This window comes from Callospermophilus lateralis, chromosome 7, assembly GCF_048772815.1.
Source record: "Callospermophilus lateralis isolate mCalLat2 chromosome 7, mCalLat2.hap1, whole genome shotgun sequence".
NCBI classification, from domain to species: Eukaryota; Metazoa; Chordata; class Mammalia; order Rodentia; family Sciuridae; genus Callospermophilus; species Callospermophilus lateralis.
In genome coordinates this window covers 140,180,914-140,319,238 of record NC_135311.1, presented here as the reverse complement: position 1 = coordinate 140,319,238, position 138,325 = coordinate 140,180,914, and the positions used below count along the sequence as shown (strand labels likewise).

At 55.9% G+C, this 138,325-nt stretch overlaps 6 protein-coding genes across 17 annotated transcripts in view; 2 read left to right on the top strand and 4 right to left on the bottom strand.

The window, feature by feature from the left end:
- The window catches only part of Rpl22 (ribosomal protein L22), a 7,061-nt gene extending 5,867 nt beyond the window's left edge, over positions 1-1,194 (bottom strand). The window contains exon 1 of the mRNA XM_076861427.1: positions 1,088-1,194. Coding sequence (XP_076717542.1) covers positions 1,088-1,192 — 105 coding nt within the window. The 5' untranslated portion in view covers positions 1,193-1,194. The remainder of the gene's footprint in view (positions 1-1,087) is intronic.
- Positions 1,195-7,318: 6,124 nt separating this feature from the next.
- Positions 7,319-19,749, top strand: Rnf207 (ring finger protein 207). 8 transcript variants are annotated; one of them, XM_076861418.2, is made up of 18 exons: positions 7,319-7,603; positions 8,064-8,254; positions 8,861-8,993; positions 10,128-10,272; positions 10,364-10,445; positions 10,521-10,596; positions 10,677-10,802; positions 11,183-11,229; positions 11,475-11,547; positions 11,635-11,703; positions 12,235-12,303; positions 12,390-12,478; positions 13,401-13,587; positions 13,679-13,864; positions 14,117-14,168; positions 14,475-14,592; positions 18,574-18,654; positions 19,450-19,749. In XM_076861418.2, exons 1-18 carry the CDS (start codon positions 7,496-7,498, stop codon positions 19,619-19,621), a joined length of 2,004 nt encoding a protein of 667 aa, XP_076717533.2. In that variant the 5' UTR covers positions 7,319-7,495; the 3' UTR covers positions 19,622-19,749. The 8 variants fall into 8 exon arrangements, with proteins under 8 accessions (XP_076717533.2, XP_076717529.2, XP_076966099.1 ...); XM_076861417.2 differs by lacking the exon at positions 7,319-7,603 and adding an exon at positions 7,604-7,667; XM_076861416.2 differs by lacking the exon at positions 7,319-7,603 and adding an exon at positions 7,690-7,972.
- Positions 19,750-20,596: 847 nt separating this feature from the next.
- Icmt (isoprenylcysteine carboxyl methyltransferase) lies at positions 20,597-29,692 on the bottom strand. Its single transcript, XM_076861421.2, has 5 exons — positions 29,425-29,692; positions 28,602-28,690; positions 27,464-27,633; positions 25,992-26,209; positions 20,597-23,859 (listed from the first exon to the last, which is right to left on the bottom strand). The coding sequence occupies exons 1-5, from the start codon at positions 29,617-29,619 to the stop codon at positions 23,677-23,679; spliced, it is 855 nt and encodes a 284-aa protein (XP_076717536.1). The 5' UTR covers positions 29,620-29,692; the 3' UTR covers positions 20,597-23,676.
- An 8,241-nt stretch (positions 29,693-37,933) lies between these two features.
- Positions 37,934-38,923, top strand: Hes3 (hes family bHLH transcription factor 3). Its single transcript, XM_076863414.2, has 3 exons — positions 37,934-38,014; positions 38,093-38,174; positions 38,550-38,923. The coding sequence occupies exons 1-3, from the start codon at positions 37,934-37,936 to the stop codon at positions 38,921-38,923; spliced, it is 537 nt and encodes a 178-aa protein (XP_076719529.2).
- Positions 38,924-42,313: 3,390 nt separating this feature from the next.
- On the bottom strand, positions 42,314-51,365 carry Gpr153 (G protein-coupled receptor 153). The gene is made up of 6 exons (XM_076863413.2): positions 51,291-51,365; positions 46,864-47,330; positions 46,055-46,484; positions 44,252-44,444; positions 43,555-43,739; positions 42,314-43,117 (listed from the first exon to the last, which is right to left on the bottom strand). Exons 2-6 carry the CDS (start codon positions 47,217-47,219, stop codon positions 42,443-42,445), a joined length of 1,839 nt encoding a protein of 612 aa, XP_076719528.2. The 5' UTR covers positions 47,220-47,330; positions 51,291-51,365; the 3' UTR covers positions 42,314-42,442.
- A 3,095-nt stretch (positions 51,366-54,460) lies between these two features.
- Positions 54,461-134,445, bottom strand: Acot7 (acyl-CoA thioesterase 7). Of its 5 annotated transcripts, none has more exons than XM_076861422.2 (9): positions 134,186-134,444; positions 112,181-112,298; positions 102,158-102,314; positions 97,936-98,027; positions 92,128-92,242; positions 90,295-90,381; positions 77,484-77,600; positions 66,765-66,949; positions 54,461-54,869 (listed from the first exon to the last, which is right to left on the bottom strand). In XM_076861422.2, exons 1-9 carry the CDS (start codon positions 134,368-134,370, stop codon positions 54,771-54,773), a joined length of 1,155 nt encoding a protein of 384 aa, XP_076717537.1. In that variant the 5' UTR covers positions 134,371-134,444; the 3' UTR covers positions 54,461-54,770. The 5 variants fall into 5 exon arrangements, with proteins under 5 accessions (XP_076717537.1, XP_076717538.2, XP_076717539.1 ...); XM_076861423.2 differs by lacking the exon at positions 134,186-134,444 and adding an exon at positions 128,747-129,016; XM_076861424.2 differs by lacking the exon at positions 134,186-134,444 and adding an exon at positions 116,982-117,140.
- Positions 134,446-138,325: the final 3,880 nt, after the last annotated feature.

The following is a 138,325-nucleotide window of genomic DNA, read 5'->3' as shown; positions in this document are numbered from 1 at the left end:
CCACTTGTGCACTCCAGATTGAACAACCGGTTAAAGCTAAAACTTAGGATCTTAGTATAACAATATTGTCAACAAGTGCAGGTCTTTGATTAACGGCTTAAATTATCAACTAGTATTTCCAAGTCATGAGGCAAAGGAAAGTTTCTTTACTTTAAAAAACAAGCTTCATCTTCTCCCTCTACAATCTCCTGATGCCACTAAGTTACCTGTATTTCTACTTTAAAAAGCTTTGCAGAATCTAAACTGACGGTTTCAAGAACACATCTAACATCCCTCCCTTTATATTTAAAAGGTATAAAGCTTGATTAATTGGGCAATTTTTCAAACAGTTACTGCAAAACTTACTTAAAAGCAAGGGGGACGGGAGGCTTTAAAACCTAACCCCGGAAACACCGATCAGCAGGCACACCTACCCTCAATGGGCCTCAGCGCCCACCCAGGTTTTAAACCAAACGCACATAAATGCACAGAAACGTTTAAAAGCCCACCAGGCAGATAGACCTAGGGATCCGGAAGTGAGAAGCAGGGAAAAACAGCTTTCCACACGTAACCCCGGAGGAGGGCGAGCGACCAGCTGCGCCGAGACGCCGCACAGCGGAGCCCGGCCTGGCTACGGGACCCGACCTGCGGCCTTCGCCCGACACCACCGGGGCCCGCACAGCTGCGCCCGGCAAGCTCGTTTTCCCCTAGGCCAGGCGGGCGCTGCGCGGACCATGTCCGCGGGTCTCCAAGCCGGGCTGCCCAACGCCCCGCTCCCGGTCCCCGCCCCCCGCCCAGGCAGCCAGGATCAGGGCCAGGACCGAGGCCCGCCAGCCCGCGACCTCCAGGCCCCAGCCGCCGCCGGCCCCACACGGAATCCCCGGCCGAGCCGCGGCCCCGAAGCTCCCGGCTCTCCCGCACGGCCTCGGGCAGCGGCCTCCTCCGCCCACAACGTGCCGGCGACTGCCCCGGCCCACTCCGACCGGCTGCCGGGCCGCTCGGGCCAGACGCTGCAGAGCGCCGTCCCCCGCGAGCCTGGGCGGGAGCCAACCCGGCGGGGCCCACGTGCCGCGCCCGGAGCCGAGGCCTCACGCGGAGCCATACTAACCACGGGCGCCATGGCGGCAGCGGAGGCAGAAAGGGAGGTGGGCGCACTACGCAGACGCAAAGAGCCCGCGGCGCGCAGGGCACGCAGGGCACAGGCAGCACGCATCAACTCCGCCCCGCCCCCCGATCGCCGCGGCTTGGCCCGGCTGAGCACGATCGGGAAGCGATTGGTTTTCCCTGAATGCAAAGTTTTATGCTCACCCCGGGTTGCGGGCAGAGGAAGGGGGCCGGGCGGTCTGTTCCACTGCGAAGGATCGAAGGGGGGAGCCTGGCTGGACGAGCCCAAAGAGAAACAAGGGGGCTGGCTCTGCTTTTGAAAACCTTGGAAAGAAAAAAAAAAAAAAAATTAATAAGGAAATTCACTAAACCGAAAATAGCCAGATAGTGGGATGGGAATCGAACCCACCAACTTGGGAATGTAAGGAATCTCTTTTGGCCACGGGGAAAACGGGATCAGAAGTCCTAATGCCCGGGACACTATTTCTTCGTCCTGTCTAAAAAGCCCAGCTTGGAAGCTCGTGCCAGGGGACCGGCCCTCCCGCGCTGGCCCACCTTGTGTGGCCAGTGTTCGTCTCCAGTGTGATCCCTCCATGGTCTCAAATTCGAGCCTGCATCCTGCAGTCACCCACCACTCCTAGCCGTCTAGTTTCCCAGTTCCGAAGTCTTCTGACAAACGACCTCCCAGGGCTGAAGTTCCAATTCAGTGGGTTTCTGGGGTCTGAGATCTGCATATCTGGAACTTCAAGAGGATGCTGGTGCTGCCGGTCCACTGATCACACGTGGAAAAGCAGGGCCTTCATCCACTTTTCACCCTTTGTGTCCTTGTAGAGTTACATTCCAGGATCCTGGATTGTGATCATTCGGTTGCATACCCTGTCCACTCCTGTCACCTGGCTTGTGTACTCACCCATCAAAACCCCAATCCTGGCTGATTGGAAGAAACCCACTCCATACTGACCAGTAGACAGGGCTCCAAAGCCACCTGCTATTCTTGACTTTGCAGTGCTGAGACTGGGTTCTGCAAACACTTCTGCTTTGACAGCTCTCCCCAGCCAGGCTCTATAATAGGGGATTTGCTTCCTGCTTGTTCTATTGGTGTCTCCCACTCTTGTCTCTCGGCAGTGGTGGTTGGAACATTCCAGAAGCATCAGTGGAATACAATTTGCAGTTATTTCAACACGTGGAGAACCAGTTTCATTTTTGTCTCAGAGTCCCAGCAGTGTAGCACCTGCTCCTCAGATGTCTGAGGTTCAGCTCCCCAGAGCTGCAACATCATACCAGGAAGAAGTGATAGCACCTTTCTTCAGTTGCTACTTTTCTTATTTTACCCCTTCAATCATCTAGGCAGTAAGTCTTCAGACCTAGTTAACATCCTTGGGTTGAGGTGTAGCTTAGTGGTAGAGTGCTTACCTAGCATTCTTAAGGTCCTGGGTTCCATCCCCAGCATTACCAAAAAGAAAAACAATTCTTTGATTATGTTAAAAACTACAGACAAACCAAGTTAAGATGGTTCTACTTATGATTTTTTTGTCTTTATAGATGGTGGGTGTGGGAGGCCAAGCTTATGGGTGACTGAGTTACATTCCCCAGCTGGGTGCTGAGGCGCTCAGTCACAGAAATGGGTGTGTCTTGCTATAGCCCCATGGGTTTCTTTGTAATATAACTCCTTGCCCTGTTTAGGATAGAATCTTCTTTGTAATATAACCCCTTGCCCTGTTTAGGATAGAACCTTCCATGGAAGTGCCTTGTGTGTGTCCCCTCCTCTTACTGTGCCCTTGGGTGTGGCCTACCCAGGTGTCAGTCAACCTGCTGACATGGACATCCTGAAGATAGACTCAGCTGCCTGAAACCTGACCCCTTGCCTCATTTGAATAGTTTCTCCTCAATAAAAAGGGTCAGGGAGCAGTGTCTCTCTCTCTCTCTCTTTCTGTGGACCCTTAAGGTCAGAGGAGCCTTCACAGCAACCCCAAAGAAAAAGGTATTTGTGTCTCTTGTGTGGTTATTTCGTGCAGCCCAGTTAGCCCAGTTTAACTACAGTGACCCCTGAGCCTTTTAGTCGCTAGAACAGAACCCCAGCAGGTGGGAAGGCAATATGCATTCAGTAGAAACTGTACTTTTGACTTTCCATAGTTCTCTGGGCTAGTGAGAGACTAACAATGCTGGGTGGCGTCAGTTGGAAGGGTGGGTAACCAATACTCTATGTGCTGTGTTGCAAGCTGGGGTCCTCAGTAGGTTAGATGTATTACATGCATCTTAGACTTATGATATTTTCAGTTTATAGATTTATTGGGACCTGACCCCACTGCAAGTGTCGTGTCAGGAGCATTGGTAGCACAGTGTCTCCCGATTAAACCTTGACTGGTATGCTCCTGAGCCTAAAATGCTCTCCTAAGTGACTATTTAACACCTCTGGTCAGGGTGCCAGCCCCTCCTCCCCAAGCCTCCCTCAAAACTATTGATTCCATTGCTCTTTCTCTGAGAGCAGACACTCCTGTGTCACATCTGACCATCCAGCAACAGCTACATCCCCATACTGTCTCTCCTGCTGCTTTTGAAAAAATGCCCTTACTTGGGCTGGGGGTGCGGCTCAGTGGTGGACTGCTTGTCTAGCATGTGTGAGGCACTGCGTTCGATTCTCAGCACCACATATAAATAAATAAAATATAGGTCCATCAGAAGCTAAAAAATTTATTTTTTAATGTTCTACCCATCTGGTGCCAACCCCTACCCTTGGGCATCATCTCTTGCACTACTACCTGTAAGAGGATATCACTCCAACACCTCTCACCCCTCAAAAGAATCATTCCCTTAGCCTTCCTCTTGGATCATTCCTGTCACCATCTAACCAGTCTTCAATATCTCTCACCTTAAAAAAGCAAAAGCAATCCCTAGACCTCAACCTTCCCCTTCTGTTATCACCCCTTTTGTCTCCCTCTACACAGAGCTTCTCAGGAGAGGTCAACAACATGAGCAGCAGGAACATTGGGTTGAGGGGATAGTTCTGTAACTGGGTCTGCTGCACTGACCCCCACATGATTTCTTTTTAAAAAGTACTTTGCTGCTGATGCAGTGGCACACACCTGTAATCCCAATGACTCAGGCAGTTGAGGCAGAAAGGTCTCAAGTTCGAGGCCAGTCTCAGAAATTTAGCAAGGCCCTAAACAACTTACTGAGACCCTGTCTCAAAATAAAAAGGGCCACAATATAGCTCAGTGGTTAAGCAGTTCTGCTTCAATTCCCAGTATCAAAAAAAAAAAAAAAAGCAATTTGCCTGCAGCCCTGCCTGGCTGAAGTTTATAGGACATGTTACATTCCTCAGCAACCTGTTATCTGCAGAGGGAACTCAGGTCTCAAATACTGATATAGAAGCTAGGGCTGGGGATGTGGCTCAAGCGGTAGCGTGCTTGCCTGGTATGTGTGCGGCCCAGGTTCAATCCTCAGCACCACATACAAACAAAGATGTTGTGTCCGCTGAAAACTATAAAAAATAAATATTAAAAAATCCTCTCTCTCTCACTCTCTCTTAAAAAAAAAAAAAAAAAAAAAAAAAGAAGAATAGAAGCTACCCTGGGAGCTGGGGAGACTTTTAAGACCCTCACACAATCCAGTGCCCAGAACTCGGGGAGATAAGGATAATTCCCCCTGGTCATAAAATCTGTAAGAACATGGGCTGGGGATGTGGCTCAAGCGGTAGCGCACCCGCCTGGCGTGCTTGCGGCCCGGGTTCCATCCTCAGCACCACATATAGACAAAGATGTTGTGTCTGCCAAATACTAAAAAATAAATATTAAAATTCTCTCTCCTCTTTAAAAAAAAAAAATCTGTAAGAACAGGTTCCAATTAGAATCTGTCAGCATGGGCCAAAGTGACCCCGAGCTGCTCTAGACCTTTACCATATGGACTTGAAAGTCTGATGCAGCCAGGCATAGTGGCACACACCTGTAATCCCAGTGACTCAGGAAGCTGAGGCAGGAGAATCACAAGTTCAAGCCCAGCCTGGGCAACTTAGTGAGACCCTGTCTCAAAGTAAATTAAAAAAAAAAGACCTAGGGGCCATGTGCAGTGGCTCAGGCGGCTGAGACAGAAGGATCACAGGTTCAAAGCCAGCTTCAGCAATGGCAAGGCACTAAGCAACTCAGTGAGACTCTGTCTCTAAATAAAATACAAAAATAGGGCTGGGGATGTGGCTTAGTGGTTGAGTGTCCCTGAGTTCAATCCATGGTAACCCCCACCAAAAAAAAAAAAAAAAGAAAGAAAGAAAGAAAGGCCTGGGGATGTAGCTCAGTAAGGGGTCTCATGTTCAGTGCCCATCACTGCCTATGGTTCCCTAGTGTGGCCCTCAGCTCTACCCCCTGCCACCTACCCTCTGTCACACATCCTTATTATTTTCTTCAGGGTATTTAACACAGTCTGTCAGTATTGGAGAGAGAGAGAGAGAGAGAGAGAGAGAGAGTGTGTGTGTGTGTGTGTGTGTGTGTACTTGTATTTGTGTTTGGCTAACCATGGCTGGTATGTTCCCTTCTATGTCCTGCTGCCTGCTACAAATCTGGTCCATGATAGATATTCAATAAATACTAGGCGAATAGATGAAAACATAAATGGATGGACTAAATAAAGAAACCTGAGTTTCAAGAACACCATTTCCAACAGGTGCTGTGACATACACCTGTGATCCCAGCAACTCAAGAGGCTGAGGCAGGAGGATTGCATGTTCAAGGCCCACCTCTACAATTCCGTGAGTCTCTGTATCAAAATAAAAAATAAGCCAGGAGTGGTAGTGCACACCTGTGATCCCAGCAACTCAGGAGGCTAAGGCAGGAGGATCACAAGTGCAAAGCCAGCCTCAGCAACTTAGCAAGCCCCTGTCTCAAAATAAAAAATAAAGGGCTGGGGTTGTAGCTCAGTGGCAGAGTATTTGCCTAGCAGGTGTGAGAACTGGGTTAGATCCTTAGCACCACATAAAAATAAAAAGTAAAGGCATGCTGTCCATCTACAACTACACAAAAATTAAATAAATAAAAATTAAAAAATAAAATAAGAAGAGCAGGGGGCTGGGGATGTGGCCTGGCGTGCGTGCGGCCCAGGTTTGATCCTCAGCACCACATACAAACAAAGATGTTGTGACGGCCAAAAACTAAAAATAAATAAATAAATATTAAAAGAAGAGCAGGGATGTAGCTCAGTGGTTAAGCACCCCTGGGTTCAATCTCCAGTAAACCCACCCCGTTACCCCACCCCGCCTCCCCGACCCTGCCAAAGAAAAACAACACCACTTCCTACTGGGAAACTGGTGTGTCATTTATTTACAAAGCACATACCTTGTTTGTATATCAGCTCCACCACCTACTAGAGTTAACATTTTCTACTCTTTAAAGTTATCAGGATTAAATCAGTTAATACAACTGAAAATAACTTGGCCAGCAAACATTACCATTGTTACTATTGTTATGACTGCAAGCATAAATCCAGCCAGGGTTAGGGAAGGACCTTAAAAGAACAGGTGGTTTCAACCTAGCATTTACTTTCACCTGCTGGCAGACGCATCCTTCAAAACCCAGCTGGAATATTATCTCATATTTTTTCCCTCTAACTATTTATTAAACTTTTATTGAACACCTTCTGTGGTCAGGCTGGTTGCAAGAGGTGCAGAAACAGGGGCGGCTTTCAGGGATAACACAAGATAACTGAGAATGAGGAAAGGAGGTAATGGGGTGAACAAGCATTGGCCATGCCATTGGAGCAGAGGGCGCTCTACTGAAAAGATAGGAAGTTCCCTTCCCAACCTCCTACCCAAATAAACCTAGCCTTCTTCTGGGAACTTGGCTGACAATGGGGATAGGGCCTTAATCATTCGGAAGCTCGGTGGGGGCCAGCCTTTTTTTGGGGGGGGGGGTGCTAGGGATTAAATCCAAGGGAGCTTTACCACTGAGCTACAAACCCAACCCTTTTTGTTTTGAGACTAGTTCTTCCTAAATTACTGAGGGTCTAAATTGCAGAGGCTGGCCTGGAATTTAGCATCCTCCTGCCTCAGCCTCCCCAGTCTCTGGGATTACAGACCGCGCCTCACCACGCAGAGCTAACGGGACCAGCCCCCCTCTTTTGTGCAGTTTTAAAAGTCGCTAACTTGACCAAGGTGAGGCTGGGATTCCAAAGCCTCTTGCGCCGCCTCCCAAGCACTGGAATGCTTGTGAATGCTGCTCTCTGGCGCCCCCACCTGGCGATCAAGGAAATGGACCTGCAAAAACCCACTCTACTGGCACCTAGGCAGGGGGCCCCTGCACCCCTGAAGACCCCGCCAAGGTGTCCTCTCGCTGGCTCTGCGCCGCACTCCTGCCGCACTGAGTTATGTCTTTTCAGGCCGGGTCTAGGAGAACCTCGGACCCTGGCCGGTCACGGTCCTTTCCAGCCTATGCGTCCTCCCCTCTCCTCCAGGCGGAGTGGCCCCGGGGCAGAGCTGCAGACCCGCCCGCGAGGTTTAGGCTCCTGCTGCGCCGGAGGCAGCACCACCCTGGTGGAGGTGGGCCGGAGCACTGCGCCGGAGCGACGCTCAGTGCGCTGCGCCGAAGGGGCGTCGCCAGCAGGTCACCAGAAGGACAACGAGTGTGGAATTCCAGGGGTGGGAGTGAGGGAAGAGGGAGTAGTGAAGAGAGGCGACAGGGGAGAGTGCGTAGGAAGCAAAACCCAGTCTGGCTGCCTGTCCTTCCAGGGTCAGCGACTCCTAGGGAGGGCCACAGCTCTGAGCAGCGCTCAAAGCGCTGGGCAGCAGGGGGTGCCGGCACGTAGCTGGACTCCTTGCCAGCCCTCCCTGTTGGTTCTCCCCGCGCTGGGCACTCAAGACCCTCCCCGGGCCCTAGCAGCTCCCCGTTCCAAAACCACTGGACGTCTGGTAGGGTCCGCGGTAGGAGGATGGAGAGACCTCCAGGGACCGGCCCCGCAATCGTGAGGGCCGCAGCTGCGGACTTCCGCTGTCCTTGCAGATGTCCGGAGCTATCTTCACGCCCCTAGAGGGCCTAGGCGCCCTGGACACCGCGAGCGGCCACCCTCTCGTGTGCCCTCTGTGCCACGCGCAGTACGAGCGCCCGTGCCTGCTGGAATGCTTCCACGACTTCTGTGCTGGCTGCCTTCGTGGTCGGGCTGTGGACGGCCGCCTGGCCTGCCCGCTGTGTCAGTGAGTGCCCCAAATCATCCGCGAAGGGAAAGGTTGGCTCTTCCTGGAGGGGAATCCCAGGTGAAGGAGGGCAAGGGTAGAAGTGGCTGGGAAAGGTTGCACCCTGCCCTGGCCGCCTTTGGGCCAGAACTTGCAGACTCCCCCTCCCCACATTTTAGAAATCAGAATAATTGAGGCAGGGAAAGAATCATTTCTGAGCCCAGAGTTTCCACAGAAAGTCAGGAAGCAAGGTCAGGACTGGAGGAGGGGTCAGGACACTTTCAGTAACTATCTTTATGGTCCCACAAGTCTTAGGTCAACATAATCCTTAAGTTGGCTCAAGTTACTGGGCTGTGCTCTAAATTTGCCCAGTGCCTTCAGGGGTCCTCGTGGCCTGAAGTGACTTCTTATGGTGGTGGGGACCCCATGGTATTTGCAGGATGGCCCAAGGGTGGGGGCTGGGTTAGGGTAAGAGCTACCTGCTGTATTTACAGCAGACCTCAGGCAGAAGTACACCCCACCCCACCTCCTGCTGCTGCTGTTTTTAGCTCCAGCCTGGAACGTGAGGGGGGAGGGGGGAGAGCATCCTGGAAGGGGTGCTGGGTCTTGGCTGCAGCCTCTCCACAGACACCAGACCGTGGTGAAGGGTCCCAGTTGGCTCCCACCGGTGGACCGCCTGCTGCAGTTCCTCGTGGATAGCTCCAGGGATGGCGTGGAGGCTGTGCATTGTGCCAACTGTGACCTGGACTGCAGCAAGCAGGCAGGGGCCACAGAGGTGGGGGGTGGAGGAGCAGTGGGTGTTGGGGGTTTGGTCCTTGAAACATACACACAGCACATTCTCAGAGGACAGACCACCAGTAGGTGCTCCAACCCCCCCCCCCCCAATTGGACCTGGAATAGGGTCCATTTTACAATAGGGAGACTGAGTTCACAACAAGGGAGCTGATGAATAGCCCATAGTGGCAAAGGTTGAGGTCATTCAGTTTGAGGAGAACTTACAGGTCCCCAACTCAGTGGAGTTGTGAACTGGCACAGAAGGGTGGTCCAGTTCACAGGCCTGTGGTACCCTGAGGACAGTAAGTAGTTTGGAAGGGATAGTTGGCAAGGGACGTTTCTGCCCTACCCCAACCCCCAGAGCTGGAGGCCAGGCTTCTAGCCAGACTGAAAAGGGTCCTGAGAGTCTGGCCTGTGGAGGCTGGACAGCCCTGAAGGGAAGCAAGCTCAGCCTTCCAGGAGTGAAATCTCAGGGCGTGCTGGGCAAGTGTTGCGATCTGTGTGACCCAGAAGTGCAGGTGATGGGAGGGAGGTGAGGGAATGGGGACAGGCAGAGCCTGGGAGGATATGGCCTTGAATGCCAAGGTAGGAGTGGGGATTTGTTCTGTCATAGCCGTTCGTCCCTGAGTCCACTGCCAGGACTGCAACCCAAACCCTGGACACAGCCCTGGGGTTGGGGTGGGGTCCCTGCCCTTCCCTCCCCCACTAACTGTAACTCCAGAAGGCCAAGGTGTGTTCTACCACTTCGCCCCGATTGAGGGAGTCAAGGGGGGCTTGTTAGGTCAAAGCCACCGCCATCTTCCTTGTAAAATATTTTGCAATGCAGTTTCTGCCCTCCCCCACCCACCCTGCCACGGAACTACCTCTGGAAGCCTCTTCTACCTGCTCCTTCTGGCGCCTACCTGCTTACTTGGCCTCTGAGCCTCAGTGTCCTCATCTGGGACCTGGGTGTATTAGGTAGACTGCTGTGTGGGAATCACAGGAAAGGGCTGCATTTAGCCACGCACCTGCCCCAGGCTGGGACCGATGCTAGCGATGTCTCTCTGCGGCTGTGGTTCCCTCGCTGGCCACAGTCCGCAGTCCGCTAGAGCGCTCGGTCTGAACCAGCGCTGGCCCCCAGGACGCCGAGACCACGTACTTCTGCAACACTTGCGAGCAACCCCTGTGTGCGCGCTGCCGCGACGAGACGCACCGGGCACGCATGTTCGCGCGCCACGATATTGTGGCCCTAGGCCAGCGCAGCCGCGACGTGATCCAGAAGTGCAGTAAGCGAGGCACGGCCTGGGGACCCCGGGCAGGGGTGGGGTGGGAGGCGGGCACCGCCCAGAGCGCTCAGTCTCTGCCCCGCCCCCGCAGCGCTGCACGGGGAGCCCTACATCATGTTCTCCACCGACAAGAAGTCGTTGTTGTGCATCCGCTGTTTCCGGGATATGCAGGGGTGGGTAGCGGGGCGGGAGGGCTTCCCTCCTGGGCCGGGGAGGCCAGAGCAGGTGTGATTCGCTGCCTCCCGCAGGGAGAGTCGAGCCCACTGCGTGGACCTGGAGTCGGCTTACGTGCAGGGCTGCGAGCGGCTGGAGCAGGCCGTGCTGGTGAGCGGGGCTCAGTGGCCCACGCGAGGGGGGATCGTGCGAACGGGGGGTGTTAAGAGGCTGAGGCCCCCTCTCCCCAGGCCGTGAAGGCCCTGCAGACAGCCACCCGGGAGGCCATTGCGCTGCTGCAGGTCATGGTGGAGGAGGTGCGGCGCAGCGCAGCTGAGGAAGATGCCGCCATCCACACCCTCTTTGGCAGCATGCAGGTGAGGGACGGAGGAGGACTGGGCAGCCACCGCCTTATAGCCCCATCAGCCCCAAGCAGTTGCCCACAACACGGAGACGCCCTGGATTCGCTTGTAGAGTTGTCATCGAAGCAGGGCAGCAGGGCTTGAACTTCTAATCTAGGAGCTAATCACAGTTGCCTGGAAAGTTCCAGAGGGACACCAGGGTTTGCCCTAGGCTGGTGGTAGTGGTGGGGGGTGGTCTAGGAAGATTGCACCCAGGAGGTGACATTTAAGGTGAGGGTACTCCGGCTTTCAGCCAGTGGTTGGAGAGATAACCAGTCTTCACTATCCAGGCCACAGGGCAGGGAGGGGGTGGATCAGCCAGGTATGCCCGGTGAGTGGTGGGCTGTCTCCCCCAGGACAAACTGGCAGAGAGGAAAGCACTGCTGCTACAGGCTGTGCAGAGGTGAGTGGTGGCAGTCCCCTGACACCCTGGCCTCCATATACTCAGCTCCAAGCCTGGGCTTTTGCAGGCTTTACCCTAACTGGGGAGCAAAACATCCAGGTGTCCACCAGCAAAGGAGAGTGGGTGCTCAGGACACAGGGAAGGACCTACAGAGCTGGAGGGGTGATGACACTGCAGGTTCTGGGACCCTTGAGGTGGGGTGGTCAGCTGTCCTGTCGGAGACTAGGCAGTGTGCCCTTCCCCAGCCAATACGATGAGAAAGACAAGGCCTTCAAGGAGCAGCTCTCCCACTTGGCTGCTCTGCTGCCCACTTTACAGGTAAGGGAAGGGCTGCGGGGTCAGGTGCTGGGGCATAGAGGGCCCCTCCTCCCTTGGCCAGCCACCAGGCATCTTCCCCTTTGGCAGGTTCACCTGGTCATCTGCTCTTCCTTCCTCAGCTTGGCCAACAAGGCTGAGTTCCTGGACCTGGGCTATGTGAGTCTCCCCAGTTCCCCAGTCTCCCCTTCCCCACCAGAGCCAGTCCTGCCACCTGCAGGCTGGGCTTGCCTCTCCCTCCTCCACTCTGTCATCCACCAACCCTTTAGGGGCCAGGCGAGTCTCTTTTAACAGGACAGTGATGCTGGACATGTGGTGCACACCTGTAATCCCAACAACTCAGGAGGCTGAGGCAGGAGGACTGTAAATTCCAGGCCATCCTATGCAGTTCAATGAAACCCTCTAAGAAGAAGAAGACTAGACTGGAGGTGTAGCTCCCTGGTGGAGTACCCCGAGTTCAATCTCCAGCATCCCCAATAAATAAATAAATATCTGCTGGAGCCCTGCTACCTTCTTTCCTATGGATTTGGTGGAAGAGTTGTCTGGGCCAGTCCCAGAATAGGGTTGGGGTCTCATAGGACATCAGGGAATATGCTAAAGATAGTCCCTACCTCCACCTCCCCTCTTCCTGCCGGCTGAGGGCCCTGCCACACCGGCTCAGCCTGAGCCCCCTCCCGGCTCCCGCCATAGGAGCTGATGGAGAGGCTGCAGAGCATAGTCACAGGGCCGCATCGCCTAAGACCAGCGCAGAGCAGCAAGGTGGGCACGTGACCCTACTGGGCCTGGGCGGAAGTGGGTATCTCTCAGGGAAGGGGAGGTCACCTCGTGACGGTTCCGCCACGCAGATCGCCAGCGACCACCATGCAGAATTCGCACGCTGCCTGGAGCCACTGCTGCTACTGGGGCCACGCCGGGCTGCGTCTGCCGCCAATACGTGAGCATGACCTAGGGAGCTGGTGCCTGGTCTCCAGCACCAGCGCCCAGGGACTAGATTGTCAGTGAAAGGCTTTGCACACTCCTTGCCTCCTCAGTCCTCTCAGTTAGGTCGACTCTCCGCTGGGTGTCTGGGTGCCATGGACCCTCCATGCAGGAGGGCTATTAGAATAGACGGGAACGAGGTGGGACTTCCCCTACGCCTCCTGTTGGCAGCCTCCCCCCCAGGCTGGAGCCTCTGGGGCTGGGCTGGATATTGCATGGGGACAGGGGTGGGGGCTTGGAGCCAAGGAAGAGTCAGAGATCACAGAGGAGATAAGATAAATGTCGGAACTGGTGTGTGTGGCCTAAAAGCCCCAGAGAGCAGGAGAACCTGGTGTGGGCTCAGACTTTCTCTGCCCAGCACGGCAGTGAGCACACTGGTACCCCATGCCCCTGGGAATGCAGTGGGACTTGCCCTCCTCCCACACTAAAGCCGCATGGGGGAGGACCTTTAAAACCTACTGGCAGGGGCTGGGGGTGTGGCTCAGGGGTGGCCTGCTCGCCTAGCATGGGAGAGGCCCTGGGTTCAATTTTCAACACCACATATAAAATAAGTAAACAAAAATAAAGGTGTTGGGTCCAACTACAACTAAAATATGAATATAAAATATAAATTTAGCAAGGTACTGTCTCAAAATAAAACATAAAAAGGGCTGGGGATGTGGCTCAGTGATAAGCACCCCTGGTCCCATTCCCTGGTACCAGGGGGAAAAAATCATAGACATCAGTGTCACTGGGTATGGCTTTGCAGAGTGTCTTTCCAGAGCTGAGTGGTTCTGCCCTGCGTGGGGTTGACAGGGTAGTGGAGCACTGGCACCCTGGAGGCGGGAAGGGAAGACCGGCACTGCCTGTCTTGCATCCACACTGGCTCTTCCCCCCAGGCTGGCAGGGGGTGCAGGACCCAAGGTGCTGATGGGGCCCAGATGCCCCTCCCCAGTGAGAAAGACGCCAGGGTCACCAGTCCAGAAGCCCACGCTGCACCGGTCCATCGGCACCAAGGTGCTCCTGGCTGAGGGCAAGGACACTCCCTTCACAGAGCACTGCCGCCACTATGAGGACGCCTACCGGGTGAGGGGCTGGGCCTGCAGGGCCCTGCTCGTGGTCACCCCTCCAGAGGGGCTCCTGCAGTGACCCCAGCCCTCCTGGCCTCTGCATGCAGGGGCTGCAGGCGGAGGTGCAGAACCTGAAGGACCAGGTGCAGGAATTGCACCGAGACCTCACGAGGCACCACTCCCTCATCAAGGCCGAGATCATGGGGGACATCCTGAGCAGGTCCCTGCGGCTGGACGCACGAATCTCCTCCGAGTACAGCTCCGCGGAGGGCATGAGAGCCATCTTCCAAGAGGTAGCTCTCCCTAGGAACAGGGCTCCAGTCCTGCCTTTCAAAAGAACATGGGCTACCCAAGATGGGGCGGGGCGGGCGGGGTGAAAGAGAGCCTGGCTTGCTCTCCTCCAGAATCCCACGCAGCAGGTTCTGGAACCTGGAGTCTTTGCCACAGGAATGACGTGGGCCCTGCTGGGGAAACTGTACGACTCTGAAGAGCTGAAGTAGAAATGCCACCAGTGCCACATCTAGCATCTCACTTCTCTCTTTCAGATTTGGGAGGAATCCTACCAGCGAGTAGCCAATGAGCAGGAGGTTTATGAAGGTCCGGGAGGCTGGCCACTAGTGAAGCCCTGTGCTGCAGCTGACCCACATGCTAGCGGGGAGCTAGTCAGACACTAACCAGACTTACACACATGCTTCTCCCCTTGGGGCTTGGCTTGGCCTCACACCTGCTAATAGGCCCACGTGTACATGTAAGGTCAGGAGGCGGTGAGTAGGATGTCCCACCAATGCCCCACCCATTCATTATAGATGACCATTCAAACAGTTGGGGTCTTTAGATGGTGCTGGGCTTGAGTTTTAGAGTCTAATGCCAGCAAGACCAACACTCTGGCCTTGGGCTCCACAGCCCAGCTCCATGACCTTCTCCAGCTGAAGCAGGAGAATGCCTACCTGACCACCATCACCAAGCAGATCACACCCTACGTCCGCTCCATTGCCAAGGTGAAGGAACGGCTGGAGCCCAGGTAAGGCCAGAGGGTGTTACCAGGGCACTTAAACATGTATGTGGATAAGGTGACATACGTTCAGAAGGGCCCCTTTCAAGAAAGTCAGCAGGCAGGTAATCAGGGTTCTAGACAAACAACCAGGTGTTAGATAGTTGCAAAAATGTGGTCATAGTAAGTGGTCTGCTCAGCAGGCACAGGATGGCTCCCCGCAGCCCTCAGAAGTAGGGCTGGGGTGGTGGCTCAGTGGTAGAGCGTTCACCTAGCGTGCATGAGGCACTGGTTTCAATCCCCAGCACCACATAAAAATAAAATAAAGATATTGTGTCCACCTAAAATTAAAAAAAAAAAAAAGTAGTAGTAGGTGGAAGCAGAAGGAACAGCCAGGTGCAATGGCACATACCTATGATCCCAGTAACTTGGGAGACTGAGGCAGGAGGATTGCATGTTTGAGGCTATACCCAGCAAAATTAGGCCCTCAGCAACCTAGTGAGACCCTACTTAAAAAATATAGGCAGACAGAACATCTTGAGAGTGTCATATCCAAGCAGCAGACATGAAGGAGGGAACAGGAACTTCATCAGCACATGTCAAGACAAGCCAGGTCTGGAGCAGGCCCCTCTCAGCACTGAAGGCAGGCATCAAAATGTGTGCCAGGGGGCTGGGGTGGTGGCTCAGTGGTAGAGTGCTTGCCTAGCATGTGTGAGGCACTGGGTTAATTCTCAGCACTGCATATAAATAAATAAAAATTAAGTTCCATTGACGACTAAAAAAAAAAAAAAAAAAAAAAAATCCTGTGCCAGGATTGATAACACATGCCCGTAATCCCAGTGATTTGGGAGGCAGAGGCAGTAGGATAGCAAGTTTGAACCAGCCTGGGCAATTTAGTAAGACCCTGTCTTAAAGTAAAAACTTAAAGGGCTGGGGATGCAGCTCAGTGATAGAGTTCCCTGGATTTAATCCCCAGGACTGGGATTGAGGAGTGGCACAGAGATCTTCCATGTGCCCGTCTCTCCTTCACGCAGCCCCAGGTGCACAGGTGCACAGCTGGGGCCTGGACTCTCTGCACCACCCTCCTAGATTCCATCTGCCCTGCCCTTGTCTCATGTGCCCATTTCCTTGGTCATGTTTGGTGGAGCCCTTCCCCCAGCAGCTTCTGGAGAATGGAGGTTCAGGAAGTACATTTTGGACAGCACACGTCTTAAAATGTCTCTTTTCCACCTCACACTTGACTGATGGTTTCACTGAGTCTTGAATTCTAGATTGGAAATTCTAGACTGGGAAGGACTCTCCTTTGACAGCATTGCTTGATTATCTTTTAGTTTCAAAGGATGTTTTTGAAAAGTCTAAAGGCAGTGATTCCTAATCCTTGTAGGGTGACCTACTTATTCTCTGTGGAAGCTTTTAGAATCTTCTCTTGTTCTTGTGGCCTAAATTTCACATTGCCAAGAGTCTATTTCCATCCATTGGGTTAGATGTTGGTATATTTGGTGTATGTACTTGGTGTCCTTGGGTACTTATTCTGGAAATTCATGTCCTGTTTTGATTTTTTTCTTTCTTCCTTCCTTCCTTGTGGTACTGGGGATTGAATCCAGGGGCACTCTATCACTGAGCTACATCCCCAGCCTTTTCATTTTTTGAGACAGGGTATCACTAAATTGCTGAGGCTGGCCTCAAACTTGAGATCCTCCCACCTCAGCCTCCCGAGTCATTGACATTACAGGTGTGCACCACTGCACCCTGCCATATTTCATTTTTAATTAGCTGATTTCTCCCCTTTTTCTCTTTTTGGAATTCCTGTTGTTGGATGTCAGCCCTTCTTTTTACATTCTCTGTCTTATACTTTCAGTGGGATTTCCCTCTGTCAAACTGATTGTTTCTAGCTTGGTTTTAATTCTAAGAGGATTTTTCCTACTCTAATTCTTTCTCCATTGTATTCTTTTTTTTTTTTTTTTTTTTTCCGGAGACACTCTCTTACTCCTCTGAAACTGATAGGTAGTTGTGGTTTTTTTTCTTTTGGAAGTTTTATCCCTAATGTCTTCTCCACGTTACTTTTTGTTTGTTTAGTTCCTATCTCCCATGGTCAAGGCTCTCCTCTGATGTCCGATGTCAGGTGATCCTTGATTGTCTGCTCGGTTCAGGAGTGAGTGGGGCTGGAGGCACAGCGACAGATGGAAGCTCTGGGCACACTAGCTGGTGCTTCACTGGAAGGGGTCTGCAGAGTGGCTCAGGGGACGTGGGGTGTGTTCTTGTGTTTTTGGAACGCCAGATGTCAGGTTCTTTTCCAGTTGCCTTCCTGGAGGGCCTCTCTTGGAGTTTTGTATACATTCCCTTTAGTCCTGGCTTTGTTTACTTCTCAGCTGTGGCTTGTGCCCTCTAAGAATTAACTTTCAGACTTCTGCACAGTGAGAAAGAGCTCAACTGTCACCAGCACATCCTATTTGGGTCCCACCCTTGCTGTCGAGAGGTCCTGAGACTACCAGTTCCCTGCCTCCTGAGGGTTCTAGTGATGGGCCGTCAGTGCACAGCTGGTCCTGGGTCTGATCGCCGGCTTTTGCCATGTTGGTGTCCCCTCCTGATTGAACCCAGGCTCTCGAGTAAGCTAAGCACATGCTGTAGTGCTGAGCTACACCGCCTGTCCAGCATCCCTGGCTGTAAAGCCCATCGCCATGCAGATGACATCCCACCCCCACAATCCCTCCCCAGCACAGTGCTCTCCTGCTCCACACTCACCTCCAACTGTCTCCTCCCTGGAGTCTCGGCCTGGATGTCTAAGAGGCACCTCAGCTCAAAAGAGTGGCCAACAGAACTCTTGGTGTCCTCCCCACACACACCATGCCTGTCTCCTTATCTCCGTCAGTAGTATCGCACACACTCAAGGGATGGCAGGAACTCAAACAAGGCAGCTAGGAGATTTCCTGACTCCTTCTCACTCACTCCATTTCCAACCAGTCTCCAAGTTTTATGGACTAAACTTTCCAGTGCAATCTTCCCACTTTCGTCTCTTCTGACCAAATACAAACCCCCACGGCCAGGCATCCCTTCAGCATGCCATTCAGCCAGTGATCTTTTGGGTTTTTGTTTTGTTTTTTGGTGGTGGGGGGGGTACTCAGAATTAAATCCAGGAACACTTTACCACTGAGCCACATCCCCAGCCCTATTTTGTATTTTATTTATAGAGACAGGGTCTGAGTTGCTTAGCACCTTGCTGTTGCCGAGTTGAGCTTTGAACTCGAGATTCTCCCCACTTGCCTCAGCCTCCTAAACCACTGGGATTACAGGAATGCGCCACTGCACTAAGCTCTTTTTAAAATTTTTTTTTTTTAAATTTTATGATAGGGTCTTGTTAAATTGTTGAGGCTGGTCTCAAACTTGCAATCCTCCTGTCTCAGTCTCCCAAGTAGCTGGGATTATGGGTGTACACCACCGTGCCCAGTCAATGATCTTTTGAGTCTATTATTCTTACCACCACAAGGCCTGATAGCTCTCCCAGGGGCCCTTTCCTGTCCACCTCTGACCGTGATGGCCCCTCACAACACTATGGTCACAGTGGCCTTTCAGTTCCCCCAAAGCTAGACTAGCTCTCACTTCTTGGCCCCTGCTGAAAGGTTCTTACTTAGGTTGTCCTGAGGTTCTCCTCACTCAGGTCTCAGATGGGATGTCAGCAGAGGCCTCCAAACCACCCTGATTAGAGCAGGAAGCGCTCATTGTCACTACACTGCCTGGCCACACTCTGCTTCTGTCCCACCCTGAGGTACCTCCCTAAACAGCAAGTAGCTTCACAAGAGCCAGGCCTGACTTCCCCTGTCTTCTACTGTTACCTGTGACTTACTGGGCCCTGGAAAACCACTGGCCTTGGTAACTATTCCAGGGCTACAAGAGGGAAGCTCAGGTGAGCCCTGGAGCGTTGGCCTAAGCTTGGTTTGGGTGCCAAAGGCCTGGAGCCACGCAGTGGGCCGCCTCTGTCACCTCCCAGTCTTGGTGCCCGTGTCTCTCACCCAGGTTTCAGCTGCCTGTGGATGAACAGTCAGAGACTCTGCAAAGCACATATGACGGCAGCAGGAGTAGTGAGACCCTGGCCAGGTAATGCAAGTCTTCCCAGCCCAACAGTGGCAAGTAATTTGATGTCAGAGGCAAATGCAAGGAAAGTGAATGGGCCTCATCACCCCATGGGCCCAGCTTGCCACCATCAGCTCTGTGGCCTCAGCCAAATTACGGTTTGTAAAATAAGTCAGGGAGGCTTTTAACTTGGATGGGTGCTTAAACAAGTGACTTCCTAGATGACACGTGGGACTTTGATAGGACATAACACAATGATAAATGGCCTAGGGGGCTGCCTGCATTCCCTTACACCACCAAGGGCTGCAAGCTTTACAAGCAACTCAAATTCCCTCAACTGAGGAATGGCTGAGGAGGATTGGGTGGTGTCAACTATCCTCGGAGCCAGTGTTTGCCTAAATGCTTGCGAGGCAGAGACAGAGTGCAGTAAGACAGGTCACAGGCTGGTTTTAGTCACAGGACAGGGGAAGTCTAGCAATTAGCTGAAGTGTCTAGAATTCTAGTGTGCTTAGGACAATGCAGAGAGGAGCCCCACCCTCCCCTGCAAGGCTTCAGGGGACCTTGGATCCAGAGTTCACTGCCTGAAGCTGCTGAAACCACCTGAATATGCTCATGTTTGGGCAGCTAACCACCTTGTCCTGGGGAATGGCTTTCACTCTGAGAATCCTTGATAAATCGCAGGCACTTCTGGGTGTGAAGACGCAGTCACCTACTGGGGACTTCCAAAAAAGTTTTCCATTGTGAAATCTTTGGACAGACTGGACACCAGTGAAGTAAGGGGAGCAGAGTAGATGAGCTTATGTTAAATTGTTCCTTTAGGAATGATCCAGGAAGTGCCGTGGAGAAGGGAGAGAAGACCTCAGAGTCCAAAGGAAACAGCAGGGCTCTGAGTGGCGTCTCAGAGGATCCTCCACTGAAGAACCGAGAGCATCTCAGATCCAAGCAGAAAAACGGGGATGACCTCCCCACATGCAGAGAGCAGCCAACTTAGCAGACAGGCCCCATACAACCAGTTGGGCTCTCACAAGGAACACATCGAGACTGGGATACTTAAGAAAAGGTTGTTCTCATTATGGTCACTTCTTTCAAAGGTGACACTTGATTAAAAAGTAAAGCCAGGCTGCTGCATTCCTCCATGTTTCCAGGGCAGAAGCTCACATGGGGATGATTTCCCACTCCTGGGGGGACACGTCCAACCAGCAAACACGCTGACTGCAGCGCGCCTTGCTCAGCACTGCTCATGGTGCTGGGGCTGAGCCCTGTACTCGATGCCATCAGGTCCTGCTGCCCCGTGTTTTAGATAACAAGACTCCACCATGGCACAGCACCCACTCTGCTGCCAAGGAATCCAGTTTCTCCTGCTACACAGCCCACTGTAGACTTGGTGCAACCAGAAAGTTCCACCCAGTAATCTGAGCAGTGACTCACAAGGCAAGGGCAGAGGTCGTGAAGTCGGGATGGCCTCTGGCCAGCCCTGTGGAGATCTCCACTTTACACCTGGGGCTTTCCCCAGCCACCTTCACTGTCCTTTATGCCCCTCATGGCAAGGAAAGCCCAGTGCAGCAGGCTGTCTCCCAGCAGTCTCTCCCAGCCAGCTTCCATTAAGCACCCTTCTTAACGAGTGCTTAACAAAACCATCTGTGAGACCTAACATTTAAGTTTGATGCCCAGATAGTCACATTTTAGGCAAACATCCAAGTCGATTCCGTAGTTTCAACTGGAGGCCTTCACATCCATACAGAAATACTGAAGTCCACATCCCAAAGTAGCACAAACCTGCATGACAGCCCAAGGCAAGAGGAACCCATCCTTAGGAACTGGGCAGAGGCGGGAACTCAAGCAGGCCAAGGAGGCACAGCCTGCCTGACCTGATGCCGGCAGCTCCGGACCTCCCTTAACCAGGTCATCAGAGGTGTGTGATCACCTCCTGCTTCCACATCCCACACAATCACACTGTCATCTGTAGTGAAATCAAATACAGTTTTATTTATTTAAGAATTGGAAAGAATAATCAGTATCTGTGAAAGAAAATCCAATTGAAAATATTTAAATAAACATTTCTGCATGTAAAAAGAGTAGAATAATTACTCTGTAATCCCTCTCCTTGTGACGGGATGGGCTGCCTCCCTCAGGCTGGCGGGATCTTCCAGGCCCAGGACAAGCAGCCATAGAGCAAGCGCTTCCCACCACTCAGAGAGGCTGAGGTCTCTAGCCCTGCTGAGCCACTAGGAAAGCAAACTAGGGTGGGTGCAACTACCTAAGGCAGTGAGAAAGTGCAGAGGGAACAGGGGCTCACTGTGCCTGTCGCAGGATGTGACCAAGGAGCTCTGGCTGAGACCTCACCAAGTGTGACACGGACACAGCTCAGTGGTCTAAGAACGTTCTCCTGTCATACCAATCCCCAGTTGGTAAGTGAGCCATCAATGAAGCATACTTTCTAGGCTTAAGAAGCAGCTCGTGCCAAGGAGGGACACCAGGGACACGCCTCGGGCTCACCTTCTACCTCTTCACCAACTTCGACTCTCCTCTGCTCAGCAGCAGCCTGCAGATCTCATTTTATGCTGTTTCAAAGAAGCTTTCTTTCTGTGCAGTACCCATTCTTCACTTAAGAATATCCACTTTCAAACTTACAAAGAAATCTGACAGTTTCTCAATGTGAGGAAACTGGTAACATGGCCTTTACAGCAAGTACCTGAAAAGCCTTTGCTCATTGACCTGATTCTCTGCCACAGGCCTGTCACTGCTACATTTGTAAATTAAAAATAATCTCCAGATCACAGCAGCAGGCAAGGTCAACCCACAGTTCACCTTTCATCCCTAAGCAATGGCCGTCTCCTGCCTGGGATTACAGTGAGGGTAGGAGTGCTCTCACTACCCACACCACAGGAATTACTCTTTAAAATAGGACATAAAGTCAGCCTCCAGTGGTGTGAGGCAGCATCACTGTGGAACCTCAAGACCTAGGATCCTTTGCTCCCGGGCCTGGCAAGGAGGCAGGCTTCCTGCCCTCCAGCAGATGGATGCTGACATCAAATGCCAACACCCAGCCTTACCACCTGTATACCAGGGGCCATCATTAGCTGCTCTCCATCCATCAGAAACAACCTCGTGGTCCCTAAGGGGAATGGAGGCTGGGTCCAGTCTTGCTTAAATGCAGTGAGAAAGAACTTTCCCTTGAAATGTTGGGGATGGCTGCCAAAAACCCAACCACACCCTTGTCAGTCTGTAGTCCTGGTAAGTGTGGTCTGCAAAAGCTGACGGCCTGACTCAGGGTCCCAGAATTGAGTGCATGCATACCGTGCCCTGACAGACATGGTTCTCACCACAGAAACTCAGTGCTGCTGCAGCCATGGACTTGCCAGACACCCTGCCTCACACCCTGCCGTGAGGGCCGCGGTTCTCAGACCAGCAAGCATCATGCTGGTAATCGACAAACCCATAAGCCTCTTTGGTATACCTAACAACAAAAAAATTAAGCCATGAGATCTAGAAATAAGTAACATTTCTGAGCTGGAAAAATGCTCTTTTAAACATACATTTTAGGTTATGTGCACAGCTAACCAAGTCCATCTCCACGTAGCTCATACTGTATAATTTCATTATGTCATCCCTCTAAGTATTAAAAATGTTCAACATTGTTCTTCTAAGTCCTCACAACACCCCTGTGAGGTAGGTGGTATTGACCCCATTCTGCAGATGGGGAAGTCCGAGCATGGGTTCAGTGGCTCCTCAAAAGCCATGCGGCATAGTGGTGACCGAGCAGTGCTCTGGGCACACACCAATGCCACCTTCACATTCGTGCTTCATTAGCGCCACTACAAACTGCCAGGAAGGATTTCACAAGGAGACCAAGTTACTGTCCAGTCCAGGACTAGACAAAGGTCTCACCTCTTAAGGCTTTGAGGCTTGACTCAGAGAGCCAACTGCTATCCCCAGACTTGCAAAACAAAAACGCTGACTGAACCTCAGTTGTGAGGATCTGCTTTACAGAGGATTTTTGAGTTGCTTTGCCTGAATTTGCAGTTGTAGGTGCTGCTAAAACCTTTTAGAAAAGATTGCCTGACGCAGCACAGGGAAGAATGTAATTTTGAGAGGAAAAAAAAAAAAGCTTCACAGATTTACATTGAAACACAAAAATAAAAGTTATTAAAATGAGAATAAAACCACAAATAAAACAGCAATATTTCTCAGTGTTTCACGATGCCTTGCACAGAGCAGGCATTCAGTAAGCACTTCTTGGAGAAGGGAAAAATAAACACATCTTTGACTTGCCTGTCACGATGGCAGGAGAGCAGGAACCAAAACTCCAGGAAAGCCCAAGGGCCCACAGTCCCTTGGCCTGGTGTGCCCAAGGTCACACAATGCTACACAGCCAAATCAGAGAGGGCTGTGCCTACTTGCTGCCAGATCAAAGCTGGAACTAGAAATACCAAGTAAGCTCCTTTGAATTTATGCTGCTATTTATAAAAAATAGCTGTGTAAATACGATTAAATGTATGAAGAGCCAAAGTGTCATATAAGGAAGTATCATTAGAATTATATAGATGTTCATGCATAAGGACAGAATAAAGAGGTTAAAGCTGTGCTGTTGTTTGTGTTAAATTAAAGGTTTTCAACACATTTTTTAATGCTGATAAGCAGCGACACCCACCACTGTTTCCGCTGCAGAAGCTCTGCAGCAGCAGCAGCCGCCTCTCCTGGGGAGACCTGGGACAATGCAAATACACTCTGGCCTCAGGGCACTGGACTGTGGCCTGGATTCTCACCAGGGCACTTGAGAAGGGGCACGGATGAATATTGCTGTAGTTTGTTTCTTGTTCATTGTTAATCTATGTCCTGCCTTGATTCAGCAAAAGAACGGATTGCTCCAGGGGGTCCTTTGGTCCTAAGGCCTTCTGACCATTTGGTCTTGGGGTGACATCCAGAAAAGTAATTAGTGACATACAAAATGATTAAGAAAATTCATTCCTCAGGGGCCAACTGAAAGCAGTTTTGTCCTGGGCTACATGGGGCCAGTGGCCCGTGGTCCCTCGAGGCCCCCGCCCATCATAGCTCCACCTTGACTCCCTTTATGAAAGGCAGACCTGTGGGCACCCTCTTTTTATACTCCAGGTACTCCTCTCCAAAGAAGTGAATCAGTGATATTTCTTCTTCCTCTGTCCGGTCACGGAAGAATCGCCACACTGTCAGGGCATAAACGACACCGCAGATGGGGTTACACAGCATCACCTGGCAGAGGAAACACCGATGTGACCAGGGTTAGAGAGGTTCTACACCCCAGACAATACCCTAAGAATTTCTGAGGACTGAACCCAGGGCCTGGCAAGTGCTAGGCAAGTGTTGTACCACTTAGCTCTATCCCAAGCCTTATTATTTTGGGGGGTGTGGGTACCGGGGATTGAACTCAGGGGCACTCAACCACTGAGCCACATTCCCAGCCCAGCCCTATTTTGTATTTTATTTAGAGACAGGGTGTCACTGAGTTGCTTAGCACCTTGCTTTTGCTGAGGCTGGCTTTGAACTCGTGATCCTCCTGCCTTGGCCTCCCAAATCTCAGTTGAGATTACAGGCATGCACCACTGCACCTGGCCACCATTATTATTTTTTGAGAAAGGGTCTAAACTTCCCAGGTTGGCTTCAAGTTTGTGATCCTCCTGTGTGAGCCTCCTGAGTAGCTGGAATTACAGGAGCCACCTCCTGGCTAGGCTTGTTAAGTAACTCCCTGCTAACAAAACTGTTGTTACAGAACAAAGGTAAAGAAATGAACCCTTTTGCAGTAGTGACATTACCTATAACCTATTGAATTGATTTTTATTTAGTTATTACTTATAATAAGCCAGGGAGCACATATTAAAGGTTCCAGCTTCCAAACTTTCCACTCTCATCCCAGAGACTCTTTAAATACTGTTAGGGTCTCAGAGAGCCAGGGTATCTTTTTTTTTTTTTTTAAATATTTATTTTTTAGTTATAGGCGGACACAACATCTTTGTATGTGGTGCTGAGGATCAAACCCGGGCCACATGCATGCCAGGCGAGCACGCTACTACTTGAGCCACATCTCCAGCCCCCCCAGGGTATCATTAACAGAAATTAAACTACTTTCACATTAGAACTGACACTCATCAGGTGAACATGGTGACACAGGTCTGTCATCCCAACTACTCAGGAGGCCGAGGAAGGAGGATTGCAAGTTTGAGTCCAGCCTGGACAACTTAGCAAGGACTATTTCAAAATAAAATAAAAAGGGCTGAGAATGTAGCTCAGTTGTAGAGTGCCCCAAGTTCAATCCCCACACCACACACACACACACACACACACACACACACACACACACACAAAATAAACCTGACACTCTTCACTGCAGCATTCTGCATACACTTTTCTGTAACTCCTCTTAGGTGAGAAATCTAAAAGTTACAAAGAAAGATCAACCTCTTGGATTTTGATACTCAGGCCAGGGTGATGGACATCATCCCACACCTGGCCAGAAATACAAATTTTTAAAAGAAATGCTACAAGGCTACCTGCCCCTACTATACCACTGGGAATCACCTGTATGGTCCCCTCTGACCATACATTGCCAAGGAGATTCCTGGAGGCCCTGATTGCACTTCCCCAGACAGAGTGATATTCCAAGCACTATTGTCTTCATCTTCATTTCTAGAACCAAAAGTGCAGAATCAAGAGAAAGCCTGAGATGGAATAATCCTCCCTGGATCTCTTTAGCCTAACACAGGACCTTGGCCTCACTAAGACCCACTTCTGGTGAAACCCTCTGAGCTGCCACGAATGGCCAAGTGCACTCACTCCCTCCACAAAACCCACTTCTCCTCACCTCTGGCACACTCCAGATCTAGGTTAGAGAGAGAGGCTATGGTGGTGGTGATGGTGGATCAAGAGTCAGGAAAGGTTTATAATGCTCAAATTTTAGTACATGATTAAGACCCCTAAGGACTATAGTTCTCTTGATTTTTATTTAGTTATTACTTATAATAAGCCAGGGAGCCCACAAATACACTAAAGAGAGTGAATTATACGCTTTTGAATGATGAACTTTATAGTATATAAATCATATTTTAATATTTAAAATGTAAAAAAGTAATTAAAGGCGGAGCATGATGGCCCACACCTGTAATTCCAGCAACTTGGGAGGCCAAGGCAGGAGGACTACAAAGCCAGCCTCAGCAACTTAGCAAGGCCCAAGAAACTTAGTGAGATCCTGTCTCAAAAACACACAAACAAAAATGGGATAGAGATGTAGTTCAGCCATAAAATACTCTTGGTTCAATTCCCAGTACCAAAATGGAAAAAAAAAAAAGTAAATTAAAGGAAGTCAGTCTCATATCTGATATCATACCTACCTGAGTCCCAATACTCCAGTAAAACCACCCCACGTAGGAAGGGTGCCGGAACCATGCGTACACCCCGCTTGTCACCAGAGTGTGGGTGTCTGACTTTTCATTCTGCACCACATGGTTGAAGTTGGAGCCAGCTGTGAACATGGCAGCCTTCCTCAGGCACTCTCCAAATACCACCATCAGCAGCCCCATGGTGCTGAGCCAGGTGATCTGCTTCAGTTCTACAGAGAGGCATGGGGTATAGACAGGGAGTGAGGACAGTGGGTCACTGAGCTGTCTCTTCACCAATTTCCCCAAGGACAGACCTCTGGAAAACACACCATGGGCAACTAGCACTTGTCATCACATTAACAGTAAGTGAGGGGCTGAGGTTGTGGCTTGGGGGTGGAGCACTTGTCTAGCACGTGTGAGGCAATGGGTTCACCACATAAAAAAACAAATAAATAAAATAAAGATATTGTGTCCATCTACAACTACAAAAATGTAAAAAAAAAAAAAAAAAAAGTGAATGAGGGGCTAGGGAAACCGCTCAGTGGCAAAGCACTTGCCTAGCATTTCTGAGGCCCTGGGTTTAATCCCTAGTGCATGAAAAGCAAACAAAATAAAAGGAGAATTTTGGGGGCGGGGGGAAAAGTGAATGAGGCCAGGCATGGTGGCATACATCTATAGTCCAGCTACTTGAGAGGCTGAGGCAGTAGGATCACAAGTTCAAGGCCAGCCTCAGCAATTCAGCAAAACCATATCTCAATATATATATATAAAAAAAAAAAAAAATTTAAAGGGGCTGTAAATGTAGCTCAATAGCACACCCCTGGGTTCAATCCACAGTACTACAAAAAATGAATGAATGAAAAAGTGAGTGATAAGAAAACCCGCTCCCTTAAACTACTTACTATTCATCTGTTTCAAGGGCCAACAAACCAACTGTGAGGCAGTTCTCCCCTCCTAGTTAATAAGTTATGGGGGCTCTCACCCCCTGGCCACTTGCTCTTGTCCTCTCTTGGGGACAAGTACAGCTGGGAGAAGCAGAGAAGGGTCCAGTCTGCAGCCTGACTTCGAGAGCCATATACACTTTCCTCCATCAGCTATGGGAATTCAGTTTCCGAGGAGGCTTCGGATGTGGAGGTTTTGCTAACAAATCTCCATGTGAAATTTCCCGAGCCACAGAAAATGAACAGATCCAGATCTCACCTGACTGCAAAGTTAGGATTAAATCATCAAGGTGGGGATGTCATTTTAGATGTGGAACTACATCGTGCAGGGTTTAAAGCAGAAGGTCAACACAGCCCCAATTTGAAATCCAGAAGCACATTTCTCAAGCACAGCTTGTCCTTATAAATAGCTTAGTGAGGACAGAGGGCTGGGGAGAATCGCTCAGGGGAGATTAGATCTAAAAGGTGAACCAATGTCACTGTCCTTGGCCCACAGGGAAGCCATCCTTCTCCCTTCCAGCAGGAAAAGTAGGGCACACTAACCTGGCCAAAAGATATTTTCAAGTGTGAATTCTATCCAAGAAGAAAGAGCAGCCACTGTGTACTCCAGACTGTGATTCAGGAGAAAGGAATCCAATGACAGGCTTTTGGGATTATTGACAGCTGTCACTAAGTATTCAGAATAGTGGAATAATGATAGCGAGCACACATACCTATTAAAAAAAAAAAAAAGAGTAAATTGGGGTGAGAGAAACAAGTTAGCATTCAGTAAAAGTACAGATCTGGTTCTGCTACACTGTCCCTAATTCTACCACTGAGCTACATCTGTGTCCCTCCTCTCTTTTTTAGTTTCTTTTTTTTGGGACAGGGTCTGGCTAAATTGCCTAGGGCCTCACTAAGTAGCTGAGGCTAGCCTTGAACTTGTGATCCTTCTGCCTCAGCCTCCCAAGTTACTGGGATTACAGTTTGGCCACTATACCTGGCTGCTCTTTTTGACTATCAAACAAGAAATCCATAGGTGAAGGAGGCATTATGGGCCCTTCTGTTCTTTTAAAATGACAATACCCATTTTAAAATGAAAAAGGGAAATATCAACAAAAAGTAGTGATTTATGTTGGAAATTAAATTCAACAAAACTAAATTAGTTCCAGCAAAGAAGGATTAGATGGATCAGTATACTGTTAAAAGGAGATAAAGCTTTTTACCTTGAAGCTAGGGTTCATATCCAGGTCAGACACTAGAAGGCTCAAGGGACTGAGAGTGTAGGAGAGATACAACACTGGCCATAGGATGCATTAGATGTGACCTAACAGACACTGGAGCTGGAAAAGACTTAGGAAGTCCAGCTGGAGCCCTGCCCCTTCCCTTCACCAAGGACCTACCCCTCATCCTGGAAGGGCCTGTTGCCTTACTCAATGTTGTCCCAGTAGTAGCAAGTGTGGGTGAAGGCAGCTCTGGGGAGGGTGCCGGGTACCTGTTTCTGCAACAGAATCAACCAATGGGTGAAGTTTACAAGGTCTGAAACCTGGGGATCTAGATGGAAGCCAGAAGGCTTCATTTCCACAGAACCCTAAACAGCCTTCTGCCAGTCTGAGACCAGACATGACTGAGGAAAGGCCACTACTGACCCTGTACTCTGTCTACCGTTGCCTCAACACCATCATTCCCAAGTACTTCTTACCAGCCAAAGTGATTCCAGGAAGACTGGCTAAAACTTAGCAGCACACCGCAGCCAAACACAAAGCCAAGGAAACAAGCACGGATGGCTATCTGAAATGGACCCAAAAGAAGCTCAGTCACTGGCAGTCTCAGAGCCCAGACCTAGGCTGCCAATCTTCCTGAGATAAGCAGGCCAACAGTGAGACAGACAGCCCACTCACTCAGAGGTTAAGGGGGTGAAGCAGGGCCACCCGGATTCAAATCCTGCACCTGCCCCCTCTGGCTGTGGCCTTGAGCAACCAATGTGGTCTCTGGACCTCAGTTTTCTCCTTTACACCAAAGGGACGACACTAGGACCGGCCACGTAGGACTACAGTGAGATTACCCACCTAAGAGTAACTGGCACACACATTTTTGGCTCTAATCACTATTACTATCACCGCTACTATTACTCCGGACTCCTGGGAAAGAGCTTAAACCCAGCTGAGAGACCCGCGTGGGTGGCCGCGCGCGGAGGTAGGTCTTGGACGCCCCACTCCGGAAACTCTCTGGGCCCAGCCCCTTCAGGGGCCAGTGCCCCCGACCCGGCAGCAGGAAGACGCCCCACCTCGCATTACATAAAAGGGCCCGTGGGCTCGCTCCCTGCGCACCCGCGTGTATCTGCGGCAGGTGTGAATGGCAGGACACCCACGGCCGGCGAGGAGGGGCCCTCGGGCGACCTGAACGCGCCGCCGAGGAAATCGTCCGTGGGAGGCAGGTCTGGCCCGGGAGGGGGCCCCGGGCCGCGCTCAGACCACCGCCCCGCCGGCCCGGCCCGGCCCGCCCCGTCCCCCGCCCGGCCGCACCTGGTAGCGCGGCGGCCGGTAGAGCAGCAGCAGCAGCGCGTTGAGCCCGGCCACGTAGAGCGCCAGCCCGGTGCGGCCCTGCAGGCCGGCGCGCGTGAGCAGCGGCAGCGCGAGCACCGAGGCGCCCAGCAGGAAGGTGGCGAGGCTGAGGCGCGCCTCGGAGCCCGGTGGAGCCCGCGCCGCGCAGCCCGCCATGGCGCAGGGCGGCGGACGAGCCGGCGGCGGTCGAGCGGGCGGCGGCGCCGACAGTAGCCGGGGAAACCCGCCGGCGGCGCCTGCGCACTGCGCCGCCGACGCCGGCCCGGGAAGGGCACTGCCCGGAGCTGCGCGCCGCTCGCGAGTTCTCGCGAGAACACCTCCCAGAGCCGCCGGTGGCCCGAATTTGGCGGGAGCGCCCCGCCCCGCTGGCCCCGCCGGCCCCGCCCCGCCGGCCCCTCAAGGACTTCCTGGCCCCGTCCGAGCGGCTGCGAGCGGGTCGGGAAATGCCGCGGCGTCTGTCAGAAGGTGGCCCGCCCCCCAAATTCTTGAAATTAGAAGGCCGGCCCCGCGTGGTCCCTAGACCTACCTCCGCGCGGCCCCCGCGGGGCCCGCCCCCTCCGCCCTCCGGTGGCGGGAGTGCACTGGGTGGGCTGCAGCGTCTGGAAAGCACCATGCAAAACTTGACCGTGTGATCCTGACTCACGGGGGGAGCCGCGCGTGCGGAGCCTGGGAAATGATGGAATGAAGGCTAACGTTATGTAACTGCAAACACCTTGAGGTGCCCCCGCTCTGGGCCGTTTCTCTTGCCCTTATAGGTTTTTGTAGTTTCCACCCCGTCAACGATGACCATATGTTACTGTTGAAATAAGAAATTACCCTTCTCGTTTTATTGTTTTTGATTGACACATCATACTTGACCATATGTGAGGTTCGATGCAGTTTTTGTTCCTATCTACCTTGGGTAGGGATCAACTCAAGGTGATTAGCATATCCTTCCCTAAACTTTTATCAATTCCATTCCTCTCTTCTATTTTAAGGTTTGTGGTGTGTTATTCTTCAGTACCTTCACCCTGCTATGCCCCAGAACACAAGAATTACTCCCATCCTACAGTAACAATACCCACTGGTCGACCTCTCTTGTCCCTGGCCTTCTTGTATGTGTGTGTGTGTGTGTGTGTGTGTGTGAGTGTGTGTGGGGTGGGGATGAAGCCAGGGTCTCAGGTGTGCTAAGCAAGTACTCTACCACTGAGTCCCTTTTATTGTCACAAGGTCTCCCTGAGTTGCCCGGCTAACCTTAAATTTTTCATCCTCCTGCATCAGCCTCCAAGGTAGCTGGGATTACAGAAAGGCACCATTTTGGCCTGGCTTGCACTTCATTTTAAAAAGACTAAATGCTTTTGTCCCTGGGGAGCTCAGAGAGTGGCAATGAAGGGAAAAGGCAAGCAAGTAAATGGTTAGGATAAACAGTGCAGAGGTGGACATGAGATAGAATCAAAGTAAGGATGGGGTGAGAGACCTCCCTGGGGAGGCCTGTGAGTGAGAGAGCTGCAGGATGGGGAAGCTTTGAGGAAAAGATGCTGGGGTTAAGCCGTGGGGCCCTCAGGAACTGGATGTGCCTGCCTGCTGCTGAAAATGAGAACAGCCAGCCAGGCAGAGAGGAAGGGGGGAATGGCACTGGATTTGAAAGGCAAAAGCAAGAGATAGTCTGAGGCAGGATGGGGACAGGCTCTGGGGGAGGCTGGAGCCCAGGGTGGAGGTAAGAAAGCAACAAGGTCAGTGATCAGTGAACCCTGCATCTGAGCCACCCACCTCTCCTCTGTCCCTGCAGATCCTGGCAAGAGCACTGATGTCTGAGCATGTGGATGGAGAGCCTGGGCCAGCATTCCAGGCCCCAGTACTCTGACCTTGTGCAAGACAATCCTATGAATTCAATTTCCTGTAAAATGGAGATCCTGATTCCACTGTCATGGAATTGATACTAATTCTATTAAAGCTCAGTAGTATCAAGTTGAAATAATGCTCAGGAGCCATTTGCTGGTTGATGGAAACTGGAAAGAGATACAGTGTTTTAAAACTAAAGTCATGGAGTTGCTGTGTCATATGGGAAGTAGGCCTGCATGCTACAGTTACTGGGGGCTGAGTGGGAACTGCCACCATGTCTCCTGGCCTCCAGACCAGGACCTCCCCTCTGTGCCAGGACACCTAGGAGCCACTAGAGGGTGCTCAATGTACCTTCCCTTTAGGGAGGGAACTTGGTCTCCTGGGGAAAAAAATCACTCAGGCTGGGGACCCACCTCCTCTGGCTCTAGGCATTTGCTCTCCACTCAGTTCTTAGGGGGCTGATTTATCCCCAAGGACTCACTGTTGTCACTCTGGGTGCTTAGAACAACTTGCAACTCAAAAACCTCAGCCACATTGCCCATCACCTCCCCTGACACTGATCTTGGAGATGAGAGGAAGGGAAGCAGTCCCCTTCCAGGTAGGACGAGGGAAGGGGAATTTTTTCCCTGGTATTGGAGCTTGAACCCAGGGATGCTGTACTACTCAGCTTTTTCTTTTTTCTTCCTTCCTTTTTTTGGGGTACAGTCTCACTAAATTGCTGAGACTTGCTGAGACTGGCCTCAAACTTGAGAACTTCTTGCCTCAGCCTCCTGAGTAGCTAGGATTAAAGGCATGTACCACCATGCCCGGCCTGAAGGAAATTTTTAGAAGTTGCTGAATCTATCAGGTCTCTGAGCTCATGGGGCAGGGATGAGGGAGGGCACAAGTAAACAAATCTACACAAGTATGCAAACACACACTACTTCAGAGAAAAGCAATCTGATAAAACCCACTGTGCACCCTGCCCTCCAGACAAACCTACAAAAATATAAGATTATAAATACTAACTAGCACACAAAAATAAAGAAAGGGAAGGCTACTCCCCTCCAGGATACATTGCTGGCATTTTTTTCTTGTAGATAAGCATTTGAATGTGTTTTGTTCTACCCCTAGGCAAGCACAAAGGGAGTTCCTTCTTATTCAATAGGAGGGTTTCTTTGCAGCCCCCCACCTTTCCCCAACCCTGCCATCCCACCACAGGTTAAAGTGGCTTTATTTCCTGGGTCCAATTTGGGATTCCTCTTGATTTAGACAACCCTAAGAATGACCTTGACATTTCCAAGTTAAACCACAGACTGAGATAAAATCAGGCTTCTGTTTTTCTTTCTTTCTTCCTTTCTGTCTTTCTTTTTTCAGTAAGAGAGAGGAAGAGGGGAGAGAAAGAGAGAAGAAAGAAGAGAGAGGGGAGAGAGAGAGAAAGGAAGGGAGGAGAAAGGAGAGGGAGAGTGGCTTCTGTTTGTTAAGACAGGGTTGCTTTAATGAGCAAGAGAGAATATAGGAAGGGAAGATGGTCCAGAGCAAGCAGGAGACAGAACATGGGTGGAGCAAAGCATTTTGACCTCTGAGAGGTGGACAACATGCACCTCATACAAACTTCCCAGGATGAAAGGTCACTCTGCCCTAAGGGTAATGGAGCTGGGAGGGGGAGGTCCAGGAAGCTCTCTCCTTCCTCCTTGCAGATGGGTGCCAGGGAGTCATTTTTAGAGAGCAGGCCTCCTGTAGCCTAGGAAGTCATTCATAGGCCTCTGGTCTGTCCAGTGTCCATGTGGAGGCCAGAAGGGCATCTGGGAGGGACCCGTCCAGTGTTGCTGTAGCTCTCTCCAGGAGACAGCCCTGGTCTTCCAAAAGTTTTCTCTCCCCTCTGGCCATTCCCAGCAGGAGGAATGAAAATCCCTTCTCTCTAGTCTGGAAATGGGTAAATGATGCGTAATTTACGAGCACATCAGCCACATCAGCCCAAAGTGCATAAGTCATAGGTGCACAAAGGGATCGGGTAAATATTTAAAGATTAGAGCCAGCTGGGAGAAAACATAAAAGACTGGGACAATGGAGGTCTCTCTGAATTCACTCTTCCTGAGCTGGGCCAGCCCGGTCAGCGCTGATGTACTCACTGGAGTCCCAGCCTTTGTCTCCTGAAGGGCCTTTGACTGCTGAGCTATTCCGAGTTCCAATACAGCTAAAGAGAGTTAAACAATCACAGCCTCTCCAACCCCATCTGGAGACAATTGGCTGCATCATTTCAGGGTTTTGCTATGTCCCAATAGTTAATTATATGGAGCAATCACTTTATTCTATTTTGAAATGCATCTGCAGAGGAGAAGAACACATTTTTCCCTCCAGTTTCCTGCATCCATGGTGCCTGCACAGGGCTCACCAGTTAGTTAATATTGGTTTGAATACCTGGAAGTGCAAAAAGGAAGGGGTTCCCACCCAGGTTCAGAGGCTACATGGGGCTGTTGCTGGGTTGGGCAGTGGGATGTCTGCTAGGGCTCTTGTCCTGTAGTCTGTAAACCCCCTTCCCACTGGGTTTCCAGACTTGCCAAACTCAAGAAAACCAGGCTAGTCATGGTGGTGCATGCCTGTAATCCCAGTGGCTGGGAAGGCTTGAGGCAGGAGGATGGTGAGTTCAAAGCCAGCCTCAGCAAAATCAAGGCCCTAAGCAACTTGGTAAGACCCTGTCTCTTTAGAGACAAACAGGGTGGGAACTGAGTTAAATCCCTGGTACCAAAACAAACAAACAAACAAAACCCAAGTGTGGGAAAGCACAGGCTACTTTTTGCCTAAAACTTCCCAGCTTGAGAAAAGAGGGACCCCCTAGAATCCACTGAGGCCCTGAGAACCATCAGTTGTTATAGAAGGAGCTTTTCTCCTTGGCTGAGCAGGGGGACCTGGGTTTACCCCAAGCTCCTCTTGGATCTGTGCTCTTTTCCAGGCACCTTGGGGACACTGGGTGCTAAAGATGGAAAGGCAGTTAGTGGCCTACATCCTGGTTTGCGTAAGTCTGGTTTCTAAGTTGGTCCGTGACCTTCCATGCAGCCCGAGAGAGCGATTTGTCCTGCTTGCTCTGAGAAGACAGGGTGAACCACTGCCTCATTCCCCATCTCTGAAAATGCCTTTTCTGTCTCCACATGCCTTGGGAGCAGGGCCTGCCTGAGGATGTAGGTAGGATGCCCAGAAGCAGGACTTGCAAACAGAGTGGGGAGGTGGAAAGGCGTCCTCAACCTGGGTCTCCAGGAAGGGGCTTGTGATCTTGCCTCATGCAGAGATCTGGCTTTAACTTACTGGGAGCAGCAGCTGCCTGGAAGGAGGATTGGAACTGGGGTTAAAGTGGAGCTGGTGGCAAAGAAGCTGTCTCAGAGCTCCAGGAAAAACAAGGATAAAATTTACATGGAGGGGCCTTTCTGGCCTCGCTCCTGCACAACCTGAAGCCCTCTCCGAGTGGAGGAGTGGGCCAACCGGGTTGCTTAAGGCGTGAGGGAGAGGTTCCCGTGGTAGAGGACATTGGCCCAGGTGGGGAGACTCTTGCCCAAAGGACATACTACAGGGGAGAGGGCTCAGCGGGAGGTGCGGGGTGGAGGTGGGGCTGCAGAGGTGAAGGCCCATTAAGTGGACTCAGGCGGAGCGTGACCGCTGAAAATCCCGCCCAGCCCTCACTGCGTGCCTGGCCTCCCGCAGCCAAAGCAGAACATTGCGAATTAGCGCATTTTGCGGTCAATTTTCCACTGCCTAAGAGACACTAAGCCGCCCACGTGAACGACTCCACCCAGCGCTGCTGGGATCCCTGAGCACCCGCTTGGGAGGGGTGGTGGCCCCCAGAGCCGCGGGGGCCGGGGTTTGGGAGAGGAGGGCCTGGCAGCTTTATGGCGGCCCTAACTTTGGAGAGGGGGCGGGCCTGGCGCCCCGCTGCGGGCCGCGAGAGCTGCGCACAGGACCATTGGTTTGCTAATGCGACGGATTGAAAGGTTGGGCCGGAGAAGGACTGTAATTAGAAGACAAATTGCCCCCGCTACCCCGGCGGCTGGAGGACTGGGCGTGTCGAGGGGGCTGGAGATCCGCTGGGGTGAGGCGCGCGCCGAGTCTCTGTGCAGATGTGCAGCAGCTGGAAGCCCGAGCTCGGCGGGGCGCCCGGAGTTTGGCCCCGAGGGGGCGGGCGCGGACGCCTCTTTGTGGGGCCTGCACAATGCCTTTAACACTCGGCTGCCCCCTTTGTGCCCCGCTGCGCAGCCCGACCGCCCGGCAGCGCCTTTGTACCAGCCGCCACCTCCCCAAGCCCGGAGTGAGTTGCACGAAGGCGTCCGGGCCAGGCTGGCCCAGGCGCTTCAAAGCTGCCCGGCGCGTGCCAGCGTCCGCGGCAGGGCCTCGGCCCCGCCGCCCTCCCGGGGCCCAGATGGGCCCCGGATCTGGCCTGGGATGCTATGGCCCGGGCAGAAGAGTGCTCCAAAACTGCGGTCGCCGCTGCCTCAGTCTGAAAGGGGGAGGGCGGGTCGCGATTCTCCACGCTGCTTGGCGCCTGGGAACGATGCTGCCCGGGCAAAGCCCATCAATACCCAGGGCGCAGACCAGTTGGAGCGGAAGATGCCCCAGCTTGATGGAGCTGGCCGGGGCGGGGAGCGGGGGCACTCCCCACCCAGCAATTTTCCCTCCTCAACACTGAGGCCCCACAGAGACAAGTTTGTCCATTTCCCAACCACAGGGCTTAACCCCTTAACCCCGGTGACTTGGTTCTCAGCCTCACAAGCAGCCATGATGGATGCCTTGTCCGGAACTTCACTGAACAAACCTCAAAACTTAAGGCCAGAGGAGCCCAATAAAAGGCAATGTCTAGGTTTGGACCCAGGAACTTCTCCCGAGATCAGCCTTACTGTGGATCACACAGTTACAAGAATTCAGCTTCCATGGACCAACCAGGCCACCTGCATCAGAGTCCTTCTGTAGGGCTTAGCTTCCCAGGTCCCTCCACTGGGCTCCCAGGACCCCAACAACCTGAATAATGGAAAGGAGTGCAGGGATATGGACCTGCTAAAGTGCAGGCTCAAACTCTCATTGAATATCAGTGATCTTCCTTACCCGCTCTGCCCATTCTTGGAACTTTGAGAAGGCCCACCTGGGTAGACTCCCAGGCCTTCCCAGTTGGGGGAATGGTCCTTCCAGTTGCCGGGCCTGGAAGCCCAGGGCTGGGGGAGGGTGGCAGTGTGGCTCACCCTGTCTGTCTCCCAGCAGGAAACATGGAGGTTGGGTCCTAATGGTGTTGGACCCCATCAAGGAGGAGACCTGCTATGGCCCTGCGGGCGGGCTGCACGCTTTAATGGGACACATGTTGCTGCATGGCCCCAGCGGGCCCTGCCGTCCAGTGGCTTTGAGCAGCCACAGGCAGAAAATTGCTGCATTGTCCCAACATTAGGGTGACTAATGTGGCATCGCCGTGTGGCCAGAGCGTGAAGTGAGCAGAAAGGCCTCAGTGGCCTGTGTTCCATGGCTCAGTGTGTTCACCAGGTCCAAGGAAGCCTAGGGCTCTCTTACCCAGGAACTTCTCCCGAGATCAGCCTTACTGTGGATCACACAGTTACAAGAATTAGGGTGGCCTGCAGACCACAGACCTCCCTTTCCTATAAGCAATACCCGGAATGCTTGGGAATACAAGGCAGCGAGAACTTGGCAGACTGACCCAGTGGTGAAATCTAGAACCTATGAGACCAACCTATGGGACCAACATGGCATGGACAGAATGGGCCTGGGAGGGTTGCCCAGAGTTGGGAAGTGGTAAGGATAGGAGAGATTAAGAAAAGACAAGCCAGGTACAGTGCTTGCATGCCTGTAATCCCAGCTACTCTGAAGGCTGAGGCAGAAGGATTCCAAATTTCCAAATCCAAGACCAGCCTGGACAACTTGGCCAGACCCTGTTTCAAAATTAAAAAAAAAGGGGGGGGGGGGCTGGGGATGTGGCTCAAGTTGTAGCGCGCTTGCCTGTGTGCATGCAGCCCAGGTTCTATCCTCAGCACCACATACAAACAAAGATGTTGTGTCCGCCAATAACTAAAAATAAACAAATAAATAAATAAATAAATATTAAAATTCTCTCTCTCTCTTTTTCTCTAAAAAAAAAAAAGAAAGAAAGAAAGAAAAAAAGAGGGCTGGGATGTTTCACTCAGTGGTAGAGCGCTTGCCTAACTAGCATGCCTGAGGTCCTGGGTTTAATCAGCAGAGAGAGAGAGAGAGAGAGAGACAGAGAGAAAGGAAGGGAGGAAGGAAGGAAGGAAGGAGATCCTCAGGGAGGGAGGAGGTGTCCTGAAGGAGAGAGGCAGCCTGGGCCATTGGAGGGGGCTCCAGGAAGTGAGGTGGGGGCCTACCCTTCTGCAGCCCCTTCTGTCCCCTCCCCCTTGGGGTTTCTTGACTTCGGAGGATTTCATTGACATGTAAACGAGGGTCCCCTATAAAAGCCAAGCCTTGCTTTGCTGGCGCAGATACCACAACATGGGCACAGAACCCGCAAACCGGGGCAACTCTGGAGTCTCTGCTAACAGCTTCCGAAAGGTCTGGGGTTCTGAGGGGTTCGGGGTGGGGGCCCTTCTCCCAGCCAGTGGGAGCAGAGGGCGGGAAGGCCAAGCCCTGCTCTCTAAAGATTGCTGGTCCGCAGATATCCAAACCACTGATGGAGAAAAAGCGCCGTGCGCGCATCAACGTGTCCTTGGAGCAGCTCAAGTCGCTGCTGGAGAAACACTACTCACACCAGGTGAGATTCGGGGAGGAGGAGGAGAAGGGCCGCCCCCCCTTCCCCGCCTGACTTAGAGCACTTCCTACTGATCTGCAGATCCGGAAACGCAAGCTGGAAAAGGCCGACATTCTGGAGTTGAGCGTCAAGTACATGAAAAGCCTTCAGAACTCCTTGCAAGGTAGAAGGGAGGCTTTGAAGGGGCTGGAGTGGGAAGATGGGACAGGGACGTGTGGAATCCGAGCCGTGGATACGACAAAGCCAGAAACAGAAGGGATGGTTGGAGAGCAGAGTTCAGGGAAAGGTGGGCAGTAGGTGGGCTGCTTAGGGGACGATGTTCCCCCAGTTCGGTTTGGGTGCTGGTGAGGGACGGGCAATAAAGATGTGGCTGGTTGTGGGGTTCTAATCTGTGTGCAGAGGTCTGCGCCCAGGGTAGACGTTCGGGTCGTCTCACTTTCCTACCTCCTCCTTTCTCCTTCACACTTCTCCCCTCCCTTTCTCTCCCACTCCACGCCTCTCCTCTCCATCTCTCCCTCTTTTACTCCCATCTGTTTAGGGCTCTGGTCGGTGGGCAGCGGAGCCGAGTACCCGACGAGCTTCCGTGGCTGTCTACCCGGCGTGAGCCAACTCCTACGACGCGGAGAGGAAGGCGGAGGCGGCCTGCGCTGCCCCCTGGTGCGGGACCTCGCAGGTAGCAGCACCATGGACAGCGCCAGCACTGGCCCGGAGGCGCCCGCTCTAGGCCACCCCAGTGGTCCTGGTGTCTGGGGTCCTGCTCCAACTGCCGGCGGCTCGCGGTCCCCACCACCCAGGCTCCTCTTCCCCGGAGGTCTCCCTGGCTCCTCCACCAGCGTCCCGGAGCCTCCGCCAGCGTCATGCCGCCGAGCCGGGAGCCCAGGGCCTGGGATGCGCGTGTGGCGGCCCTGGTGAGGCCTTGGACTCAAGGGGGCCCCCATCTGGTCTGGGGACGCAGAGACGATATTTTGGATGCACCCATGGTGACTTAAGGGACACCTCAGACGCCCGTTCTGCTCCTGGGGTGGGGGTGACCTAGTGAGCGCCGTGCACCCGTGGACGCGGGAAAATACAAAGTCACGTGCGGACCGGGTCTGCGCATCTAGGCATAATCCAACCCCACTCCAGCTCCACCCACTTAGGCGGGATCCGCTCTCTCCTCCCACCCTCTAGAGGGGCTGCGCCCCTTTCCCAGGGACCTCGAACAGGAAGGCCACCCCCGCCCCCCTCCACGGCCGCGCCGTGGTGGGAAGGTCGCAGTCCGCAGCGGCGCAGAGCGGACCCCTCGCAGCGAGGAGAATCGCTGCCCCGCCCCGGCCCATTCAGCCTGCTGCAGGCGCCAGGTTCCCACCGGCACAAAGCGCGCTGAGCCCCGCCCCGCCAGCGAAGGGCTCCCTACCTACCCCCCGCTTCAACGCTATCACCGATCCCCACCCCCTCTGCACACGGCACTGCCCACCGGGCTGGCGCGCTTTCCAAGGCCCGCGCATCTCCGAATCCCCCCTACTGCCCCGCCCACAACAGACCTTGAACTCCGGCACGCCCGCCCGGACGCCCCGCCCTGCTCAAGTTTGGCGAGGGATCCACACTGCTTGATCTGGCCCGCTCCCCAAGAGCTTCTCGTGGGAGCGGTGCACTGGACAAAGACCCCTGGGCAGTATTCTGGACCCAGATCCTGCAAAACCCGGGCCTCCCAACCTCCCTGGCCGTCACACAACCCTCGACGGCCCTCGGAGCATTCTGCGCCTGTTGCTGGTCCATAATGAGGTTATTGCTGCGCTGGGACGTGGGTGGTGAGAGACTCCAAGCCAGTTTTTCTTCCCCAGGGCTTCTAGCAAGGGACCTCCTGGGGGTGGGGTCAGATCTCTGACCCCACCTTCTCCTACCAGGTTGTAATTCATAATAAAGACAGGGCGAACTCGTGTAATGGGTATAAAGAGGCCAAGATTCCAACGTCTTCCACGATGCCTACTTAGGTGCGCTTTCTGAACGGCAAATATTAGCTTTCTATAGGATCATTTCTTCCGGGTGCTACTCCTGTCCTGTCCGTGCTCCAGCCCCGTCTTGGTCCGATCTCAGGGTGAACGGCTCACGGTGCCAGGGCGGACGGGCTCTCCCTACGCATCCAGCGAGCTCCCTGGACGAGGGCGGAGGTAGGATCCTCCTCTTCAGCCTCAGCTTCCTGCTGGTGGGTGGGAGAGGTCGGGACAAATTCCTTTGTTGGCCACCAGGCGGCGGCCTCTCACCACCGACCTAAAGGGGTGACCCCAAATTTCAGCAGGGGGGTTCTACCGCAGCAAAACCTGGCAGAACAGGTCTGAAAAGGCCTAAGTTAAGCTTCAACGGCCCAGTTCTGCTCGCTCTCTTGAATCACGCTCACAGTGACTGGCGGGCTTTGGTGCCCACCCAGTGTTTCATGCTGTTGGCTCCAAGTCCCTCTCTCATGATGGGCAGGACCAGAGAGCTCTTAAAGGGACAAGTCCAACCCCAAGAAATGGCGCATTGGTGAAGAAATTCAAGTTTCAGAGGGAAAGACATTTGGGTGCTGCTGGCCAGCCCTGCCATTAGATTCTGAAAGAGTGTTAACGAGACTTGGACGGCCAGGTGCAAATCAGAAGGAAGTTTGTATTGGGTCCTGTACAGGAGAGAAATGCTCAGTTGTCCAAAACAAAAGAAACAAAACAAAAAACCAACAAATACAAACAGACCCCTGGCTCTGGGATGGATGGTGGTATGTAGACAGAGCTCCCTCCCCAGCTAAGTCCAGGGTCAATGTCTTTATAAACACAGCAAACAAGCCTGGAAGCTAGACAAAGTGTGGGAGAGAGCCCCAGGGTCCTCCACGTGGGGTCCTCCCCTGAAATTTCCTATCAACCAGGACCAGACTGGAGCGATTCAGGAGGACTATGTCCCCACTGCAAGTATTGCCATTGGATATGAAATTATTCAGTGAAAACCCAAGGTGACAAATAGTCTGTTTTTTTTGGGGGGGGGGGGAAGGGAGGAACAGTGGCTAGCTGGTGGCCTCTGTCCCCCCATGTGATACATCTGTTCTTGAAGGCACAGCAGCATTGGCCAGGATGACCCTTCTTGTGGCTGGGGCTGGACTGCAGTCCCCCGTGCCCCTTGCTCACTTGTGGCTGGCCCATCCCCATTATACAGCTAGGGACCAGAAAGGCCTCTGAAGGCAAGTTGGGCAGTCATCTGCCTCTGCCCTCAGTGGCCCCTCTGGGGCTAGAACCCTGTCTGGAAGGTGAGGAAATGAGGCAGAGGGAACAAGACACAGCTGGCTCTGTGCTGGCCTTGAAACAGGTATCCACTTTGAGGGACCACTGCATGGTGGCAGTGCTATCCCTTCAAAAGGTCACAGCTATTCCTGAGCCTCTCCTTCACCCGGAAGATGTGGGCCCTGGCAGAGCCCGGGCCTGCAAGAAGGAGAGCGAAGAGAATCCCTGTCCCAGGGTGGGGGAGGGCCCTTGCCAGGGGCCCAGCCTTCAGGGTAGGTAGGGGTGAGGCCAGGGATGGGCAAGCCCACATCCCGACTTTGCTTTAGTCCTTTGAACCATGAGTCCACATCTTTCATGGTGGGAGTCACAGAGGTGGCCGACGTGGTGGGGGACAGGCAACTATGGTGGAGTAATGAGCATGGGGGCATGAATGGTGGTCACGGTGGGTGTGGTGCCAGTGGTGAGGGTGCAGAAGTGTTGTGCTTAGCTAGGGTAGAGTGTGAGTCCCCAAGGAGGCAAGGGGCACTGAGAGGGAGGCCTCAGGCCTAGGGGCCACATGCTGAAGCCTGACCCTCACAAAGGACCCCTAGAGGGCCCTGACTATCTCTTACACCTGGTCCACTCAGTGGCCAGGGCACACGGACCAGACTTCAAAGAGCCCTGAGAACATGGCCACCTGTTCATCACAGATAGAAAAACGGAGGCAGAACAGGTCCCAGGCTGAGAGACCTGCTCAGAGAGCTTGTTTGGGCCATGAAGACCCCTGTGCTTAAAGAGACCCTCTGCAGTCCACGCCCCTGAGGTGTGGCGGCTGCAGTGCAGATTGGAGGGTGGTTTCTGGTTCCAGCTTTTCCAAGGCTGGGACTTTGTTCTGATGGTGACCCCGTCTCAGGGGTCTCTGCACCTGGTCCAGCTAAGGAAGGCTGGTGCAGCCAATGTGTAGACCGCTCACTACCCACGCCCTGCCACCCTGGTCCCAGGAGATGCTGTGCCCAGCTTGCTGTGCCCAGCGCAGGCGTCCAGGGCAGCCATTGTGCCCCAATGCAATACCGGCAGGGAGAAGCCAGAAGAGAGGCGCTGTGCCGCTGTTCTTTTACCCCTGAGAGGGGTGACACATGTCTGCGCGGGACACAAGTGGCATCTTTGGTGCTGTGGTCCTCGCAGGCGGCCCTGCCTGCCTGGTGTTCTTGGGAGGCTCCGGTGGGCCCTAGGACGCTGAGCCCATGGAGTCCGAGTGCAGTGTGACGTAGCCCGAGGACTCAGAGGGCGAACTCAGGAAGCTGCTGATACTGCCGCCGCCGCCCGCCGCGTGCAGGCCGCCGGGCTCGCCCCACGACGCGCTCAGGCCGGTGTGCAGGGGTCCGGCGCGCACACGCGCGGCCCGGCGCGGCCCTGGGCTCCGCCGCGCACCGCCAGGGGGCGTCGGGGCCTCGCCGGGCTCCGAGCCGTCGAGGGCGGTGCGCAAGGCGGGGAAGGGCCGGGCTGGGGCCAGCGGGCGGCGCAGGGCCTGCGGCTCGCGCTCGAAGGCGGTCAGGGCGAAAGCGTCCGGCAACAGCGAGGCCGAGGCGGAGCGGGCGCCAGGCCCAGGCCGGCGGCGCGGGCTGCCCGGGGAAGAGTCGTGGGCGCGGCGCGGGCCGCCATCCAGGGCCAGGAGGCGCAGCGACAGCAAGCTCTCTGCCGAGCGGCGGCGCGGACGGAACGGGGGCGCGTCCTCAGCGAAGGCCAGCAAGCTGCGGCGGCGCCCGTCGGGCCCCGAGGGCAGAACGAGGTGTGCCAGGGCGGCCAGGTCCTCGCCGGAGCCCCAGTGCGGCAGGAAGGTGGGCAGTGGGACGGCGGCCCACACGTCCGCGTCGTCGTGGGACAGGCGCCGCGTGGGTGGTACCTGAGGACCGGGTGGGATTTAGCCAGGAATTGCCCTCCTGGAAAACAGGCATCGACACCTCCCAGTACTCAAGCAGGGCAGCCAGTGGGTCGGGACCGGGGCTGCCTGGATTGGAGCTGTGAGCTTTGGAGCAAATGACAGCCTCTCTGAGCCTCAGTGTTGTCGCGTGTAGCTCCTAAACCGAGCAGTGCGCCAGAAGGAAACAGCAGACATCAGGTGGACCACTCCTCCAGAGCACAGGAAACATGGGGGAGGGGGCAGGGGGCACCTCCTGAGCCCTTGCACACAGGCTCTGTTACCTGGGACCTCAGGCCAGCCCAGAGGGTGATGCCATTCCCCTGAAGGTACCATGAGCCTGAGATGAGCTCAGAGAAAAGGGCGGGGCGTCAGACTAGCCCGCCTTCCACCCCTCCTCCCTCATCCCCCCCCACCCCTACCTGAAGGTACTGCATCTTGTCCTCCTGCAAGGGCCGCAGTGGGAAGAGCTGAGGCAGACCCTCCTCCAGGGCAGAGAGCTCATACTTGGCCATCCTGTCCAGGGCCACAAAGTCACCTCCATAGCTGTAGTCAAGGGAGCGCTCCAGCACCAGGTCTGGAGGGACACTGCCCTCCAGGCTGCTCTCTACAGGGCAGGACAGAGGCAGAGGACCGTAGAAACTTTGGGGCCTATGGGAGGGAGTCCAGGGGACCCCCCATCTCACACACACACAAGGAAGGGGACTGGTTAGCTGACAAGAGCAAGGCTGAGGTCCTGGACCAAATCGTAGCTACTCCCGCCTTTAGTTGAACCTGGGAGGTCAGATACTGAGCAAGTTTCGTCATCTAGGATATGGGGTGGGACCTGAGGTTACCTGGGAACTTCCTGGGACTTAGTATGCACAGGGATGAGAGTGTCTACACAAAACCAGCCTCAGGTGACACTGTGCTGCAGGGGCCCCTGCGGCAGTTCACTGTAAGGTTGGGGTGGGGTGAGGCTGGGAGCTCAGGGGAACACATCCAGTCTGGTGTCCACATTGTCTGTTAACCAGAGTATTGCGTTAACTGGAACCCAGTGCAGCAGGGCATGGTGGGAACAATGCAGGGGGATGTTGAGCTTGGCGCCCTTCCCAGGGACCACTCACAGGTCATCCTTACCATTGTCTGAGTCCACATCGTTGGCCATGAGGGCCATGCACTTCTCCCAAACAGCCTTGAGGTCTGCCCGGTATCGGTCACAGGCCCAGAGGAACACAGGCAGCAGCAGGGCCTGGGCCACAGAGCACCACAGCACACAGAGCACCATCCAGGGTGCCGAGGCATCAGCCCGCAGGCTGCTGAAGCTCACCACCTGTGGGCACAGGGCTAGGCCTGATGGCTGGACCCCCAGCCTCCCTCCCAGCCTCCGCCACCCCCTCCATACAGCAGGTCCAATAACCCTCTGGCCAGAGAAGGAGGTGGCAGTCACAAATAGAATTCTAGGCCCTTGGAGGAAAGGGCAAAGGTGTCTTGCCCACCAAGAACTGCCCAGCTATTCCTGTGTGCCCAGCCCTTCACAGTGTGGCTGGCAGCACTGGGGAGAATGGCAGTTTGCCTTGCTGTGCCCTTTGCAGGTGAGGAGCAGTCCTGGGAACAGGTCTCCAGCAGGCACTTTGAAAAGCCAGCCCCCATCCCCTGCTCCTCCTTGGCCAGTGGCCTCCTCAGCGCTGCCCTTGTGCCAGGCATCTCGGGCTCACACTCTCAGTGGTTTCTGGGTCAGTTTCCAGGGCCCCTTAATTTCTCCTGTCCCAGGAGAGCCCTCATGGCTCTCCCCACCTGGAAAGAGTGGCATTTAACAACTCCTACGACAGAATGGAAGTATGCATACTGCAGACATCATGAGAGTTTTGCCATTTATGAGCTGTGTGACCCTCAGGAAAACCACTAAACCTCTCTAGAGCTTATTTTCTTCATAAGTGAAATGGGCTAAGAGCACCCCACACTAGAGAGGATGAGATACAGGTTTCAGATACTTTTTATAACGTGTCCATAAATGGCACTTCCCTGCTCTGAAGAGAAGCCAGAGAGACCCTTTACCTCTTCCCAGTGCCCACTTTGTTCCTATGTTGCAGTGGTTTCTCAGCTCCTTCCTGCCATCAGCACAGGGACAAGATGCCAGGCCCCATTGTACACCTAAGGACTCAGTAGCTGGTGGCTGAGGAGCAGGTGAGCAGGGGCTGCATCCCAAGGGAGCCCCTAACCCTGAAGCTGCCATCCCTGGCTGCCTTTCTGGAGCTGTGCCCTACAATGACTCCAGGGACATGGCCCTCCCTGCTGCTTGGATGAAGCTCCCGAGGGGCCCTGGCTGATTCCCTTCTTGTCCCATTCCAGACATTCAGGCTAGAGCCCCATGGCCAGAGGGTGTGGCTACTAGGTGTCCAGAGTTCATTCTTGGGCCAGCTAGGTACCAGCTGCAGAGAGGGCCCCAGGCAGTCCCACTGGACCTCAGACCTTCATTATCAAGGCCTTCCATAGACCAGCCCTCACCTTGACCTTCCTGAGCCCTTAGGATCAAGCATAACTTCCCAGAACATTCAGGGCCTGCCCTGACCTTGCCCTGTCCAACCTAACTCCTGGCTACTGACCTGCCACATCTGGGCCCTGGACCTACTGGAAACCTAAGGACATGTCACCTCACCTCCCATAACCTCTGCATCTAAGTGGCCTCTGGTGACAGGAGGAATTTCCTTCGAAGTGCTACAGAAGAGACTGTAGTCACCTGCTGTGGCTTTGAGTCCCACTAAAGCTGCCCTGACTTTGGAAAGAGTCATATACTTCCCTGAACCTTGCTTTTCAAACCTGTAAAATAGGTATGAAAATGTGCAGCTGAAAGGGGTCTGAGGCTTCAACCACCCGATGCCCAGCCTCTGACTGCCCCAAGCCCATGGCCCCTGACAGGCTCCCACCAACACCCTCACCCACCAGTACGGGGAAGCCCATGAGGCAGTCATAGATGACCACGATGGTGGCCACCAGGCCTGTGATCTGCAGCGAGGTTCTGGCGGGCTCTGAGCCATCGATGGAAGAGCGGCGCTTGCCCTGTGCATCCTCCACCACGATGGTGGGCACAGTGAAGGTCTGACGGTCAGCCTGGCGTCCCACCTGCACCACCAGCGTCTGGAACAGGGCAATGGCTGTGCAGACCACCCCCATGGCCACGCTGCCGCCTACTAGCAGCAAGAAGCAGACACCGAAGCCCAGGCCAATCTCAGCCACAATGAAGCGGCAGCCGTGGGTATAGAAGCGTTCACTTGTGTCGTGCCAGCCGACAGCAGGCAGAGCCGACAGGATGAAGGACACCATCCAGATGCCCATGACTGTGTGCACCGCCTGCTTCTTGGCATTGCTCAGCCTGGTGTGGGGCAGGGCAGGACAGAGGAAACCAGTGTCACTCACAGGACCTGCAGAGGGTCATGACTGTGCCTAGCTGCCCCCCATACATCACAGTCATGGCTCAATCAGCATGGGGGGGGCCCTGTCTCTCCCAGGAGATGCCTGTGCACACTGCCCACATCCCTCTTGCCAGGTATTCCTCCACTGGGCACTGGCGTACTCACACCCATATGTGCATGTCCCCAGCAGCCCAGAGCCACCCTCCTGACCGCCCTGCCCACTCCAGCACAACACAGGTGTGGCCCAATCACACAGGGCCCTTGCAGGTGCGCACAGGTGCACTGGGCACGTCTCTTCATGCACAGTCCTCATAAGGGCACCAACTCTCACGTGCTCACCGGTAGTTGACGGGCCAGCGGACCATCCACATGCGGTGATAGGAGAGGGAGGTGACGGAGAAGCAGGTGGCCAGGGTGAGGGTGTAGAAGGTGGACACGAAGACCTTGCAGAGGCCCTCGTTCCACTCATAGTCAGGGCGCTGCCGTCGCAGCTGCACCACGGCGTAGGTGGCGATGGGCACAGCCACATTGAGCATGTGGGTGGCTGCGAGCGTGCACAGCAGGAACTCCAGTGGCTTCCACTTCTTCTGTTTGGCACCCACACTGAGGATGCCCCAGGCATTGGCCAGCAGGGAGAGGCCTCCACACGCCAACCAGCCCACCGCGCTGCCAGGCAGTCGCCGCTCATCACTCATGGTGCAGACAGGAGCTGGCAAGCGGCCGAGGCATCCTCCTTGGAGTCAGACCTTGGCGTGAGCAGCAGCCCTCACACACGGTGGCTCAGGGACACCAGGAACCACGAGCAGCTGGGGGCAGGGGAGCACTCAGTGACTCCCCTCTGACCACAGTACGGGAGCTCTGGGCTGTGGGAATCGGGGAGTCCCCGCCTGTCTGGTCCTGTCTCACACCAGGCCTCCTGCCCGGGAGCCAGCACCCAGTAGCTGCATGTTCCCTCACTCCTGATCAAAGCTAAGACTCTGGGCTTTCTTTCAGGTCATCTGCATCCACAGGCCAGTGGACACTCTTGCCTCAAGTGTGTCCTGGTCCTGTCCCAGAACAAGCCCTCTTCCCATCGAACATTCCAAGGTCCTCACACTGCCCACCCCAGGCCTCCCCAGCAGGGCTTTCCCCGTAATTCATCCCACCTCATTGGGCCCAGGAGGATGAAGCTCTCTGAAACTCCCTCCCCTTCCTGATTCACCAAGAGACCTGTGAGGCAGGGGTGAGTGTGACCATTTTCATGCCCACCCTGGAGAGGGCCACCTGCTTCAGCCAGTCACACCCCAGTTGGCCTTCCTCAGGTGGGCCCCCATGACAGGCCCCAGTCCAACTGCAGGCTGGGGATAAAGCTCCAGCCCCCTTGGTGTAGGGCTCAGGAAGGGTCCCTGCACCCTGTCCTCCTCTGACCAGCCCTGCCCTGTTTCTTCCATGGGGGCTGGGGTGAACAGACACCATGTCTCTAAAGCCCTAGGTCTGGGTCTTGCATACAGTGGGTGCTATATGGTGGCAGTCAGTATTATGTGCTGATGACATGGGCAGCATTGGCCTGGGGACAGCCTAGAGCCTGCACCTTGACTCTGCAGGGGAATTGCCAACAGCCTTTGGATGTAAGCCAGGGACACAGGATGTTGGGCATGAGGTATGTATCAGGGAGGTGCCCCATCCTGCCAGAAGGCTGGGTGACAAGTCCCTCCCCTGCTTCCCAGCCTGGACCACCTCCCTGTGCAGAGTACTGACTAGGCAGCAACCACCAGATACAAGACCCCCCAGGAATGGTGTGTCTCTAGCTGGGGATGGAGAGGCCACTGAAGCCTTAGCCAGATTACCCGGCTCTCAGGCAGGGAAAGCAATGTCCTGGTAGGCTTTTTTTTTTTTTTTTTTCCTCTACTAGGGACTGAACCCAGAGGCACCCTACCGCTGAGTCCTTATTATTATTACTTTTATTTATTTATTTATTTGCGGCCATGCTGGGGACTGAACCCAGGGCCTTGTGCATGAGCTATATCCCCAGCCCCAACTATTATTTATTTTTAAGTTTTTTAAAAATATTTTTTAGTTGTTAATAGACCTTTATTATTTTTTATTTATTTATATGGGGTGCCGAGAATCGAAACCAGAACCTCACACATGCCAGGCAAGTGTGCCACCGCTGAGCCCCAGCCCCGTACTACTTTTTTTAATTTGAGACGGTCACACTTAGTTACCCGGGCTGGCCTCGGCCTCCCAAGTGCTGGGACCACAGGCGTGTGCCACAACACTCAGCAGTTGCCTGGCGTTCTTTTGGTATGTCTGCTACCCACTCCCTGGGGCGCTCAAGCAATGTGTCTTATTCATTTCTGGGTCCCTGCCCCAGACCTGCTGGGACCCTCGGCCCAGGGGAGGAGAACAGTCTGGACACAAGCGCCTTTTAACAGCTCGGGGCCAGAGGCGGGGGACAGCTATGGCCAGGAAATTCCTTCCCAGATAGAGCAGCCTCCCTTCCAGTACCCAGAGCCAGTGTGGGTGGAAGGGTAAGAAGCAGGTGGCCAGGGTGAGGGTGCAGAAGGTGGACACGAAGATCTTGGGAGGTAGGGTGACCCTCCAGCAGCCATTCTTGTGTCCAGCAACGCTCTCTGGCCGTGGTGCAGAGGCCACAAGGTGAGGGAGAAAGGGCATAGGCTTGACTGGCTGCTCCCAGCTTCTTGGCTGATGCCTCTGTGTCCCCCTTTATCATCAGACATGGCAGTGCCTACCTTGAAGGATTAGGATTGGTAGGTAATGAGCTATGCCAGTGGTGCCCAGGGTGGATCTGGGCCTGGAGCAAGTGCTTACTAAATGCTTGCCAAGGCCAAGATACTGAGGTTGGTGCAGGTGAACCTCAGACCAGCTTTGGGGTGAGGAGGTCACAGGTCTGCATCTGGCCTTTGGTTTGCCTGGCAACCTGTGGAGAGTGGATGACCACGGTGGGCCAGAGGCTGCAGGCACCAGCAACCTCTACCGCATCAAATAGGTAACAGGGCTCAGCATGAACCTGGCGGGCCAGGATCTATTTCTACCTGCACTGGGCTGCCTCAGCTGTCAGATGCCCAAGCATACTCTGTCTGACCCTTGTGACTTGGGCCCGTCGGGTTCACCCTGACCTGTGTTGATTCCTGGTACAGGGTGGTGAGGAGGACACCAGACCACCAGCAGCACAACCCTTCACAGTGCCAGTTCTTTCCCTTGTCTAGCCTAACAGTGCCTTGCTGAAGGGAAAGTTCTAGGTCTATGGGCAGGGAATCATGCCCCCTGGGTAAGGGAGGAAGCATCCTCCTGCAAACAGGTACACTCCTACCACTTGGTATCTCCAGAAACTCTTGTGTGCTGAATAATGTTGCCATCCCCATTTTAAAGATGACCAGTGGAGGCAGAGAGAGGTAAAACCAGTTGCTCATGCCACTATATGCCTGAGCCAGGACCCAAACTCCACATGCCGGACCCCAAAGTCTCGACCTCTCAAACTCTAAAATGTCTGGGAAAGAGGCATTTGTGTTGCTGTTGCCCGAGGGTGAGGTGGTTCTGGTCCTCCTATCCTCATAGGGCAGATCCTACTGTCTGGGAACGCCACTGCTTCAAGCTGAGTGCAACAGAGAGGAACGCCTCAGGGCTGCGTTGGAACCCTAGACACTAGGGTCTGGGGTGGGGGAGTAATGTCCTGGGATGGTGATGGGGGTAGACACAGGTCTTCAGGTGAACAGTGGCAGGGTTCTGGCTGTGAGAACATCACGCCCCTCTCCTCGGTGTTGATGATGGGAGATCCACTGAGCACAGACCCACAATTCATGCTCCACAGGGGGCAGCAGCCACGGGGGTCCAAACCCCAGGCCCAGGTCCTGGGCCTGCCACTACCCTGCTAGCAAAGCTCCTCCCGCACTGCACTCAAGGCATCCTCAAGCGTTTCCAGGATGGGGCTTCCCACTCCCCGCCAGGATACATGCCCTCCCCAACTCAGGGAAGATGACAGGTGCCTCCTTTCGGTCCTGGTACCCACCCAGGCCCTGAAGCCTCCCGCCGCAGGGTCTGCGGGCGGGGCCCGGGGTGACGTCACGGACCCGGACCAATGAGGCCGCGCGGCCGCAGGGTTCTATTGCGCAACAAAGAGAACCCAGAACTTGAAAGGATTCCCCGGGCTCTGGCTGCGCCCGCCCGCCTCCAGCGGGTCTGCTCTCCGGGCTCCTGCCCCCATGCTGGTTTCCGCGGGTGCTGCGCCAATGGTCCTGCAGAGTCCGGCCCAGCAGCCGCTCAGGGGCGGGGCACGCAGCTCACACCCCCATAATCTCCAACCCCTGCGATCCCAGCCCCCTGGGGCTCGGATCACCCTCCACGTCTCCAACAGACGTTCCCCCGCCTGCCAGTTCCCAGTGGAAACCCCTCGCCCTGCCCAGCCCCGAGGGCGCGTCCGAGTGACCGCCTGGGGAGTCGGAAGCTGGTGGGACCGTGGTTCCCAGGCACTCTCAGGGTTGCGCGGGGAAGGGGAGGGACCAGGACCCCCAGAGTGGCCACCCTTGACCTCCGTGGGCCTCTGGGGGCGGAGTTGCCAGGCCTGAGGATGAGGGAACCGAGGGAGGGGCTGACACGGGGAAGTTACCCTTAAGGTTCCCAAGTTGGATACGTTCCAGCCCCAGGCGGTGCCCATGGCCCCTCGGACAGACCAAGCGACCGACAGAGCGCCGAAGTCCCCTCCCCTCCGAATCCTCCCGCGGGAATTTCCTGCCCGGCCACCCCGGGGCCAGGGCGGCGACGCTCACCCTGTTTGGGGGGCTCCCGGGGCTCCTGCTCGCCGTTCCCGCCTCTGGCTCGGGCTGCGGTGCCCGCGCCCTGGGACCGAGCGCGGGCCGCCGGGGACTGCTGGCGGCGGAGCGGCCCGCGGGCCGGGGCATCCTGGCGGCTGACACCGATGGCCGGAGCGATGCGCTCGGCCCGCCGCCCTTCCCTCCCTCCCTCCCTCCCTCGGCGCCGCCTCCGCCGCGGTCGCGCTGTGCTCCCGCCGCTCGCCTGGCTGCGCTGGGCCCGGGGGCGGGGGGCGGACCAGGGCGCATGCCTCCGCCGGGGCCTCCGCGCGCCGCCCCTCGGCCCGCCCCGCCCCTCCTGCTCTCAGGCGCGTCCCGCAGCGCAGTCCGTCTGTCCGTCCGCGGTCTGCCCCTCCCCCGCAGCTGGGGCTTCAGTCCCGCGCGGCGATCGACGCCTCCAGCCCGCGCCGCAGCCTCGCGCTAGGTCTTGGGTCCTCCTGCCGTGGCTGCCTGGAGAGACCCATGCCCAGGGCTGGCGGGGCTGGCGGGCCAGAGGGAGCTGGGTTAGGAGTGGGGTAGGAGGCAGTGGGAGGCTCAAGGAGACCTTCTGGGTGGAAGCCACGTCTAAGGTGAGCAGCCGTGGCGGGGTGTGGACAGGACCTGCCCTCCTGAGGACTGGCGGTTTCTAGGAACCCTGAGTTGCTTGGTCCAGAGCCAGAGCAGCGAAAGGCGAAAGGCGAGGTTAAGCCTGCTGAGGATTCCAACTTATCCCTGGGCCTTGGGGCCTATTAAAGGAATAGTCATTAGAGGTGCGGCCACCCAGTGACCACTCCTCCCCATATGGGCTCAGAGATGACCTCTCAAGCCCTGCCCCCCACCTTGCCGCTGGGATAGGCCCCAGTCAGCAGCCTGATCCCCACCTCTTCTTCTTCCCTCCCTCTGATGTCCTCCTCCCATTAGCCTGGTAGGGTACAGGCGGTCACCCATAGACTGACAGCAGAGGCTTATCCCATCTGGGGGAAAACATCCTGCTCCTCCATGGGGGTCTCTGGAAGACCCTCCAAGGAGTAGAGCTGATATCTTAGCCTCCTGTGTAGGTGAGCATCTCCTGCTGGGGATGGTGAGGCTGGCTCTGGTTCACAAAGCACAGCTTAGGGGGTCTCATCTAGCTTTCTGCTTGCCCTCAGCGGCTTCGTGAGCTCAGGGCCTCCCTGTGGCATGGGTTGAGGGTGGAGCTGGGGATGATCAACGCTGCCAGAGCCAGCCTCCAGTGGCTGAGTGGTAGGAGGGCAGAGTTGCTCACACATAGTACCAGGCCTGAGGGCTGCCTGGCACAGCACTGTCCTTCTGGGCACAGGGGAAGCCTCCCTGGGCAGGCAGCCCTGTGTCCGCAGAGCTGGCACACGGCCAGGGTGAGACCCAGACCAACTGCAGCACAAAGAGCTACCGGGCACTTGCCTGGTCAGGCAGGTCTGCCTAGTACTGGACAGCCTGGCTTTTGTGCTCATTTAAACTATATTCAGGTCCCTGAGAATCTTCTGGGGGGCCCAAGGTGGACCTTAGGGCCAGTCCTGACAGAAGTAGTTTACTTGTAGAGAAAGGCTGCATAGTAATATGCAGGGCTTCCTGGGGAGTGGGGAGCCTGGGCCATGCCCTCTCTCCTGGGCCATGCCTCCACTCCCCCTTGGATTTTGGGATGCTCCAGGCCTCAGTATCCCCAGTGAGCCCTCCATGGACAGGCTAGCTCCTCATCCAGGTGGCCCTGGTTATAAATAGATTACCATCAGTGGGAGGCAGGGACAGGGCAGCTGTAATCAAATGTGGCATTTTTTCTCTTTTTTTGGTGTTGGGATCAACCCAGGCCCTTGAGTTTGCTAAGCGGGTTCCACAGCTGAGCTACACCCCCAGCCCCAAGCATGGCATTTCTAAGATTCAGCCACTGAGAGCCTGGCCTCTGCCCAGGGACAGACAGCAGCCTTCCCCAGGCCTGGTCCCCCCCCCCCCCCCCACCAGGCTCACTCAGTGCTGTTATCAGTGCCTCTGTCCACCTCGGCTGGCCTCGGGGCATGTGGCAGATGGACCCTAATGGCTGCCCTGGGTTTACTTATTCCATGCTGTCTTGGGTCTGGTGCTTTGTACTTCACACACCTGGATGGTGGGTTTTAGGTACCTGACTTCCCCAAGGTCAGGTTGAGTGCCCAAGGTGGGACAGAACTAGGGAGTCTGAGGCCAGGCCCACCTTCTTATGAAGGATTGCAGATGCCTAGGTCCCTGCCCCCTCAGTGAGCCCAGGCACTGCTGGGGATGGTGTGGCTGGCTCTGGTTCACAAAGCACAGCTTAGGGGGTCTCATCTAGCTTTCTGCTTGCCCTCAGCGGCTTCGTGAGCTCAGGGCCTCCCTGTGGCATGGGTTGAGGGTGGAGCTGGGGATGATCAACGCTGCCAGAGCCAGCCTCCAGTGGCTGAGTGGTAGGAGGGCAGAGTTGCTGGGGCTTTATGAAGTTTGAGCTGGTTCTCTCCCCTTGCTCCCAGGCAGGAAATAACCCCGTCAGCAGCTAGGACTGGGGCCCCGAGACAGATTCCAAAGCTCTTGGCGGGCCTTTCTACATCTGGAGCTGAGTTCTCTCTCTAGGGGCCTGAGGGAGCCTGTGCAAGGCTGCAGCTGTTGGCGGACCAGTCTCTTCTCCAGGCAGTGGGACAGATGTTTGGACTTCAGGGACAAGCCTGGGCACCTCCTCCATGGGTATATTTGGTGGACTGGGGTGGAAGGTGGAGTTCTGGCCCCTGCAGAGGCCTTAGTGGTTTATGTACCCCCTGGGGCCGCTGGAGACACACACACCCAGACACACACACCTAGACACAGGCAGATGCCCTCAACCCACACAGGAACACAGCAACATGGAGGATGTGGCCCTGAGTCTACTCCCTTCCAGGTTCCTGCCAGGGTGGGACCTCTGGAGCCAGGCTGCAAATCTGCAAATGCACTCTCTACAGCCAGACAGGAACGGGGGCTGCTACACCTGAGATTCTGGGGCACACACAGGTGCTGGGGCTCAGTGGGTGGGGCCTAGGATGAAGGCGCAAGCTCACAGAATGGAAGACTGAGACTGCACACGAGAGCCCCCACACCCTGTGTCCAGTGGGAGAGCAGACTCCTGACAAAAGACCACCAGGCTTCACAGGTCCAGCCAAACAGCAGCTTTATTAGGGCGCTGGATTCTTCGCATACCTTAATGTGCTCGGAGGCAATCCCTGGGGTGCCTGTGGATACCTCCAGCATTTGGGACAATACTGTGTAGCGTTTATACTGGAAGGATATAAATAAAGCCTCAGTGCACAGGCTCTCAGGACAGGGCGCAGGTTAACACTGCCACGTGGATACGTCACACAGCACCAGCTCTCAACGGGAGTGGGGGGGTTTGGCCAAGGGGATAACTTCTAAGTGACTGAAACCGGGGCTGTCACCGCAGATGCTCAGGCCCCGATGGCGGAGGAGGGTCTAGGGCTGTGGCTCTGTATGGCCCTGTCGCTTTGCCTTCATCTGCAGGTACCGTCCTTTGCCTTCTTCAAAGCGCTTTTTCTCATCCTCGGTCTCGGGCTGTGGGCCACAGAGAAGCAGCACAGGTTAGACAGGATGCTGAACCCGAGGCAGGCTGGGTGTGTGACCTGTTCCCTCCTGGGCCCTGTCCTTCCTAGAATCAGGTCCCCCCACCTGTGTGTCTGCACCTTCCCAGGAGGGTTTGGACCCAACTCGACCCTGATGGCCTCCTGGATGCTAGGCACAGGCCTCCTGCTGCATCCTCCTAACCTGGCAGAGTCTGGCTAAGTCCTACGGACATGCCCACTTTACTTTTCACAGTGGTTGGAATTCCAAGCCCAGTGTCCCTTTGGTAATGCACTTCAGCTGAAAATGCACTTGATAATGAAAGGTGGGAAGGCTGGCACTAGAGCTGGGTGTGAGCAGAGAGCAAGGAAAGAGGAACCTTGCATTTGTTCTGCTGCCAGGGGAAGCCAGATGCCTGTGGCATGTGATCCTAGGGAAGGCAGGAACACTGATCTGGCTGTGACCTTGAGAAGGCCACTGGCCTGCCTCAGGTGCAACAGGGCCTGCTTTGTGGGGAGGTGGCCCTGCCAACCTGCTCTGGCCATGCAGGTGGTAAGAAAGTGGCCTCTTGGACCAATGCACCTCGCTACTGTTCCTTTGAACAACTTGTGAGGCTGCACCGCATCCTTAGTGTGTGGAGCAGGCTGGCTGGTGGACTTTTTATGGTTGGATTCTGCCCAGGATGGTCCTGGTTTATGCCTGCTGGCGGGCTGGCACTGTGAAGGGCAGTACCCCCTACACTCTCAGGAGGAGCCTGCCATGAATCCTGGGCAGATGCCAAAGCAGGAGCATTAGGTGGTCACTTCTGAGGCCCCATCTGTGCCACTACCAAGTTCTGCCTCGAATCGCCCTGGCCAGGATTCAGGTTTAATGAGCTGTACTAATTCCCCTGGGATGCCATTTCACTTCGACGTTTTGAGGGTGTCTGTAAGCCAAAGAAACGGGGCCGCTGCCCTTCATCCACTATGACTCCAAGCCCCAGCAGCTATTTTTAGGCCTACGTGTTCTACAGACAAATGGTGAATTGGCACAAGAGAGAACGGCAGGCAGAGGATGTAACATCAAGTCACACTAATACCTCCTCCCCTCAGCCTTCTCCAGAATTGCTCCCTAAATGTCACCAGGTGTACACTGTCCAGGCTTTTGCCAGCTTGGTGTCAGTCAGACACAAGGGTATTGAAAGACCCAGGGCTAGGCCCCCACAGGGGCTGTGAGTCCTGTTCTAAGACACTTTATGGAAGGAATCCCTCCTGCTGCTCTGGTCTGACCTCTGGCTGACTTAAGAGAGTAAAACTCCAGGCTGTTGACTTGAAACAGCCCAGGGAGAGAAAAGGTTCTTTCTCTGCATTAGCATAAGTTCTAAGAGGGCAAGACTCCTGAGCTTTCTGGGGGCTGGTGGGCTTGAGGCCCAGAATGGGGGCCCAGCAGAGGGCTCCCGTGCACAGTTGGGCAGATGTGCTAGGGCAGGGCTTCTCATGCATGCAGGGTCTGATCCAGTGGGCCTGGGCTGAGACTCAGTGACGTGATGCTGCTGGGCATGGACCTCACTGGTGTGGTCCGTCTTCATCCAGTCCTGCCAAGTGGGAGACAATGTGAAGTGGCCAAGAATGCAAGGTCAAAGTCACCAGGCTAGAGTCGTGGGGGTCTTTCTCTCCCTCATGGAGTCTCTTGGTGTGGCTGAGGCCTGCTTCCTGCCTACCTCTCAGGGGACCTCACCTGGGCAGAGCAAGCACTACAGAGCTTGTGGGTGTTTTGGAGCTGGGGCCTTGTGGGCTGGGCACTGGGAGGACAGCTAGAGGGTCAAGGTGCACTGGACCACAAGCTCCTTCTAGAGTGAAAGCCCAGCTCTTTGCTGGTGGCCCTCCCTCTACCTGGGGGAACACTTGTCCCCCAGAGAGAGGAAAGGAGGCAAGAGGCTTGGACACGAGGAAACTCCAAAGAATGTATGCTGGGCCTGTGAAAGGCAGCTGGACCGAGGGGACGTTTACCTGGGCCCTCTGCCGAGACTTGGCCTTCCTGATGTGGGAAGAGACTTCCTGCTTCTTCCCTGGCACTCCTGGGCACATGTAGTATGGGATACTGGCCAGGTGCCTGGTCCCCAAGTGGTCCCTAACGGTCACCAGCCAAGTGCTCTCAGAGCTCAAGGGAGCCAAGAAGGAGCAAACGGCTCTGCAGAAGGAGAACATGAGCTCAGGAGCCACCACGGGTACCCTTGAAGGCCACCAGGAAGGGCCCACCCAAGGCCAGGACCTGTGGTAGGGCTAAGGGAGGCTGCTGGGCCCAGGAGATGCCCGTCTGTGGAATCCTCTAGGCTATGCACCCTGCTCCTCTCCTTGATGATGCCCGTTCCTGCTCTATTTGGTCTGGGGCCAAATGGATCTAGGAGCCCGCACACTAGGTGGCTGCTCACGAGGAACAATGCACACTGGCACCAAGGGTCTGAAATCGCAATGTAAGATCAGTTTGTTGGGCTGGGACTGTAGCTCAGTGGTAGGGTGCTTGCCTGGCACATGTGAGGCACTGGGTTCAATCCTCAGCACCACATAAAACTAAATAAAATAAAGGTGTTGTGAACATCTACAACTAAAAAAAAAAAAAAAAAAATCATCTTGTTTTTCCCAGCTCGTTTGGCCAGGCCGCCTGCCAAGGATCACCAGCAACCTGGGTGTGGCCTAGTGGTAGCTGCTTGGCCCACGTACCCTCAAAGCTGGCCTCGACAGCCTGGAGTCCAAGTGCTCCCCGTGAGGACACAGGCCTGCCACCTCAGGGCCCCACCTTGCTGCACGCCCTTTCTGGGAGGCCTCTCATTCCGCCCAGGACCCAGTATCACCTCCCCTGCAGACCAGGGAGAGCGGCTGGCCTGCTCCAATTCCAGCCTCAGCGCTCACTAGCCCGAGGCCCTCCCTACCTGCTCTACCATGATGTGGGCCAAGCTCAGGGCCCTCCCAGTCCATGTTTGACTCCACCATGCAAAACCAACACGGAGGGGCCCGTCACGAGGGCCATTACCAACTGAGACCATTTGCATGAAACACTCACAGTGAGCAAATACAGAGACAAAGGTTAGTGGCTGCCCGGGACTGAGACACAGAGGGGCTGGGGGTGTCCCAAAGTGGACAATGGTGAGGATGTGCGAGCTGGGTGCGTGGAAACCTGGGGCCACCTGCGCGTGAGCCGGCTGTGCTGCGTGTGGTTATGCCTCAGCGAAACCCTTACACCCCAGGCCAGCACAGGGGTCACAGGTCAGTGTGGCAGGCACCCCCACCAAATCCTGGCACATGAGGGACAGCGGGTGGAAGAAACACTTGCCAAGTTCAAACTAAACACCTCCTCTGCACCAGCGACGAAGTCTGCATTCATTCAGTCCCCACAAGTGCTGTTCTGTGCCGGGAGCTGGGGGACCCCATCCTCAGGGACTGATAAGCAGGCCTCACAGGGACAAGAGAGCAGCTAATGGCACTAAGCAGGGGCAGGGGATTCAGGGAGGCCAGCTGTGGTGGAAGGAGGCCTGATGTGGACCCTCCCAACCCACAAGGCACCCAGACCATCTGCCCATAGTTGCCACTCACCACCACCTGGGCAGACCCACCAAGTGGCAGAGACAGGCATTGACACTGGGATGGTCATCCCAGCGGACTACAGGGCACCAGGCAACAGAGAGCGGCTGGGTCAGCCAAAGCAAGTTGGGGGACCTCAGGCAAGCTCCTCCTCCCCCACACTGGTTCAGATGTGAGGCACAGGCGAGCGCAGGGCCTGCCAGAGGGGTCACCCGGATGACCCGGGTCTTGGTGCTTGGTCTGGGGTTCAGGAGGAGCGTTCGTAGGGGAGCACCGCGTGCACCTGGAACCAGCATGCGGCAGCACCAGGTGGGGTCCTTATCAGGACAGACGGGGAGGTGAGTGCGGTGTCCTGATGCACACCCTAAGGGGACACACTAGGGTCCTGTACATGCGAATAGGCCTTGCTCACCTTCCCTTGTCCCTCCCCGCCTCATGTGCAGCTGTGACATTGCAGCCTGGTGGAGTTTTCCCAAGCTTGTCCCCCGCCAGACCTACGGACACCTTCCACCATATTACTCCAAACGGTGGCAGACGCTTATGATCTTGGCAACCATCAGCTCATTAGGTGTTCCAGAAGGCATGCATCTAAGGCTCTGGACACTTAACTCACGGGGTCCTCCAGTGTGGGTGCTGAGAGGGCACAGGCTGAGGGCAGGAATTCTAGCAGCCAACCAGGGTGCAAGGTGAAGCCTCGAGGCTACTCCAAGGTCTCTTCCATGTTTAATTCTCACAGTGAACTCATCACAGGACCTGCTCTCGGTCAGAACTGACGCTATCTGATGATGGACGTGCAGGAGGCTGCCAGGGAACGTGGCCAAGCCTTCACGAGAGCCTGGGAGGAAGAGTCCAGGGGACGGCCTCAGCGCTCTAGGGACAGTGGCAAGTGCTGAATATTCCCAGTTCTGCAACAGTCCAGGGACAGGCCTAGGAGCCGAACTCTGCTTCGTTAGCCTCAACCTCTCTGCACCGAGCAGTCACCCGTAAGCACTGTCACACTGACAACCTAGGTCCCTGGAGGGGTGTTCTGACAGGGCAGAGATCTAGTCGAAGGCAGTGAGGTCCCAGGCACCCACCCAGCGTCTGCTCCATGTGGGAGCAGGGTTCCTGGCCCCAGCTGACAGGCATTCAGCCTCCCAGCCATGAGCCTCATCAACAGCTCTCCCACACAAGTGACTAAGGGGCCGCCATGTCCCCGCTAGGTGTGGAGCTGGCACAGAGACAGATGGCTCCCGGCGCACAGCCCCCACCTCCTCACAGTGGGTCCTTTCCACAAACAAAGCAAATAAACACAGAGCCTTGCTGTCCCTGGAAGGGAGGGGGAGGAAAGCTGCTTCACAGGGAAATCAAACGTCTCCACGGTGGCAGGGACAGGGGCTGGTGACCTCGGGCTACAGCACCTACCTACAACCTCCTTCCAGGCCTCTGTGTACATGCCACAGAGAAAAGGTGGGAGCAGAGGGGACAGCAGGCAACTTGGGACCCAGTGACCCTGTGAACCGAGGGCATGCATCTAAGGCTCTGGACACTTAACTCACGGGGTCCTCCTTGGTGGTGCAAGGGACAGAGAGCATGACTCTGGGTCACGTGGACCTGGCTGGAGGCGTCAGAGGCACTGTGCACTCCCTAGGGCCAGGTCTCCTCACCTGTGGAGTAGGGAGCACTCAAGGAGGTGACATGGAGACATGCTTTCTGGGTGCCAGGCACAGGACCTTGGAGACCATTTTGTAAGGAGGTTGGCACCAGCTCCGAGGACATGCCCTGCTAATGTACATCTGCTCACTCAAGACACTGACCTGGGAGGACAGTCAGATGGCCCGGGGGACAACTCACAGCAGCAAGGCCTTGAGGGCACCGTGCCCACCCATGGGAACGGGGTCTGAGGGAAGGTCCCTCTGCAGCAGGTCAAAGGCACACTGCCTCCTCCATGCCCAGGGCTCTGCCCAACACTGGTGCCAGGCCCCAGCTGTGCCTTCCCGATGACCTGGGGTCGAGGTCTGCATCTCTTCCCTCTCCTCAGTGTCTCCTGCCAAGTGCCACCTTCTGGGCTCCTTTCCACTGCAGGGGAAGCCTGTGGCTTTTCAGCCCAGCACTGCAAACCAAATGCTTTCCACTTTGCATTTTCTGTGCTTCAAGAACACACATTTGGAACGTGGCACAGAGGTCGAGTGACTAAGTCCCACCCTCAGTACAATCAATAGCTCGTCCTTTCTGTAATTAGTGAGAGTCTGGTGCAATGAGGGCTCCAGTGGCGACAGAACGGTTTCCTGCCAGCCTGGGGGACACAGACCTCCTCAATTAGGCAGCCACAAGGCATGCCCTCTCCCATGATCTAATGGAGACAAGAAGGATCTTGGGACACTTACAAAAGCAATTAAAACATCTTCTGACTATAGGGGACACGGGACACTCAGGAGAGCCTGCTGAGGGCCACTGTTGGGCCAGGAAAGGGCAAGCTCAGCACCCTCGGTCCTCCCAAGCCCCGGCTCCCAGGATGCAGCTCCATGGGAGGATCCCACCTGGGCAGGGCAGAGCCAGGCACAGGCGCAGGACACACCCACTGCCCCTGCACACCTGGGCTGACTCCTCTGCCGCTGCACCTAGCTGGGGTCTCTGGATGGTGGCCTGTAGCAGCAGACAATAATGAGACCACTAGGGAGAGTCACCTGGCAGCACAGACACAAACTCCAAAATAATGCTCCTGTGTGTGCCTGAGACACCCCCACACAGAGGCTAATGGGAGGTCACAAGCAGAGGTGGGGTGACGAAGGGTGAAGAGGAGTCTGCTTGTGCCCATGGTGGAGGCTCGGCAGCCCTGCAGCTGGGCTTGTGACACCACTGTCCTCACCAACAGCAACAGACTGCAGCTGTCATCTGCCAAGCGCTGGTCACCTGTGAGGCCCCACCAGGCTGTGTCATCCCTGCAGCCCTGCCCTGCTGCACCCAGCACGCGCTGTAGCACAGGGTCTGGGGACACAGAGGGGCTCCTCTGTTGAACGAATGACCAAATGATCCAAACAAGGAAGTCTTAACTCTACACGCCAAAGATTCAAAACTGGTGGTTTCACTCAACAAACACTGCGCCGTCCACTCCAACCACCACCAGAAGGCTCAGGACTGAGGGCTCAGCAGGGCTGGCAGTGGACACAGAGGCGTAACTGGCAGGCCTGTGCAATGACTTAGGCTTCCCTACCTGCCCTCCAGCGCCAACTCTGCCTGCAGCAGGGGGAGCTTCACTGACGCCATGTGTGCCTGGGAACATACGGGTCTGCACGTGCACACACGGGTGGGGGCCTTCTGAGTCCTATTCTCCACAGAGGGGTGCCAGGGCCCTCCGTGCCCCTTGAGGACAGAGCAGCAGGCTGTCAAGAAATGGCATGGCTCTCCACACTTGGGGTGGGTGGTCCCTTCCCACCCCCGCCACACCAGAAGTGAGACTGCTAGGAAACCTCCCTGCTGGTGGCCTGGTCTCATCTGAGCCCAGTGACCTCTCCTGCCCTCCACAGCAGCCTTAGTGGAGTCTGGGACAGACTGGCCATCCCCTGTGCCCTCCCAGCCCACACCCCATCACAGCATGGCCTCCTTGTGCCCCAATATTGGTGGCCAGTGCCTCTTGTGGACTGTGAGTGGAGCAGGCAGGCAGACACCCCCACTCTGCTGTGTGTCCCGCAGACCTGTGGCCAGTGCTGCTGGCAAAGAGGCAGGAACACACGTCCATGCCGGGACACGTGGGCATGGACGGACTGGCAGAGTGCAGAACCCAAGGTGGTGGGAAAGAGCCAGGCTCGAGGTGGGGCTGGGGACATGCGCCCTCCTCTCCCCTGCTGACCATGTGTGTGGCCCCAATGCTGGTTCTGGGAGAGGCTCCCAGCTACTCCAAGTGCCTGAGCACTGGCCAGTCAGGCACTGGGGTGGCTTCATGACCCGACACTTCCCTGACACCTGACAGGAAGTTGGCGAGCACGCCACGGCTCCGAGGACTCTGTGGGTCCGTCTGTGACTCGCACCTGTGGGCTGGCAGCCGGCTGGGGACAGGATCCCTCAGAGGCAAACTGCGCCTGCTCTTGCTGAGACGACACCACCTGCTACACCCCCGCCTAGCCAACAACTAAAGGCACCCGAGCTTACGCCGCTCAGCAGGCAAGGACGACGGAAGAGGCTGGGACAGCCAGTGACCAGTGGGAAAACATCTTGTCCCCGGCAGGATCAAAGGGAAGATGGCCAGAGGGCTGGAGGCTCTTCTGGTTGTGAAATTCCCTAAAAGTGGTTACGGAGCCTCAGCATGCGGGAGCTTGGGGCCCAGTGGTCTCCATGACACCAAAGTATCTCAACAAACTGCAGCCCCCGGGCCCCTGCAGTCCTGTAGTCTGGGCCTCCCTCCTGCCACGCCAGGCCACAGAGAGCAGTTTCCCTGTTCATCCTAGCCAGAAAGGTGACGGCCTCCTGTGCTGCTGCCGTATCCTCAGGGGAAGGGCCATGGGAGCACAGAAAGTCCCACCTGTGCCGCCTCCTCAGTGCAAAGACACAAGGGCCTTCCAGGAAGACCTCACGGAGCAACGGCTGGCCTGTGACGGCTCAGCCAGGAAGCAAGCCTCCAAGGAGGGGTAGCCATAGCCAGGACCACCAAGGGCCTCCCTGGCCGACCTCAGGCAGGCATCCTGCGCTCATGCTGGGGCAGCAGGTCAGATGGTGCCCAGGGCCAGGTGCTCCTGCACCCACTGTGCCATTTCCTGATCAGCTGTGGTCGACCGAGTGGCCGCGGGGCTCTGCACTGGCTGTACAGGTGAGTCCACTAGGTGGGAAGTGAAGGGGCAGGTTGAGTCATGGGGCAGTGACAGAGGTCAGGCCAGCAGAAGCCCCATCTGTGCTGAGGCCCCAACAAGTCTCAACTACAGGGCAGAAAAGCACCTGATCTCTGGAGAGTCGCGGAGGCCCATGGGCAAACACCTGCCCAGCAAGCACCCTGGCCAGGCCCAGCAGCTGCCTCAAAACAGCCACGTTTCCTGAACACTGAGGCGGTTTCCTGAGATCTCCTCAGGATGACGCAGGGCCCTGCACTGAGTAGGTGTGGCGCAGAGTAAGGTCACATCTCAGACCCTCCTCACAGGCCCAGGCTGAGAAGGGCCACTCCCAGAGCCACGTCAGCAAGGGTCCGGCCAGTCCCAGGGCAGTCACCCCCATGTTCCTCATGGTCCTCCTGTCACGAGAGGAAGACCTGCCCTAACTCCAGATGTGCCGCATGGATAGGATGCAATCGGCAACATGTGCAGCAGCTGGCCCTCGGTGTAGGCCCCAGCTCTCCATGACCAACCCCAAGGAGGACCCCAGCCCCCCGCCTCCTCCATTCCCACCTTCCCCAGAGGCAGGGAATGGCCACAGCATCATGCTGGCCGAGTGGGTACCAACTTGATAAGCAGACAGCTGCCACATTAAGAACAGTCTCCCCAGCCCTCATGGTGGATGCTCCATAAATCCATCGCTGCCCTCAGTGCTGCCCCAGGAAACTGAGGTGCTGCTGGGTGGGGCGCGAGACAGTGGAGAGGATGTGCAGGTGCAGCAGGCTGCAAGTGTGGCGGGGCTGGCCCAGAGCCCTGCTCCAGGGAGGACAGCCGCATCCCAGGCCTCTTAACCCCATCTTAACCTCCAGACACCTTCCTGTCAACTCAAGGTTGACCACTGAGCCAAGTCTGGGTCCTGCCTGCCTCTGCCCCCAGCTCACAGGTGTGTGAGGCTGGAGGTGAGTATCCACCAGCGCTGGCTGACAGCCTTCAGCTTTGGGCTTTCTGGAACAAGCTCACCAGATCTGCTTTGCAAGGACTCTGCCTCCTGAGGTTGGGATGCTCAAGTTCTCTGGCAGACACGGGTACACGGGAACAAAGAACTGGTGGCAAGTGCTGCCCCCACACAAGGAATCAGGAGCCTCCTCTGGCCCCAACCCAGAATTTGGTCCTCTCCCCTGAAGACTTAATATGCTTCTTACACCCTGCATAGAAAAACCCCACCCATTGGAGGCACCAGGCCACCTTAGTGCTGGGCGCCCGGAAGCCAGGGCTGGGTGCAGGAGGTGGTTTCCCTGCTGTCCCTTCCACAGGCCATTTTCCCACTTCTGGTCCATGGGTCTGGGTGGTCACAGCTGTAGCTGCCCCTCCATGGAGCCCTGCTTCCTGGCTTGAGCCACTGCGTCAGTCGTTGCTCCAAGGTCAGAGGGCACTGGCATCCAGACCAGCAGCCCGATCCCCAGCACGAGTTGACAGCTGCTGAGGCGCAGCACCAGGCCCCCAACAAACATCCATCCAGAAACAACTGCGCACAGAGGCTGAGCCTGTGTCAGCAGGGCCCTGGGGAAGGGAGCTAAAAATAGACAGGCGGCTGAAGGAGCAGCGTGGGGGCGGGGAGGCGCCGGGAGGGGAGGGGCCCAGCTCGCACACGCCTGGAACCCTGGGCAGCACACATGAGAGCCGAGGTCCTGGGTGTCCCCCGAGGTCCTGAGGTCCCCAAGTGAGCATCACAGAGGCCTGGCAGAAGTGCCAAGTCCCCCTCCAGGGGGTCTGCCCTGCTGTCCCCTCCAGACTGTCTTTATCAGCACTGTTGAAGCCACCTGTACTGAGCAGGACATCAGCCATGTGCAGCCCCCAAAGTTAGGGACAATGCCACCATGCCCTCCACTCATGCAGGGGTCCTCCTCACCCCTCTGCAGCCCTTGCCAGCCCAGCGCCTCCTCTCTGGGATCCGCCGCCTCCTACACCATGACCCGCATACAGGTTTCTGGAAAAGGACACCCAGGTCTGCTTTTGAAGGTCACAGGTTCAGCCCCAAAGGCCTCCTCGACTACAGACCTGGCTCCATGTGAGACCCCATTCAGGGATGGACTCCACAGCAGGTGGGGAACCCGGGGCACCAAGGTCCTTCTCCCAGAGCCCCTCCTGGCTACAGTGCTGGTCTCCACAAGAACCAGAGAAGAGGGGCCACGGGGGGCACTCGACTGGTGGCTGGGAAGGCGAATGCATGCCTCAAGGGGCAGGTACTGGCCCCCAGGTAGGGGTCCCTTACCACCTGCAGATGACTGGCACAGCAGGCCTGGCCGGAGCACACTGCCAACTTGCACCAAAGCCTTTTCAAGGTGCAAACTGTCATGCCTCATTGGTGCCCCCAGGGCACATGCCCATTTGGGTAAGTTCTGCAGAACCCCACCACCATCAGGCCCAGATATTCCAAGGCTAGACCCCTTCAAGTGGGTGAGCGCTGGTGAGGAGGGCTCCCTGGAGGAGCAGGTGAGCAGCAGCAGGCAACCAGGGTCGGTGGGGTCCTCACCCACCTTTCTTGGCCTATACAATGGTGAAACTGAGGCGCACAGGAAGCACATGCTTGAGGCTGCGCACTTGGTCATTCTTGAGGCCCTGACTAGGCTCTACGTAGCAGGCACTGCTCCCCACCCACACAAGCCCCAACATGGGAAGCTGAGGCAGGAGGATCACAAGTTCACAGCCACGTTCAGGCATGTACACCCTCATGGCCCCTGGGAGAGAACAGGACCCCAAGTGCCCCATGTCTACCCAGCCCACACTCTCCTCCCAGGGGAGCATCAAGCACCTGCAGGACACTGGGAGCAGAGGGGGGTGCAGGGGAAGCAGGGCTCAGACTGGCAGGGCCATGTTGCTTGGAGGCCTGCCCTGGTCTTCCCAAGGCCCTGCCCTGTGGGGGGCAGGAAACACCAACTGGTTTCCTCTTGGTTGCAGATCAGTCCACTTAGTGACAGGCCTGAGACCTAATTCACAGGAGTCAGGACTGGCCTGAAGGCTGCCCTGGGTGTGGGCAGGGCATCTCCACTCCCACAGCAGAAGCTGCCTCTGGGCCACACTAAACCTGCTGTGCCTGTGACCGCTGGACGTGTCTGGGGCTGAGCTGTAGGTGAGGCTGGGGGATGTGCACAGGTGCACACAATCCTGCTGGCCTTGCACCCACCTCTGCACGCCAAGGCAGAACCAAGTCTGAGGGCCAGAGGCAGGGGAAGGCCTGGGTGTCTAGACTCACACTCTGCCGGCCAGGGGTCTGGTTTGATCTGTATCAGGCAGGACATGCAGGCAGAACCATCCTGGGAGAGCCCTCATCCTCACTCCAGCACAGGTAACACAACGCCAGGGACCCTTGGGCTCTGTGCTCCCAGGTGACCTGCATCCCCAAACTGCCAGCTTGCTCAAGGGGTCTGTTGTGTCTGCCCAGGCCCATCCCCACAGCCTGCGGGGCAGAGCCCGAAGGACTTCCTGCAGCTTATAAGGCCTTCCTTCCCACAACCTGATGTGTGACGTGGCAGCCCCCAGGGACACACACTCACCACGAGCTGCGGTACAGGCAGCGACTTGCCCTCCTGGCTCAGGGACACGTAGGTGAAGAAGGCACTGGCTGCCCGGTAGCGTTTCTGGGAGTTGTCCACCACGGGGTCGGCGTCCACCAGCACCTCAATTTCCATGGACTTATTGCTCGTAAAGGTCATGCGCCCGGAGATAGTGATGACGCAGCCTGTGGAGCGCGGACAGAGTCAGGGGAGCGGACAGCGTGGCCTCCTCTGGGGGAGGTGGCAGGGGCGGGCAGGGCAGGGTCAGGAGAAACCATGTTACTGAAACAGTTAAAAGACAGGGTTAGGCGACAGGGGTGGCAACAACTACGAGAAAGAGGGAAGTGACAACTATTAGGACGCGCCATTAGTAGCCCACGTTTGTCATCTGTCTCTGGAGCAGGCTTCACTGCTGTGCTTGGGGGTCTTGGTGGCCGCCCAATTGGCCCCCAGCCGGAGGGGAAGAGTTGGAGCTGCCTGCACGCTCCTCGGCCACGCTGCCCCGGGCTCCTGGTGTGGCCGGCTCCATTCTGGGTGAGATCAAGCCAGCCTGCGCGTGCCCCGTCTATGCTGAGGTCTTATTAGTGCCCATGGCCACACTGTTGCCCTACCATCTGGCTCTGAGCACCAGGAGGACCTTCCAGAGCCTTGTTTCTTTGTTCTGGACTGCCTCAGGCCACTGTGGTCCTAGGTAGGCCCCTCTTGAGCCACCTCTGTGCTCCAGCTCGGCCCCCCAGGCCAGTGCCCCCAAGACGGCAGGCAGCTTCCTCTGTAACCCTGAGCTGCTGGTCTGAGCTGCCTGCCAGGCCCCTCCCTAGGCTCATGGCTTCCCCACACCAGCAGTGTCTGTGACAGGACCAAGTCCAGAGTCACCATTCCTGTAACATTATCCCTGGGGTCCCCTCACCTGGCTAACCCTAGGCCAACCTCTCTGGACTTCCCATTCCCTTGGGCTCATGGGACTGGGATCTTCTCTTGTGTCCCCTGCCCTCCTGGGCGCAGCCCTTCCACCTGACCCTTAGTCTCAGAGCCCAGCTTTCCAGTTACTGACGGGTACAAGAGAACCTGTCTGTCAGGGTACCTATGGCAGGAAAAGAAAGAAGCCCTGTACTGGGCCTGGGGCCTGGCCACAGGATGCACTGACCTGTGGGGCCTTCAAGGGGAGGGGCTACATCTGGCTGCTGCTGCTTCTCCAATGTGGCCACGCTGCACACCCCAGCATGGCCTCCTTCTGGGCCAGCTCCAGGAAGTCCCTGACCACGTGGACTCCTGGGCCCTGCTCCTCAGGAACCAGTTCTGGCCATGGAGCCCAGTGTTTTGGCTTCTTTGAGACAGGCCCACAAGAAGTGTTCAGAGACCAAGAGAGAGACAGTGGGGCAGCATGGGCTACTCTATGTTAAAGTCCCAGGCTACTTCATGCCACGTTCAACTCCATACTTACAGGGGGTGCTCCATGCTGGATGTGGCCAATTCTGGGAGAGAGGGAAGGAGCCACAAGGTCAGCAACAGGGGCCGGATGTGGCTGTAAAGTATACAGTCCCATGCCAGCACCCTACAGCGGTCACCCAACACACATCCCGGGGGATGGCCCTGTCTGTTTCTCAGAGAAGGGGCTGGAAAGTTAAATGGGTCATCCCGGAGTCCAAATGGCCTCTCTGCCACCTCCCCAGGTGCCAGCCAACGTCCGTCACACCAGCGACCACAGGTAAGATGAGAGGGTGGGGCCAAAATGCAGGGACACCCTCCAGGAGATGAAGCAACAGGACTCCACCGAAGGCCCAGGATCCCACACAGACCGCTGTGGCAGGGGCCACTCCCCAGGGCCTCAGCGCCGGTCGTGGACTCTGCCCATGAAAGCCCCTCCCACCAGCTCCTGGCCCAGCACAGTCCCGCTGCCCGGTTCATTTCAGTCTGAAGAGACTTATAACGTCAGTCCATGTCGAAAAACGCGCAGCGGGCTTGTCTATGCACACTGGGCCAGACCAGGAAAGGCAGACAGCAGCGTCCAGAGAGAGGACCCATGGCGCCCCATGGCCCCACCTGGAGAGCAACGTCACCACGCTGCACAGGCCTGAGGCTTGACTCTGGAAGGCTGGACCTGGCAGGACTTGGAGCTAGACCTGATCTGGTCACCAACAGGCTGAGAGCATTTGAAACTCAGGTTGACAGATGAACCTGAGTCCCAGCTGCCAGTAGAGGACGCAGTGCTTCTGGGCCCTGCAGGGTCAAGACCTCCCTAGAGACCCAGGTGCATTGCAGTGGGTGGGGTCACCCAGGATGGGGCTCAACTCCAGATACCCCACCCTGATCCCCGCTTCCTACACTCTGGCCACTAGGGCCTCCCTGTGGCCCTGGACATGCCCTCCCCACCCAACCCTAGCCTGGCTCACCCTTTGTGCCTCAGCACAAGCACCCCTTCTCTAAGACTTTTAAGAACAGTCTTTCTGTTCTATCTGTACCCATATGTTGGCTGGCTTGTCCATTTGACTGATGTCCATGTCCCTCCCAGCCTGGAAGCCCCATGAGGCAGTGTAGGTGTCCCAGAGGTGTGCTGAACCAATATATGACTCACAAGGGCTTGGGAAAGAAGGCACCTCACGTGTGGACATGACCAGTCCACAGGACCTAGCACCCTGCTGGCTCTCCTGGGCCTTCCAAGTCCCCAGCCTGGGCACACTGAGGAGCACAAAGCCTCACTAGCCGTCACTTCCTTACAGGCTCAACCTAAATGCTGTGCTCAGAGCAACAGCCTGGAGCCCTGCCACCCCTCACCTGTCTACCCAACAGCCTCTCCCAGGAGGAGAAAAGGGCATCAGAACCGGGCCTCCCTTTGCCCCACACCATGCCCAAGTGCCCAGAATGGGTGAACAGGAGTGGGTGAGTCTGGGTTCAGAGTGGCCCACATTGTTGTGGGAAGCTGGCGTTCAAGGAAAGAGTTTCTGGCAACACCATGAAGACATCCTGAAGAGGGGAGCCAGGCCGACCCCAGTGTTGATAGTGGTGTAAGCAGTGTGGCCTGTGCAGGCCCCACCGTGACTGCCTGGCTACCCTACATCCTCCCAGGGCCTCAGGCCAGCTGCTCCATACGGAGGAACCTGAAGTCCTGCAGTACCATGGCAAGCCAGGGAGGAAAAGGAAGAGGTCAGCTCAGGGTCAGGGGTGCACCCTGGGCCTGGGCTGGGGACTGCAGGCACAGCAGGAGGGCCATAGGGTCAAAGGCCAACCTCCATGCCCACCTACCCAAGGAGAAGTGCTCCAGGCTCTCTGGTCTGCCTGAGGGGCCACCGAGCTCTGGTGGCCACCACCTGAAGGGGGTCTGGACGGTGGTGAGCATCTGCCACAGGGCAGCCCAGGTGGCTCCACCCCCTGCTCTACCACAAGTCATCATGCCTCTTGGGGGTCAGAGCCTTGACTGTCCAGCCTGCCAGCTGTATCATGACCCAGGTGTCCACAGACCCCATCACTATGTATGGAGGCCAGGGAGACCAGCTAGGAGTCATCGCAAGCTGAAGGCTACCATGTCCATATGGCTTGCACGCTGGCCTACTAAGAGGGCCAGGACACAATCCAGTAAGCACAGCCTGCAGACCTGGTCACCCTGCAAGAAGGCCAGGATGTGCAAGGCTCTCCCAAACGGGTCAGCTTCCTCCCTCAAGGCCCAGGCAGGAGCAAGGGTAGTTCGTATGCCACTTTCAGCCCCAGTGGTGTCTACATCTTGCTGTGACCTTGGTGTCAGGAGGTCCCTCTGAGAAAGCAAGAACCTGAGTCCATTTCAATGTGCCTGTCTCAGAATCATAAAGCAAAACCCCAGACGAAGCCAGGCCCTGCCGGGACGAGACAGCCAAAAGCGTTCTAGGCCCCAGGGATAGCAGGTGGGCACCGGGTCCTCACGTTCCGAGCAGAGGCACTGCCAGGACGTTCCCACCAGGCCACCATCCAATACATCCAAAGACGAGCACCCGTTTATTTAGAAGAGCAGGCAGAAGGGTAGTGGGGAGACAGCTCCACAGAGAACATCATTCCCACTGCACTGGGCATGGGGCCCACTAGAGATGGACACATGAATTGGGGTGCACTCTTTGAAGCTGGCATTGCAGCATTTCCCAGGGAAGGGGGGCTGGAGAAGGGTGCCCGGTGTCCTCTGAGCCTCTAAAGTGAAACCCAGAACAAAGAAACTGCCACAAGAGGCCAGCAGGCAGGCTCCTGGGCACCGCTGCAGAGAGCCCTTAGTTCCCATCCAAGCCTGTCCACTGCCAGGGACTGTGCCTATGCTTCCTGTGTGCAAATGGGCATACGGATGGCATCCTTGGAGGGGAGGTCACATCCGCCTCTCATGTGCAAGGGACATGAATGACCACAATCTTTATCAAGGGCTCCTCAGTTGTCCCTAGCATGGTGGGGCTGACTTCCTCCACAGTTTTAAAGGAGACACTGTCACCCCATGTGGTTCTATCCTTGCTCTGAGGCCACCCTCATGCCACACAGGTCCCAAAGAGTGACTTTTGGGTGGGGCCCAAGAGCCCCTCTGCAAAGCAGGCCCTGTGGTGAGACTGTGCCCCAGAGCCCTGCGCCAGGCCTGCAGGTGCAAAGCCAGAAGCAAGGGTACCAAGTGACATTCAACACTCCCTCCCTGAGTTCTTTCTGTGGTAGACACACACTGGCAGGAGGAGGCTCCCAGCACCCTCCAAATGAATACAAGGACTGTCGCATCTGCAGGGGAGTGCGATAACAAAGACCCGGTCTTTCTCCCTGGGCCCCAGGAGATCAGCAGCCACACCAGATGGACACTGGGGCCTGGCTGCATCTGTGGGGGCCTCCAGGGGAAGTCTCAAGCTGGGCCACAGCTCAGCATGCAGGGCACATGAGCCTGGACCAACAGGGGGAGTTTGGCTATGCTCACAGGGACCCCAATCCCTAGAGCACTCTCCAGGCCCAAGTTCCAGCGAGCACTAGGGGGAGGCTGGGATAAACCAGGAAAGTCTGTGGCCTCTACTCCAGTGTTGCTAATCCCAGACCTCACGAAACCTAAATCCACAGCTGAAGAGGCCTAGAACAGAGTCAGGGAAGCCACCATGGGCTAAGGAGCCATTCTCTCTCCTGGGCTCTCTGCCAGTATCCGGCGGACACGCTCGCTGGAGAGGGAAAGCTAGGAAAGACTGGTCAGCACAGCAATGGCCCCCAAAGACGCCCACCTCAACCCTCAATCCCGGGAAATGTGGCCCTACATGGCAGAATTTGATTAAGCAACATGCCCCCAGATGGGAGCGGCGCCTGGCGTCTCCAGGCTGGCCTGACCTAGCCGGAAGGGTGAGCACGCAGAACACAGTGAGGGAGAGGGGAAGGACGACCGGAGATGCCAGACAGGCCACAAGCCAAGGGACACTGGTGCCCCCCAAACTGGAAACACCAAGGGAACAGATTCTCCCCCTGGAGCCCACAGAGGGACCTGCCCTGCCCTGCCCTGGCTCCAGCCCGTGGGACCTACGTTAGACTTCCGACCTCCAGAACTGTGGTAAATTTTTGTTGTTTCAAGCCACCAAGATTTTGGTCACCTGTTACAGCAGCCCCAGGGAACAAACACAACATCTGGGAGGAAGCTCAAGGGGCAAGCTGGGCATCTCGTTCATTGTTTTTCCACTTATTATGACTCTAATTAAGTGGAAATAATTTCGTGAAGGTCCTGGAGTAACATTCGCTGCTGGGTTCTGAGAACGGGGTCTTGCCGGTTGCCAGGCTGGCCTCAACCTCCAGAGCTCATTGATGCTGCTGCCTCAGGGGCCCCAGTAACTGGAACTAAAGCCACATGCTGCTGGCCTGGCCTCTCCACAGTGTAGCACAGGCGTCGGGGACAGGGGTGTCTCATCACCTGTGCAGCCCTGATGCCTGGGGGTGACCAGGTCTCAGGTGACACCAAGCACCAGGGAGCTCTGTGGCCAGGGTGGTTTCTTTGACCCCTTGAGAAGAACAGCACGCTGGGTAGTAGGAGGTGCCAGCGCTCGATAGCGAGTACCATGGGCAGAGCTGGGTGTGTCCTTGGGCCAACTGTGAAATGCAGCTCCTGTTTTAAATGACTGCCAGCCCGCCTGGGGAGGCACAGCCCCTGAGGCTGGCAGGTGCCCCAGCCTGACTCCCCCACAGACGGTGTCTCTCTCGGGATGACAGCAGCCAGATTTCAGCAGATGCCAGGATTTGGAAAAGAAAGCAAAATAATGAAAAAGAGCTGCTACCAAGCCCGAGAGGTTGCCAAGTGTTTCAGAGTTTACGAGCAGCTCAGTGTCTGCACCCTGAAGAGCTTTTGCAAGAAAAGCAATGGAAACGGTAAACTAATATTAGTATTTCTCATACTGCACCTGAGAGCTCTTCCCGCAGCCTCCTGTTTCCGTCCTAATGTCTGGGAGACCATTCCTCCACCAGAAAACTTTAGCTTGAGGTTTTCCTGCCTAATGTTTCCAAACCACCACTCAAGGTGACCCCTTATCCCCTTTACCTTCAGTCATAGGGCACTGCAATGTCTCAAGTGACCAGGAGAGAGTAAGCTCAGGGGCTTCGGGCGCTTGGTGTTCCTGGGCTGGCAGCTCCCCAGACCTTCTGTGCTGTCCTGTGAACCTTGGGAGAGGTACCCCAACTGCTGGCCATGCAGGCGTCTAGTGACCATGGTGGCAGTGCTGAGGTGGGCTGGCAGGTCGAAGGTGTAACAGGGGTGGCCCTCTGTGGTCTAGACAAGAGTGAGGGGGCTGGGGATGTGGCTCAAGTGGTAGCGCGCTCGCCTGGCATGCGTGAGGCCCGGGTTCGATCCTCAGCACCACGTACAAACAAAGATGTTGTATCCGCCAAGTACTAAAAAAAAATAAATGTTCAAAAGTTCTCTCTCTCTCTCACTCTTTAAAAAAAAAAAAAAAAAGAGTGAGGGGTATAGACACTCAGCGCTAACCTGAGAGAGTGCCAGGGTGACCAGCAGACGCATGGTCATGGAAGGGCCGTCCTGGCTCGTGGGGTAAGCGTGGGTGAGCGAGCCCTTGCTCAGCACACGGCCCTTCCAGCTGGAACTCCAGGACTTCCGACCTCCTGGGGCAGCTGTGAGGATGCGGTGAGACGGATGGATTTCTAAGGTCAAATCGGGCATCACTGTCTGCTAAGGCAGAATAATGACCCCCCGGGAGGTGTCCCACCCTCTATTCCCTGGGCCCTGTGTATGTGTGACCTCATGTTGCAAAAGGGACTTTGAGGATGGGAGCGAAGGACCTAGAGGTGGGAGTGCCCTGGATCATGATGTCCTCCCAAGGGTCCTTATAAGATGGACACAGGACAGGCAGAGTGAGAAGGAGCTGGATGACGGGAAGAGGCGGGAGGAAGGGCTGTTTTGAAGATGGAGAATGGACAGAGCCATAGGCCAAGGCCCCGGGGCCACGTCCAGAGGCTGGCGAAGGAGGGGCCTTCAGTGAGAACCAGCCCCATGGACCCTCGCACAGGGAAGAGGACGACCCGTTCCTGAAGCGAGCAGGCAGCCTCTGTGGCCGCAACATGTCCTGAGTCACGGGCTCCCCTGCAGCAGGTCAGCCTCCGGGGGGCTCCCTTCCCAGCTGGGGTGAGGGGTAGGATATGGCCGGGGACATTCGAGGCGGCGTGCACATCGCCCACTGTGACGGGCACTGGCCGTGGACAGCAGCCACAGTCCCGTGGCACCGCAGGTCCCATCTGCCTGGATGTTCCCCACCCCCTCCCTATGAAAAAAGGACCCTTTTGCTGATTAACCTTTACTCTCAGGAATGCCCACCACGCCCCAGCAAGAATGTGCTGTCCACATGATCGAGTCCTGACACAGCAAACCCTTGCTTCCTGGGGCTTGAGGAGGAGACAGCCATTGTCCATCTCCTCTCTGATGTTGACCAGTTCTCTCTGCCACTCAGAGGACAGACCTGGCCCTCTACTCGCACTTCAGGCCCCAAGGTGTGAGGCCTCCGTGGGGCCAGTCCCCAGGGCTGGTTCCCCCACAGTGCTGATGACGGCACTTCTCAAACGGGAGCCCCTCAGAGCAGCTCCTTCTCCAGGCTGGTCGTCCACCCCGTGTGGACAGAGAGCGTGGGAGAAGGCCCGGCGCAGAAGGTCCTGACCACCTGGTGGTTTCATGAAGTTGGAAGGAGCCCAGGTCTGTGAGGAGGGGAGCTGGCAGAGGAGGCACCGCAGTGGGTCGGCAGCCCCACGTGGACCCAGGACTCAGAGTCTCACTGTCTGACTTGAATGAGACCCTCCTGGCTTCTCGGGGGGGGGGGTGTCCCACATCCTACGAGTGTCCTTACAAGAGACATGCCCTGTGAGAAGCTGTGATGGGGAAGGCAGGGGTTGAGACAATGCGGCCACAGGCCACGCAACACCTGGGAGCCCTGGGAGCTGATGCGGCAGGTGGGAACCCTCCCCACAGCCTTTGGAGGGAAGGTGGCCCGAAGTCTCCTGGGTTTGTCATTCTGTTTCAAGGACCCAGAAACCAAGCCACTCTGTGGTACAAAACCCACCAGGTGCCCTGCACACCTCCCAGGCAGGCTCCAGAGCCACCAGTGGCTGCTGACACTGCCTCATCTGTGCAGTGACGTGTGTCAACTCTGCCGGGGAGGTGGCCCCGGGGCCTCCTCCATGTTAGAGCCAAAGCCATGGCAAGAGGGAGGCCCTGGGCAGGGACAGCAACTCCTGGGAGGTGCTACAGTCTCCAGGGCTTAAGGTGGCCCTGACAGAGCTACATCAGAGAAAAACTGATGGCACATCACCCCTCCCGCCCCATAGTGTCTGACACACTGTGACTGTGTCCTCAGGAACCCAGAGGCAGCAGGGACTCACCAGGCCCACTCCACATGGCCCAGCAAAGGAGCAGAACGAGGGGGGAGACGCTGGCCTTGAGTGGCAGTGCCCCATGCCATATGCCTGCAGGCTCGGTGCCGCCTGGACAGCAGCCTTGGCTCCCCAGAAACGCCCCGGGTCCTTGCAGAAGGAAGCGTGCCCACGACCTCACAGGTCATGCTCCTCTGGAACACGACAGACTGGATGTGACAGTGTCTAATGGCCTTGAGGACACTAGCTGGGAAGTAGGCCAGACTCCATAACCACTGTTTCAGCCTGGCCCCAACCCCTTCACAATCAAAACAGGACGTCGCCCAAGAAGAAGCAACTTTGCCACCCCCAGGAGGCCAGTGTTTCTCTCAGGGGTCCCCAGGCCAGGAGGCCACATGGCCCAAGTCCAAGGCTGAGGCAGCATGCAGGATAGGCTGGGCAGAGAGCAAGCGCTGTGCCAGCCAGTGGGCGTGGCTCCTCATGAGTGCAACCAGACCAGCCACCATTGCCTAATACCTCGGCCCCCTTGTCCCTCGCAGCTTTTCTGGGTTCCAGCTGAAGGCAACGTTTAGAAAGGAGTCTGTCCAGGCTGCCCGACTCCTACCAGAAGTGACCCCGAGACGGTTGCTCCGGTTGCAGGGCAAGTCCTCCTGGCCAGGAACCTGCACAGCTCCTGTCCAGCCAAGCAGCAGCCTGGGGCCTTTCCAATGGCTCCCTCGACCCTCAGAGGCTGAATGTCCATCCCGGGGGCTGGAGCTGCACAGCTCACCCGTCCATCGGGCAGATGCTCACCAAACAAAACCCACCAGGCTGCTGGCTGGGAGAATCCTGGTGGTTCTCCAAGACACTCGTGGACCAGTGAACACAGCGAGTCCCAAAGGATGTAAGCACATTCTCCTCTGTGGATTTTGAGACTGGTTTGACAATGTGGCCCTCATCATAGCAATTCGCCCAGGCAGGAGTTCTAGGAAGAGTGTGGCGTGACATCACGCTGCGGTGGGATTCTTGCTTTCCCTTGGTTCATGCCACCACTGGGCACAACACTGCCAGCTTGAGACACGCACAGCCCCGGAGGACAAGCTGAAGCAGACGAGACCCACTTGTTGGGGCCAATTCTAAAAATGACACTTGTGGCAAATACCTATCAGCTCTGAAGAGAATCTGCCAGACCCAGGGGCGCTAGGCCAGAGACCGTCTGTCCTCCATGCTCATGATTATGGCAGGGGGCAGTCCTGCACCCTCCAAATCTCAGGGTGCTCCTGACAGCACGCTGTCTGCAGAACTAACTCCAGACTCTAGAGACGGATCCAGCCACCGCAGCTGGCACAGCAGGGTTGCTTTCGGGCTGCAGCTCATCTCAGGTCACAGGTCACAGAAACTGTCGGGTGTTGTGTCCACAAAGGATCAATAACCTGAGGCAGGCTCTGTGCTCTAAGCTGCAGAGGTCCGGCCTCCTTACAGGCGGCAGGCCCCATTCCCAGTGGGAGACACGTCATTGGGACTGGACTTCTGTCATGGGAAAAACCCCTGGCCAAGGCAGCGACACCTGTGGCCCCTGAAGCCTGCTGCTGCCTGGATCACAGTGGACTCATTCCTCTCACAGTGCCACACACCTGTCACACACACAGGGCCACGGTGCTCTGCTGGAGGGGCACTGGAAGAAGATGTATTCATGCTGGTCTCTGGGAGGATAAAGGCCTCTACCATATCTGAGTTTTAGATTTTACCAGGTTGAAATATCAAATGGGTCGACACTAGCCTCACAGATGCATCCCCAAGGCCAGAGCACGGAGCATGGCCCTCCTGTTTCTGGTGGCACATGGACAGACATCCGGTGTAAACACTAAGCTAGCCCCAAGGGCTGCTCCCCCCTCAGCTTCATCAGAAGAGTTCTGTTACCTTTCCGGATCTTGTCATGAAAATTGATGGCGTCCACGGAGGCAGTGACTATGTTGGTCTTGCAGTGGCGTGCAGCAACAATCCCAGCCACCTCGTCCATGAGCTTCATGGTGACTCCTGCGCGGAGAAAGGGCACATGGCAGATGAGACACGGAGAGCGGGACCACTGCACATGCTGTCTGACCCCTCCCACCACCCCCCAGCAGGGGCCGTAGCAGCAGGAGGCGCAGGGATGGTCGCAGGTGGCCTGCTATTGCTCTGTTTTAAATCTGCTTCTCCAGGTACTGCTGTTTTTTTTGTTTTTGTTTTTTTAAACACTGCTGATTGAGCCCAGGAGCATTCTGCCACTGAGCTACCTCTCCAGTCTTTTTTTTTTTTTTTAAATTTTGAAACAGGGCCTTGCTACGTTGCTGAGGCTGGCCTTCAACTTGCAATCTTTCTGCCTCAACCTCCTGAGTCACTGGGATCAGAGGCATGCACCTGATCGGCTCTCAAGAGCTTTTAAAAATGACCCCAGCTGCCACTCTAGGCCACTGACAGAATGACAGCCCTCTTCCTCTCCTCCAGACATACCTCATCCTGCCAGGAAAGCTTCCTTACACTTTCCAAAGTCAGGTAAGAACAAGCTGGCAGAGACGCAGCGACCTCAGTGGGAAGTGAAGTGCGGCTGCTGGAGTCTCCTTAAAGGAAACAGGGACCTAGCAACTCCCCACCAAGTGTAGAAGCACCCAAGAGAACAGAAACCCGCATGGATTTCACAGAGCATCTAACCTAACAGCCAAAAATCGGAAACCACTGTGTGTCCATGTCCACCACCTAATGAATGCGTTAACAAGGACGGCTTGTCACCCACCCGACAGGTCCAGGCCACAAGGTGGACACACCATCAAACCTCACCCAGTGACAGTGCTAGGCACTGATGACCACGTCCATGTGAATTTTCCAGAAGAGGAAAACGTGGAGAGGCAGGCAGACTGGTGGGTCCCCAGGAGGGGTGCACACTGAAGGTAGAGAGTTTCTTTTCTGGGGTGATGAAAATGTTTCAAAACAGACTGAACAGGTTTCCTAATCCAAAAACCTAAAATCTGACAGGCTCCAAAACCCAAAACTTCGAGCACTGATGAGGAAAATTTTACACCATGAAACTTTTGTTTCATGCACAAAATTACTCAAAATGTTACAAGATGAGATGTCAATTAGGTCCATCCACGGTGGAACACGGTACGCAAACCAAACCAAACCACCACCTGTGAAACCACCACCCGCACTGGGTGGGTATCCAGAGGGACCAGTCAGCCCACCAGACCCTGCATCCCTGTGCTTAATGCAGCGCTATCTGAAGAGCCTTGAGGGGGAATCAAGTGAGACATCGGACAGAGGACAGAGGACATGGCATCCACACAACAGAATAACATCCGGCCGCAAAGAACAAAATCCTGCCTTGTGCAGCAACTTGGAGGACAATGGCCAGGCACAAAGACAAACAGCCCTCGTTCTCACACGTGAAAGCTGAAATGTTGGCTCACAGCAGCAGAGAACAGAGAATCTGCCATGAGAGGCTGGGTGGGGTGGGGGCAGAGGGAGTCGGTGCCAGAGCACGGCTCCCAGGGAGGAAGTCCTGGGCTGCCCAGTGCAGCAGTGACCGGAGCCCACAGAAACCTAGTGTATATTCTACGCAGAACTTGGGAGGAGTTCGAAGGTTTGCAACACAAAGATGGACGTTAAGGAGGCCGGGTGCTAATTACCCTGATCACTACCATGGTACACGTGTAGCCACTCACCAGCCACACCTCATAAACTCACACGATTATTTCATGTTGATACAAAAATACTTCTTGACAAAACCCTGTTTGAAGTTACCTTCTGGCCCTGTGTGTAAACTCTGTAAGAAACAAGTGAATCTCCTCTGAGTTTTGGGTCCTATCCCCAAGATGCCTCATTATGCACAGACAAATATCCCAAACCCAGAGAACATCTGAAACGTCCGCCCCCAGCATTTTGGATGGGGGGTGCTCCAGCCAGGGCTGCAGAAGCATATCTCTGGGAACATCCTGGAAACAACGGCTTGCTTACGCTGAGGGCTGAACTGTACAGGATCAAGTTCTGTCTTGATAGAGCTGCTGTATAAAATGAGGCAGGCCCGCGGGCAGAACTCGGCGAGGGCACAGTGCCTTTGAACCTCAGGCTGCAGATGCTGGCTTGGGTTGCACCCTCTTCATTGATTGACAGGTCACTACATACCAGCCCCTCCACCCAGTTCTTACTCCCTAGCACAACCCCCATACCCTACACGTTTCACTTGTAAAAATCAAACCACGCCTTTCAGTCAAACAAGGTGGAGCTGCCTATGTTCAGCCATTCTGACCTACAAAAGCATCAAAGTGACACTGGTCAATGCAGCAGCTACCAGGAATTTGAGGAAGCCATGTGCACACCTGCCTTAGGCCAGTGTACCTCTTCAGATGGACAGCGAAGCTCTGCTCACCTGCATGGACAGGGTCAGGAGCCCCATGTCCCAAACCAACAGTGAGGTCCAAGGCCACATGTAGATCCAGGTCTGAAAACAGGGATCAGGTCTGAGAACTGCCCGTCCCTCACCGGGCCTGTGAGGAGCAGCTCTGGGTTGTTGCCATGGTAACAGACATTCATTGCCCTGTCTGATCCACTGGGAGACTTTCCTGATTTTTCTTCCTCTGGCAAGGGACCTGAGAAGGTTGCAGCCAGCCCAGGCTTGGAGAAGGCCTGTCCAGCCAAGACCCTGCTCCAGGACTTGCAGGAATCCATGCCCTGGGCTCATGTGGGCCCGGAGGTCCACAGGTCTGTCACCTCACTGGTCAGCTGCCAAACAGGGCATGAGGCAGCCCCCAGACCACACTGCCACCTCTGGGCTGTGGCTTGAGTGTGTGTACTCACGCAGTTTGGGGTGGGGGAGCCCACAGGACGAGGTCTTCCAACTGATTCTACTCATGGAAACCGAGTGGCAAGAGCAGCTGACGAGTGGCCCTGCTGCAGGGGCTCATGGCGGGGCGGGGCGCGGAGGCATTCCTGCAGAGGCCGCACCACAGGCAAGTTCCTTGGCAGCCATCATCCACACCCAGCAAGTGCCCATCAGGCACCCAGAACACAGTAAGAAGCGCAGACAGCCAGCACAGGAGCTGAGCGTGAGCAGCCAGGGCAGTGTGGCTGGTGTGGTGGGCGAGTCGCAGAGGGTCAGCCTGGGGAGCCAGAAAGTGGCTGTGCCCACTGACAGGCCCCGTGGGCCTGGTCCCCTGCAGGCTCCTCTCAGCAAACTTGCTGGAAGCCACGTCCCACAAGCCAGCATCTTCTCCATGTCACAGACAGGATGTGAAGACGCAGGGAATCTCGTGGCCAGTCGTATGGCTGGGGGCGGGTCCAGGGCCTCCCACGGGCACAGGAGGAACGGCTACACTGCCGTAAGACTCAGCCTGGGCCATAAGACTCAGTCCAGAGTGGAGTTTTCAGAAAAGTATAGAAAAGAGAACCCAAGATTATGGCGAGAGGTGGGGAGACGGCAAGATCAGGATGTTTACTTGGGTGGCGGGTCGTGGCCCATGGCACTCATGCTGGGCACCAGGTATGCTCACCAACTCAGAAGGGCTTAGTGGAAAGACAAGAAGGGAAAGGGAGCGTGTGGGGATCGAACTCAGAGAGCACCTACGGCCGCCCCTTGCTTGTGCGTCTGGGAAAGAAGAACAACGGAAGAATAAAACGCAAAGTGCTGACATCCGCTCCCTCCGGTGGCTTTACCAGACTGTCCAAAATGCCACCTTGCTGGTACAGGTCCCACAGGGCTCTGCTTTCACTAAAGACCACAGGATCCGAGGCACGAGCAGCCAAGATGGCTTGAAAGGGAGGCAGCGCACTGCGTCAAGAACGGGCACAGAGACGACCACTCAGCCAGCCCAGCCAGCACCTTCGGGAGCCAGGCAGGGGCTCCAAACCTGGCACCAGCTTGGTCCAACAAGCAGTCACAGGTAGGCCAACAGGGCACTCATCCAAACCACAGAAACCTGAAGCAGTGGGCTAGATGGGTGTCAGAGACCCACGGTGCCTGTGTGTCGGACATTCAGAGACAGCCCCTCCCAACCCTAACAGCCAGCACAGGAATCTGAGCTGGGACTCTGGTGGAGAGAACCGAGATCGGCGGGACACCCGAGACAAACCGTTAGACTGAAGATGGGAAAGGTCAAGACAGGGACTGAGGTCGTGGAATCCTACGGCCCAGCTCTGGGGCCCTGGGCACACTCCCGCTGTGTACGTCTATCTTTAGGTTACACCCCAAACCCGGGGCTCGACCCCAGGAACCAGGTGGGTGACCAGGACAGTGAGATGTCCCCATTCTGCCAGATGAGGAATCTTCAAATTGGGTCTGCCTCACAGGCAACAGGCTGGGCAGCAGCCAGAGAGCTCTGGGCTTCCAGGGACTCTTGGATGGACAAAATCTGTCCACTTCAGCTAATGGGCACTCCCCAGGAGGCCAAGGTAGGCTCAATGGGCAGAAGTGAAGGCAGGTAAATTCTAGGGTTCACTAGGTAGAAAGACCTTCTGGGAAAGAGACCACCTAAGAAACACACTCGGCTTTACACAGGCGGGGTGCCGGTCCTGCAGAGTCAGGCACAAGTAGCGAGACCAGAGCGAAAAGCAGAACCTGCCGGAGCAGAGACCTCCCCAGAACCTGCCGGGCTCCTGCCGAGCCCCTGAGTCTGTGAGAAAAAGGAAGGACAGGTGTGGTGCTCTGGAGCCCTGGGCAGCAGCTGAGGACAATCACATACTGAGCACACGCCCCCCTCTTCCCTCTGCACAGCGGCCAACAACGCTGGCACCCTGCACCTGGGTCCAACTGTCTGCCGCCCATCACTGAGAGAATGATGAGGTCAAGGGCCGCGCAGGGAGGAGGTCCTCACAGAGCCACTGTCTCGTCCCCTCAGGACACGTCCCCTGGAGACAGAGGCGGCACCACCCCACTAACGCCAGCGCCGAGAGCCGGTTCCCCCCAGTGCTCCTTTCCAGGGCCGCTGAGGGCCTCCTCACTTTGCTCCCACTCAGGCATGACTGCTTTCAACACTGAGAAGTAACTGTGGCAAATCACAGTCTGTGGTGGCTGTCCTTATTTCCCACGATTTGTAATTTAAAAGACGACAACAAAATTGTAGACCTGCTGTCCTTGGAGACTGCATCGTTTCAGGAACTCCGGGAAGGGAACAAGCCAGACGTGCTTGGCCGCCACAGGCACATGAAGGCTGGGCACCAGAGATATTTTTGAATCTAACATTTAGCTGCTTACAGGTTTTTGTTTTGTTTTAAGTATTGACAACATGCTGACTGGCTTAAAAATAGAGTTTTCACTTTATCTCCCCGAGGCCTGCTGGCTGGCTGGGCCAGGCTGCCTACAACCCCAGCAGCAGCCAGCAGCCCGGAGCCCGGAGCTGGCGCCCGCTCAGTGGGCGGGGATTGAGATGCCCCCATTTCTATATTTAATCCCGACTGGCGGAGCGTGGGGCCGGCCTCCTATATTAAGAAACGATAGTAACTTCATCTTACTGACACATCCCACCCTGTGGTGATGACAAGGGTTATTAAAAGACCCAGGTGAGCGAGCACTCCCAGACAGCCCTGCTTCCCCCGGGTCCTACCACCGGCGTGTCAGAACTGGGACCAAGTAAGTCCTGGCACAAGAATCTTAATTAAGTTCATTAATAAAAATTACTTTGGGCAATTAATGCCAGCAGAGTAAAGATGAAGAGTTCGTGAAGACAGTACCAAAATGCCAGAGGTGGGGACGCTGGCGAAGTCCTCAATGGAGGTGAACAGTGTTCCCACCCGCCCAGGGGTCACAGGGCCAAGGGCTGCCAGACGCTCTGCACCCCTGGCCTGCCACCGTGCTGCATCAGGGAGCCCAAGGAGGTCACGGTAAGGCAGCAGAGAGCAGCGGAGGCCTGGGCGAGAGGTGGGGGTGGTTATGCCGAGTCACACACCCAGCCCTGGGAAAGACTGGCCGGCAGAAGGCCCAGCCTCGGCCTCGAGTCAGCAAGGGCACTTCTCCAAAGGCCAGGAACCATTCGGGTGGGGTGCCAATTTCCTTCCAGGAGCCTGGACTGGGTGGGGCAAAGCTAATGTTTCAGAATAATGTGCTGATCATGCTGTACAGGACGTGTTATTAGAGGACACTTGCCACAGTCCCTAAGGAACATGGCCAAGGAGTGGATGATGGCCAATGAACAGCACTGGAAGGCCCTGCTGGCTGCAGGCCTGGCCTGGACCCTGGCTCTGCCTCTCGGGAGGCAGGTCTGTGCCACAACTGCAGAGGAGGACGTGCTTGCTGGCCGCAGGGAGCTGCAGGGAGGGAGCCTCAGGCCCAGGTCTGGTGGGTCACAGCTCCGTACTTTCTGGATGACCTAGAAGCTGCTCTTTGGAGCTCCAGTGCAGAGGAGGATGTTTTCAAAAGCCAAGGCTCCGTGGGAACCTGGAGTAGCACTGCCAGTCGCCTCTGGACTTCCCAGACCAGAAGACACAGAGCCGACAGCAGGCCAGCACCACCTCCTGCCTTCTCCCCAGCGAGGCCTGCACATCGTCGTCCATGCAGGGCCTCCAGGTCAAGGAGGGCACAAAACTGGAAGTGTTGGTGCCCATCCTCATTTCCAGGAAAGGCACTTCCTGTCCAGGCAACTGCCCCTCAGTCTGAGTCCTGGGCACAGCAGTTTCTCAGCAGGAGGCTTATCCTGCATGCGTCTGCCATCTCTGCCGGGGCCACCAGGCTCCTGTACCTGGTACTACCAGCTGCCCTCTTTCTTGGGGCTGGCTGCTCCTTGCCTCAGGTTCCAGGGCCGGGCCCCCCTGCCTCAAGACCCCAGGCAACTTCTGTCTCTGGACACTAGCTGGATAGTTTGTCGAGGGAAAGCCTCTTCCTGCCACACTGGGCTGTCTGCACCTTCTCCACTGAGACTCTGGGCTGTACCAGGCTGGGCACAGTGGGCACACTCCTCTGGAGGGCTGACCAGCAGGGCCGTCACAGGCTAAAGTCCTCTCCTGTCCTAGTTCAGTCATTCGGTCCACACCAGGCCCTGCTCTAAGTGGGACACAGCAGTGAAAGTGACAGAAGCCCCATCCATGTGGGCGTCCATTCTGCGCTGTGTGCTGGGGCGTGGGGAGAGTCAGTCTATCTTAGAGCGTCAGGGGATTTCAGACCCCTTCTCTTCTTCAATTCTGAAGGAAATGAGACTGTTATGTAGAGGTCTAGGGTTGCACCAGGGGCAGAGGTCACAGGCAGGCAAAGTCCACAGGTCTCTGTGCCCAGGCATGCGATGGGGTGAACCCGGGAATGGTGGGGGTTATCCAGGCAGGCTCACGAGGGTGTGAGAGCAAAAATGGCCCAAACGAAGGGCTTGTGGCTCTGGCTGCAGGGTCTGGAGCTGAATGTGGCTCCTTCCACGAGAAAGGTAGTGCAGGCCACCCTGTTGAGACTTCCAAACAGGGGAGAGGCGGTGACCAGCGAGAGCACAGTGCTGGACCAGGAGGCAACAGGGCGTGAGGTGAGAGCTCAGATTCCAGCCTGTCGTAAAGTGGAGCCAAAGCAGATGGAGAGGCGAGAAGGAGTGTCTCACGTCAGAGCCAAGCCAGGGACGTCTGCAGGAGCACTGTCCACACGCCAACGAGGACGGCGACCAGCACCGCTGGGGACAAGCACTGGGGCCCTAGGAGCTCCGTGTCCATCATATCAGGGAGGCCCTGAGGAGGCCACTGGAGTCCAGGGAGACGCTAGGGCTGGAGCATGTGGCCAGGGAGGAGGGGAGGGTGGGAGAGGATGGGGCCCTGCAGCCTGAAGCAGGTGGGAAGTGGAGGGAAGGGTAGGGGACTGAAGTGCCACAGTGGGCCAAAGGGGAGGCGGGGAGGTCTGGAGGTGGGGACTGTGAACACAGGCTCTGCATCTGCCCCTGGCTCTGGATGTTGGAGATGTTCAGAAGAGACCCTGAAAGGAAGCATCTGACCCATCCTACCAGGGAAAAGCAGACTGACCTCCCGCTGCTGCCCTTCAGGGGCTGTGTCCACCTGGGCAGGGGCCCTGCTGGTCAGTGTAGATCAAGGACAGTTCCATAAATGGAGCTCCATAGGCCTGGATGACAAAAAGCTCTGTGACAGTCACTGTCCCGTCACTCTTATAAAAGCAAGTTAGCTGCAGAGCCAGGAGCCCCGTGAGTCAGCAAGACCCCCGGGAATGCAGGATCCCAGGACATGGGTACTGCCTACCAGCAGAGCTGGGGTGTCCTCTGCCCATAAATGCTGTGGCCTTAAGCCAGCACCACATTCTGCAATGACCAGGGGCTGGTCGGAGATCCCTCTTACACTGGGAGTGTCCTCATCTACAGTCCTGATCCAGGGCCCACGGGTAGCTCTTGGCTGCAGACACAGGCGTGATCTAAATGGCCTGGGTCCTGAGCTCAGAAATGCAGGCAGAATCCCTTTTGAGTCAGAGACCTCACACCCACCTTCTGCACTGGATGCCAGCAGGGCTGCTGCAGGGAGGGGAGCCCCAGGGGTGGCTTCATGGCCGGCAGGGTGCACCCCCCCAGCCAAGGCAGCGTGGAAGAGGTGGGCACCCAGCACAGGCCAGGGCGCTGGGACAGCGGGGACCTGGACTGGCAAGACAGAGGTGGAAAGGCAGCCTCTCAGGCCCCGTCCTCCCTCGTCCCTTCTGTGGGTGGATTTTTTTTATCTTTTCCCAGTTCCAACACTTGGGTATTTTTAATTTTTCCTTTTAAGTAACACAGGCTCAAAGCCTCCCACTTTTCCTCTGGGAACATCTCAGCCATCTTCCCAGATGTCCTTGTTTTCAGGACGCTCTAAGTCCAGCTCTTACTTCCTCCTGGACCAGTGGCCTGGAAGAGGGCCTCCCAGTTTCTAGGTGCTGCTTCTTGTTGGCTGCTCAGGCTTCGCAGGTCCCACCTTGGGAATCAGCAACCCGAGGCGCTCTGTGGCCCTAGGCGGTGCCTGCCCACGGTTCCCGGCACGCGGCTGGGACAGGAGGATCACTTGGGCCTAGGGTTGGAGCTCAGCAATGCAGCGAGACCCGTCTCCACCCTCTTCCCCACCCCAGCGCTCCCTCACAGAAAGGAAACAGGCCCAGGGTGGGTAAGTCTGACTGCGGCAGATGGAGATTCCAGGACAGGCCTCCGCACAAAGCTTCAGAGGTCAGGAGAGGAATGGGCAGGCGAGGAGATGGAGGGAGGCCAAGGGGCCCGTGGCTGCCAGAGCAGGGGCCGGACGTCGCAGCTGAAAGACAACATCAGCTGCCACTGGGAGGAAGTGACTGAGGCTCTGGAGTGGGGCAAAGAGGGCTGAGGACAGACCTGGGCAGCCACACTGGGGCAAGATCCCCGCACACACACCACGCAGGTGCCCAGCCTCTCCCCGCTGAACTACGCAACGTCCACCGTGTGGGGGCAGTGGATCTGCAGTGTGGTGACACAAAACTGTGGGGCGGACTCCAGGTGGGCTCCCAGAAGTCCTGAGAGGCCGGGGGCAGCATCGTCAGGACCAGCCAAGGCACTCCTGACTAAAAGCACAGGGCCTGGCCCTGCAGTAGCCGGCCCTCCAGGAGAAGGGCTGGGAACCTGTTCTCTTAAAGCAGAAGAGATTCCTGAGGGTCAGAAGGGCTGTAAACTGCTGCAAGAGCCCCCCTCCATGCTTCCCAGCACACAGGGGTGGAGCAAACCCCTCCCAGGAGACTCCGGCTGGATGTGCATCTCCGAGTGGAGCCAGCTTTACCCAAGACCCAATGTGATGGGTGAAACGGAGGCTCCTTCCTGAGACCCGAGATGACCACCCTCCACTGCTCTCCTGCTGTAAGACCCAGTACCAGAGCCCGATGTCCCGGGGATGAGGATCAACTTTGTCCTCATCCTGGCTGAAATGACAGAAGCCCCCACAGGCATGCAGTGGCTGGGCCCAGGCCCTCACCAAGGTGGTCTGGGGGGCAGTGGCGCCCACCATGAGGAACAGAGCTGCCGTGCCCAGTTCATTCCTAACTAAAACTCTAACCTCGTCTCCTGTCCTAGTTTTAAGGGCCCTTCCCAGTCATTAAGGGAGGTCACAATGGGCAACTGTAGGGAGAAGGTTCCCTTCCTTCCAGCCCTTTTCAAATAGTTCACAGGAGAAGGGCACCACACTCTCCCTTCAGGAGTCCCAGGATGAGCGTCCAGAATTAGGAAACAGCTCTGACCAGCAGAAGGAGCCCCTCACCCTGCCGCTCCCTCCTCTCCAGGGCTGAGGTCTCCAGGGTGCTCCTCTATGACCAGCACCCCAGCATTCGGGCCACGGGCTCCAGGCCTAGAGTTCCTCAGCAGGGCTGGGCCTGGGGGGCTGTGGGGATGAGGCTGCAGATCCCCAACTTCCAGGGAGACCACAACCTCCACTCAACAACAGAGAGGTGGCCAGATCTGAGGGGCCGGAGGAAACACAAACACAAGGGGCCAGGAGGGCCGAGGCCAGAGGAAGGGCCAGCTCAGCTGACTGCAGGCAGGACAAGAATTTGCTCACGATGGACTAGGTGAGCCCAGCCACACACACCTGCTGAACTTCAGAGATTGGCCACGGTGCTGGGGGACTGTCCTCCAGGGCAGCAGTTCCCCCAGAGGGTCTCTAGACAACAGCAGGAGCTCTGCACAGTTCTGGGGCCCTCAGCCATACCGACCACTGGTGAGGCCCGGTGAGCAGCTGTGGCTCTCCCATGAGCACCTCAGGCCGCAGCAGTGTGTCCAGGGCACCAGTGTCCCATAGAGTATCAGTGCTGGCTGAAGACCAGGGATGGGGTGGAAGGTGCGAGTGAGAAAAGCCCAGGCTGGCAGGCAGCTGAGGGGTGGCCAGAGAGCTCAGGGCAGAATCCAGTCCCCGGACTTCCCAGCAGAAACCGTGGAATCCACAAGACATGGACCAGTGCCCGGCAACCCCATGGGGGGATCGACTCCCTAAAATGCCACACTTGGGGCTGGGATTGTGGTGCAGTGGTGGAGCGTTCACCTAGCACGTGCAAGGCACTGGGTTTGATCCTCGGCACCACGTAAAAATAAATAAATAAAACAAAGGTATCGTGTCCAACTACAACTAAAAAATAAAAATAAACAAAATAAAATAAATAAAACGTCACTTAGCCAGGACACGGCCAGACATGCAAAACTCAGAGGAGGGCCCCCGCAGCCTATAACCAAAGGACGTCCCCAGATGAGTGCTCCCTGTGGTGGTGACGATGTGGCCTTAAGCCCCAGCCCACCAGGCTGCCCCATCGGCCACGGAAGGTCAGCAGTGCTGTGGACATGTGAGGCAAGAACACTGGCTCAGGACGCACGCCCTCCACTCGGCAGCAGTGGCGGAAGGCACCCTTGGTGAGAGCGCCACCACCGCACGCGGCAAGCCAACGTCCTGGAGAAGGCTCACGGACCTCAGGTGAGCCACAGGAAGCCGAGGACAACTCTTGCCAATTCCAGCAGCTGGGGCCTGGGGTGGCTGGCTTGGAAGACGGGGCTGCTGCCCACCTCACAGAAGGGGCGAGGGACAGGGGGCGTGAGGACGCGAGGCTGGGAATGCTCAGGGGCCACAGGGCTTCTCAAGGTAGAGCTACGCAGGGCCTGGAGCGCTCCTGTTAGAACTGCTGCCCTGTGTGAGACGAGTTAATCAGACCCACTGGCAGCCACCCCAGGTGTGCAAAGAGAAAAGCATCATGAAACCGAGGAAGGGAAACACAAGAGTCAGATTAGTTTAAAAGAAAAAAATATCCCTCGAATCCAGGCCCACCCTCCCACAAGCCTTGGACCATCAGTCCTCAAGCTGAAAGGAACCTATGTCGCTTGTTCATGGGATGAGGACCCGCCAAGTGCCTCCAGGCCTCAGAGTGAAGCACTGGAGCCAACACGAAGCCTGCTCCTGGGAATTCTTGGCATAAACATCAGTGTAAACCTGCACAGAGAGGAGCCACAGGGCTGGGTTTTGAAGGATGAGCAGGAGTTCTCTGAGCAAAGAAAGGAGAACTTGGTGTTCCAGGTACCAGGAAATGAGAAAGCAAATGAACAGCATGAGCGCCCACTGCGCCTGGGGAGCCAGGAGGAATGAGGAGGAACAAGGGCCTCGGCACACCCAGGACGGCAGCGCCGGTGGGACCCCCACACCTCTCCTCCAGCTGGCTGCCGCCGCCTGCACCACTGACTACTTCCTCCCCGAGTTTTTCAGATCAACTTGCTTTTTAAAGTTCATTTTAGTCCCAACCAAAATGTCAACGAGTTAAGTCACACACACAAAAATATTGCCCACTGTTAAGATAAACAATGCCCCTCCTTGAACCTGGAGCCCAGCTGCTTGGGTTGCGGCAGCATTTCCCACACCCGGGGAATCCCGGGCAAGGACTTCAGTCCTGCAGCGTCAGAGGCAGAATCTGTGCTTACTTGAAACAAACGTAAGCATGTTTAATTACCTGCTTGTCATAGCACTCTTCTCTGGGGACATTGCACCCCTGCAAGACCCTGCCCCGGCCGACAGGCCGTTATTAAAAATCACCTTGTAACTCTGAGGACCCAGGGTCACGTGTGACCATGCCCCGGGCTCTAGTCAACCATCCTTTACTTCCAGTTTTAAAATGGGCACCCACAGTAGTTCAGCAATTTCTTATGCAACCTCCTAGAAGTGTAAATTCATAGTTGACTAAACACAAGAGCCTCAACTGGGTCAGACAGCAGCCCGGCTACCGAGGGGACACATGGGGGCAGCGACAGGGAAAAGGGGTGCAACCAGAGTGACCTCACCCTACCTCCATGCACGAAGCCATGCAGGGTGCAATCCGAAGGCCCCACCAAGTGGATCAGGCTGGACTGGCTGTAGCTCACCGTGTTGGGCTCTGGAACAGCAAAGACAGAGAGGAACTGTGGGTGGACCAACCCCCGTGGCCCAGGACGGCGATTCTGCGGCTGCCCAATGACATCTGTGGGTCACTAAAGGTGTCCAACTGTGTCAACCTAAATAGGATTTCTCCAAAGGGAACTGTGGTCCCCAACAGGCCACATCTGCCGAAGGGAAGGCTCTCCAGGACCAGTGGCTCACAAAATATTCTCTGGGGATGTCAACGCCCCACATGGCCCTGCCCATGGCACCTAGCCAACGCCTCTTGGCTGTAAGGTCCCTGAGTTGCACGTGGCCCTCCACTGGGATGTAATCAGTCATACTTCATTTCCAATTTTATAAAAAGCAACAAGCATATCATCCGTAATCTACTTTGCCAGCCCCAGTCCCTGGACTGGCCCAGGAAGACGGAGTCCCATCTGCCGGGCCAGCCCTCCCACCCTCCTGTCCTCCACCATGCATGGCTGTCACCAAAACAACTCCAAGAGTGGCAAGTGCCTTAACGGAGCTTCAGTCATTCAATGCTGCTACTGAAATATTTGTAAGGGGCTCTACTAGCAAAAAAAAAAAAAAAAAAAGTCAAAAGGGACCATGAACTAAAATCAGTTTCCAAGCATGTATGAGTTTGGGGGATGAACCCAGCTGCTATGTATAACCATAGCCACAGTTTAAAAAATACTCAAAATGCAGTCCTATCAAGGTAGACGTCACTCCTCTGTGCTCTTTCCTCAGGAGGGGTACAGAAAACCAGCACAGAACCCGGGCGACACTCTAGGCAAGGAAGAGCCTCCTCGGTCCAATATGGGGTAAGGGGCTCAGAATGCTCCCTTTGACTAACACAGCGGGAGAAGGACAGATTCTGAAAAATGTCACATGTCAGGGTTACAATCAGGGCACAGTGAGCGGAAAATACTCTTGAGTAAAAAAGCTGAGATTCACTGAAAACCCTAATTTTCACTGGCCAGCTGGTCAGGGAACGGGGCGAGCCAGGGTCTGCCCTCGGGGTTCTCACAGCCAGAGACAGGCTGTCCTGCTGCCCACTCTGCCCCTGGGGTCTGGCTCCCACCCAAGCTCTCCCCAGAAACTGCTCAGGGAGAGGCCACCCATGCCATGCAGCCCCACCCGGCCCTCTCCTCCCCTCCCCTCTGCTCTCAGGCCACACACCATCTTCTCTTCTTTTTAGTACCGGGGACTAAATCCAGGGGCACTCTACCAAGGCACTGCATCCCCAGCCCTGTTTTGTTTTGTTTGTAATTTGAGACTCGGTCTTGCTAAGCTGCTGAGGCTGGCCTCAAACCTGTGATCCTGCCTCAGCCTCTGGAGTGGCTACAATTACAGGCCTGTGCCACCAGGGCCCGCCACCGTCTCCTCTCCTGTGGTGAGATTTAGGGCCCACCTGGGAACTCAGAATGCTCTCCTCTTGACTGTAACTTAACCCCACCGGCCAAGGCCCCTTCCCCATGTGGGGTCCTGTGCTCGGGGTCTGGGTGTGCTCTCATCTTCTGGGGACACCATCTGAGCCTTGCCAGCTTCCCTCTCCCAGGAACATCCTGCACGCCAGGCCGCCTTTTAGGCCTCAGGGTCCGTCTGATCTGCTGGCTGGTCTCCCTCCCAGGAGCAGAGCCGGAGCCCAGGGTCACTGCTGGCAGTGTGTGCCCCAGGGCCTTGCAAATCACTGCTATGGAGCCACTCGTTGTCCATCATGCCTAATTTTCCAAAGATAACAACCCTCCCCCAGTCCCACCTGGGTTCTGGACGGGCTGGACAATGTCCCCATTCCTCCACTTGGTCTCCATGCGCTCCAGCTTCTGAGCTTCATACCGCTTCCGGCCTTCCTCCTCCTGCTCCTGCCGGGAATACTGGGGAAACAAGGTGAGGGCAGGCCTTAGGTGGGGACAAGGCCTTCCTTGAGCCTCAGGATTATCTGGCTTTTTGTAACTGGATCTACTGTATTTCCTGATAACATATTTGGTAAGGAACAAATACAGAGTAGGTAAAAATCTGCAGTCCCAATCCCAGAGAGAAGCAGGGCTGCTTGTGTGGCTCAGGTCCTTCCTGGAATCTCCCGTGAATATGTAAGAAGCTGTCATGCTACACACGGAGGCTAAACGTCACTCCACCGTGCCGTGGTTCTGTAACTGGTCTGTGTCTGGCCACCCAGCCTGCTCCCCATCCTTCACCACTGAGATAACACCACCCTGAGCACCCTCAACGCTCCTCACCTGTCGGCACCTGCTGCATTCCTGGAACTAGAACAGCCAAGTCTCAGGGCCTGTGTGTCCTGACCCTGGGCAGCTCTCCCCTGACAGGCCGCACCTCTGCAGGGCACCCAGGGCTGACACAGACACGAAGCTCTTAATGGACCATGGGGGTTCTGACCCGAGAAGTTAAAAATTTAAGTGTGGCCACGCCTGCAGTCCCAGCAATTCAGGAGACTGAGGCAAGAGGACCACTAGCCAGGCCACCCTGGGCAACATAGCGAGACCCTGTCTCAAACTAAAAAAATAAAAGGGGTGTGGACGTAGCTCAGTGGTGGAACGCCCTAGGGTCCAGTCCCCAGTACTGCAAGAGAAAAAATTGTGAACGTGACACGCAGACCAAGGCTGCTCTGTGCTGGGACCAGGACACTGGGTTTCTCTGTCCTGTGTTCACTTGCTGCATCCAGAGTCACCGCGCTCCCACCAGTGGAGGGGACATGCCACAGTCTCCCTGTGCTCTCCCCAGAAGGGCCTGGGTCTTGTGTGCTGGCTGCAGGCAATCTCAGCCCTTCATGCCCCTCGCCCAGTGCCATCTGCCTCTGGGCTGTGAGCCAGGCCCTTCCCTTGGGCTAGCCTCCCCACTGACTACCCCGTGGACCACCTCCCTGCCTTCTCCTCCTCCTTTACTCACGCAGCCAGCATTTCCAGCTGAGCCTTGGGTGCCTCTGTCCCTGCTGAAGCCCCTCTGACCTCTAAGCAAGTTCATCTCAGTTGCACGGAGACCTTTCTGAAGCCAGGTGTGAGCAGCTCCATGTTCCTGCTAATGGCCCAGATCCAACACTGAGAGGGTCCCAATGTCACCCAGGCTTGGTTACCATCCCCTTCTCCACGGAGGGAGTGCAGGGGTTTGTTTGAAGGAAATGAGCTGTGGGGAACCCAACCTGTTCCTGAAGTCTGTCATCCCAGGTAACGACTGCAGGAGCAGAGTCTGTGCCATGTCTACCCAGTAAAATCGCAGGCTGAACACCCATCCTCAGAAATGCCTTTCAAAGAGGTGGGGGGCACGCAGCTCAGTGACAGAGCACCCGCCTAGCGTGCACAAGGCCCTGGGTGCAATCCCCAGGCCCATCAAAAAAGAAAGAAAAAACCCCAGCTTTTTTTTTGTTTTTAAAAAGCCAACTGACATCTAAGCAACCCACACTGTGTCCAGCACACACCAGCGCTCTGTGGGCACGTGGGGAAACTGACAGGGCCAGACCTGGGCCTGATCCACAGGAAGAGGCCCAGGCTCTTCACTCACACTGCCTTTATATCTGGGAACCACTGGAACATTTTTTTTTTAAATATATATTATTTTAGTTGCCGTGGGACATAATAAATTTATTTTATTTACTTTTACGTGGTGCTGAGGATCAAACCCAGCACCTTACATGCGTTAGGCGAGTGCTCTACTGCTGAGCCCCAGCCCCAGTGCCCCCACTGGAACATTTTAATGAAGGGCTGCTGTGTGCTCACCCCGGGGGGCTCATCAGGCCAAGCCGGCAGGAAGCAGCAGGCAGCCCGGCCAGAACTCTCAGACCAGGCTCCCAACACAAGCCAGTCTGACCTTTGGGAAAATCATGTCCACCCCCAAGGCCACTGCGGATTCTCAGGTCTAAGTGTTCCAATCACTGGGAAGGTACCACCACTGCCAGGCAAGGGCAGGAGGTACAGCATGGAGACATAGTTGTACCCTAAATGGCACTGCCCTCAGCCAGCAGCCAGGCCCATGCGTGCTCAAGACGTCCACATGTGCACGTGGGTGTGAGCATGTCACACGGACGTCTATTTAGATACGGAGATGGAGGCTTCTCACATGAGCCGAGGTTACCTGTGAGGGGTGGTGGCAGGGTCCTGGCAGGGCACCCCGAGGCCAAACTCCCAGCACACACGTTCCTAGAACCAGAGAACACGCAGCCCTGTGCTCCGGATCAGCGGCAGCCCCAACTGCGGGCTGGACCACAGGTCAACAGCTCTGGGGCCTCTTTACAGCTGCAGCAGCCCCACCTGCAGGCCCTCCGCCAGGGCCAGGGTGGCACTTGTGCTTCATCAGCCACACCGAAGGAGCTATGGGGCTCCTCAGGGTGTGGGGGGCACCCTGACTGGGCAAGGGACACAGGCCAAGTGTGTGCTGAGGCCCTGTGTGGAGGGGACGGGAGCCACGGAGTCTGGGAGCCACAGGACCCTTGCCAGCAGCATGTGGCCCTAATGAGCAAAAAGGCAGCAACCCGGCCTCGCTCAGGCCACGAGTCCCCTGCAGGTGTGCTGAGGCCTACGTGTGGCCTGTCGGCATCTTAAAGCTAAACCAGGTGAGCAACTGCCCGTGAGTATGTGTGTATGTACCTGGGGGACTGACCCGAGGAACTGAGCTGCCAGAGAGCACTCGGGGGCAGAGAGAAGGGGCTCCGGCCACTTCCCGGGGAGCTGCCTGTGGGCCCACGCCAGCCAGCCTCCCAGGTCTTTGCCCCAGGGCACACTGCGTGTAACCCGTGCCACGTGCGACCCAGCCTAGAGCAGGGGAAGGACAGCCACCCAGGGAGGGTGGGGGAGGGCAGCACACTGGGCTGAACAGTGTCCCTCACATCTGACCTACAGCCTCAAAATGTGGACATTTTGGGAAAAGGGTTTCAGTAGATGTAATTAAGAAGTCACACGCAAAGGGACAGGCCCTAAATTCCACAACTGGTGTCCTTCTAGGAAAGCCACGTGAAGACACATTGCGGGGGAGCAGGTGGAGGCAGGAGCCCTGCAGCCGCCAGAGGATGGAGGCCGCAGGACATGGAGGGAGGCCGCTCTGGCTGCACCTGGACTTGGGGCTCTCGGCCTTTGGAACTGTGAGGGAATAATAAATTTCTTTTTTCTAATCTATACTTAGGAGTTTTGTTGTTTCCGCAGCCCTGGGGATTGAACCCAGGCCCGGGCACGTGCCCAGCAAGCACTATTAGTACTGAACAGCATCCCAGTCCACTTCCTTGAAGTCATTCGGCCCCTGGCACTTGGTCACAGTAGCCCCAGGACACTCACACACACAGGGAGGCTGCAAGGGGCTGCCTGCCAACACAGCTCACAGGGACCCGTGGTCACTCTGCTCACATGGTATTTGGCAGGGGGATGGGTGGGGATGGAGGGTCATTACAGCCAGAACCTGGAGGTGCTGTCCTTTGTTCTCACCATGTAAGTGCCAACTGACCCAGGCAAGGCCTACCTGCCCTTCCCAGGAAACATGAATGGGGTCTTCTGTTGTTCAGCGGGTTTATTGTTATTTATTATTTTAAATTTTTGGTACCAGGGATTGGACCAAAGGGTACTTAACCAGGGAGCCACATGCCAGACCTTTCTATTTTTTGAGACAGGGTCTCACTAAGTTGCTTAGAACCTAGTTAAATTGTTGAAGCTGTCCTTGAACTTGGGATCCTCCTGCCTCAGCCTCCCAAGCTGATTGCAGGTGTGGCCACCGCGCCCAGCAGGCGTTTTTGAGAAATGTTGCCGAACATGAAGCTGGACCCAGCAGCTGGCTACCCTCACCTGAAAAAGGCCACACCCAGGCCTTGACCAGCTTCACAGGGGCCCAGTCAGATAGAGCAGGGGCAGCATGAGGTGTCAGGAAGCCAGGCTCAGGGTGTCCCCATGGCCTTCCATCCACAGTGGCCACAGGGAGCTATCCCTCTCAGCTCTGGGGACCCAGGGCCAGACTGAAAGCTGGGCGGGGCTCTCCCCTGGGGAAGACCCCACCTGTGGGACCCACAGAGCAGAGGGCACTGAGAAAGGAACGGGGGTGGTGTCAAGAGCAGCTGGCTTCTCTGAGGGGTCTGTGGGCAAAGGCGCAGGCGGGACTCCAGACAGTCTGGTTCTCAGCTGGCCGCTCTGTGTTGGTCTGCAGCACTGGGGAGGCCCAGGGCCTGGTGTGTGCTGGGCAAGTGCTCCACCACTGAGCTACCCCCCAGCCCTCTGCACTGTATCCTGAGATGGCGTCTTGCTAAGCTGTTGAGGCTGACCTCCAATTTGCCATCCCCCTGCCTCAGCCTCCTGGGTCACTGCGATTACAGATATATACCACCATGCCCCCCACTCAGTTTACCATTTATTTAATTTTTTTTATTTTATTTTATTTTTAATATTTATTTTTTAGGTGTAGTTGGACACAACACAATGCCCCCATTTTTATGTGGTGCTGAGGATCAAACCCGGGTCCCGCCCATGCGAGGTGAGCGCTCTACCACTGAGCCACAATCCCAGCCCCACCATTTCTTTTTAAATTTTTTTTTTTTTTTAGTTGTTGATGGACCTTTACCTTATTTATTGATATGTGGTGCTGAGAATTGAACCCAGTGCCTCACTCATGCTAGGCAAGAGCTCTGCCACTGAGCCACAGCTCCAGCCCTCAATTTATCATTTCTAAAAGTGGATTCCATATAAATCTCCACTGCAGAACGAAGTCTGGGGCTGGGGCTATAGCTCAGTTGGTAGAGTGCTTGCCTTGCATGCACAAGGCCCTGGGTTCAATCCCTAGCAACACAAAAAAATAAAATAAAATAAAAAATAAAAAAAAAAAAGAAGTTTGCGGTCGAGCAGACACTGCTGAGCCTGAAGGTCTCGGCCTCTTCCTGAGGGCAGCAAACCTTCATAGGTCAAGCCTCAGAGTTACTAGTCACAGGTGACCACAGTTCTAACAGATTCAGAGTCCAGGAGGTGGTGAGGGGGACAGCGAGGGAGTGGGTGAAACTCCCTTCCCAAGTGTCTGTCTCCCACGGTTCTGCATGGTGGGGCGCACGGGCCTGCCCGCCAGCCTCCTGGGTGGCCCAGGAATGCACACGGATGGCCGTGCTGCTCCGGAGCTTCCCTGCCCAGCAGAACCACAGGGGAGGCCAACACGGCAGTGGCAGAGGGGAGACAGCAGGGCTCCCAAGAGGGATTTGAGTCGTGGTGCCCTCTGCACGAGGAACCAAGCGGAAAACCAGCCCTGCGGGTCCTGAAACGCAGCCCGCAGGTCCTGGCTCTTGGCGGGACACACAGCTCCTCCGGTCCCTGTTGTCAGCCTCCTCCCTGGTAGCAAGTGTGGCACAAAGGTCCTACGGGGGAGGACGCCCGTCCACAGGTTCTGGGCAACTGGCACTCACGTTCCCAGCAAGAAGGGAAACACCAACACCCGCACCCTGGCCCCCTTCCACGCCACTGCCTCAGAGTAAGAGCCTGGCGTCCCCCAGGCCCAGGGCCGGGGTGCTGCTCCCCCACGCCTCTCAGCTGAAGGGGCCCCCCACCGTCACACAAGGGCCTCGCCTCTGCACGCCTCCTGAGACAAGTGAGGGGCCACCTACCACGACAGGAGGCACCTCCAGGACCTTGTCCACATTCTTCAGCGACAGGGGCACGTACCACAGCGTAGCCTTATTGGTCAGCTTTTTGGTACCTTAAGAGAAGAAAATAATCACATGAGTGACGCCCTGGGAAGCGGGATGCATGAGCAGGGGCTGCCACCAGCCCAGGGCACCAGAGCCACAGTGCCATCTCCTCTGGCCCCAGCCCACAAGGTCTTTCTCTGCCTCCTGGCCTGGGTCATGCCATCATGCAGCATGGACCAGAGACCCACGAGCCATGCACAGAGGCTGCACAGGGCACAGCACTGTTGCTAGAAGCCCAGAGCCTCAGCCCCTCCCCATGCTGCCCACCTCGGGGAGTCTCCCTCTCCAGAGGCTGCTTTCTAACACAGAGTCACATTGGTGTTTTGACAGAGGGACCGTCTGATTACAAACTTGTCAGAAGCCTCCAGGAGCCTCCCAGGCAAAGGAAGGACCTTCCGGGTGCCGGTGGACCCTTCAACAGCAGGGTACGGAGGAGCCAGGCTGGGCTGACTCACTTGCTGGCTCTCATCCCCACCAGGACACACTGTTGACATGAGGTGTCAAAGTCCACTGAGGAGCTCAAAGTCCCAATGCCTGAATAAGCTGCATCTTCTGAACACTGTCCACCTATCCCAACATGCTGAGACTCCTGCCAGCCGAGGAACCCAGAAAGTCAGGCGGCCCATGCAGACACGATGCAAGGCTTGGAAGACACGCTGCACCCAGGCCAAGCGCCCCAGGGAGGGGCAGGCAGCTCACCTTGACGCTACCCCCAGGACTCCCTCAACCTTCTCCTGCACACAGACCCTGGCACTTGCTGCTGGCCAACTCAAAGCTCCAATGCAGAGCTCCCCAGTGCCTCAACATGGCTGTGGGCTGTGGGCTGTGCACTCCCTTGGGGCACTGAGGCCAGCCATGGGCCCCCAGGGCAGGCAGCCTGGCTGAGCTGAGCACCATGGCTCCTGGCCTGCTGGTGCCAAGAGTTTAGAGACCACTGGTCCACATCCCTCATTTATACAAGAAACCCCAAGCTGTTAAGCAGTTTAGCCAGGGTCACATGGCAACTTGGTGATTGAGTGCAAACCCAGGCTTCCCAGGTCCCAGTTAATCACGGGATTTGTAAGGATGCCTTTAAAAAAGAGGCCCCTGGGGTGGGAACTGTGGCTCACTGGTGGGGCACTTCAAACTCAGTGTGAGGCCGTGGGTTGGATCCTTAGCACCACATAAAAATAAATATATAAATAAACAAAGATATTGTATCCATCTACAACTAAAATATATATATAATAACTTTAAAAAAACACCCAAGGTAGCTAGCTCCTGGCTGGAGTGCGGCTCAGCAGGAAAGCCTGCCTGGCGTGCCTGCAGCCCTGGGTCCAACCCCCAGCACCACAAAACAAAGAGTCAAAAGGAGGTGCTGCAACACAGAGAGGCAGGATCCGGTGTGGCACAGGACTCCAGAGCGAGGGCGGGCAGCAGGGTTGGAGAGAAGCGCAGCCTGCCCCTGCCCTCAGACGGGCCTCCCCAGCAGGAACCCGGGCTTCCAACACTCCGGCGAGGCCCAAGCCAAGCCCCAGGGCTCTCAACGAAAGAGGCCAGCCGGGCTCCAAACTCCGCCATCGCCATCGCCATCGCCATCGCCATCGCCATCCCCATCCCCATCCCCAGCGCACCCTGCACACCCACACCACAGGACAACCGCTCCCCAGGCTGGGAACCACAGCCAATGCTGTGGGAAAATATTTCCACCACGCTTTGACTGAGAGTGAATCTGACAACCTGCTTTTGGGAATAAAGATTTCCTGTTGGATGCGCCAGAGCCAGCCTGCTGAGCTGGTTGCCATGGAAACCTGAGTGGCCTGATAAACCTAAATGAACACCACAGAAAATACATTAATTGTACATTTGCCACCATATAACAGAGCCACGGCCAGACCCAGAGCGTTGAAAACATGTCTTCCTGAGCCTTAAGAGCGCCCCGCCACTCTCTGGAGCAACCTGCAGCCATCAAGTCCCTGTTGGCTTAATATTTGGACAGGTGCTGGAGCGAGCGGGGTCTCAAGACCGAGGTCTGGGGGCTGTGCCTGGCCTGCGAGGGGGTGGAGCACGGGGTCCTGCCTCCTGGGTGAGGAGAGGGCCCACGTGCGTCCCCATCCCTCAGGGTCACTGGCCCATTCAGCCAGGAGTACCACCACGTGCCACGTGTGTACAACAGGGTCCTCACGAGCTTACCTTCCAGTGGACACGTGGGCAAAAAAAGACATGTAAGGACAGAGAGAAAGGCCTGGAGGAACGAGAGGGACCCGCTGGGGGTCCACAGGTGGAGAGCTGGAGATGAAGGGAGGGGCCCCGGGTCCCAGAACGTGGTCCCAGGAGGGGGCATCCAGTACTGCCGCGGGGCCCTGGAGCAGGATGGCCAAGATGTGGAGAGAAGCCAAGCCCCTCTGGGCTCCAAGGCCACACTGCCCCAATCCTGTGCCCCAGGGAAGGGGTGAGCCTGGGAGGAAGAACCCAAGGTCATGGCCCCATCCAGAAAGCTGCCAAGTGTGGCTGGCTTCCTCCAAGCCCCTTTTTTGTCTGAAGAAAACTCTCCAGCAGTGCCCATGCCTCAGAGCAGGAGAAGCCCAGGGGCAGGACGCTGGGGACACCAGGGAAGGGACCCCGTGGAGAAGTATTCCTACAGGGCGGAGGGCTGTGCCGAACCCACCAATGTGGGCTCTTGGCAGAGCCTCCTGCCCCTCTGTCCACTCTCACCCTGAAGCACGAGGGGTCCTTAAGGACATGTCCATTGGGTGCTCTGTGTCCTGAGCCAGCAGAGCTGCTGGGAGTTGTGACCCAGGGCAGAGCTGCAGCCTCAGCACCACTGACCTGGAGCAGGACCATTCTCGGCTGGGGAGAGTCCTAACCTGCCTCTCCCCATCCCAAATAGGTGCCGTCCTGTTCACCGGGCCCAGGGCTGTGCTTCTGAGGCTTCCGAGACAGCCCTGCCCTGCCCTGCCCTCCATTTCTGAAGCCAGAGAGGGCCACAACCACCCACGAGGGGTAGGAGAACCAGGAGGCAAAGGTGAGGGTGGTCATCTCCCCCTCTGCAGGACAGGCCCAGGAGAGGAAGGGCTGGCCGCCCACGGGGCAGAGGGGCCCCACCCTGCACCTGGCCTGGCCCTGTGCCATAGCCTGAAACTAGCACCCAAGGGCCCCTCTGAGGCCAGCATGCTGGGTTCTATTTGGGGTGTAGGACAGAATGAGGATGGTCCTCCTCCCCAGGCCTGGCTCTGCTGAGCCCTTCCCTGTGCGTCACTGGGTTGATGCAACCTGTTCCGATCTCTAGCCCTGCTGAGGTCACTGCTCCTGGACCTCTTTTTTTTTGGTACGGGGGACTGAACACAGGGGCACTCGACCGCTAAGCCACATCCCAGCCCTATTTTGTATTTATCTAGAGACAGGGTCTCACTGAGTTGCTTAGGACCTCACTGTTGCATAGGCTGGCTTTGAACTCGCGATCCTCCTGCCTCAGCTTCCCGAGCCACTGGGCTTACAGGAGGATGGCACTCCTGGACCTTAAAGGAAGGAGACTGGAGCCTGAGACAACCCTGCACCAGCATTCTGCAGGGCCTCCACTGCCAAGTAATGGGGGAAGGGCCTCCCACCCTCAGGGGCCTCGAGGTGGCTACAGAACACGCAGGGCTAGCACGCAGGCTAGCGGGGATGAAAAGGCGCCCTCTCCACCACTAACTGGTTATAAGAAGCATGAGAGCGTGTGAGAAGCCTTGCTCTCCTGAGGGCAAGAGGAAGAGGAAAGGGGTTTCCATGGTTACCAAGGCCACAGAGAAGGCTCTGCTGAAACTGAGGCAAAGAAAGGTTCAACCCGCGAGCTCCTCACTAGGCCAGATTTCCACCCAGGCTGGCCTGACCCTCCCAGGGGCAGGCAGCGTCCTCCATCCAGAAGGGCAAGTAGGACACAGAGCAGGTAATGCCCCCAGACCACTCCCGTGCCCAGTCCAGACAAGCTGGCCATGGGGAGGCAGGGAACCAGGGTTGCATCCTGCTCTGGCTGCGTGGTCTGGCCCCCATCTGTATTATAGGACATGGGAACTGGGGGTCATTAGGGAAAGCAGCCGGCCTCCTGAGCCATCGTGGCCACTGCTGAGGCATCTACATTCCCACCCGAAGTGGCATGGCGAGGAGCGCTGCGAGTTACCTGTGAGGATGTTCTCAGACATCACGTTGACCTGGACCTCCACTGAGTGCTTGGAGGTGTAGGTGATCTCCGCGCTGACGTGCGCCACCTCCCCAATGCACATGGGAGACAGGAAGTCAGTGCGCTCCACACGGGCCAGGGCAGCCACACAGCGCTCCTGCAGAGACAGAGACAGCCCGTCAGCCATCCCGCCCTGGGGACGCACCCCACAGCCCGCCTGACTGTAAAGCAGCTCAAGGTGCTAGACGCACAGGACCCCGGGAAAGCCACCCAGAGCAGCCACTGGCCACATCTCGGGTCAGGCGATCGCCAGTGACATCTAAACTTTCTTTCCTAAAGGCACATCACTTGGTAACACAAAGCAAACATGCTCCTGGGAGACCTGGAATCTTCCTAAGAACAGGGCCTGGCTGGCTGTGCCGGCTCCCGTTCCACGCCTTCTGTCTAAGCCTCTGGGGGAAACTAGATGTCTGCTTTCACACTCAACAGGGGATGGACAATCTGTCCCTGTCGTGGCAGCTCTTTGCAGTGACTACTTTTATCTCATTTAGATTTTATTTTTTCAAAGAGGCAGCCCATTCTCATAATTCAAATTCAGAAGGAATGAAAGGGTACGCATTGCCACCTGTCCCCAGCCACCAAGGATCCTGAGGAGCCTACATTGACAGATGCACCTCTACACCACAAGATGGGTCTCTGAGCCCATGCGCCTCTTTCTTCCTCTGCCTTGAGGGTGGTCCCATGGGTACACGTCACGGTCTATTCAGGCAGTTTTATTCCAAGGACACTGACCTCATTCACAAGAGCTTTGGGGGACACAAACCTTCAGCCCACAGCAGAACCCAACAGGCTCCCTAACCCTGTCCATGGTACCCCGCTGCAAAACTATCTGTAATGGCCAAACAGAGCGGGATCTCTGCTGCCAGAGTTCAGGGAGGGCCTGAGTCGCTCCCCAGGGTAAACGATGCCATGGCGGGCTCCTTTCACCTAAAGATTTTCTGTGCTGCCATTGTCTTCTGGGTCCAGCGGACCAAGATTTGGATAGACATTCCCAGAGTCTTTTTCAAAAGGCCAGCAGTGGTCCCCCAGCCTCCGGTGCCACACACTTCCTTACTGGATCTAAGGGCCGACTCATGTTCACCGATGCTGGTGGAACTAGAGTCTGTGTGGGAGCTGGCATCGTGGGCCTCATCCTCCTGGGGTTCCTCAGCACTGCAGGACTTTCTGCTGGAAACTGCCGTCTTCCTCAGGATGCTACTGGCAGGAGGGGTAGGGACAACGGCGATCGCCACTGCACCCTTTTCCAAGGCTGAGACCTCAGGCAAGCTGCCCATGGTCATAGGTGAGCAGGTGCAGGCAGTGCAAGCCCTGCTGTGTGGACCACAACCTAGTCACCAGCTGCCTGCCCCCACCCGTGGCACGATGCGCGGCTGAGAACCACGGTTCCAGGGCCCACCACAAGTCAGAACGTGCCTCCCTGGAAGCAGTCAGGGAACCCTGAATATAACCCTCTCCCAGGCAACTCTGTGTTGCTGAACCATAAACCTGGCGGGACAGCTCTCAGCAGGCAACTGGAGCTGTGCAGAAAACAGGGGCACCTGGATGAAGTCCTAAAGCCAAGCTGGCCAGGGAGAGCAGCTTCCCCACTGACTGCAGGGTGCCTGCCCCACCCACAGCCCCCCCCCCTCCATGCTTCAGTGGCGGCAGGAATCAGACTTGGCCTGGAACATCCGCGTGGATATGGCACCACCCTCTGGCAGGAAGCTGGAAGGACAAGGGCTGCATGGACCCACACAGGTCGGCACCACCTCTGGGTCTGGGAGCACCACTAACAGCCCAAGCTCTGCAGGCAGACCAGAAAACTGGCGAAGCAAGCGGCCGTTACCGGGAGTGCTCAAGTTAAGTCATGGTACAGACTTGCTCACACGCACAAGACATGCACATCTTGGGGACGGGGGCCTGGCACCTCCCGCTCTGCACTTGTGGTTGACCAGCAGACACTACAGCCTTCTGCACTCCAGAACATGGGTGGGCTGCAGACTCCATCAGCGATGGGTACAGAGCCAGCCACTGCCCTCTGCAGGCCTGCAGGGACGAGTCGGAGCATCTGGGCTCCAGGGCCGGGTGGTCATCAAGTCAACACCACATAAGTCCTGTCGGGTAGAGGCTCAGGAGACCCCACAGGGATGTAGTGGGGAGAAGACATCAGACAAGGAGATGCTGAGACCCAAATGGGACCAGGGGTCGGCAGGGAGATAGGGGGACTCCAGGGAGCAGGGCCAGGACTCCCGAGAGGGGCGGAGGAGGAGCAAAGGCTGCCGCTCTGCTCAGGTTGGTCCTCCAGGCAGTGCTGCAAGATGGAGTGACTTGTGGCAGGAGGAAAATCCAGAGTTCCTCTGCACTGTCCCCAGGGTTGGACCCCCATGAGCCTTCCCACACAGCTACCACCAGGCCAGTGTGGGGACACCTGGTGCCTGCCCTTCCTTCCCTCTTGGGAGACCACCTATGAACCTTGAGTTTTGCTCTCTGGACTTAAAACACTGAAGAAGGGCAGGGAGCTGCTCCACAGCCATGGGGGGCCTTGCTATGGCCTCGCTCCTGGCGAAACCCTGGGGGAAGGCAGCTGTGCTATTCAGCACTTGGGCTGCTATGACCGCATCTGATGGGTGCAGGTGGCAGGAGTCGTACCCAGGGCAGCTCTGATGTGACTGAGCGGCTGTCTCCTAGGACCTAGCAGGGCGCTAGGTCCAGACTGCCACCGACCGGTAGACCCAGAAATCAACATGTGGCCTAGGAACATTTGCACTCAGCTCTCCAGCTGGTGTCAGGAGTGCCCTGCACCTTCCTGCTCCAGAGCCTGCAGGCAAGGGCAGCGGCACCTCGGAGGACCTTGAGCAGTCTGATCAGCATCTGCCCATAAGTGCCCTCCGCTGTACCCCAGAAGCCAATCAGTGTCATTCTGTCACTGGGGAGCTGTGGACAGGATTCCTGATCTGTCCTGGGGCTTCAGCAGGACAGTAGCTTCAGAGACTGAGTCGGGTTCAAGGGCCAGCTCTGCTGCCTACTAGCTCAGGGATGTCGGGCAGTCTGAGCCTCTTCACAGGCACAGTTAATAAACGGTACCACCGAGCTGCTGCACAGGTTCTGAGTGGGGAAACGCACTGCTTATGAAAGGCCCGGGAGGGACAGCACCACCACCATTTGTCTTACCTGCCCCCACCCCTGTGGCTGAGGGCAGCTCAGAAGGGCGGTTCTGTGCCCTCTGGAAAGGCACAGGACTTCTCTAGGCCTCAGTGTCCTCACCAGGAAAACAGGATTAAGAACAAAGCCTCTCAGCTGACGGCAGGAACAGTCACGTAGGGTGAGGAAGGTCAGGCACAGGTGGGCAGAGGCACATCACGAGGGCTCCTTAGACACGCTCTCTGTAGACACCTTCCAGAAGCCCACAGCATCCAGCGCCAGCCTCAGCCCTCTGGGCCAAGCACCCTGTGGGAACCAGGACACACACCACTGCCCTCGCAGGGGGCCAGGTCCTGGGGAGGCAAGGCTGCGTGCTGGGGTTGCACAGAGACCGCAGACAGCAGAGGGAAGGGCCGGGGAGTACCTGGGGAAGAGGGCCTCAGGCAGAGAGAAGAGCCAGAGCAAAGGCCCTGAGGCAGGGAGAGCTGCAAGAGATGAGGTCCCAGAGCTGGGGCAAGATAGGGACTTGGGCTTGACGCCGAGAGAAGGGAGCTGCCCTGCAGTGGTGTCCACTGATTCCACACGTAAAGGACTCTGGCGACTGCTGGAGCACAGATGAGGTGGGAAGTGGGCAGGGACTGCTGGGGTGACCTATCAGGAGGCTCACACCAGGTGGACGGGGCAAGAGGAGGTGACTTGGAGCTGGCCAGTGCTCAGGTCAGGCTGCACCCGGAAGATAAGCCAGCAAGATGTGCTGCCTCAGAGTGCCTCAGTGTGAGAAGAAAAGAGGTGTGAAGGGAGACCCCAGGTCTGACCTGAGTCATGAGGGTTTGCAGAGGTCATTCACCAGGAGAGGACACTGCAGGAGAAGTGAGCCTGGGTCCACTGAGGTCCGGAGACTGGCCCTGTGGTATGAGTCGCAGGCTGGGGGCCACCACCAGGGCCTAGTGAAGTTCCCCAGTTGTCAGCCTTCAGCCACCTGCAACTAGGGGTGCTGCGCTGCCTGGAAGTGAAACCCCTCCTGAGCCTGGAACCTCTAAACCATTATTCTGGGGTCCACCTGCCCAGAGGCTTCGCCCAGCCAAGGTGTCTGGACTGTTCCTCCACACGGCAGGCCTAGAGTAACAGGGGCTCCAAGCAGAGTTCCAGGCCTGGACTCATGGCCCAGACCTATCCGACCCCTTGGGTGGCCTCCACCTCTCCCAAGGCTCAGTTTCCTCATCTGTGCAACAGGGATGACAAGAACAGCAAGGCCACCACATCTCCAGCCGTCCCAAGGATCACTGAGCTGAAGCTCTCCCGAGCTCTGCCAACACTGCTGACCACATGGTTTCTACAGCCTCAACTGCATGGGTGCCCCCTTGTCTCCTGAGCCCCGCCATGCCCCAGTCCTGGGGCTCTTCCTTCCTCATGTCACCCGCTCTTGCCAGGCCTGCCTGGGACCGTCTTTCTCTTGAAGGTCTACCAGGGCCTTGGCCCACTCCTTCCTGGCCTCCTGCAGGCCCATCCTCCTGCAGCCACCAGAGGGTGCTCTGATGTGGCCTGGTGGCAGCCCAGCTTCTCCTGACCCCCCTGGATAGCACAAAGCCAACTGACCAGGTGGGCCAGCCTCCTCCACCAGGCCAGGCCCCCATGTCCACCTGTCCACAGCGCCCTGCCCTGGCACGTTCTGTGCACGCGGGCTTTGGCTTCTCCACTGGAAAACAGGGCCCACCACTGAGGGTTGAATGTGCATACTACGGTCACAATGTCTGTGTTCCCCAAAATTCATGTGTTGAAACTCATGTTTGAGGAAGTGGGGCTTTGGGGAAGGGAATAGGTCATGAGGGGGGAGCCCTCGTGAATGAGGTCAGTGGCCTTCAAAAGGGGCCCCAGAGAGGTCCTTCACAGCTTCCACCAGGAGAGGCAGTGGAGAGGCGGGAGAGCCGTCTGTGGCTTCCAGGCCTGCCCATCCAGGCACAGGTGGAGGCGAGGCAAGGACGGCCCCAGAGCACTGCCCAAGGAAATCAAGCAAGCGACGCGACAAGAAGCTACTTGCCCTACATTGTACCTATCAAGGTGTGACAGCATCGTATCTTAATAGCAACATATACACCTTACTGAAAGTTACTTTATCGTGGGGCTGGGGGCTGCAGCTCAGGGGTAGAGCACCTGCCCAGCACGCGTGCGGCCCAGGGTTCCATCCCCAGCACCACAAACAAACTTCAATGCTCAAAAGTGCTAATGATCATCTGCGTCTTGAGCAAGCCAGAATCTCTGCTGGTGGAGGCTCTTGCCTGTCATTTCTGACTCAGACTGGTCAGTGGCCGGAGAGGCTGCGGTGGTTTCTTTCTTTGTTTTTTGGGTGGTCCTGGGGATGGAACCCCAGTTCCCGCCCACAGTGTGCACGTGCTCTCCCACTGGGCTGCAGCCCCAGCCCACCAGTTTCTTAAAACAAAACAGAAGTTCACCACATCAACTGACTTCGCTCCAAGGTCTCTGCAGGGGACGCTGCTGACAGCACCATACCCACAGTCACAGTCAATCCTCTGAATCCCTGCGGCCACTCCTCAACTTAGTTTATGTGACATTCTCAAGCCTCTGTCGACACTTCAGCAGCAGCGTTCCCTGCACCCTCAGTGGATTCCATCTCCAGACAGCGCTCTCGTAGCTCATCAGTAAGAGGCAGCTCCTTGTCCCTTGAGATGGCAGCAGTCAAGCCCACTTCCGGCTCCACTTCCAGTCCCCCTGCTGTTCCCACCGCACCTGCAGCTCCTCCTCCACTGGAATCCAGAAGCCCTCGAGAGGGCCACAATCGCTGGATCAACCCCGTCCAGACTCCCGTGAAGCGCTGGTGTTCTGACCTCCTCCCTGAGTCCCAGGTGCTCTTAATGTCATCTTGAATGGCGGGTCCTTTCCAGAGGCGTCCTGTTGACTTTGCCCAGATCCATCAGAGGGACACTGTTTAGTGTACTTTGCTGTGTGCAGTGCTGGGCCTCACGCAGGCTGGGCAAGCGCTCTGCGCTACTGATGGCAGCCACGGCCTTAGGAAATGTGTCTCTGTGATAATCAGACTTAGGATCTACGTCACTCCTGATCCGGAGCTGCACAGTGAGGCTGTTGGCAGGCATGAAAGGACATCAATCTCGCGGAGCATCTCCCCAGAGCCCCTGGGAGACCAGCGCGCTGTCGGTGAGCAGTAACGCTTGGGAAGGACTCTCTTCTCACGCAGCGGGCTCACGGTGGATGCGCTCAGCAAGCCACGTGACAACAGGGACGACACAGCCTTGGCCATTCCCTTTACGGAGCACAGGCAGCAGAGCTGTGTCATTCGGAAGGCCCCAACGGGCTTCACCTTCCCCTTGAAGTCACCAGCTGCCTTCGCCCCTAACAAGGAGTCAGCTGTCCTTTGATGGCCTGCTCAGGCGTTGACTTCTCCGTAGCCATCAAAGTCCTGGGCAGCACCTGCTTCCACAGAAGGCTGCTCCGTCTACACTGGAAATCTGCTGCTGGTGCAGCGGCTCCTTCAGCCGTCCCGGGGGACGATCCTGAGGACAACTCTGAGCTTCTTCACTGCCCTTGCTGCGTCACCTGCACCGGGACTGGTGGAGCCTCAGGAGCGACCTCCGCAGCCTCGGCCGTTTCTCCTGCAGCTGCCTCACCTCTCGGTCCCCCAAGAGGGAGAGTGGGGGCCTGGCTCTGGCTACACCTGGCTCAAGGCAACGCTGTGGCTGGTTTGATCTTCTGTCCAGAGCACTGAGCCATTCTCCAGATCGGCAATCAGGCTTGTGAAGGTTTGGGTCTAAGAGGTGCCAGAGGCCATGAGTCAACAGCTGGGCCTGCAGCCAGTGCTGCTGCTGGGAGGTGACTGAAACTTCAGGATGGGAAGCCTGGTTGGAAGAGGTGGGGACCTGCCTCTGAGGGGTGTGTCTTGTCCTTGGATCCTCCCTGGCTGCCTTGGGCTTAGCAGTCCCCCATGCCACACCCTCCAGTCACCATGTCTCACCTCAGGCCCAAGGCAACTGAGCCAGTCTCCTGAGCCAAGACAAACCTGTCCTCCTCCAAGATGTTCTTCACAGGTGTCTGCCCCGGTGACAGCCAACACCTGACAGGTGGCTTTCAGCACCCCTCCCAGAGCGTCTTCCGCCTACAGAGCTCCCAGCCCTCAGCTGTCTGGGCAGCTCCCCACACCGTCCACTCATCACGCCGTCCACTCCCACTGTAGGTGTTTCTAGCTTGATTTGAAGGGAGACGTGTGAGTCTTCCTCTCAGGTGAACTTGCAGAGGCTACTCTGGAGTTACCAGCTCTCTGATTTCAGCATCATTATGTTTCAAGGAGCAGGAAAGCCCAAGAACAGGGAGACAGCTGGTGGAACAGTCAGCACACGCACATTCATGATGAAGTTTACCCACTTACACCACTTAGAGAGTTGCAGCTCATGGCACCCCAAACAACTGGACAGTGACACCAAAGTTCACTGATCAGGCCGGGCATGGTGGTGCCTGCCTGTAATCTCAGTGCCTTGGGAGGCTGAGGCAGGAGGATCACAAATTCAAGGCCAGCCTCAGCAACTTAGTGAGGTTGAAAGCCTGTCTCACCAAGGGATGTAAAATATATGAAAAGCCTAAGAAACGACTGGGGATGTGGCTCAGTGGTTAAGTGTTGAGAGCCACAGTTTAGTTGGAATGACGCCTGGCATTTTGCTAGAGGGAATGGTTGAAAGATGACCCTGCTCCGGGATTAGGGCGGCTCCAGGATTAGGGCGGATCCTGCTGGGAATAGGGTGGCTCCAGGATTAAGGCTGATCCTGCTGCCTCGGGTGCCAGCTACTTAGTTCCCATTGAGTTCTCACAGGGTTCTGAGAGAATTGGTGCGCGGAGCCCAGTGGAAGCAGTGTGTTCCTGGGAAGTGTGTGTAGAGGGCTGGTAGCCGACCCCCCACGCGCTGGCCCGGGTCTTCCCAGAGTCGGGTTGCTTGGGAATGCAGCCCAAAACGGGTGGTAAACTCCATTTAAGGCTAAATACTGGGTTGGGGATGTGGCTCAAGCGGTAGCGCGCTCGCCTGGCATGCGGGTGGCCTGGGTTCGATCCTCAGCACCACATACCGACAAAGATGTTGTGTCCGCCGAGAACTAGAAAATAAATATTTAAAAAAAAAAATTCTCTCTCTCTCTCCTCTCTCACTTTCTCTCCTCTCTCACTCTCTCTTTAAAAAAAAAAAAAAAAAAAAAAAAAAGGCTAAATACTGGCACAAGACCATAGTCAACAAGTACCGTAAGGGAAAGTTGAAAAGAACTTTGAAGAGAGAGTTCAAGAGGGCATGAAACCGTTAAGAGGTGCCCATGGACAGTGTGGCGGCAGTATTTTGTGCCCAGCCAGACTGCGTGTGGCAGTTAAGCACTCCTGGGTTCAATCCCCAGTACTAAAAAAAAGATCAGGACTAGGGTGTGGCTCAACGGTGGAGCACTTGCCTGGCACCGCTCCCACTCAAAAGAGAAAAAAAAGACCACTGATCACTGACCACAGATCACCAGAACAGATAAAATAATGAAAACTTTGATGTCCCAGCCAACCCCAAAGATGCCCTAGCCAACTTGTACACAGCGCGCCACCTGCAGAGGGCAGGTGATGGCTCAGCCCACACGTCCCTCTTCCACTGTGCCCACCTGTTCCCAAAGAACTAGTGACACCCCCATGGGTCCCCAGCCTCTGACCTCACTTCCTCTCAGCCCCCTGGTGGAGCAGACTGACCTTGTGCCCACGGCAGCGCCTGGAGGGGTCCTGTGGTTTCTCCCCCTCTGCCCAGGAAGCCCAGCAGGGGGGCTCACAGGGCCCAGAGCACACAGCCATGGGTCCCCCGCGGTGCCACCCTCTGCCTGGCCCCAGATGCAGCAGCTGCAGCACGACAGAGTGTCCTCCCTTGCTCTCTGTCTCTCCAGGCATGGCAGACGACTAGCTATAGACCCTGCCCACCCCGCCCTGGCCACACACTGCCTCTCGCTGTGCAGCTGCAGGGGTGGGCAGAGGGTGGGCCCATCAGGCCCCACTGTGTAGATCTGTTGAGCTTCACAGCAACAGGAAGTGGCTGAGGCCCAGAGAGCCACAGCATTGGTCACTAGCTGAGGTGGGCCCCAGGATCGGGTTGTCTGTCCCAGTCGCCTCGGCTCTCGGCCGTCAGGACAGATAACCACCCCACAGGCCTGCTCTGCATCAGACCAGAAGTGAGCCAGTGGGACTCGAGGTGGGACTCGAGATGGGGCTCCCGAGGACCCATAACAGGGCAGGATGGTGAGAGGGTCTGCTCAGAAGTGAAGTGACCGGGACCCCACCAGGCCTCCTGACCAGGCCTGCCTGGAGCTCCCTGCAGGCAGGTGGGGGGGGGCTAGGGGAGGAGGGTCACAGGCTGCCCCTCCCCCACCCTTCTCCCTCCCAGTTTCTCTGTGCTTCCTGCTGCCAGGAGGGGAACAGCATCCCTCTGGGGGCCCTGCGGCCATGACGTGCTGCCTTGCGGTGGGCCCAGGGCAGTGGAGCCGGCCGCCCGTGGACTGAGGCCCCTGAAACCAGGAGTCCCCAAAAAACTTCCTCCTCTAAGTTGCACTTATCAGGTGTTTTGCTCATAGTGACAAAAAAGTTTGACTAACAGCCTCTCGGCGCCTGCCAGCTCCTCTCAGCCTTTCCACAACCAAACACCATTCCAAGGTCCTACCCAGGGCTGATGGGGCTGAGGCTGCCAGGCCTAGGGGCCAGGAAAGGAAGGCTTCAGACCCGGGTCCAGGCGAACGCCTTCCCTGACCCTCACTGGCGTGGCTTCTGGGTGCAGAAGCTCGTGCCTGACCAGGCTGGCCAGCTCCGGCCCGTGCCTACCCCGTTCTGGCTGTTGCAGTGCCGGGTGCTGATGATGGCGCCCGCCTCCTCGATCATCTTCAGGATGGTTCCGCCGTGGACATTGCCAGCCACGTTGGCATCATCCGGCCGCATGATCCTGGGACGGGAGAGAAGAAACGGGGTGAGTGGAGGAGGCCCCCACAGGGCTCAATGGCTCCCCAAGGAAGGAGGAGAACTCTGCAGGTCTAGGGTCTCCCCATGTGCTGTGCTCGTCAGAGCCGAGTGCCAACCTGACAGGCCACGGAAGGGGCTCCACGGTCCTCTCCCTTCTAGAGCCACGGCACCAGCCTGTGAGAACCCCGCCCTGCCAACTGGGCATCACAGAAGCCCTGCCCACCTGACTATGGAAGATGAACCACACGAGACAGCGCGGGCAGCGCCACTGCTGAGCAGGGCAGCACACAGGTGGGGCTGTGAACGCAGCATCAGCAAAGCCACGAAGCAGGCAATAGCTCAACTGCTGGCATCCCCAGAGTGCCAGGCGTCCAGGACACAGACGGTGACCCCAAAAGCTAATTCAGGGACCACCACTTTGGTCAGGAGTCCCAGAGCCTTTGGGCAGCCATGAGTGACCTGAGAACTGGACACAAGTCACAGCTTCAAGCCCCCTGGGACCCGTCAACAGGGGACCGCTGGCCCTCTCTGTCCACATGGTAGGGAGCCCTCCCAGTCCACGTGGGGTCCAGGCCAGCTCAGAGCTGCAGCTTCCATGGTCAGGAGAGACTATCCTCGCTGTGTACACTCTCAGCATAGAAATTCCACTAAATGTCCAGAATCCCAACGAGCCAGTGTGACAGTCCTACCACAGGCAACCCTAGCAGAGCCTGGCGCGTTCTCAGGCAACTGCAGGGCTAATGAATCCATCTTCAAGCCCGGAGTCAGGTGACGGGCAGAGGGCACGTGCCTGGGGGTCCAGCATCCCCACCCTCAGACCAGCACACTGGGGCCTCAGACCAATGCACCCCGAGCAACTCCAGCCCGGCCCCAGCAGCTGGGAAGCTAATCAAGAGGCTGAGCAAGTCCGACTCCGGAGAGCAGGCCTGGCTCCAGCTCCTGCCAGCTGGGTGTCCTGGGCCAGCTGCCAAAGCGCATCCCTCCATTTCCTCACTGTGAACAGGGCATCTCGACAGGCCGGCCTCACCTGGCCATGGGCAGGCAAACCACACCCTCAGCGGTGGCCTGCACATAGGAAGCGCTCAGAGAACAGGATCCAGCATCACATCTCTTCTGCGAGGGTCTAGCCAACCTGGCTGGGCTCCCAGAGCCAACAGGTGACACTTTCTAAAGCAAGTGAATGTGGATCCCCTCAAATGACTGACAGAGCATGAAGTCCCAAGCTCACCATCTAACTGATAGGCCTGACCTGGTCCTGGGAGGCTGCTGAGACCCACCACCCCCCATGCCAACCCTGCACTCCCTGCCCCTACACAGAGCCCAGAAACCCAGGGACAGGCCACTGGTCAGCCCAGCGACAGGCTCCTGCACAGCCGCCTCCCCTCGGCCGGGCCTGGCCGCTCAGTCCTCACCAGATGCCCTGGAAGCCAGCAGAGCTGGGGCTGCTGACTCACTCTGCCCCAGCTGCTCCCATCCAGGTCAGAACATCTGTCCCATCAGCGTGGGATGAACAGACCCGGCAGGGGCCCAAGGCCACCCCCAGGGCCACCTCCCTCAGCAACCTCTCTGGCGTGGGCAGCAAGTCGATGACAAGGGCCCTCGGGAAGCTGAGCAAACACAGGTCAGGGAGCCACCCCAGGCTCTGGGAAAACTTCCTAGAGGAAGTGACACTTTGGCCATGTCCTGGAGGGCGAGCCAGGGATCACGGAACATTCCAGGGAGAAGGGGGGCTTCAAAGCCAGCAGTGAGTTTCAGAAACAAAGCAACCCCAGGAAGCTGGCATGAGGCCCACACAGGGGTGAGGACAAGATGGGTGCAATCAGAGACCCGTGCTTGTCACGCGAGGCTGGGGACAGCCTGGATTCCACTTTGGAAGGAGGGACCTTCAGGGGGACACGCAAGCAGGGGCCACACTCAGATGGGTGTTTGGGGAGATCGCCCGGCTTCTGCCCAGGTGCTGACTCACCGCTCACCTGGCCGCCCCCAGGGAGATTTGTGAGGTTGGCTGAGACTCCAGGGCCCTTCCTGTCTGCAGAACAGTCAGGCATGCGAAGCCCTGAGACATCCAGAACTTTCCTCATCTCACCTGCACCTGCCTGTGGGGCTTCCAAGCCACAGCTGCCCAACCACTGCCTTGATCAGGCACACCTGGCCTTCCCCACCGTCCCACCTGTGCTCAGCTGTCCAGAAACATCTGAAGAAAAATGGCCACCTGAGAATGGAGCAGTTCTGATGAGCCTCACGGAAGGAGACTGGCATCAGCCATCAAAACCCCACATGTTCAGCGCGCCCAGGCTAGCTAGCAGTTCCACCTGCAGGCAGCTGCCCCTCAGGTACCTCTGCCCCCCATAAACCAAGCGTGGTCCCAGCTGCTTGTGCCAAGACGGCTGTGTCACGGAGGCTGGGCACCTGCCCCTATCAGCACGGAGAACCTCAGCAGTCTTCACACCATGGATCACACTCTGCTTGAGCAAGAGGCAGGAAGGTCTGAGACGCAAGGTCAGGTAAAACACAGCCAGGCACAGGCCAGTGGGGACAGGGGACCTGAGCGTGCCTCTGAAAGCCCTCGGTGCTCCTGGGAAGGGAAGAGCGCCTGGACAAGGGCTCAGTGGAGTTCAGATTTCAAACCACCTCAACCAGAAACTGTTTAAGACATAGCTCAAGACACACATCCTTCCCTTGGCCTTGGCAACCTCGACGTCACACATGGACTGGCCAGGACCCGTTCCAGGAGTACCCTGCGGCAGAGGCTCTGCCATGCCTGCCCAGAGGCAGAGGGATGGCACCCTAGACAGAACAAGCAAGTAGACCCTGGAGGACTGTGAGGAGCCACTGCACCAGCCTCAGGGCAGGCACCCAAAAGGCTGGCAGCACCCCCTGCTCTTCCAGATCCCCTCCGGGTGGAGCCCAGCCTGGGGCCTGGGGTGAAAAGCCACATTCAAGTCCTAAACCCTGTGACTACAAATGATCTTGTTCTGAATCATCCTTGCAGATGTGGCTCAGGTAAGAGGCCACTCTGCACCAGGGTGACCCCAGGCAGTGACTGACTGACCTGAGACACAGGGAGGAGGCCGTGCAAAGACAGAGGCTCAGGTGGCACAGCCATCAGTCAAGGTCCACCAGGGACAGCCCAAAGTCACCAAAAGCTGAGACAGACACCTCCCCTAGAGCCCCCAGAGGGAACACGGCCCTGCAGATACCTGGGCTTCAGACTTCGGCCTCCAGATTTAACCCTTAGGAGAGAAGACAGGTCCCTGCTGTTTTAAGCCACCTGCTCTGTGGTCATGTCGCATGGCAGCCCTGAAGGAGGTCCCTGTTCCTCCTACAGAGGCAGCAACAAGTGGCACAGATTGGCCCACACAGCCACAGGGTGGCCACAGCAGCCAAGCCAGTTCAGCCCCTGCAGCTGAGGCCCTGCTCAGCCATCTTGGCAGCAGCCCCGAGGTGCTGACCCCTGTCCACCCCTCCCACAGCATGCTGGGAGTGCGGCCAGGGTCTCTGACTCTGCCTCCAAAATGTCAGCGCTAAAATTACAACTCTGCTGCCTGAAAACCATGGCAACGAGGCGGAGCGGTGCGGCTTCCTCTGCTCCTCGGTGAGGGCTGCAATCCTCTCTGCGAGGCGCAGGCAGGTTCCTGAGGCAGACAGCATCCGCTTGAGGTCTCGGTGGCACCCAGACAGCCAGGACTCTGGCTGCTGCCCTGTGCTGGAGGGTGACCAGCTGCAAGGACACCCATAGACTATCCTGGCTGGGGCCAGAGGCCCCAGCAGGTGGCCTAAGCACAAACACCTGCCAGAAAAGAGGGTCAGGGAGGAAGTTTCTGGACAAATCTTAGACAACTTTCCTTCCTCTTAGAGCTGCAGGCGGCCGCCAGGTTGATGGCAGCAAAGGCCTTGCTCGTGCCCTGGGGGCTGCAGAACTTGTGGTTCCAAGGCAGCTGCCCTGGCCCAGGGAACTGGAGGGCAGGGTGGCCACTCCTGGAAGGAGAAGGGCTGGCGCTTCACCACAGGAGGGACAAAGCAGCATGTGGCCAAGCCCTGGACCTCCAAGGCCAATGCCAACACAAGTGAACCCCTCATGGAAGCCCGAGTGACAGTTTATGTTTTTCAACAGGCTATCTAAGAAGGTTCCGGCAATGTTCCTCCAACCCTTGGAGACTCACATATGCCCCAGAATAGGATGGGGCGAAAGAAACAGCGGGGTCAAGGGACAGTTTCCAGGCACTCCAGGGCTCAGAGCAGGACGGAAAGGGGTGGATAGGTCACACTATTATTTTTCCAGCCTCATACTTTGGGCAGGGGAGGGACCAGCACCCACCAACCCCAGGACCCAGAGCTCTTGGGGACAGGGGCCTCCCAGGTCTCGGGACACAGCACAGCCAGCAGGGAAAGGAGCGGAGAGGCGCAAGGACAGCAGCCACCACATCCCAGGGCTTGAGCTCACCAGACCCCGGGGCTAGACTCTCTGTCCCCGCTTTGGGTGATCATCTGTATGTCCAGGATCCACAAGCACAGGGCCAGCTGGGTGCACTGCTGACCCCCTGGCCACATGAAGCCAGTCGGCCTGCCAGGCATAGGGGGTCCCATCCCTTCTACCCAGGGTCTCCCAGACACGATCTCCCAGTCATGGTCCCCACACAGCCTGGTAGGCTGTGACCAGAAGTACCTGCTCAGCTGGGAAGCCATGGCAGCCAGACAGCCTGGGCTCAGGTCCAGAGTAAGATGAGACAGCAGCGGCAGCCAGCGTCACATGGCCACTCACCCTTCCCCACCAAGTAGGGCGAGGTCAGCTGTGCCTGGCCTAGAACCATACGGGCTCCTCGGCCTGGGCCAGCGTGGTGGGAGTACCGGCTGGCTTCCTGGGCTGCCCAATCTAAACAGGAAGAGGCTGTGTCTCCGAAAGCCAGTCGTCATAGAAACTTGCTGTACAATCACTACAACTGAAGTAATTCTGCCAGCCCTTCCGCCTGCTGTGCCAGAAGGGTGGGAAGGCAAAGGTGTAGCCTCCGGTAGAAACTCTGCAGGGTCTGTGGTCCCCCCAGGGCACACTGCCAGCTCCCGGCTGGTCCCACGGCCAGCCTTCTGGAGCTCCTGGAAAGCGGACAGGAGGGGAGGGTCACAGGCTGCTGAGGGCCCTGCCAGACCTGGGCCTGCATCCTGCTGGATCCAAACCCGTCCCCAGGGCTACCTCCCCATGCGCCAGGGCCTGGAACTGACTGCAGAAGAGTCTCCGGTTCAGCAACCCCACACCTTTCCTCCACCCCGGGTCCTCATGCTGCCACATGTCCCTGAGAGCCGCTGTGCCCCCATCCTGGCCTGGCATCGTCCCCTCACTCCACCTCCCGGGTTCCACTGGGTGTCAGGAAGGAAGGAGTCAGTCACAGTCGCCCATGGGCAGGTGCTGTGGCTGGGGCTCAGGGAGGGCCCAAGGTGTCATCACCATGACCTCGCCCCGAGAACTTGCCCCCAACCACCCTGTGCAGGGCGGCCTTCCCAGGAATCCCGCAACCAGCAACTGAAACGGAAACTGCCAGACAGAGGGGCACTGGCAGAGAGGAGGCTACACAGGACAGGGACAAATACAGTGGCAACTTGGGGGCGTCCCTCCAGAGCAGGCCTCCTGCTTGGCCCCTGACACATCTGGGCCAGTCTCACAGGCCTGGCTGTCAAAAGGGAACGGCAGGTCAGACACACTGGCCACTTCTTATCAAAGGCACGGCTTCCGCTGCCACTCAGCGCCACTGGCCGTGGAGGACTTCCTAATTGGGGCCATTCCGGTAAAAGCAGCGCAGATAAATCATCCTAGAAGCTCAGAGTTACTGCCAGCAGTGCCTCTCACCTGCTCGCAAAACAAGGAAGGAGGAAGCTGCAGACACGAGAACTGGGTCCTACGGGGGGGCAGCCCCAGCCCACTGGCCCTGCTTGGTCACAGTGGAAAGTGCCAGGCTGCCCTCGGCTCTGCCCTCAGCCCACCAGCCCAGGGATGCTGCATGCCTGGAACTGGGCAGAGGGGATTCTAAGGGACGCCCAACCAGACCGAAAATGTCTCCCTGGGAAGGAGGTCGAGGGCGTCTGACCTTCCTTCCCAAAGAGCCCAGCCACACATCCCAATAGGGGTCACTGCCCTCAGCTGCCCACCTGGGAACTTTGTGATTTTGTTTTTGGCGTGGTGAATCCAGAGGTGCTATACCGCTGAGCCATACCCCCCGGTCCTTTTATTTTCCATTTTGAGACAGGGTCTCACTAAATTACTGAGGCTGTCCTCAAACTCACCATCCTCCTGCCTCAGCTTCTAGCTGTGGTCTCTGGGAACAGAAGCATGTGCCACTACTCCCTTCCTTGGTCCAGAGCCCTGGGGTACCAAGTCCATGACTCTGGGTACCCCAGGCCCCCTGTTGGGTCCAGCCAGTCTACCTCCTACCTTCAAAAATGAGAGAAGGTCCCCAAGGCCAAGGGTGCCATTTTAGTGACAGCGTCCCCCCAGGTTCCAGTGCCTAGAAGCCACAGCTGTGCCTGCCTGATGCACAAGCCACGTATCATCCAAACACACCCCCACCACCCCCAACAACCCGTAGCCCCTCGGCATCCGACTCACTGCTTGACCTTCTCCCTGGGACAGGCCCCACTGGCACCCTTCCTGAGGACTGGAAGGGCCAAGCCTCGGCACAGCGTGAGCATGGTCCTCCCCAGCCTCTGCTGCTCCTTCCCAAGCTGAGGCCCCCAGCGCTACGCCCTTTGGACTTGGCCCCATCCCTGCAGGCAGGCATTGCCACCTCCCTAAGCAACCCTGGCTTCCCTCCCCACTAGCCCTAGCCCACCCCAGATGGGGCCACCGTGGTAACAGAGGCAGAGGCTCAAGCCATCAACAGAGGACAGCCTGTCAGACCACAGACACGAGGCACCGCTTCCCATCTAAGGTAAACAAAAGCCACTCTAAGTGACAAACGAAGATGCTCTCCAAGAGGAGGAGGCAGCCCATGGTCATCACTGCCAGGTGAAGAGGCAGGTCCACACGATGGCATGGCGCTCGGCCATGGGAAGGACTGAAGTACCTGCCAACACCTGGACCACGGGCGAACCCTGAAAACACGCATCACACTGTGTGACCCGGCACATGAACATCCAGAAGAGGTCAACCTGCAGAGATAGAAGGCAGGCGGAGTGGGCAGGGGCCGGGCAGGGGCCAGGCAGGGGCCAGCCATGGCAGCAACTGCTAAGGCGGCAGGTTTGTTGTGGGGGGTGATGAGAATGTTCTGGAATTAATGGTGGTGGAATCTATTAGCACCCACTGAGTCCCAGAGCCCAAAGGGTGCCTGCTGTCTATGAGCTGTGGCCAGCACAGCTGCCACACTCAGCGAGCAGATGGACGCAGGAAGCTGGGGGCAACAGGCAGGCTCCTCCTGCTCCAGAAGATGCTGCGTGGGTGCCATGTAGCAGGAGCCCACAAAACACCTTGCCCCTGCCCCAGAAAGGCACCCAACACCATCTAAAGACCACACAGCTGGGCACACGGGTTACCCGGCCCTACACAATCCAGCCAGCCTGTAAGCAGAGGCAGCTCAGGGCCTTGGCCACACTCTCATACCCCCAGCCTGTGAGGATGCTTTTCTGGGGAAACTGGCCACCAGTCACTTTCAACACCTCAAGAGGTGGCAGCAGCTCTTCCCGTCCCCCAACACCTAAACAAAGAGCAGGGGCCTCACCTGAGTACCAGGGATTAGAGCCAAAGGAGAGGCAGAAAATACGACAGGCAGCTCAACTCCAGAGACCAGGAGCCAAGCTGGCAGAGGGCCCTCAGGGGATTCCAGGGCAATTCTGCAACAACGACCGTTGAAAGTGGAGGCCATGTTCTTCCCCCCAAAATGCCCCTCATCCCAGAGGAAGCTGATAAGACTGTAACTTAGATCCAGGCTCCATAAAGATCTCTCAGAGCTCAAGAAGGAAACAAATGATGGCCAAGCACCATGGTACACACCTGTAATCCCAGTGGCTCGGGAGGCTGAGGCAGGAGGATCGCGAGTTCAAAGCCAGACTAAGCAACTTAGTGAGACCCTAAGCAACTTAGTACAACTGTGTCTCAGAATAAAAATAAAAGGGGTTGTGGATGTGGCTCAGTGGTTAAGTGCCCCTGAGTTCAATCTCTGGTACCAAACAAAAAAAGAGAGAACAAATGACACAAAACAGTGTCATTTTTTCTAAAACAGTCAAGACTTCAACACTCAAATGGGAAAATGCAGTCAGCAAATATACACTGGAGGTGTGACTCATGGTAGAACGCTTGCCTCTGTGAGGCCCTGGGTTCAATCCTCAGCATCACATAAAAATAAGTAAACAAAATAAAGACATTGTGCCCTTGTATAACTAAAAAATAATTTAAAAAAAAAAAAAGACCCAATATCATCAGACGTCAGAAAAATACAGAAACTTCCGTGAGGCCCCACTAAACCCTCTCTGAATGGCTGGTCCTGAAGACTGTACCAAGTCCTTGGAATTCTCCTGCCTGGAGGCCAGAAACGCAGAATGACAAGCACTTTAGAAACAGTTTGGCAGTTTCTCAAATGGCTCAACACACACCTGCCACAACTACACCCACCGTCCTCCTGGTATTTTCCCATATGCACCAATAAAAGCAGCTGTCTCTACCAGGGCTTGCAGGCAAATACCCAGGGGGTTTCCATGTGACGGCCACACTGGGCGCAGCCTGCATGTCCATCCACAGAACACATGGGTACAGGCAGAGGAGAGTACTCAGCAAGAAACCGGGAGCAGGGGGACACACTCAACCACCTGGACCCTCCTCAAAAGGCCCCTACTCAGAGCAAGTGGCTAGAGCGCAAGAGGCTGGGCAAAACCAGTGTCCACCCCATGACTCCTCTTTTACAAAACCAGACAACAGTGCCGGAGGGCAGATCAGCCTGTGCCTGTGGGCAGAAGGAAGGCGCCCTCCAAGGTGCCAGGCCAGTTGCTTATCTTGATTGCAGCCATGGCTTCACATTCACACACCTGGGACAAAGCTGACTGCACTGTATCTCTGTGTACTTACATAAATTATACCCCAATAAAGCAACCTGAACAATGTCCTCCCCCACCCTGCCCCGAGAGTCACAGTTCCTGCCAAGCCCCTCGGCTTCCGGGCGAGCCTCCAGAACGCAGCCCACTTGGGCAGAAGCAGGGTGCTCCGAGCATTCTGGCCACTACTCTGTGCCCATGCGTCCCAGGACCCGAGGTGGACACCACTTGGCACCATGCTGGTTGGCACTGGTCAAAGCCCTCTTGTGGCCCACAGGGACTGGCAGGGATGCCCCTGGGGGCAGACCGGCAGGCCCTGAGTAATTCTCCAGAAGAACTCCAGAGGACGCGGCCTATGGTCACTATAGTACCCAGGATCTCACTTGCTGAGGGAGGAAGAGAGCCCCTGGAGAAAACGGGCACAGCGGCCCAGAGAGAGGCCAGCCCCGTCAGAGGCGCCCCCGTAGGAGGCAGGCTAGACCAGGAGCAGCCAGGCCCCACAGCCAGATCTGGCCCCAGAGAACCTGCCCCACCCTGCCCCAGCCCCTGTGCACTCCAGGCTGGAGGCAGACACACCCCTACCACCTCTCAGGGTGCCCCTGACCTGGCAGGCCAGCGGGAGCCAGCTCACAGCCTGTCCAGGGAAACAACCAAGGTAATGTTCAGAGGAGGAAAGCCAAGTCTGACTCTGGCCAGAACAACGGCTTCTCCTCACTGGTCAGTCACAAGGCTCAAGTGTCCATGTTACTGAAATTAAAACTCCAATTCTGAGAAGGACACTGTTAAGAGAATGAAGAGATAAGCTGGAAGAAAACCCTTACAAAACACAAACCTGATGCAGGCCGTGTATCCAAGACACAGCTCGCGCGCTGCCCCCCCATCCCTTTGTTAGTACTAGGGATTGAACCCAGGATGCTTTACCACTGAGCCACATTATTTTGAGACAGGGTCTGGCTAAGTTGCTTGGGGCCTTGCTATGTTGCTGAGGCTGGCCTCAAACTTGCAATCCTTCTGCCTCAGCCTCTTAAGTTGCTGGGATCACAAGTGTGTGCCACTGCACCCTGCTACAAAGCACTCTCAAAACTGAACAATAAGCTGGGCAAGGTGGCGCATGCCTGTGATCCCAGTATCTCAGGAGGATTATGAGTTCAAAGCCAGTCTCAGCAATGGCAAAGTGCTAAGCAACTCAGTGAGGCCCTGTCTCTAAATAATATATAAAATATGGTGGGGATGTGACTCAGGGGTCAAGTGCTCCTGAGTTCAATCCCTGGTACCGAACAAGCCAGGGTTGGGGATGTAGCGCAGAAGCAGAGCACCTGCCTAGTATGCTCAGGGCCCAGGACCATCTCCAAAACTGCAAAAAAAGGAAAGGGAAACCAGAAGCCAGCTAAAATCTGGCCAAAGAGTCGGGCACAGGGGCACATGTGTCATCCCGCGACTTGGGAGGCTGAGGCAGATCAAGTTTAAGGCCAGCCTCAGCAACTTAGCAAGACCCTGTCTGCAAAAATAAAGGGGGGGGGGGCGGGGGGGGGGGTTTACTGGGGACGTGGCTCAGTGGTAAAGGGCCTCTGGGCTCAATCCCTAGTACCAAAAAATAAAATAAAATAATATTCAGCCGAAGACCTAAAGGAACACCTCAGAGGAAAAAGCATACAGGTGGCAAAAAAAAAAGCACATAAAACAGAGATGCTCCATGTCCTATGTCATTTGAGACACAAACCAGAAGAGCCCCGAGCTGTCACAGCACCCCTGCCAGACAGGCCTAGGGCCAACACTGCCGACACCAGATGCTGGCGGGACATGGAGCAGGGGACTCCCCATCACTGCTGGTGGGAACACAAAATAGCACAGCAGAGAGCAGGCACTGTCCACAAAACTGCACACGCATTCCTGAGTTCTAGTCTACGTTCTACCAGATACAGAAGAACTTACGTCCAAACTCAGGGGGTACATGGGAGCCACTAACGCCCAACCTAGCCGGACACGATGGGCGGGTGTGCCGAATCGCACGGCAGAACCAGCTCCTGGCCCGGCTCTGCCTGGCTGTGGCTTATGAGTGTCGCCACTTCTAAGTGCCTGGTTTTTATAAGGATATGAGACTCGCGCGGCCTGCCGTCACCCAAGCCCAGAGCATCAGTCTCCAGGACCTGGCTTCTGGGGGCGCCAGGCATCAAGAGCAATTCCCCTCGTAGCACTGAGTTCCAAAGAGAGCACAACAGACGACGGCAGCAGCCACAGGGGAACAGGCCAGCTGGCGCCTACTGGGGCAGCGGCCACCGGCTACAGCGCTTGATTGCAAGTTCAGCCCCAGCAATTTAGTGAGGCTCTCAGCAACTTGGTGATATTGTCTCAAAATAAAAAAGGGCTGGGGATGTGGCTCAGTGGTTAAGCACTGCTGGGTTCAAACCAACGTGAACAACTGTGTGCTTCCTGGAACTGAGCACCATGGGAAGGTGACCCTGGCTGCAGCCCCCCAGGAAACCAGGCTTCCCCGACACACCATCAGGTGCGACACACTGTCAGGTGCTCAGACTCACAGCCTGCAGACAGGGTGGGGAGATTTGTTTTGCAAACACCAATATTTCGAGGCAAGCACTGTTGCAGGGAGAATCAGGACGCTGAGGTAGGAGGATGACAAAGTCAAGTCCAGCCTCTGCAACTTAGCAAGACCCTGTCTCAAAATAAAAAATAAAAAGGGACAAGTATAGCTCAGAGGTACAGCCCCTGCCTAGCAAAAATTCCTTCTCCTGAGTAGTTAACCCCCCTCTGAGAGCTACCTCCCCAGCTGGGTTTAAAACTGATTTGCCTAAGTCTCTGATGCCCAACCAGATGGCAGCCCTGGGGCAAGCTCAAGAGCAGTGCTCCAGGCAGACTCCCAACTGCAGAGGTTTTCAATACACTTTGGCCCTGGCCTGCTGCATGCCTGTGCCTCTGGCCCAAGGGAGCTGGCCCCCATGGGATAGGCTACCTGGGGGAGGGGGAGAAGAGGTGGCAGGAAGGCCAGCAGGGGACAAAGGCTGGTATTCAGGGTGGGAGGGGAAGGAAAGCTCTGGAGGTCAGGCACAGCAGGATCTGCTCCTGCTGGGCAGGAGAAGCACTAGTTTAACTGCTGCTCATGGACTTTCTGCATAGGTCCCCTTGGAAATGAGAGTTCAAAGAAAGGGGGCTGGGACTGTGGGAAGAAGCCTCTGCGAGGTCAGGAGGACAGTGGTCTCAGCCCTCCACGAACCTAGCATCTTGACTTCAGCCAAGAAAAGTGACCTCTCGTCTGTGAAAAGAGGTGTGTCCACATGCAAAAGGACTAAGCTGGACCCCACCTCACCCCCATGCCAGGAACTCACAGCAGGCCATCACCTGAATGCAACGAGGACACATGTAAATCTTTGTCTCCTTGGATCTTGTGACAAAGGTTTCTTAGACATGACAACGAAAGCACGAGCAACCAAAAATAAGGGGCTGGGGACGTAGCTCAGCTGGCAGAGTGCTTGCCTCCCAAGCACAAGCCCTGCGCTCAGTCCCCAGCACCAAAAAACCAAAACAAACAAAAGTAAAGAACAAGAACCAACTGGACTTTATCAAAATTAAAACCTGTGTGTTTCCAAAGATAGCCCTGAAATGAAGAGGTGGCCAGGTGCAGTGGCCACACCTGTAATGCCAGCTACGGGGGGCGGGGCTGAGGCAGGATGACCCTGAGTTTAAGGCCAGCCTCAGCAACTTAGCAAGACCCTGTCTCAAAATTAAAAGAGTGCAGCCCAGTGGTAGAGCATTTGCCCACCTGCGTGAAGACCTGGGTTCAAGCCCCACCAAGAAAAAAATAAAAAAGAATGAAGTTTGACCTTACCTAACAAAATCTGTAAGAGTTAACTCAAAATGATCATAAGGCCTAAATGTAAGCCATAAAGCGCCCAGAAGAAAACAAAACAAAGCTCCACAACATTGAATTTGGCTCTAATTTTTTGGTCATGACACCAAAGCACACACAACAAAAGAAAAATTAGATAAACTGGATTTCATGACATTTTTTTAAAATTGTGCATTAAAAGAATATCCAATACTTGAGGCCCTGGGATCAATCCTCTGCATCACAAAAAAAAGAAAAAAAAGAGAGACAGAGGGCTGAGATAGCTCAGTAGTAGATTGCTTGCCTAGCACCAGGAGGCATTGGGTTCAATTCTCTGCACCACATTAAAAAAAAAAAAAAAAAAAAAAAAAAAAATTGATGGAAAAAATAAATTAAACAAAAGTATTGGGGCTGGGGATGTGGCTCAAGCGGTAACGCGCTCGCCTGGCATGTGCAGGGCGCTGGGTTCGATCCTCAGCACCACATAAAAATAAAATAAAGATGTTGTGTCCACCGAAAGCTAAAAAATGAATATTAAAAAATTCTCTCTCTCTGTCTTCTCTCTCTAAAAATAAAAGTATCAAGAGAGTATAAAGGTGCAGGGCACAGAGGCCACACAAAGGCTGAGATAGGAATATTGCAAGTTCAAAGCTATCCTCAGCAACTTAGTGAGAGGCCATTCCAAAATAAAAAGAAATAAATAAATAAGTCTGCGATGGTGTTTAGCGGTGAGCATAGCTGGCTGCCTTCCAAAATAAGAAATAAGGGCTGGGGCTATAGCTCAGCTGGTAGAGTGCTTGCCTCGCAGGCACAAGGCCCTGGGTTCAATCCCCAGCACCATAAAAATAAACTTAAAATAAATAAGAAATAAAAAGGGCTGGGGATGTAGCTTAGTGGTAAAGCACTCCAGGGTTCAATCACCAGTATCAAAAAATTAAAAAAAAAAAAAAAAAGAGTATAGGGCTGGGGCTCAACGGTAGAGCTGCTCGCTTAGCACATGAGGGGCACTAGGTTTGATCCTCAGCACCACATAAAAATAAGTAAATAAAATAAAGGTACTGTGTCCAACTAAAACTGAAAAATAAACATAAAAAAACAGTATAAAGGCAAGCCACAGAAATAGAAAAAAAATTTGCAAATCATATAAATGATAAGAAATTCATATTCAAAATATATGGAAAACTTTTAGAACAACATACCCAATTCAAAAATGGGCAAAGAGGGCTGGGGTTGTGGCTCAGTGGTACAGCGCTCGCCTAGTATGCGTGAGGCACTGGGTTCGATCCCTGGAACCACGTAAAAATAAAAAATAAAGGTATTATGTTCATCTACAACTAAAAAATTTTTTAAAAAATGGGCAAAGAACTTGAGTAGACATTTACCCACAGATGATATACACACTACCCATAAACACTTGAAAGGTGCCCACATCACTAATCATTATGCAAATACAAATGGAAAACAGGAGCGCACCTCACACCCAGGAGGACATTAATTTAAAAAAAAAAAAAAAAAAGCAGAAAATGGACTCCCTGAATGGCTCCATGGGGGACAGTCTGCTTATCACTGAAAAGACTGGTTCATTGTGCTGTAACACCCCCCACCCCATCCAAAAACAAAAACAAAAACAAAAACAAGCATCGGTGAGGATGTGGACAACCTGGCCTCACTGCACCCCGCAGCCATGTCTGTGGAAAACACTGTGGGGTTCCTCAAACGCCCAGAAACCGAATCACCACCAGATCCCATTTCTGGATATAGATCCAAAAGAACGGAAAAGAGCATCTCAGGAGAGACCTCAATGAGCGCTCAGGTTCACAGTGGCCAAACTGGGGGAACCCGTGTCCAGCCACAGGAGCGTGTGAGCAAAATGTCGCCCATGCCACAGGCTATCCAGCCTTCCGAGGCAAGGCCCTAGACACACTGCAACAGGGATGACTGAGGACATCATGCTAAGAGAAAGGAGCCCTCACAGCAGACAGGTACTGCATGATTCCACCACATGAAACCCCTGGAGTCATCGATTCCCAGGGTGAGAAAGCATGGAGGCACCAGGGCCCAGGGGAGCGGAGCAGGGACGAGCATCCCCCTACAAGGGGAAGAGGGCTAGAGATGGAGGGCGGTGTGCGCAAGTCCCATTTGTTGCATTTTGTGTTTGCTTGTTGTAGTGCTGGGGATGGAACCCAGCGTCACCTGCCCGTCACCTGCCCGTTCGGCCGAGCAGGTGCTCGAACGTAGGGCCCAATGCAATTTTTAAAAACTGGAAAAAATTAATTTAAAAATATTGTTATCTCAGAGGGGGACTTTTACCTGGAATATGTAACAAATTTATAGCTCAATTAACAAAAAGACAAATCAGCCAGTTGCAAAGCAGGCAAAGGGCCTGACTAGACAATCCTCCAAAACTAAGCAAATGACCATAAGCACAAGCAAAGATGTCCCATGCATTACTCATTGAGGAAATGCAAATCAAAACCACACTCAGACAGCACTTCACACCCAGGAAGATGACCACAATCAGGTCAACAGCAAGTGCTGGCAAGCGTGGAGACAGGAATGGCTCTGACGGAGTGGAGGGAGTGTGCTATGGTGCTCCCCTTCCAGACAGCTGGCGTCACCCGGGCACGTCCTCTCCCAGGAGAGCTGTTCCCAATGCTGACACTGAGTCCCAGAGTCAGTGCAGAACCCTGAACACCTGTCCCAAGTCCCAGGGTGACAACCATCTGTTAACCAGGGGTTCCCAGGAGCACTTCCTCGAGTTCCATCATTGCTAGAACAGCTCACAGATGAGGAGGGTACTTCACTATCTCAGGTTTGTTATAAAGGACAAAACCCAAGAATAGAGGGAGAGACTCGGAGAGAAGGTAAGGGCGCAGAGCTTCCTGCCTCTCTGGGCCTGCCAGCCCCCAGCCCTAGTTTAGGGATTCTTAGGGAGATTTCATGACCAAATCACTGACCAGGTGATTAACTCAACCCTAGGCCTGACCCCCTGTGGGCGGTTTCCAACCTTCTCATCCTGCCTAGGGCCCCAGCCACCACTCATCTCATTAGCATACAAAGACTCTCTGGTCACTCTGGAGCCTGGAAGGTGGGGTCACAGGAACTCCAAGCCAGAGAACAAAAGACTACCACCCCCTGCAAACTAGACTGAAGGCAGGCCACACAGGAAAACCACCTGAGCTGCACAGAAGGGGTGAACCACAACCCAACAAAGTGGCCCAGAAGGGGGACACACATGCCCACTGGGCTAAGTTTTGCAAAACTTAAAATAAATAAAAGATGCAAAAGCCCTTTGTAAGCCGCTGGCCACCTCCCCATGCCCTGCACAACCTCTGGGGGAACCCAGCTGGGAGCAGAGGGAGCAGACACCAGCGGCCCACCTGCTTGAAGAGTGAAGGTCAGAGGTTGGCCCAGGGGGAAGAACAAGTCAGGTCTCCACTAAGACTGACAGACAACTCACCAAGATCCCACCCCCACTGTTCCTTCCCAGGGATTCCCATCAGATCCTCCAAATCACGTGGGGATGGGGGCGTTGGGGGTACACGACACTTCTGGGCACGGAATACTGCCAGTCATCCTACCTTCCCATTCTGGTGATGCAAGGGCGGGACTGCAGAAAATTAGTCCTGGTTCCAAAAGCCTTGGGGACAGAAGCCCAGCATCTTCCCCCAGGCCACACACACTTCTGGCCAGTCACCAGTCTCCAGGAAGCAGCCTGTCTCCCAAGCTCCCAGAGGCAAAGGGCCCTAGCCAGCAGCTTCATTCTGCAGTGAATAGGCTCAAGGGTTTACCCAGCTTCCTCCAGGCAGGAGCTGAGCTCCAGTGTCCACTGGCCAGCTTGGTAGTGAGCGTCCTGATCCCACAGGGCTCCCGGAGGGAGTGCATCTGGGCTCCCTCTTCCTCTCCTACCAATTGGCGAATCAGCTTCTGGAGTCAGAGCCGGTGATGTAAGAAATTCATGACTGGGCTTGAAGCCACACAGCCCAGGCTCTGTCCTGAGCAAATCAGAGGAGGAGACAGGGACAGGACACCGCCCATCTGTGGGACAGGAGGATCACTCTCCAAAGCCCTGTCTCCCAGACCTTAATGCCTCTACACCACTCAGCCTGGGCTGCCTCTGCCAAGTAGAAGCACAGGTTCCACCTGGGCCAAAAGCTCTCAGTGCGTGGGTACCACAGGTGCCAACAGGGCTGGCAGGCTGCCAAGTGGTGCAGAGGTCCTGGTCTGGCAGGGAGGCTGAGAAGTGTGGCAATTCCTGGAGGGTGGGGAAAATGCAGCTTCCTGCCCTCCATCCCCATTCTGGGTCTGGAGTAGGGGGCTCAGAAGCCTGTTTTTTTTTTTTTTTTTTTTTTTTTTTTTTTTTTACTCCTTATTGTAGAAGGAATCAAAGATTATAAGAGTAGAGAGACAGAGGGAACGAGCCATGTCCCCCATCCTGCCGTTCCTAAAAAAAAAAAATCAGCTGGACCCCTCTGGTTTCCTCTCTGCTCCTTTCACTCTCCCATGCCAGATTATTGCGCAGAAGATCCCAGACCTCAGAGCACAGCATCTGTGAACATCTCAGCATTCCCTATAAAAGATAACACTGAACCCAGGGTTTCAACCACCAAACTATACCCCCAGCCCTTTCCATTTTTATTTTAAGATGGGTCTTATGGGCTGGGATTGTGGCTCAGCGTAGAGCACTCACCTAGCTAGTGTGAGGCACTGGGTTCAATCCTCAGCACCACATAAAAATAAATAAATAAAATAAAGGTATTGTGTCCAACTACAACTAAAAAAAAAAAAAAAAAGTGGGGGGGCTGGAGTTGTGGCTCAGTGGTAAAGCGCTCACCTAGCATGTGCAAGGCCCTGGGTTCGATCCTCAACATCACATAAAAATAAATAAATAAACAAAATAAAGGTATTGTGTCTAACCAAAAATAAATTAAAGAAAAAAAAAAAAAAGATGGGGTCTTGTTCAGTTGCTCAGGCTGACCTCAAACTTGTGATCCTCCTGCCTCAGCCTGCCAAGTAGCTGGAATTAGGCACGCTATAGTGGTGCATACTTCTCAGGAGGCTGAGGCAGGAAAGTCTCTTGAGCTCAGGCTTTAGAGGCAAACCTGGGCAACACAGCAAGACCATGTCTTAAACATACATACACACATACACACATATACAAGCTCAAAACAATGGTCCCACCTAAAATATGTAATACAAAGTCCTTGACATCATTGACTATCAAGGGACAGTTTGAATTTGTTCCATTAAGTCCTAAGCTTTCTGAAGTCTGCATTTAAGAACCTTATTCGCAATTGCTGAAAGTTAGGAAGAGCCCAGCTGCTCCTGGACTGGTGAGGAAAGCAATCAGTTTCGATGTCCAGGGAACGGAAGATTACCAGGCGACACAGAGAAAGAGCCACACACACACCAGCCGGGTCACAGACGCGGTGCTGCGGAGTCCGCCAGTATGAAACTCTAGAAAAGGCAAAACTGGAGGGAGAGAAAACAGATCTGCTTGCAGTGATGAGGAAGGGAAATGACTGCCAACGGACAGATGGGGACTTTCCAGGGTGATGGAAATATTGTTATGACAAGGTGGCCATCATACAGGTGTACACATGTCACAACTCAGCGAACTGCAAGTTTAACATAGGTATGTTTTAGTGTCAGTACATCCCTCCTCACAGGTGGTGGTGCTGGGAACTGAACTCAAGGGCTCAGGCATGCTAGATGATCACTGAGCTACATAAGCCTTTTTTTTTTTTTTTTTTTTTAATTTTGAGACAGGGTCTTGCTAAGTTGCCCAGGCTGGCCTCCCTGCCTGGGCCTCCAGACCCCTGGGATCACAGGCAAAGACTGCATCTTCACTAGGGTCCCCACATCCCAACAGGAAGGGAGCCAGCTCTGTACATTACTTCCTGGACTGTTCAGAATATTAGCTGAGTGATTTCTGTAATTCAGATTCTGTTTTCACTAATTCCATTGTAAAGCCAAAGATGGAGCCCCAAGGGAAAATGTTCCAACCCCACAACATACTAAACATCACCACTCAACCAGCATCCACTGGCACGTCTAGGAAACCCAGGCTCCAGGGCAGGCATTCTCAGTCACACACAGAGCAGTCCCTGCTCTCGGGCGCTGCTGCAGATCTGCATCTGAGAGCAGGACAAGCAAAAACGACCCCCGCACACCTCACACACCTCCCCACAAGCAGGCTCTGAGGTTATGTGCCTGCTAGGCCCCTTATACCAAGTCTCCCTCCTCTGGCACAGCTGTGGGAGGGCTGACTGTATCTCTCTAGGCTGGCTCAAAATGAGGAGGGCACAACAATCCACAGCCCACACGGGCCTGGCTGCCCAAGCTGTGGCTCTCATCCTTTGTCTTTGTGTGTGTGTGTGTGTGTTGCTGGGGACCAAACCCAGGGCCTTGTGCATACACAGCAAGCACTCTACCAACTGAGCTATATCCCCAGCCCGGCTCCCTCTTTCGTGAGCTCACGTTTATAAGTGTCAGATATCGCTCCTCACAATACTTACAAGACAGGCACTGTACAATTTCAATTTATAGACACAGACATCGAGGTCTGGTGAGATTAAGAAATGTGCCTGAAGCAAGAGGCAGAGCTGGGCGTGTAACTCAGGCCATCGGCCTCCTGGGCCAGTGCCCCACCTGTCACATAAAGAGCTTCCACTGACTTGCAAGGTGCCAAGCAGTGGGCACTCAGAGCTACCGACGAGCAGCAGGGGCTTGAAGGTGAAGCATTGTGCTCAGGTCACTCTGTGTCCACAAGGCAGAGGCCAAACCCATGCCTCCCTCAGGCCTAGGATACAGAGCTGCCTACACCCCTGCCCACACTTGCCTTTGAAGCTACATTCCTTCAATAGCTTCTGAACTGAGACATGTGATTACCCTAGTTTCTAGGAGGGTGAGGACTCTGGCACCCTTGCCCTGCTAGGCTGTGACCACCCTCAAGACAGGCAGACTAAATTTTCCACTCCTCAGCTTCCCTCCCAGGGCTCTGCTCCTGCTGGTGTCCAGTGAAGAGTGAAGTCTTGTTAAAATTCATGGCTTGGATGAGCTAGGCCAGGTGGCTCCTCTTTCAACTCAGGTGCTGGCTCAGATGTCCTTAAAGGGCTCCCTACCCTGCTATACCCACTCTCCAGTGTCCAGGGTTTCCAAGGGGCAAGCCAGAGTGACCACCACCCTTTCCACTCCCTTCCCTTGGCATTCATGTTCTTTGCCTGAGGCTCACCTCAGCCAGGATCCTGCTCTGGCATCCCTCAGCCAAGGCTGCCACTTAGGGACAATATGCGTCTGTCATTCTGGGGTAGCAAAAGGCAATCTTGTAGAAGCAATGGGTAAGAAAAAGTACACACACGTTTGTCAATTTATGCAAGTGTCTAATGCTGGAGAAAAACTATTCGAAGCTAGTTGAAAAAAAGTATTATTGACTGCTAATCGTCACCCTGATAAGAAGTAAATAAGAGCCCAGCCCTTCTAGGGTAGATTCAGACCAGTATTTTCTTTATTTACCAGAGGAGTGGAAGAACACTGTAATCAGAAGACGGGGCGGGACCTGCCTCCAGAGCTCTGGAGCTGGATGAGTTTATTGAGTTACTCAACTTCCTCCTCTACACAGCAGGAGGGGTGGAGGTACCCACCACCGGACCTCCAAGGGAAGCTGGGCAAATTGTGAGATGAGACAGCTAAAAACCCTCTTGTACACAATGAAGCCCAAGATGCCCCTAAATCAGCCTGATAAGAAGACCTGATTCCAGGCCCATCTACATCCAAATATCAGTAATTGCTATCACCTTTGCCCCTGAAGGGCTGGAGTGAGTGGGGCCAGGAGAGCCACCTAACAAAGAAAATTAATCAGGGCTTCCCCAAAGACTTCCCTCTAGGAAAATCAAAACTGACCTTGAAGTGGGAAAAGGACCTCAGCCAAGACAGAAGGCTAACTGAGCTCCACTTAACAGCACTTACCATACACCCAGCCTTCTACGGAGACTGTAACATCCACAGGAAAAGTAACCTGTCCCATGGGGGTATGGTTTGGGCCCAAGGTCAGCGGGATGCCCAATTTCTGCATTTGAGGCACCCACCCCCAAAACTCTCACTAGGGGTCCACGGCAGGTGGCCACAGTGGCCAGACTCCTGGTCCTTACTTAGCTCATGCACAAATGCCAGCTTTCCCCGGCTTCCATTCTGCCAGACGCAGAGTAACCTTGAGGCTGCCCTCCCCGCTCCTATGAGAAACCAGTTCGCTCATGATCTCCAGCTTCCTCTGGGGGTTCCGGTTCTATCTCAGCTGGACCCATGGAGGAAGGATGGGGGAATGGGGCATTATTACAACAATACTTGCCCCTATTGTGTAAGATGCTTCCAGGCGGATGCACCACTCATTCCCTTTGCTGAGCAGTGAACCGCTAGAGAAGAAGAGCAGTATCTATTCCTCGTTTTAACAACACCTGCTCTCCCCTCCACCAAAGCAGAGCAATTCAGAGATGGTAGATCTGCAGCCCCCTCCCACAGGGAACACACCCACGAGCTCGAACGACTCCGGGCATCTACGTGCATCTCTGGGTGCTCAGGTTGGTTCAGGCACCGCGGCCGAGGTAACCTCCCGAATCCTGCAGGAGCCTGGGCTGGGGCGCGGGGCCCGGGGCGCGGCGAGCTGGGCACGCCACCAGGGCTGTGCGCCGCCCCCGCCCGTCGCCGGCCCGGTCCCGTCCGGTCCCGCTTCCTCCACCCTAAGCCGGGTGACGGCGGCCGCCGCCCTTGGGATGCGGCCGGGAGGCCGGTGGGAGGAGCCGACGGGGCCGCCCGGTTCCGCAGCATCGCGAAGCGCATCCCTGCCAGGGAGGGGGTTCCGGGCATCGGCGCCGGGAGGCGAGGGGTGAACACCGCCCGGCCCGCAGCGGATGCCGGTGGGGGCGGCATCCGCGGGCGAGGTCGGCGGGGAAGGGGCGGCGCGGGCGGCCGGGGGCCGGGCCGGGCCGGCCTGGGGGCGCCGCGGGCGCGCGCCGCCGTCTTACCGGCAGATCTGGATGGCGGACGGCGTCTCGACGGCGGGGCCCGACATGCTGGCGGCGGCGGCGGCGAAAGCAACGGAAGCGGCGGCCGGGGGCGGAGGGAGCAGAGCGCAGGTGTCCGGCGGGCCCGGCGCGGAATGAATGAGCCCGGGCGGCGCCATGGAGGGGGAGGGCGGAGGCGGAGCCATCGCGCCGGCGAGGCGGGCCCTGCGCGCCGGGGGCGAATCGCGCGCGGGCGCCCCGCGCTGGCCCCGCCCCCTCTCTGGCCCCGCCCCGCGGGCCGCCAAGGCCGCTGGCGCCGGCGCAGGCCGCGCGCTCCGACGACGGCGGGGGCGGCTGTGGGGGCGCCGCTTCCAGAAAGTTCGGGGGCGGTTGCGCGGCACCGCTGCGGGGCGGGCACGCGAGCCGCAGCCGGCCCGAGCGCGCCGACCCGTAGCCAGGTCGCAGAGCCCGGCGGGCGCGGGCGCTGCCTGCCTGCGCCGCGGCCGAGTGAGTGCGGGGCGTTCCCTGCGCCCGCGCGGCGATTCGCTGCCGGCGCCGGGCCGGGCTCCGGGTGAGGTCAGCGGGGAGGGCCCCGAGGGCCGGCACGCAGCCGAGAGCTGCCCGCCCTGCCCCCGCGCCCCAGCGGTACCCCCAGGGGAGCCACGAGGTCGTAAAAAGCCCCTTCTTAAGGGGGACGCGGGGCTGCTACTGCGGAGCGCGTGGCCATAGCAGGTACCGGACTTTGCGGCAGCGGCGCTGAGTGCCCCGGTGGGCCACGGACCCGAGGGCGCGCCGGACCGCGCCGCCCGGCCGGACTCCAGAAACACATCCTGGAGGCACCCAGCGCCAGCTTGGGGTGCACGTGGTGCGCGGAGCAGCCTGAAGCCTGTCGCCCTGCCACCGAAGGAGGAAGAGGCGGTCACCCCTACATGCTAGCACAACAGCCGTTTACCTGCTAAGCAGTTGCCTTATTACGTTTTCTACATTGGACGTGGATTTGTACTCAGATTTAAGAAAATAGAGCTCACAAAACGGAAGCTCCCCAGGACGGTTTGAGCGATCCATTTATGCTCTACCAGGAGCGAGGAAAGAGCTGTGCCTCATCCTGGGTGCTTCTGCAGAACCAGAGAGTGAAAGCAGCCCTTAGGCACGATCTGCATCTCCCAGGGCAGAGCACAGCCCTGAGAGTACGCTTCAGGGCTGGAAGTGTAGCTCAGTGGTAGAAGCCTCGCCTGGCACGCCGGAAGCCCTCAGTTTGATCCCCACCGCTGGGCCTTTGAATCTGTTTTCTAGGGTGAGTTAAGGTGACTCAACATCAAGGGCCATCAATCAACCTACTAAACACCACTTCCCCATAAGCGTCCTGAGTCAGAAGGCACTTTCCGTATCTGATAAATGGGAGTAATTCTGCCACGCGACCAGCGCTGGCTTCATGAAAGAAGGTGCGATTCATGAGTAATTGCTGGGGAGTTTTAAATTAAAGAATTAAGACTCAGTACCTTTAATACCAGCTCCTGGAAGGCTTCTTCTAGCTCCCGCCTCCAGCCACCTAAAGCGATAGGGAGGTTTACAAAAGAGACAGAGAACGCCAGGGAGTGGACTTTTATTGGGGAACAAAAAAATTCCAGGGAAAATCCCATGCAATGAAGGTTAAGGGGGGCAGCATCCCAAGGTCAGGGGCGACGATTGGGTCTTCAGGGCAGTGGACAGGCACGCCTCTGCATGGACAAGCCCTCGGACCTGGGAAAGGGTGGGAAAAGCTCTAATACAGCTGTGTCTAAGCGCCTCTCACCCAGCCAGGGAGGTAATTCAAATCACGTGCGAGGATAGCCTCCCACAAGTAATAACATGTGCCTCTCTGACTTTTATGAGCATTAAACATCATGCATGCACTGGGCATAGCAGGTGAAACTAGGACTTCCCCTTGGTTCTCTTCCCATCTCTAACTTCTCTAACTCTGCCACCCTTTCCAGGCAGTAAATGCAAAGTAGCAAGCCCTACCCTGTTGACGTGGGTGAGCTCAGACCAGAGAGAATTCCTCAAAAAGTTCCAACACTTTAATGAGAGATAAATCAGGGCCCCCAAAGCCTCACTTGACCCCCACCCTGGAGTAGAACAATTCTAGACCAGAAGTATGGGTTGAGTGGGTCAGGATTAAATAGCCTGGCCCCCTCCAGAAGGCAAAAAAGATCTCAAACAACCCCTGTAATATTAGGGAAGGGTGTGGCTATCCTTTGGCCCATGATAGTATCTGTCTACCCAATTCATTTTATAGATGCCAGATAGGCATGGGAAAGAAAAGAGCCCAGCCCCAGGAATTGTGTCCCGATTCCATAGAAAACAGTGCTCCAGATGATGATTTTGAGGCTGCCCTGTCTTAAGGATAGTCTGGGGGGCCATCCCTAAACTGAAACTGAATTATTATTTTTTTTAGAGAGAGAGAGAGAATTTTAATATTTATCTTTAAGTTTTCAGCGGACACGACATCTTTGTTTGTATGTGGTGCTGAGGATTGAACCCGGGCGACACGCATGCCAGGCGAGCGCGCTACCACTTGAGCCACATCCCCAGCCCCCAAGACTGAATTATTTTAGCCACAGTGCTAATGGGTTTGCACTGAGCTGTCTCCTTCCACAGTCTCTCACATTGTTTTCTGCTTTCTCCTTAAGCTCCTGGGCCTTTAAACCCCTCACTTTGAGCAACACTTCTTAAAAGAGCTGCTTGTGCCCACAGCTGCTGTCCTCCCCTCCTCCCAGTCCCCTTTGAACCCATGCCATCTTGATTTCTGTCTCTATCGCTCCACTTAGCAGAGTTTCTTAATTCCTTCCCAGCTCCTAAACCCAATAATCCCTTGTCAGACAGAAGTCACCTTCCTTGGGGCTCAGTTGGTACAGTGCTTTCCTCACATGCACAAGGCCATGGGTTCGATCCCCAGCACCACAAAAAAAAAAAAAAAAAAAAAAAAAAAAAGTCATCTTCCTTGGTTGCAGCCTTGAGGGACATTGTCCCTCTTCTGGAGCCCTTCTCCCTTGCTTCCAGTACCCCCACCTTGCTTTTCCTCCCTTTTGCTGACCATGCTACTCAGTCTGCTCCCCTGCCCTCTTCTCCTCTCAGGACTTGGAAAGGCCTAGCAGTGCCTGTGCTGTCCAGGTCCCACCCGGTCTTGAGAGTTAATTCCCATCTACACAATAATTAGCTCTGGCCAGCCCAGCCTCTCCCCTGAATTCCAGATTGACATATTCACTGCCTGAAGCTGTTCACCTCCTGCTCTTCTGTTCCTCACCTCCCAGAGCTTGCTCCCCTCAGGTCTTCCCCCAGCTCTGTGCCTTGCAACACAGAACTTCCATGTACTTCCTTCCACATGCTCAGGCCAAGAGCCAGGAGTCATTCTACACTCCTCTCATGTCCCTCGTGCAAACCATCAGTAAATCCTGCAAATTCAAAATAAATCTAGAACTGATGGCTTCTTCTCATTGTGGGGTTCAAGACTACTGCCGCCCACTTCATCTCCTGCACCAGCCACTCTGCCCTCCCTTGATTATGCCAGGCATGCTCAGAACCTTGGCTTCTGCCCCTCCAGGCTCCTGGAAGAGTGCCTAGCACGTAGTGGATGCTCCATAAAAATGTCATCAACAGCTCAATCTGGAGAGATGCTCCTTGACTTATGGAGTCACATCCCAAAAACCCACAGTGAATTGAAAATATCTTCAGTCAGGCTGGGGATGTGGCTCAAGCGGTAGCACATACAAACAAAGATGTTGTGTCCGCCAAATACTAAAAGATAAATATTAAAAAGTTCTCTCTAAAAAAAAGAAAATATCTTCAGTCAAAATCCATTCAACACATCTAACCTCCTGATCATAGCCTCACCTATGTCAGTGTTGGGACACTCACATCTGAACCTACTGATCACTGTGGCACAGCCTCGCCTACCTCAGTGTTGGGACACTCACATCCACCTGCAGTTGGTCAAATCATCCATCACAAACTGTTTTATAATCTGTTGAATCATGCAATTACTGAGTGACTGTAATCTCCCAAAATGCTGGCAACACAGTCCACTGTAGGGTACCTCAGGATCATCTTCCCTTGGGATCTTGGCTGCCTGGGAGCTGTGGCTCACTGCCACCACCCAGCCTCACAACAGAGGATGATACCCTC

Coding starts and splice junctions, on each gene's coding strand:
- Acot7 (XM_076861422.2), bottom strand. CDS start 134,370: ATGGCTCCGCCTCCGCCCTCCCCCTCCATGGCGCCGCCCGGGCTCATT. Junction 98,028..102,157: donor GTCTGAGAACATCCTCACAG/GTAACTCGCAGC, acceptor TCTTCTCTTAAG/GTACCAAAAAGCTGACCAAT. Junction 90,382..92,127: donor CCAGCCCGTCCAGAACCCAG/GTGGGACTGGGG, acceptor TTGCTGTTCCAG/AGCCCAACACGGTGAGCTAC.
- Icmt (XM_076861421.2), bottom strand. CDS start 29,619: ATGGCGGGCTGCGCGGCGCGGGCTCCACCGGGCTCCGAGGCGCGCCTC. Junction 28,691..29,424: donor ACCGGCCGCCGCGCTACCAG/GTGCGGCCGGGC, acceptor GGTCCATTTCAG/ATAGCCATCCGTGCTTGTTT. Junction 26,210..27,463: donor TGAAAATATCTTTTGGCCAG/GTTAGTGTGCCC, acceptor GCCTCTCTGTAG/AACTGAAGCAGATCACCTGG.
- Rnf207 (XM_076861418.2), top strand. CDS start 7,496: ATGCGTCCTCCCCTCTCCTCCAGGCGGAGTGGCCCCGGGGCAGAGCTG. Junction 7,604..8,063: donor GCAGCACCACCCTGGTGGAG/GTGGGCCGGAGC, acceptor CTGTCCTTGCAG/ATGTCCGGAGCTATCTTCAC. Junction 11,230..11,474: donor CTGCTACAGGCTGTGCAGAG/GTGAGTGGTGGC, acceptor GCCCTTCCCCAG/CCAATACGATGAGAAAGACA.
- Hes3 (XM_076863414.2), top strand. CDS start 37,934: ATGGAGAAAAAGCGCCGTGCGCGCATCAACGTGTCCTTGGAGCAGCTC. Junction 38,015..38,092: donor AGAAACACTACTCACACCAG/GTGAGATTCGGG, acceptor ACTGATCTGCAG/ATCCGGAAACGCAAGCTGGA. Junction 38,175..38,549: donor CCTTCAGAACTCCTTGCAAG/GTAGAAGGGAGG, acceptor CCATCTGTTTAG/GGCTCTGGTCGGTGGGCAGC.
- Gpr153 (XM_076863413.2), bottom strand. CDS start 47,219: ATGAGTGATGAGCGGCGACTGCCTGGCAGCGCGGTGGGCTGGTTGGCG. Junction 43,740..44,251: donor CGATGTGGACTCAGACAATG/GTAAGGATGACC, acceptor CCTGCCCTGTAG/AGAGCAGCCTGGAGGGCAGT. Junction 43,118..43,554: donor ACAAGATGCAGTACCTTCAG/GTAGGGGTGGGG, acceptor CCCGGTCCTCAG/GTACCACCCACGCGGCGCCT.